Here is a 144,179-nt window from a genome sequence, read left to right as displayed (position 1 = left end):
CCAAGTGGTGAGTTAATACTGTGCTGAATTCTCATTTCAAAAGTTGTTAAACAAGGAAAATTACCAGTGTTATCAGTATAGCTAGATATGATTTTATTACCAGTGAAGAGAGGAACTATGTCATCACTTTGAATACTGTGGGCTACTCAGTGTAATGTCATATATAAAGAAATTTTAATATAGTGAATATCATGAAAGATTTAGGTAGGTGGGTTTTTTTTGTTTTTGCTGTATGAAAATCTAATACTAGAAAAACAGGTATAAATATTTAATCCTTAAAGTTACACATTTTAAAAACACAAAGCTAAATGCAAGTGAAGTATGCTGGAATGAATTTAGGAAAACAAATGAAGCTTTGAGGCAATAAAGAGCGATGTCAATCAAATACACAGACCCCTTAGTAAGCTAAAGCACAACTGCAATCATTTTTGCAAGCACAGCACAGTAATTGATTAACTGTGGCAACAAAGTTCTTCAAAATGGCAAAGAAAGGGGAAGGCTTGTGGTACAGCAGTTAAGCCACTGTTTGGGGTGTCTACATCCCATATTGAAGTGTTTGAGATCTAGTCCAGCTCCTGCTTCCAAAGCTGTTTTCCTGCTGATACCCACCCTGGGAGGCAGTGGGTGGTTGCTCAAGTACTTTGATCCCTGCCACCCACAAGGGAGACTTGGATTGGGGGGGTGGGGTGTGAACCTATGAATGGGAGATTTCTCCCTCTTTCTCTCTCTTGCTTTCTCTTTCAAATAAATTTAACTAGATGGAAAAAATTACTTGAGATCCAAAGAGTTTTACAGAAAGGAATTAGTAAAACTCAGTATTGATATGGAAGGTGTAAAGATTTGGAGGACACCATGTCATTAAAGCCCTGCAAAGCACAACATATGACAAAAAAAAATCCACTATCTCTGGCTTTGACTCACTTGAGTTAAGGTGCTACTATCTAGGACACTGACTTTTCAAACCCTACAAAAATTATGGCTCCAAAATTTCTCTCTCTCTTTTTTTTTTTTTGACAGGCAGAGTGGACAGTGAGAGAGAGAGACAGAGAGAAAGGTCTTCCTTTTCCATTGGTTCACCCTCCAGTGGCCACTACGGCCGGCACACTGCGGCAGGTGCACCACACTGATCCGAAGCCAGGAGCCAGGTGATTCTCCTGGTCTCTCATGCGGGTGCAGGGCCCAAGGACTTGGGCCATAGCAGAGAGCTGGACTGGAAGAGGAGCAACTGGGACAGAATCTGGCGCCCTGACCAGGACTAGAACCCGGTGTGCTGGCACCACAGGTAGAGGATTAGCCTAGTGAGCCGTGGCGCCGGCCTCAAAATTTCTCTTAATAGAAGTCTTATTTGAGGGTTCTCTTAAACTTCATCATCCCCATCTCCCAATATCCAATCTATCCTTATTATAACTGCATTAGACATTATTACATATGGAAGTACTTCAAAATATTCATGGAAAATGGAATTTGAGCTTATTTTAGTGCAAAAAGATGCTTGAAATCCATGCATAGTTTTTTTTATAATACACACCTTATTGAAAATGCTTCATATGCCTGGATTACAATTTTTACACCAAAATTAACATCTTTTTGCACTTTCCATGAACTTTTTGAAGCTATCTTTCAAATTAACAGCTAATATATAACACTTATAATAAACTGGGAGCTCTTTGTGGCCAATGTTCATTGTATCCCTTGACCTTAAACTGTTCCTTTCATGTACTAGTGATGTAAAAACTATCAATAAAGGAAATAAGAGGTTGCTCTTGAACAAATATTGGCAGTTCAAATATACTCATAGTTTACTACACCCTCTTTACACAGCCTGTGTTTTTTATCTTACCCCTTAATACACTTGTTATTAAAAATTATCTTTGTAAGAATTTGTTTAATAAGTACCTTCCACATTTATTAAGATGCATGAAAGCAGTGATGGTCTATTTTGTGGATCTCTAAATTCTAGGACAACTTCACAGAAGCTCAATAAATAATTGTGTGAACTAATAAATGAATAGATTCATAGGTGAATTTATATAACTTTTTATAAATCCCTGTTGGTTTTTCTTCATTGGCTCTGAAATACGCAAATAGTCTTCAAAAATTTCATGGAAATTGTGTGTGGTGAACAACCTGCCTGAATTTCAAAATTTATTTTGCACCCAGATAAATTTATGTTTAATTCACCTTTCTATGAACTTCATGAAGTCTCTGTGCATTGATCACACCTCCTCTGCTTTGTGCATGCTCTATTTTCCCTTCAACTTTAACTTACAAAATATAAGTTCTAAGATAAAGTTATTAGTAATTTCAAGTTGGTAACAATAGAGCGGTAAACCAGATACAGGGCCTTTTTGCACTCAGAACCTGATGTGATCTGAACAAATCATAAACTCATAAAAATCTATGAGATGGGCTGGCGCTGTGGCACAGTGGATTAAAGCCCTGGCCTGAAGCACCAGCATCCCATATGGGTGCTGGGTTCTAGTCCTGGCTGCTCCTCTTCTGATCCAGCTCTCTGCTATGACCTAGGAAAGCAGTAGAAGATGGTCCAAGTCCTTGGGCCCTGCACCCATGTGGGAGACCTGGAAGAAGCTTCTGGCTCCTGGCTTAGGATAGGTGCAGTTCTGGCTGTTGAGGCCATCTGGGGAGTAAACCAGCGGATGGAAGACCTCTCTCTCTGCCTCTACCTCTCTCTGTTACTCTGTCTTTCAAATCAATAAAATAAATCTTTAAAAAAAAAAAAAGATCTATGAGAGGCCCCTTATTGCCTTTCAGTCATCAACCCCATCTATCCAACTAAGCTTAGTGGTAAACAATTGTCTTGTACATGTCACGAGCGTCTGAAGGCAGGTGACTTTAAATTTTTCCTTCATTTGGAACTTGAAGACTTTGGTTGTTGATAAGCTTGCGTCCGACAATATTATCTCGTATACTGTGGAAAGGAATGCTAATAGGCTGATTGCTAAGAATATTGCCAATTTGAATCTTATATAGAGTTTTTTGCAATAATACAATAAGAAAAAGAAGACTGTTACAGACTCCTTCACATCTGAAGTAAAGAAAGTCTCTTGCAGTAGACATTTAGCCTAGCGTTCAGATGCCTGCATCCCACCCAAAAGTGCCTGGGTTTGAGTCCCAAATCCAGCTCTTGATTCCACCTTCCTGCTAATGCTGGCAATGGGAGGCAGCAATGATAGTTCATATAATTGGGCTCCTCATAGCCACATGAGAGATTTTGACTAAGTTCTTGGCTCCTAGCTTTGGCCTCTGCCCAATCCTTTGTGGTCATTTGGGATGTGAACCAGCAGATGGGAGCGCTATCTATCTCTTTGTCTCTTTGACCTCATAAGCAAAAGCAAAGAATTTTAAATAAATAAATATAAAAAAGAAAATTTCTCAAACTCTGGGAGGGCTTCATTACTGGATTCATTCACTCATTAGTGGATCCTGAAATCAAATTATCACATTATAACCTGTGTTTTTTTTCAAATAATGGGACAGACTAAACAAACTAGAAAAGAGTAGTGTTTCCCAAACTAGTATAGCAATAACATGCATAATTTTAAGAAACTTCAAAAAGTTCATGGAAAGCAGAATAAAAGTATGCATTTACTTTGAAGCAATTTTTTAAATTTATGCACATTTTTCATAACACATTTTCTAGATTTTACAAAAAATTTGCACCCTAGTACATTTTTACATATACAAATATAAATATACAATATATAATCATATAATACTATTATTATATTATTATAATCATATAATATTAATATATGCACATATGTTAATGAGTATCGTGGCTTACAATATGAGATGTATTGCTTATCATGGGCCATCACTTGAAAAACTATTGTCATAAAAATCTGTATCTTCAGCCGGCGCCGTGGCTCAATAGGCTAATCCTCCACCTTGCGGCGCCGGCACACCGGGTTCTAGTCCCGGTCGGGGCGCCGGATTCTGTCCCGGTTGCCCCTCTTCCAGGCCAGCTCTCTGCTATGGCCAGGGAGTGCAGTGGAGGATGGCCCAGGTGCTTGGGCCCTGCACCCCATGGGAGACCAGGAAAAAGCACCTGGATCCTGGCTCCTGCCATCGGATCAGCGCGGTGTGCCGGCTGCAGCGGCGGCCATTGGAGGGTGAACCAACGGCAAGGGAAGACCTTTCTCTCTCTGTCTCTCTCTCTCACTGTCCACTCTGCCTATCAAAAATAAAAAAAAATAAATAAAAATAAAATAAAAAAATAAAAAAAATCTGTATCTTCAGATGAAGTCCATTGCTTTTCAACCCAGGAAGCATCTTGCTACAGTACCACACAGGTTAAAGTCAGAAAAAGGAGATCACATTCACTTATGTCACATTGAAAATGTTTTCTGAAAATGTTGCCTTTACAAACTTGGCTTCCCATGCATGATGATGTGTTTCCATACCTCTGTATAATGTACCCAATAATTCCAACATATTCAATGTTCTCCAAAGACTTAAAAAGAAAAAGCCCATTTGTGCACTTCTATTATTACTAAAATGGATAGCACCAGCCCTTTTTTATAGGTAGGGAAGCTGAAACTCCAAGTATCCTACTTATTTACTAAAAGCCACATATCCCACTGGGGACAAAATGAGACTTGGAACTGAGGTTGTCTGTATCAAAATCCAACATTTAAGTCTCCTGAGGTGTTATAATCTTATAAAAAATGCTGAAAAGATTAAAATTAAAAGGGGAAATAGCATAACTGATGCACAAAAATCAAGGTTTGATTGTGTTACAGTCTAGTGAAATATAATTTAATTTTGGACTCCATTTTCCCACTGAACCATACCATAACTAATAGGCAATATTCTTCTGTGAATCAGAGCCTCAGCATTTTGTTTTCTTGTGGTTACATTATAAGAAATAATGTGCAATGTTTTGATTTCTTGTATCCAGAACCTAAGCCATTCAAAAACATCAAAATTCCACAAAAGAGTAGGAAAAAATAAATCCAGAGATTTTGGAAGGAACAGTATCAACTTTTTATAGCAATCATAAGAAAATCATCTACATTCGTATCAAATATCAGGTTTCCAGCACAGGAAAAGAAAACTGCAGTACCTGCCATTTTAAATTACTCCCTGTCATGTTTTTATTCCTCCTCCTCCCATGGGATGTTAACGTCTTGAAGAAATATGTGTGTGCTCTGAAAATATTTCCTGAAGTCAGTGGATTCCATATGTTCCTAGGGAAACAAATTATTCACTCCATGGGTCATGCCTGGCGACATTTAGATCTTCTAATCAGTACATTTAGGCCCTATGCAGTTTGTACTTTCAGAGCTCTCTTATGTAGACCTAGATAGAACTCATGAAATATTTTCATTAAATCAAACTTACTTAAACCTAAAAGAATATATATTAACAGACACATACATACTCTCTCGTATACATCCACACACACATACACAGCTCATATAGACACAAAAATGATACCCTTCATACTTTAACTATACTGAACACTGGCATAAGAATTAAGATAATTATTTCAAAAGCAAGAAATCATAGTTCCAATTTTAAAAAATCAGAAAAGCAAGGGGAAATAGACTCAATATTCTTAGTTCACAAAGTTGATCTCAAGAAGGAGAACAAAAATATTAAAAGATTGTTTTTGTTTCATTATGTTTGTTTAATTTTTCTACAAAAATAAAGACCAAGAATTTGAGTATGACTTTTGCTTTCCTTTGATCAACAACAACAACAACAAAATGTAGCTTCCTTTGATTTGGGGGCACTGCTTTCTTTCTGTTCTCTGAAACCGCCTTAATGATTCTCTGAGTTTCTTACTTTGATATTAGAATATCTGCAGATTATTTCATTGGTCTTCTTTGTCATAAATTTCACTAATATCCCATACTTTGATTGCTGTTAATATGTTAAAAATATCCTATTCATTTACTATTTACTGATTGGTTATCAATAACTGTCCCAGAAATTTATGTCATTTAGTTGGAACAAAAGAGACATGCTCATTAACTTCAAGTAGATTGCTGGAGCCATATACTAAATGTGTAAATGTCAATCAAGTAATTGAACAAAAAATAAATAAATAAGAAGACTCAAATGAAAATACTCGGAAAAGAGAAACAACAGGACACAAAATAAGATAATTAGGTACAAGAAGAGAAAATCACTCAGGAAGTGATACCTAAATTGAGATATAATGAGAAAAGGTCTAGAGTAGCAAGGATCTGGGAGAAAATTGGTCCAGGAATTCTGGCCTGGATTCTCTCACTTTTTAATCTCTCCGCGATCTCTGAACAAATGCCAACAATAGCCTCCTGAACAAACCTTTAGAGTAAACTACCATTTCACTGATTTTAAGAGATATATGTCAAAAAAAATTATTTACTTTGGAAGGATAAAAAAAAAAGATATAAAACAGGGGCCGGTGCCTGGCTCACTTGGTTAATCCTCGGCATGCAGCACAGGCATCCCAAATGGGCATTGGGTTCTAGTCCAGGTTGCTCCTCTTCTAGTCCAGCTCTCTGCTGTGGCCCCAGAAGGCAGTGGAGGATGGCCCAAGTGCTTGGGAACCTGAACCCGTGAGGGAGACCAGGCTCCTGGCTTCGGATCGGTATAGTTCCGACCATAGCAACCATTTTGGGGGTGAACCAGCGGAAGGAAGACCCTTCTCTCTGTCTCTCTCTCTCTCCCTGTCTAACTCTATCTGTCAAATAAAAAAAAAAGAGAGATATAAAACAAACTCTAATTTCCTACACAAACCCAATTGCTCTGCTACTCCTCATTGCTATTTCTGTTTTGGGTAAAAGGCACTATCAGTGGGCATTTGACCTAGAGATTATAACACACTTGGGATGACTACATTCCCTATCAGAGTACCTGGGTTTAAGTATTGTACCTGCTCCCAATCCAAGCTTCCTGCTAATGTACACCCTGGAATGTTGCAAGTGATGGCTCAAATAGTTGAGTCCCTGCCAATCATCAGGGAGACCCAGATTGAGGTCTTTGCTACCTGTCTTTGGCCTGGTGCAAATCTTGCTGCAGGTGAGAAGTGAATCACTAGCCTGGATCTCTGACTGTGTCTCTATGTACCATTCAAATGAATGTATCAGCCAATGGTATCACTGCATTCACTGAAGCTGAATACCCCAGAATTCTTGGCAAGAATCTTCCTTTTCCTTCACAGCTACCATTATCCTTCACCTAATGTCTACATTCAACTCTGCATAGATGATGCTTAACAAGTGTTTTTCATTAATAAATGAATGGCTCAGCCAATAAACCAGTAAGTAAATATGGCTTTGGGCTTCTGATTACCGATGAAAAAAATTTCTACATGTCTCCATCAAATACATCTTAATGATAATAGTACATATTTCTTACTCTGTTAGAATGAATGATCTGTTGTTCAAAGGAAACTTAATCTACTTTTTGTTGGACTTACCACAACATTGAAGAACTGGGGGACAGAAACTATTTCCTATCTTGCCACCCAATCTGACATAGTTTGAAATAAAGTCTTGATAAAGAGGACTTAGTAGAATGTTGTAGGAAGTATTGTGCCTGGAAAAGAGCCACAAAAACAGAGAAGATAATGCTCAGCTTTTCCCATATACACACAGAATACTCACAGATTTATAGTCCCATCCATGCATCTTCCCTGAAATACTTATCTTATATACAAGTCTATGGACATACATCTGTGTTAGCTTTGTGTTGTCACAATGTGACACCTCAGTTTATAAAGAAAAAGCTTTATTTAACTCTGAGTTTTGGAGGCTGGACACCTAAATGGCATAGTGTAGTCTGGGCAGCCATCCCTTGGCTGTGTCATCTCATGGTTAGCAATAGCAGAGCATGTTCAGGAGCAAGCAAGTGATTGTATCTCCAACCGGGAGCAGACAAAGAGGACAGGGAGGATCACACTTGCCTGTTTTATAATAACTCTTGGGAAAACTACCAACAGGGTCAAATGAGAACCACAATCCAAGGGCATGCCTCCAATGAACTAAGGATCTTCTATTAAGCCCCACCTTTCAGAGGTTTACAATTTCCCAACAGTACCACCCTGAGGATTTAAGTCGCCAACTACAATAAACTTTTGGAGGACACAAATCATTTTCTTTTTTTTTTATTTTTTTTGACAGGCAGAGTGGACAGTGAGAGAGAGAGAGAGAGAGAGAGAGAGAGAGGAAGGTCTTCCTTTTTCCGTTGGTTCACCCCTCAATGGCCACTGCGGCCGGCGCACCGCGCTGATCTGAAGCCTGGAGCCAGGTGCTTCTCCTGGTCTCCCATGCGGGTGCAGAGCCCAAGGACTTGGGCCATCCTCCACTGCACTCCCAGGCCAGAGCAGAGAGCTGGACAGGAAGAGGAGCGACCAGGACAGAATCCGGCGCCCTGACTGGGACTAGAACCCGGTGTGCTGGCACCACAGGCGGAGGATTAGCCTATTGAGCCGTGGCGCTGGCACAAATCATTTTCAAACCATAGCAATATCCAACTGCCTACTCTGCATGTCCATTTAGATGACATAAACTTAGGAATTTATTAAACATAAATATCCAGAATAAATTCCCATATTCATCCCCAAGCAGTCCTTATTGCCTATATTAATAACAACCTCAATTTTCTAGTTACTTAGAACAAAAAAACTTTGGATTCATGATTAATTCATTCTTTTCCTTATACCATACATACAAATTATCAAAAAATAACATTGCCATCTCTATCTCCTAAATATTTCTAGAATATTATCAGTTATAACTATACCTGCTTCTATCATTTTTCCTAACTCAACACTATGTCTTTGATTACTGAAAATACTTCTTAAGTTGTCTTTCTGTTCCACACCTATTCCCATAATTCTTTCTCAAAAGAAGCCAGAAGAAGAGTTCTTTCTCAAAACTCTCCAATGGCTCCAACTAGAATAATAACCCAAGATAATCTAGTGGTCCAATAAGGCCCTCAATGACCTACCCTCATTACTGTCCAGTAATTTCCTATGCATAAATTGGATTTTTACTCCAATTTTGGATCTGTATATCTCTCGGTATAACTCAGCTTTCATGACTCATCAACATTCTGAACTCTTTGTCTGTGTTCTCTGTAACTCCTGGTTTGTCATAGCAATAAACCAAATATCCTCACCACCTTCTCCACTGATTCCTTTTCTAACAGATCCAGTATACCTTGCATACCATCAGTTGATGTCATTTTCTTCCTCTCATGTCTGTTTTCAAAAAAGAAAGCAAAATGGCTACTCTTAGGTATATACTATCATCCTGTAATACGTAACAACTCATGTTGTTGTAAATGTCTACCAACTTCTAGGTCATGCCCTTTCATTCACTGAGTATTTTACCATATGGAGAGCATCTTTCTCTTTACCACTAGCCCTATACATGTTTGGTGCTTTCAATACCCATCCCATACAGATCACTTGGTTTGCAGATCTCCCACTCATTCTATGTTGTTCATATGCCATATCCTTAAACCAAGATAACCATATTGGTTGGCACCGTGGCTCACTAGGATAATCCTCCACCTTGTGGCCCCGGCACACCGGGTTCTAGTCCCTGTCAGGGCGCCGGATTCTGTCCCAGTTGCCCCTCTTCCTGGCCAGCTCTTTGCTGTGGCCAGGGAGTGCAGTGGAGGATGGCCCAAGTGCTTGGGCCCTGCACCTCATGGGAGACCAGGATAAGTACCTGGCTCCTGCCATCGGATCAGCGCGGTGCGCCAGCCGCAGCGCGCCGGCCGCGGCGGCCATTGGAGGGTGAACCAACGGCAAAGGAAGACCTTTCTCTCTGTCTCTCTCTCTCACTGTCCACTCTGCCTGTCAAAAAAAAAAAAGATAACCATATTATACTTCCCAAATATATACCATATATAGTTTCAGTCTTAGAATATTTGCTTAAATATTTTTTTTAATTCTAGAACAATATCTTTTATATTTCTAACCAGAAAATTTCTACTCATTGTACATTGCTTGTTCAAATATCATTTTTTATGCAGTGTTTCTTGATCATCCAATTTTGGATCTCCCTCCTTAAGATATTGACTTTTTGTTATATTTAGTCTGAAATTATACTCCTTTACACTCTTATCTTATCCACTTATGTCTAATATAGATGTTGGACATTACTGTGTCAAGCCCTTAAATGGCAAGAGCCACCTCTTACCCAAGATGTGGCATTACTTGATGAATCTAATATAATCTTTGGTTAAATAGATACTCAATAATATTGTCAAAATGAAAAATTAGAACAATTTCATGTTTGTTAGACTTTAAGATATTTAAGACTCTCAATAACTTCTAGGTTTGATAGATAACATAGAAATGGGCAACATTTTTAAATTCTGAGTGCCTACAGTGCTTTGATATGAAATAACTTTTGTTGAATAAACAAAGCCTGTTGTGTCTTTTTAAGTCAGAATTGTTTACACCCACCTAACACATTCAAAGCAAGACACACCTAAGAGGCAAGCAATCTACAGAAATCTTGTAAGATAACAATAATCCAGAGTAAAAGTTGTAGCAATTCTCTAAAACTTGTGACTCAAAACTTTGACCAATCATAAAAATGATCCACGGTTGCAGGTGGGAGGGAAGTTATTGGGGGGGGAGACATTGTAATCCATATGCTGTACTTTGGAAATTTATATTCATTAAATAAAAGTTTTAAAAAATGATCCACAAAGTACTTTTAAATAATACATAGAAAAAGAAATCCCTAAGTACCATATAAGCCCCCTATTAAATAGAATCAGAAATGGATTCAAATATTTGAATAATTTTAAATCTCCAATGAGGAAATATTGGAAACACCTCTTGTAGGAAAAGTGGCTGAAAATTACTTCTACTTCTTACCAATTATGATCTCTAGACTCCATCCACAGTGGAAGATGGATTAAAGAGAGAGAAAGAGAGAGAAAGATACAGAGATATTTCAAATGATTCAGTCATTAGACATAGACACACATTTTTCATTGCTATTTATAGGTAAATATTGTAAATATACAAAAGTTAATGTGGATATATTTCATTATGTGATATTGATAATGCTATTTTGGTATATGAAAAAGGAATTTCCAATCTAGCATTTTTCCTAGGCTTGTTAAATACAAGAAGACTAGGAAATGTTGATATGCATTTGATATTGTTTGTTCTTGGCTTGCCATGTATAATTGTGTCATATGAATAACTCCAAGCCAAGTACAGACAACTTAGCAATGTAAAAGTAGCATGAAAGCTACGAAAGACTATTTAAGGTCACATAAAATGGTCAGTTGTAATTTTTGTTAGTCAATCTGGGGGTTAATCACAGAGGAATAATATTAATTTTACTTAGCTAATCCCCATCTCTTCCATTTTCAGAGAAAACTAAGAAACCACACCTTGTTCTCAGAAAAGATGTAATAACCAAGAACTGAAATGAGATTGAAATGTCAAATAATACTTCTCATTTTAAGATTAAAAACACTTGGCATTGGTTTTCTTTCTTTCTTTCTTTCTTTCTTTCTTTCTTTCTTTCTTTCTTTCTTTCTTTCTTCTTCTCTTTTTGAAAGGCAGAGGGGCAGAGAGAGAGGGGTAGTGTGAAGGAGGGATAATTCATCTGCTGGTTCACATCCCAGATGATTGCTACATTCAGTGATGGGACAGACTGAACTCAGGGATTAAGAACTCCATCAAGTCCCTGACACTGGTGGCAGAAACTCAGGTACTCGAACTATCACCTCCTGGTTCCCAGGCACATAGTGGTAAACTGAATAAGGAGAGCAGCCAGGACTCCAACGTCTACTCCTGGACATTTTTGAATCAACTTATTTAAGTTCTCGTATTAATTCTGCCACTGGATTGCTATGGGGAAAATAAAAGCCATTCTTTTAAATATGTCTGTTTTAGCTGGTAATATCTTTCATCTACATAGTAATAATAATATAACTAAAGAGTGAATCCTTGCTTGAATTTGTTAAACATAGGAAGTTCTGAACTAAAAGGACAGAATGCATTGATTCAGCAAAGCTAATATGAGAACCAAAACACCATAGTTGTGGATGTGCATGTGGGCTGGTAAATAAGACACTGATTAAGATGTTTGTACCCTATATCAGAGTACCTAGGTTCACTACTAAACTTTGGCCCTGAACCCAACTTCCTGCTAATGCAGACTCTGGGAGACAGTGGTGATGGCTCAGTTGATTAGGTTCCTGCCACCCACATGGCAGATTGAGTTTCTAATCCCTGGTCCTGGCCATTGCAAATATTTGTGGATTGAACCAGTAGATGGGCACTTTTACTCTTTCTCCCTCTCAAATATAAACAAGTTTTTTTCTAAAGAATTGTTTGTTTATTTATTTGATGCAATCCCAAATGTTAATTTTGGCTTTGACTGCCTGTGCTTCTGGGGTGTTTTCCAAGAAGTCATTGCCAGTACCTATATCTTGCAGGGTTTTTCCAATGCTCTCTTAATAATTTGATGGTGTCAGGTCTTAGATTTAAGTCTTTAATCCATGTTGAGTGGATTTTTGTGTAAGGTGAAAGGTAGGGGTCTTGCTTCATGATTCTGCACGTGGAAATCCAGTTTTTCCAGCACCATCTATTGAATAGACTGTCCTTACTCCAGGAATTAGTTTTAGATCCTTGATCAAATATGAGTTGGCTGTAGATGTTTGAATTTATTTCTGGTGTTTCAATTCTGTTCCATTGGTCTATCCATCTGTTTCTGTACCAGTACCGTGCTGTTTTGATTACAACTGCCCTGTAGTATGTCCTGAAATCTGGTATTGTGATGCCTCCAGCTTTGTTTTTGTTGTACAAGATTGCTTTAGCTATTCGAGGTCTCCTGTGTCTCCATATAAATTTCAGCACCATTTTTTCCAGATCTGAGAAGAAGGTCTTCGGTATCTTGATTGGTATTGCATTGAATCTATAAATTGCCTTTGGGAGAATGGACATTTTGATGATTTAAAAGTCAGAGTTACACAGAGAGAGAAGAGGCAGAGAGAGGTCTTCCATCCAATGGTTCACTCCCCAATTGTCCGCAACTGCTGGAACTACGCTGATCTGGAGCCAGGAGCCAGGAGCTTCCTCCTCCTTTCTCCCATGCGAGTACAGGGGCCCAAGGACTTGGGCCACCTTCCACTGCTATTCCCAGGCCATAGCAGAGAGCTGGATCAGAAGTGAAGCAGCCAGGTCTCGAACCAGTGCCCATATGGAATGCCAGTGCTTCAGGCCAGGGCATTAACCCACTGTGCTACGACACCAGCCGCTAAACAAGTTTTTAAAATATATTTTTAAGCATCGTGGTAAGCACTAAAAACCATTCCATCTCACCTCCCAGAAATACCTCTCTAGTTCTTCGGTTCATGGTTCAATAGAGAAGGCAGGAATAGTACGAGATAAAACTGAAGATATTTATTAAACATCTATTATAGGGGCCAGTGCTGTGACGTAGTGGGTAAAGCTGCCACCTGCAGTGCCAGTATTCCATACTGGTTCAAGTCCTGGCTGCTCCACTTCTGATCCAGCTCTGCTATGGCCTGGGAAAGCTGAAGATGGCCCAAGTCTTTGGGCCTCTGCACCACGCAGGAGACAGGAAGAAGCTCCTGGCCCCTGACTTTGGATTGGTGTAGCTCTGGCCGTTGCAGCCAACTGGAGAGTGAACCACTGGATGGAAGACCTCTCTCTCTCTCTCTGCATAACTCTAAATAAATAAATCTTTTTTAAAAATCTATTATATATACATCTGAGATGAGTTCTCTGCGGATGTCAATGGTCATAAGAAACTTTAATTAAAAATTTAATTGAGCTTGAATAAGAAGTAGAAAGATAATGTGGCATGGAGAAACATTTTTTAACATTTATTTATTTACTTGAAAGGTAGAATAACAAAGAGAGACAGAGAGAGATCTTCCATTTACTAGATTATTTCACAAATGGCTCAACAGCAAGGAGCCAGGAACTTCACCTTGGTTTTCAATATGGGTGACAAGGCTCCGAGTGTCTGGTCCACCTTTTGCTGCCTTCCCAGGTGCATTAGCAGGGAGTTAGATTGGCAGCAGAGTGACTGGGATCCTAACTGATATTCTAATGTGATCTGCAGGCATGGAAAGTGGTGGCTTAGCCTGCTGCGCCACAGTGCCAGCCCCAGTGGGAACACATTCTAAGAAGTGTTCTGAAGTGGAAAATACAGTCACGTGATCTTTCCAAACCAGTTTAACACTTGGGAACCTCAAGTTTCTCGCGTGACAAATGAGAAGAAAATTAATTCCACCTATTTCTTATGATTATATGGAGGAGCAAATGAAATCACGCCTGCAAAAGTGCTGTGGAAACTGCAAAGAGCCAATGAATATTCTCCAGGTGCTTTTCGTGAGGGAAATGATGTGAGACAAGGCCCAGAGGCCCACGTGAGTCTGTTGCCTGAAGGGACACCACTGGCAGTAAGAGAGTGAACTTGGCAGAAGGGAGAAATTACTAGGAGTAATGCAAAATTGAATTCAATAGATTCGATTAAGGTCAAATGACTTTTTTTTTTTTAGTCCTGAAAAGATATTTGGTTATTTTAGTAAGCAACTAAAAGCATTCTCTTGCAGGTGGGGGAATGAGACAAATTACTGCACAGTATTTTTCTGCCAAAATCATGCAGATGAATCAAAAGAGAAAGAATAGATCAAATCATCAATACCTGTAATATTAAAAAATAATTTGATAAAAATTTGTACTAAAATATCGTCAATGAAAATGGAAAAGAAGGGTAGGCATGAAAGTCTTTGTGATGGCAGGATTAATTTGACTGAGTAGCTGATTTGTTGTTAAAGACAGATATGCTAAGAGGATACCCAAGATTTCATATTGTCTTTATGCATATGAATAGAAATGGAATATATGAAAATAAAATTATTCGAAATGTTTAAAGGAGAGGAGCCCCTGAAAGTCAGCGAAGAAGAAGAATCAGCCAAATGTCAAGGTTTATTTTACCACCTTGAGATACTTAGAAAAACGTAGTAAAGTTTGCTTAAAATAAATATTGAAGTCATGAGTATAATGTTGACAATGGAAATGTTAAGAAAGTTCACTTATTTGTGTGAGAAAAAAAGGTATAGGATTCAGCTATGTGTTAGAAATTGTTCAGAATGAGAATGCTGAAGACACAAGTGATGTTGAATGAAGAAGAGAGGACAATAATTCCAACTACAGCTACTCTTCTTTCTGTTGTTTTAGCAATTTTAAACTGTTAAAATTATTAAAATGTTAATAATTTAAATGTTATAATTAATTTTAATTAGTTTAAATGTTCATAATAAAAAAAAGCTCTTGAATAAATTTCTAAAGGTATTGGGACCACAAGCTATAATATCATTGTTTAGTGTATTTCCAGAAAAAGAGAAAGAATCAAGAAAACAGGGAATTAAAGAAGTTCCCAAGAGGTACTGAATAAAAAAATGAGATCAAGGTTGGGGTGGTGGTAATGTGGAGCTGTCAGGTAGTGATTTAAGCCTCTGCCTGGGTCACCTGTGTCCCATGTAGGCACCAGTTCAGACCTGGCTGCTCCACTTCCTATCCAGCGCCCCGCTAAGTGCCTGGGAAAGCAGCCGAAGATGGCCCAAGTGCCATGCACATGGGAGACCCGGAAGAAGCTCAGAGCTCCTTGCTTCTGCCTGGCACAGTCCTGGTCATTGTGGCCATTTGGTAAGTGAACCAGTGGATAGAACACTGGAAGATTCCCTCTCCCTCTCTCTCTCTCTCTCTCTCTCTTTCTCTCTCTCTCTCTCTCCTCCCCCCACTCAACTCTGCCTTTCAAATAATTTTTTTTTTGCAGGAGATACAAAAGTTTCCTCTTTCATTCTCTCTTTCATACTATACAACCCTCATTTCTTTTCACAGTGGACTTGTGAGGTAAATGAGACATTTGAAGGAAGAAAAATAAAGCAAACATTATAGTGGTTCCTGGCAGAATGCCTCAAATCTCCAGTGACTGCAGCAATCAAATATTTAAGTGAGAGGAGAGCTAGCTTTTATTGAATGTTTATTAGACAATCAGCATCATTCCATCTGTTTAATGTTGTGAGGTTCATAGTACAGTTTGAACATCCCTAATCTGAAATCTGAAATCCAAAATGTTCCAATATCCAAAATTTTTCGAACACTCAGAGGATGCTACAAATAGAAAGTTCCACACCTGACCTCTTGTGACAGGTGATAGTGAAAACACACAAAATTATTAAAAGTATTACGTAAAATTTCCTTCAGGCTATATGTAAGATATACATGAGACATAAATGAACTTCGTGTTCAGTCTTGGGTTCCAACCCCAAGATATCTCATCATGTACATGCAATATTCCAAAATCTGAAACACCACTGGTCCTAAGCATTTTGAAGTGAAATTCATTCTGTACTATTCTCATTCTTTAAAGAACCACAGAAGCCTGGCAAAGCAGCAGAAGATGGGCCATGTAACCAGACCCCTGCTACCTATATGAGGGACCACTTGAAGCTCCTGGCTCCTGGCTCCTCGCTCCTGGCTTTGGCCCAGCCCAGCCCCAGTTGTTCCATCCATATGTGGAGTGAACCAGTGCATGGAAGATCTCTCTCCATCTCTTTTTCTCTCTGTAACTCTACCTTTCAAACAAATCTCAATAAATAAAAATAAATAAATCTTAAAACAAAAGAAGAGCCACAGAATAAATAATTGGCCAAAAGTGCAATCTCTAGTAAATTATAGCACAGGGGTTTAAATGTGAACACATCCAACTCCATTGTCTGTGATCTTTCCCTATTGCATTCTGCCCTTATCTTTAAAATAAAGATGGGGGAGTAGATGTTCTGTAAGTTTTTGTCCGACTCCCATGTTCTCCATCTCTCTGCCCTGGTACTATACTATAGGACTCACCTCACTTTTTCATTGTTGGCAAAGCAGAATTTTAAAATGAGTTCTTTTACCATTATTAGTAAAGCCTTTTCCTCTGCTTTCTGAACTAAATACCTCATCCTTATATTTCTTTAAAAGAGCATCTATAGCATAGTAAATATGCCATATTTAATTTTGAAAAAAAAAATGCCATGTCTGAATCTCTGTGCATTCCCTGAAATGTACTAACAGAGGTTAGACATCAAACAGCAAATAATCTGTAGTGCAATGAATCTAGGTTGGAAAATTTAGATGATATAATTTCCTCTTCTACCCCAGAGTACAAAATTCCCAAAGTACCTGTTCAACCAAAAAATTGTTTCATTTATTTACTTATTTTGTAAAAGAGAGAGGGATAAAGAAAAAGAGAGATCTTCAATACTTCTGTACATTATTTCACTACTCAAATGCCTGCAGGAACCAAGGCTGCACCTGTCTGAAACCAAAAGCCGGGAACTCAGTCCAGGTCTCCCGCACTGCCAGGAGGAACTTAGGTATGTGGGACATCATACTCTACCTCCCAGGTGCATAAGCAGGAAGCTGGATCAGAAGCAATGAGTAGCCAGAGCTCAAACTAAATGCTCTGATATGGAATGCCAGTGTCCTAAATGACAGCTTAACCCACTGTGCCACAATGCCCACTCCAACAAAAATCTTTTTTAGTGAGTCAAATCCAAAGAACAATAAGTTTGAAGAATTCTTTATGAGAATCTATGCTGATTACCTACATTTTAAACATGAACTATCCAAGCCATAGACAAATTTAGGCAAAAACTTTTTGGCAAGTGTGTGGACTTGTGAGTATGAATGGCAGTACTAAATCGTGGCTCTAAATAGCAATGATTTCAAGATCTGATTCTCAATCACCTCATCTGTAAAATGGAGATCTAGAACAGAGCTGATGAAGGATTCAGTAAATTTAAAGTATGAAAAGTGATTAGCCTACTGCCTGAGCCAGAGCAACTGCTCAATGAAAGCCATTGCTACTACTGCTATGACTTTCATCTCAGCGTCATCACTATCCGTACCCTCACCATTTTCATCCTTGTTATTTAGTCAGAGACAGCACTGGAACCCAGCATCATAAGCCCTATCTCAACATTCTTTCATTTTAACTGTAAGGTACTCTAGAGTTCAAGTCAATGACATTGAACAGGACACAGCCTGAAACATGCCTTTTTCCTGGGGACCTCTTTTAACACTGTAAATTCTGTCTCAGTCAACACTCCATGTATATACTTTCCACAACCACACCCCTAGCACAGTCGATTGGGATGAATGTCCTGATAAAAAAGTACTCATAACACTTCATCACAGGTGGCAGTATTACTAAGTACACAACACTTAGAGGCAAATTCAAGTTGATATTTTTCATCAGTCTGGCTATTTCTAGCAAAACTATTCTTTAATCCTCTCACATTCTTCAAATATCAATAGTGATGCCTCCCCTTTTGAATAACACCATACAGTCTATAGAAAAGCCTTTACTTGCATTTTTTTTCCATTTGATTCTTACACATCACTATGCAGGAGACCTATTGGTATTACTATCTTCATTTTATAGGTGAGGACACTGAAGGTAAGAAGTGATTTGCTTAGGGCAACCAGGCTGGTAAGCAGCTACACTTACACTCAAGGCAAAAATTCTGATTCCAAGTACACATCTGTTCTTCCTGTAACAGAAAACACACATCTCTAAGCTTCATCTCTTACATACATATTAAGAAGTTTGTCAAAAAGTGGTATTTATTTTCAGATCAGATTCAAGTATGAAAGAGTGGTAAGTGAATTCTTAGAGTGATTTAAGTGCACTAGCACCCTGTGAAATAAGTTAATAGATCTACAGAAATCACATATCTAGGGGCATTTGCCACATCAGTTATGATACCACTTCAGACTTTCACATCCATATGCAAAGGCCTGAGTGCAAATCCCAGATCTGCTCCCTATTCCACCTTCCTGCTAATGCACACTCTGGGAGTTAGCAGATAATGGCTCAAGTTCTTGGGCGTCTGCCACCCAGAAGAACCAGACCAAGTTCTTGGCTCCTAGCTTCAGCCTGTTCCAACCCCAGCTGTGGTGGGCATTTAAGGGGCAAAGAAGCAGATGGTATCTCTATCTCTCTGCCTTTCAAATAGTGAACAATATAAACAAATAGGTTAAAAAATAAGAAAACACAATAATCCATATAAGCTTCTGGAGAGTCACTGTTTGCCCTCCTGCCACAGAGAATTAGATACTTGTGCAGAGAGAGATGAGAATTTTTCTTTAAGGCCAGGCAGCAACCGTAGTAAACTTTCTAGTGAAAGAAGGAGGAAGAGAGAGAGAGAGAGAGAGAGAGAGAGAGAGAGAGAGAGGAAGGAAGGAAGGAAGGAAGGAAGGAAGGAAGGAAGGAAGGAAGGAAGGAAGGAAACCTGACAGAGTAAGCAAGCAGTGATCATCTTTTTAAGTTATCAAGACTTCTGTCCAACATCTGACTCTGCAATCTGTCATTCCCCAAAGCCAAGAAATGAAGAGACAGTGGGAGTCAAGTCCCTTGTAGAAAGCAGCAGAGTTGTTGGGGGCTTTGTTCCCTTGCTTGTGCCAAATGGGATGGGACTCTGGCAGCAACACTTTGAATAAATCGTGAAAACAGTTCTAAGCGCCAAGAAATTACTTCATAAGGGAGAGGGAGGGAGAAAGAGAAGGAGGCACTGGATCCCCAGGGCAATCAATTTATGTGCTGTGGTATGAGATTTGATTATCTTTATCTGATTTGTATAACTTCAAATGCTATTGGTCACAAAATACCCTGAGTTCTTAAGATCTCTGACTCACATTTTAACCTGGTGACCTGTCTCCATATATTGGTTATGAATTCAATATCCTTAAGCAATGCATTATGAATTAGCTCCACATTCCCAGTTACTATTATCTTGTCATCTGTTATGTGCTGGTTTTCAATTTTGAATTCTGCAATTCTAATTTATGTTTCAGTATCAAGCTAACAGAACAAGTTATTGCAAAATATTAAAAAAATTTATATAGGGAACATTGACTTGAAATCTTGATTTTACCATTACTAATTGTATGACATTTATCATACAATTGGGGTAGCAAAATTATGTTTTATTTATTTTAATGTCATGTATTTTCCAATGCTTATACTATTTTCTTTTTTTAAAGGACCTTCAACCACAATTGTAGCATCTTTTTTTAAAAAAAAAGTTTTATTTATTTGAAAGGCAGAGTGAGAGAGAGCTAGAGAGAGCAAGAGGGGGAGACAGAGAGAGAGAATCTTCCATCTGCTGGTTACTCCACAAATGGCTGCATTGACCAGGGCTTGGGTGAGGCTGAAGCCAGGAGCCAGGAGCTTCTTCCAGATCTTCCATGTGGGTGCAGGGGCCGTCCTCCATTGCTTTCCCAGGAGCATTAGCAGGGAGCGATATCAGATTGGAGCAGCCAGGACTCAAACCAGCACTCACTTGGGTGCTGGTGTGACAGGCCGCGGCTTTTCCCCCATGCCACAACACTGTCCCTATGTTATTTTCTAATAAAATATTGATCTAATTCAGCAAAATCCCTATCTGTCAAATATGTTTATATTTCCTAGGATCCAGATAATATTTGAAACTTTTAGAATTAGGTAATTACACATGTCATATAGAAAAACATATTTTTCATACTATTTAATGCATGTATCTGATTCATAGATTTGAAATTCAAGTGCTCAATCTTAATTGAAATAGTTTTCTACTACACCTCCCAACTGTATATTGCTATTCAATTCTTGTGATTATCCTGTCAACCCAGAAAATACAAATCAAGTAAAAGCTTGATGGCCATCTGTTAGGGATCTTACAGAGGACGTCCTTGCTTTGGGCAGAGTCCGCCTTCTTTTCATAAGAGCAAGTGAAAACCGGGTATGAGTCAACCCCGTGGGCAATTTCTTAGGCGTGAGACAGAATCCAGGAGCCTGATGGGGCAGATTTGTTTTACACCAAATGTAAACCAAAGACCAAGTACTAGAATAATCACAGGGATGACCGGCCACTATAGAGGAATATTATTGAGCAGAAGATGCAAGACACAAACTTCAAGACACAGGCAGGAAATGAGTCAAAATAGCTAAAGAGATTGTGAACAAGTTAGAAATCCAGGAGGGAAGTGGCATGCAGTGACACTTGTCTGATGACCTTATCCTGGCCATGAATGAATGAAGCAAGGTTGCCAGGAGCATTTTTTTTAGTGGTAGGTTGGTTATTCAGGTTAAAAGATATTAGATTGGCTATTGACCAGCATGGCAATCTGGTAAAGAAGACATCTAGGTGGAAGCTACCTCGGTCCCCTTGAGGCCACCTTAGCACCATTGCTCTGTCAAAATATGTAAGAGCTTTTTCAGAGTGCTCCATAAGCTAAGTAATAGCCTAAGTATAGAATAACTAGAAGAGAAGCATATAGTTTAGTAAATGTTACTTTTATTTTTCCTCGTATTAAATTCATGCTGTGCTGGATCAGGGTCACAATGGCTAATGACAATCCATCATGTGCATTTTTCCCTGTATCCTGTGCAATGATGTCTTGATATTTGTGTTGATGATAAGTGTAGCTTGATATTGATGATTTGAACAGTATTTACACCATAAAGATTTTTAGGACTGCTAGAGCCCAAAGCGTTTTTTTTTTTTAAGATTTTATTTTTTTATTTGAGAGGTAGAGTTACAGACAGTGAGAGGGAGGGACAGAGAGAAAGATCTTCCTTTTGCTGGTTCACTCCCCAAATGGCCACAACAGCCAGAGCAGAGCTGATTTGAAGCAAGGAGCTAGAAGCTTCCTCCTGGTCTCACACTTGAGCACAGGGGCCCAAGTACTTTGGCCATCCTCCACTGCCCTCCCAAGCCATAGCAGAGAGCTGGATTGGAAGAGGAGCAGCCAGGACTCAACCAGCGCCCACATGGGATCCTGGTGCCCAGGCGGAGGATCAACCTAATGTGCCACAGTGCCAGCCCTAAGCATTTCCATTTTAATATCAGACTTTTTATGTTTCAGTATTTGGAAAAGCAGTGGTTACATGTTTTTCAGGACACCACTGTTAAAAGGTAAGGTGTTGCTGTGGATTCATTCCTGAGAGGAGGAGCGTGGTTGGGGCAAGAGGCGCACAATCACCACACAGACCCCAGGAGTCGGAAGAAAGGGGGCCAGAGACAAGCAGCCAGCAGACTCGTTTATTTCAGTTGGTACAACAGCTTATATAGCCAAGACAGCCAATCCGGTCAAGGGGCGGTTTATGCCCTAACCAATCACAGCCTGTTGCCAGGCAGGCTCCATTGCCAGGTGGGTTTCAAAGCCATTCCTGAGTAACTGACTCTCACTTGCCAGTGGCCATCTTGGCATGGCCTTCTCATTCCACCACAGTAAGGTAATTTCTTTATGCTCTTTTAGCTCACAAATACAGATCTAACAATGAAAGAAATGTGACTTACAGTTAGGTACAGTGGATAGAATATGTGAGTTTATTTTTCCTTCCTAATGATATCATGCACATAACAACACATATTCACACACATACACACACAATGTAATGGAATAAAAGCACAAAAACAAAGGAAGAGAAATTAAAACCAGAGATAAGTTGTCAAAAATTTCCCCCAACATAAAGATAAATGGTAGTCATTTCAGTAGGACAGCAGAGGTGGCACACACTCAGCCATACTCAGTCTTCCAAGCTGGCCTCATTCTGCTGCCAGTGCTGACTGTACTGTTTGCACTTGAGGCTCACATTGTTTCTCCTCTAACTGTTACATTTTGTGATTCTTCATCATCTCTGTCTGAATCCTGCTGATGGTAAATCTTTAGGAGAAATTTGAATAGATTTGATCCCAGCCTCTATCAGTCAGGTGAATCAAAGTGGCCATTTAAGTTTGCCTATTCATGAAAACATTAGTACAAGCCAAAATGCTACAGAAAAAAGGGTGTATGCTATTGAGAGACAATTCTCCAAGTCTCTTCCAATTTTCTACCTTTGTGAGTAGAGGCACTTTCTGTCATATTCTCAGACTGCCTTTTTAAGATGTTTGTAATGCACAGAGCCTTGTAAAACAGACAATGCCTCCCATGAAAGGGAAAATACAGACTTAATTTCTATCCTGTATAATAAAAAATTCTCTTCAGAGTAAAAGGGACATATGATTACTGCCATGATAAAGGATTCTGGCTCTCTAATATCAGGGACCCTTTCCTTTAACATATATTACTGTGTAGCTAGGTGTTACCTAAATCTTCTTCACAGTGTGCAATGTGAATTAGGGCATGAAGAATCAGCACAAAAAAATACTTACACCCTGACTGTTGTCACGGCTGATAATAAAGTCCTTTGTCTCTGTAATAGGAATCCTGTGTCTTCTGCTAGCATCCATGAAATTATGGTAGAGTAGGTAGTTAGCTTACAAGCAATGCAAAATATCAAATAGTATTTAAAATAGCTTGGGACCAGTGTAATGGCACAGCAGGTTAAGCACCACCAGCAATGCCCGTATCCCATATGGGCACTGGTTCAAGTCTGGATGTTCCACTTCCAGTCTAGCTTCATGGCAGTAATCATATGTCCCTGTTACTCTGAAGAGAATTTTTTATTATACAGGATAGAAATTAAGTCTGTGTTTTCCCTTTCATGGGAGGCATTGTCTGTTTTACAAGGCTCTGTGCATTACAAATTTAATTATTTGTTTTCATCTTATTTGAAAAGCAGAAACAGAGATCTTCTATCAGCTGGTTTTATCAAAAGTATGTGGATATTTACAAAAGTAGAACTACTAGAGATACATTCAGTATAAAACCTAGATGCCAAATCAGATCTCTTCTTAGTTGATTGAACTTGGGTTTAGAAATCCTATGAATTATCCCCTTCAGACTCTGAGTTTAACCTCAGTTATCCTTGAACTCTACTGCACATTTAATTTTGGTTCATGTCCTCAGGATGCGCACTCCTGAGCAAGTTTCAAATAGTAATAAATTATAACTGAATTATATTGACTTATTGTTTCTCAGTTACCATATATACGACATATATTTGCCCAAGTCAGTACTGCAAGCCATTTATTTAAAAATCTAAGGAATATGTAGCATATCTACATAGTATTCTTCATAGAAGTACCCTAAGGTTTCATTTGATTTTTTTTTTTTAAGATTTTATTTATTTATTTATTTATTTATTTTAGAGGTAGAGCCACAGACAGTGAGAGGGAGAGACAGAGAGAAAGGTCTTCCTTCCGTTGGTTCACTCCCCAATGGCCACAACAGCCGGAGCTGTGCCGATCCAAAGCCAGGAGCCAGGAGCTTCCTCCAGGTCTCCCATGTGGGTGCAGGGGCCCAAGGACTTGGGTCATCTTCCACTGCTTTCCCAGGCCACAGCAGAGAGCTGTATTGGAAGAGGAACAGCTGGGACTCAAACTGGCGGCCATATGGGATGCCGGTGCCGCAAGTGGAGGATTAACCTACTGTGCCTTGGCGCCGGCCCCTGATTCTTTTGTTAAATGCTATTAGCATCATATTGATATTGAAGCAGTTATGCTGAAATATCAACCGAGAAAGATACATGGAGATGATGAAGGAATAAATGTAAATGTTAAGAGGAGAAACAAAATGAAGGGATTTAAGTTAAATATCAGGTAAAGCGGAAATGAGGTGACGAACAGCCAGAGAAGTCCATGATGGGAGGAGACAGAAATGTGAGAAGCAGGGGTCACAGTGCAGGTGAGGACTTAGACACACATGCTATCGTACAGCGAAGCTTAAATTATTCTGTTTTATCACTTTAAGGTTCTGAACAGCTCAGTCAACACAAATGCCCTGTCCTATTCACTTCAGCAAATCTTTGCCAACACTCAGTAAGTTTCAGTTTAAACACATCACACAGCTGTTTACATTCAGTAGAGAATTTGAGAATTTTCATCAGGATATATAAAAATTGAGTCTGGAAGTTTGTGGTCTAACAAGTCCTCCTACTCAAAAGCAAAGGCATTAGAACAAAAAAGGCAAGAGGGGACAAAAAGAGTTTCAGAGACAATGGGAAACAATGCACCCGCCCAAACTAATCTGTATTATGAATCAAGCTATCTTTCTAGACACGTCAAATTGGCCAAGTCGTGATCTATGTGTTTACTCTACTTGTTGTCACACAAAACATGAATTGTTTATTTCAGTAACTACATGCTGGAATTCATGGTTTGGGCATTTCTCAGGACTTAAAGATAGAGCCCTGGGTAAAGAGGGTTCCTATTTCTATCAATGGAATTTTTTTCCCCTAAAGTTTATGACATTAAGCTGTAATTTTCCTTTTAGTTTATAGTTTCTTACTCTCTGTTATTTATGCAGTAAAAGTCATTGATCATCTATATTTAAAGCATTGTACTCAGTACATTGTACAAAGGGATGAATAAAACGAAACAAATCCCTGCCCTAAAGGAACTCAAAGTGGGCAGTTATCGTTGGAAACAGACCATCACAGAAGCAAACATACATTGCCACTCCAGTACAAATATTTAGGTTGTAGTTGGTTCAACTTGCCACATTTATTAAGTGATTTGACCTATCAGAATAGAAGACATTTTGAAAATATTGTATATACAAGTGTATGCATAGTGCATATATATATGGATTACTATACATTTGCAAAGTTGAGACTGAAGCAAATTTACAAGTGGTTATGCCCATTCTCATCATTCATCTTTATTAAATTGTAGGGGAAAGGTGGGGAACTTTGAACAGGGGTTAAGATGCTGGTTGGGACATCCATATCCCATATCAGAATGCCCAAGTTCAAGACCCAGCCCCATCCTGAATCCAGTTTTATGTGAACATGCATTCTGGAAGGCAGTAGATGATGGCTTAAAGGGTTGTGTCCCTGCCACTGATGTGGGAGACATGGAATAAGATCCTGGCTTCTGGTTTTGGCCTGGGCCAGCCTAGGCTATTATGGGCATTTGGGGAGTGAACTAGAAGATAGATCTCTTTCTCTCTTTCTCTCTCTCTCACTCTACCTTACAAGTAAATTAAAATAAGTAAATAAATAATCTCAATTGAAAGGCACTATAAACATAAAAAATAAACTGGATTAGAATTTAAATAACTTGTGGTTTTTCTATAACCAGTATAATCCCCATTTTCCAATCCTGCATCTATTGCTCTGACTTGAACACTCTCTGCCTACGTAAAGGAGCTGCTCACTCAGTCTCATTTTAATGTAAATTCACCACTATCATGAAGTTTGCATGTCTCAGAGAGCATGACCAGGATAGAAAGATAATACAGGTGTTGAAGGCCCATCTTGCTTTCATCCAACAGTAAGTCATTTGATTTACTTGTGACTGGGGCTCATCCCTATGACAAGAATAATATCTTAATTCAGACATTGATAGTTCCAACATTGATGGAATAGGAAAGAACGCCTTAAGGCTGAGATGAAAAACAAACAGAATCACAGATCAGTATACATAAATGAAATAAAAAGGGATCACTTTCTTAAGCTAAAATGCAATAGCAGAGTTAAAATCCACATTGCAAGGTATAAATGATTAACATAGTGCAAATCTTCTCACAACATAGTGTTGAAAAAGGAAACAAGCAAACTACAGACGGGGGAGATAATAGGCAATAAGAGTTAACAAAAAACATGTTTCAAAACACTTTACACATTCACATACTTAATTTGCTCATATTTAGAGATAGGGGAACTGGATAGGAGAGGGAAAAATGACTAGTGCAAGTTTCCAGAGCTCCTAGGCAGAGAGGGAATGCTACAGCCCTGGTCGTTTGACATTGAAATCTGTTGTTGTTCACTATGCCACAATACACCTCAACCAGAACTAGGGAAAAAAGAGAATTTAACTCTGAAAAGACTTGCACATTTATATCAAATGACAAAATAAATCCATAAAAAGAAAGTAGAAAAATGTCAGTGGGGAAACTAAGGGCCACTTGGGTATTTATAACATCATTTGCAGGCTGTACAGTTATCAACTTAAACATTAGTCTGCTATAGATTCAGAAAATTTTGAGTCCCACCTGCAATTGACTGGCTGGGGCCAGACCAAATCATTTTGCTGGGCTTTTATGGCCCTTGCATATGTGTGGATATCCCCTACCCCTGTTTTACATGATGAAAATAAAGAAAGAGGATAGCTTACATAAATGGTTTTTTTCTTCAATAATTGGCAAAAGCAGTTGAGAGAAAACTTTTTGACCCGATAATTTAATATTCAGCCAAGTTATTATTCATGTGTGATGATAACTGAAAAATATTCTTAGATATTCAAAGGTTCAGAAATATGCCACCCTTGCAGCATTTATGAAAAAATAAGTAAAAACATACTCAAAACAGGCTTGCATTATATAAGTACAGTTAGTGGCCAAATAGATTATGAAACAGTAGGTGTAGTTGGTGTTGTGGCACAATGGGTTAAGCAATGTGGACTCTGGGTTCCAGCTGCTCCACTTCTGATCCAGCTCCCTGCTAACGTATGTGGGAAGGCAGAGCAAGGTGGCTCAAGTGCTTGGGCCCTTGTACTCACATGGGACACCCAAATGGAATTCCTGGCGCCTGACTTTGGCCTGACACAGACCGGGCTTTTGCAATCATTTGGGAAGTGAACCAGCAGACTATAAAATCTTTCTCTCTTTCTCTCTCCCTGTTACTCTGCCTTCCAAATGAATAAATACATTTTTAAAAACAAAAAAATTAAAATATAACATCATACCTCATATATATATATTTATTATTTTTCCATTAAGAATTTTTTAATTTGAAAATAACAGGTATTATTTAAATCATTTTTTGAAAAAATATAACTTTACAAATATATGGCAAGAATATCTAAAAATTATATGCCAAAGTGTTAATATATAGGAAAATGTTAGGAGATTTTTTTTTCTGTTTTGTTTGTTTTTGTTTTCTTGATTTTGTTTTTGAAATGACTCAAAATTAGGAATTTAAGGTGTGTGTTTAACAAGAGTAGTGTCTGCTAATACTAACTGATAGAATTAAAAAAGGAGAGAGCAATCCAACATTGGAAGCTGGATACACAGCAGACTCATGGAATGGCAGATGTCCTAAATAGCACTCTGGCCTCAGAATCAGCCCTTAAGGCATTCAGATCTGGCTGAAGAGCCCATGAGAGTATTATAGGCATGGAAAGCCAAGACACCCTGGAAAAAATAAATAAATAAATAAAAATAAAAAAACCTAAATGAAAGATCTCTGCGAGTGAGATCCCAGTAGAAAGAATGGGCCATCAAAGGAGGAGGTACCTTTCTCTGAAGGGAGGAGAGAACTTCCACTTTGACTATGACCTTGTCTAAATAAGATCAGAGTCGGTGAACTCAAAAGGCTTCCATAGCCTTGGCAACTCATAACAAGAGCCTAGGGAGATTACTGATGCCATAAACAAGAGTGTCAATTTGTTAAGTCAACAACAGGAGTCACTGTGTACTTACTCCTCATGTAGGATCTCTGTCCTTAATGTGTTGTTCAATGTGAATTAATGCTATAACTAGTATTCAAACAGTATTTTACACTTTATGTTTCTGTGTGGGTGCAAACTGTTGAAATCTTTATTTAATATACACTAAATTGATATTCTGTATATAAAGAGAATTGAAACTGAATCTTGATGTGAATGGAATGGGAGAGGGAGCGGGAGATGGGAGGGTTCCAGGTGGGAGGGAAGTTATGGGGGGGAAATCCATTGTAATCCATAAGCTGTACTTTGGAAATTTATATTTATTAAATAAAAGTTTTAAAAAAGGAATTTAAGATGAACAATAATAATATTAAAAGTGATGATAAATTCTGAACTTTACTAAGTTTAAAATCAGGTTGAAATATTCACTTGATTTTAAAACTGAAAGATAAAAATATAAGAAAAAATTATGTACTAATAGTAATCTAGCATAAAATGTAATTTAAAAAATCAACACCTTGGTGTCAAGAAGGACTAAAAAGGGTAAAGTAGGTGCCAGCGTTGTTGCACAGTGGATTAAGCCACTGCTTGAGGTACCCATATCCCCTATTAGAAGGCCAGTATAAAAATAAAATAGCATAAAACAAAGTACTGAAAAGATGAAACATTTGGATGGTGCTAAATGGATAAGACCTCATCAGGAGGCAAGGAGATACAGATGATATTAAAGAAAATAAACAAACCAATATCCAGTTACAAAACACTCCTCACTAGTTCAGTGTGCAAGGATATTGCCTTCAACGAGTACACATCATCTCTGTCGACAGAAAGAAGGCCCAAAACATGCATATATGAATAGAAGTGAATAATCTTAGATCTATGCATAAAACTTGACAGCTAGAACTGAGCAATTTGGAAGTCTGAATATAAATGTTTCATTAAGTTATTTGTAATGACATCCAAGTTCTCTGTAGTGATAAAAATATGAGTCTATTTCCTTAGTTTATAGTATGGGAGAAAAAAAAATCATTTTAAGTCACAGAAACAACTGTGGCACTGGGATCTTTTGGTGAATTAGAGAGAGGAAAAAGTAGAGGAAGAGTGTAAATCCTTATGCTTATGAAGAACATCCTTTGGGAATTTTATTTCTCTAGCTGTTCAAATCTTAGCAGGAGATTGAAGAGAAATAGAAAGCAGCAAAAGAAATCCAACAATAATAATTCAGATAAGATTTTTAAGGGAATTTATTATTTTTTTTATAATTTAGGTAAATTTCTTGGGAAGACGTTTAGCCTAGTGGTTAAGTCACTTTCATCCCACATCAGAGTACCTGGATTCCAGTGCAGCTCCTATTCTGGCTTCCTGTTAACATGAACCCTGAAAGGCCACAGTAGTGGCTTAATGGCTTAAGAAGTATATCTTTGCCACCCATGTGGGAGACTTGGATTGAGGTCCTGGCTCCCACCTAACCATTGCAGGCATTCAGATGGTGAACCAGTAATTGAATCTCATGTCTCCTCTTTCTCTCTCTCTCTCTCTCTCTCTCTCTCTCTCTCTCTCTCTCCATGTCCTTATGAAAGAGGTCTAAGGAAGGTTTCCCTCCTTTCCATCATGTGAGGACACAGTAGGAAGGTGCCTTCTATGAGGAATAAGCCCTGTGAGACACAGAATTTGCTGGTGCCTTGATCTTGACCTTTCCAAGACCCAGAACTGTAAGCAATAAATATACTTTGCTTATAAATTTTTCAGCCTAAGGATTTTTGTTACAGTAGCCCAGATTAACACATGTGCACATGTGCAAAAGTTAAGTCTATGATAGCCTTGTGAAGTTAATATCACTTTATTAATATTAGTATTGGTTATATGTAAGTTACATGCTACCACAATTTCCATTGATTTCAATAACCAAAGGAACCATCCTGGAACTGAAATAGAGAGGAAGACCAGCATCAATCCTGTTATTAGGGCAGATGATCAAATGCTCCTTAGTAGAGTCACAGTGGCTATAATCTTCAAACTACTTACCTGTAATTCAAAGGCACACCTCAAGTTGTTTTCCTAATTGTCAGAGAGGGGCTGGTACTGTGGTGTAGGGAGTAAAGTCAGCACCTGCAGCGCTGCACCATTCAAGTCCAGCTGCTCTGCTTCTGATCCATCTCTCTGCTATGGCCTGGGAAAGCAACAGGAGAGGGCCCCACGTGGGAGATATGGAAGAAGCTCCTGGCTCCTGACTTCGGATAGGTGCAGCTCCAGCCATTGCGGCCATTTGGGGAGTGAACTAGTGGATGGAAGATTCTCTCTCTTTCTCTCTCTCTTTCTCTCTCTCTCTTTCTCCCGCTCCCTCTGTCTCTCTGTAACTCTGCCTTTCAAATAAATAAATAAATCTTTAAATAAAAAAAAAGAATTGTCAGAGACGATTCAGAAACTAAGACTCTAAATTCATAAATGATGTTGTTAATTATCTTTATTATAATTCTGTCTACAGTTTTACTGTAAAAGGTAAAATTGTGCTTTGTTTTCTGACACTTCATCAATTTGATTTTATGTGAAAATAGTTTCATTCTACAACTAAGACCTGGAAATGAGCATGTCTGGTTGGTTATGGAAGAGCCTCTACAGTTGATGTTTCTGTTACATGCTACACACTGCATGCTGCCCAGGTCAATGGAATGCGAACAAAGCAGCTGAACACAACACCCTTTCAAGGGACGGAACTAAAACCAAGGGTGCCATCAACCCCAGCAGGAACTCATCCTTGCAAGTGACATTTATCACTCTCTAACACCATATTGCTTTCTGACCTCTAACATCAATCTTTTTGACACTCCAGGTTCTTTGAATGGTCAATGATCCTACTCTGTTGTTACCATTATGGTTCAATTTTCACACATATCTTCAGAGATATCTCACCCAGTGACAACGGCAGTCAAGAAGAGGCACAAAGGAGTGGGTAACAACCAAAGTTAAGCAACAGGAATAGAGCTGTGACTTCAATGCTGAGCCCAACTGAGAGGTAAGAATGTCTTACCTAAGTGGAAGATACTTAACAAGACCATCCCCATCCCATACCGATTAGTGAAGCTGTATGTGTTCATGGCATGATAATATGAAGAGCGTAATGATTCCCCAGGCCCTTTCCAAGGAATTTCAACTCCATCAAGCTTGACATTGGTCGCCAGAGATTTAAGCTTTTGCATTTATCAAGCAAGGGGGTCCCGCAACATAAGTTGACACACAAGAGAAATTAAATGAAAGCCACATGAAGAAATAAATTTAAAAAAACCTACATAGATGATGAAGAGTTTGTAACAGAAAAGACCACTAAGAGGGTATGTAACCAGAAGTTAAAAAATATGACAAATTCCACATGTCACCAGTATCCCTGGATAAAGTTTCAGATGTTGATTAAGGGAAAAGATCAGTGAGTATCAAACAAGTAAAATATGTATTGTGTCCCTACTACATAAATTCCTTGTATAACTGGGCTGTACAGAAGAGGCAAAAAGCAGAAGCGAAAGTAAAAAGCTAAGGAGGTATAGTAAAAGAAAAAAATTTGCAGTAAGGACTAAAAACTTGTTGGGCAAAATCTTAATACACATCTTGTACTAACTGTGAGAACTTCTCCTTCCACATTCAGGTCTGTTTGGAGATTTGGTTCCTTTGTGTAGGAGAAACAGATGGATACCTGAGGGGGAAAATGTTGATTAATCCTGATTTTCAAGGGCTAGGGGAGATTACCTCAGTGAAAATTTTATGCAAAACTTAAAAAAAATTTCACTCAAAATCTGCCTTAGGTAGACCCTAACTTATAGCTGCCAGAGAAAAACATCAACATTGTATGAGATTTTAGCAACAAGCACATTGAGTTTGTTGTTATGTCACTGGTTGCACTGCCAGCATCCCATATGGGTGCTGATTCGAGTCCTGGCTGCTCCACCTTCTATCAAGCTCCCTGCTAATGTGCCTGGGAAAGCAGTGGAAGATGTCTTCAATCCTTGGGCCCTTGCCACCCACTTGGGAGACCCAGATGGAGTTCTAGGCTCCTGGCTTCAGCCTGGCCCAGCCCTGGCTTTGCAGCCTTTTGGGGGAGTGAGAGAGCAGGTAGAAGATCTTTCTCTGTCTCTCCCTCATCTCCATGTTACTTTACCTTTCAAATAAATATATTTCTTTTTAAAAATTTAAAAACACTCTCTCTCCACAAACAGGAGCTTCATAATCCAAAGAACCAATGGGTGGGGCTGGCGCCTCAGTTCACTAGGCTAATCCTCCGCCTTGCGGTGCCAGCACACCGGGCTCTAGTCACGGTCGAGGTGCCGGATTCTGTCCCAGGTGCCCCTCTTCCAGGCCAGCTCTCTGCTTTGGCCTGGGAGTGCAGTGGAGGATGGCCCAAGTCCTTGGGCCCTGCACCCACATGGGAGACCAGGATAAACACCTGGCTCCTGGCTACAGATCAGCGCGGTGTGCCGGCTGTGGTGGCCATTGGAGGGTGAACCAATGGAAAAGGAAGACCTTTCTCCCTGTCTCTCTCGCTCACTGTCCACTCTGCCTGTCAAAAAAAAAAAAAAAAATTAAAAGAACCAATGGGTGAAGCCACTAGAACAGTTTCTACAGTCACTTAAATAACTTTTCAAAAACCAGATGTTCTTTTTCCAGCAGATTTTTTTATTCTTTTTTTTCAGCAAATTTTTGCTGAGCATCTACTGTGAACAAATCATGTTGCTTACAAAGGAGAATATAAAGTTTGGATCACTTGATCCCTATACTTAAATAACTTGAAGATATGTTGAAAAGTAAGTGATGTCCAAAAAACAACTGCTACAAGGTAGAAAATGACAGTGCCAAACAAAAAATAAAAGGCCAATTCAAGTGAAATTCAGAGGAGGTAGAAATCATTCCCACAATGTCGCGCAGAAACAACTTCTTCACAGAGCATGAATCACCTGAGTTTTGTGTGTAAGGAAATAGAAGGCTTCTATAGCCATAGACAAAATTTCAAGGAACAGGAAGTGAAAGAAGTGTTGCAATAAAAGGAATGGATATTGAAGAAGGACAGGGGGTATTTGGGGGGAAATAAATGTAGCCCATTTGTGCATGTTTAGTAGTACAAGTATATTAAGAATAAAATGCTAGACTTCCAGGATTTTTCTAGGAGCTATTGGCTCAAATCCAGATTCTCAAGCCGTTATTTTATACAAAGCACAGACTATCTTCTGTAGAAATAATATCATAAACTTTAGACCTAGGACTGTCTAGTTCAATCCTATGTTTTAGCAGAATTGAAAAAATTGAAATACAAAGAGCTTAAGTGGTGTTCCCAAGTTCACACAACTAATTATTGTAAACCATATTGGAGTTTATTATTCCAGTCTGGAAGGAAGAATTTTCCCTAGCTCATAAATACTCTCTTACTGCAACCTTTTACCTCTCATTCTCTCCCCATTCTTGCCAAAGTATGCATTGGTTCACACAGTGATCCAAGCAGGCTATGACCAAGGGAGAGGATATTTTCTCCATAAGACGTTAATTGGTCCACACAAGGAGTCAAATTCTATGTTGGCCTCATTAGCTACAGATTCTAACCAACCCCTGGAATGGTCTTTATAAACTAAGAGGGTCAAAACAGATTGTCACCATGAGGAGGAATTTATGAAAAGAACCAACAGCACTTGAAACACATTAAACATAACTTTCTTAGATTTGACTCCCTCTAGAGTATGTTGAAGGAAAAGACTGTATCTGGTAAATTCTTTTTCAAAGCACGTTTAAAACATATGCAAAGTTCATGCTCCAAAAGTACCCCTCTCCCAAAAATCCACACAATTTTTTAAAAAGAAAAGAATAGAAAAAAAGCCAGTTCAGTCTTTTTTAATAAAGAGAGTGAAAATGTTTTGTTTGCATTTGTTTCTCTGATTTGTTTCTCTGATTTGTTTCTCTGATTAACTCATTTACCTACTGGGCCAGATATTTCCAAAGTAAATGATATTAAATTCTGCCTCTGTGATTCAAAATATCAAAATTCCAAAATTGCAGTAACAGATTTAGTATGAGACAGATACTCTTCCTTAATGAGCTCATAGCTAATAGATGTTATCAAATCAAATAAATCTATCATGAAGTATTGATTGATACAATTTAAATTTCACAAACCAAATTCAATGAGATATAGTTTTTCACATATTTAATGAACACATATTCGTTTGTAAATATGCAAATGTGACATGTCCCTTTCTGGCAAGATGTACATGTATCAGTTCCATATTGCAAAAAGAAAGTAAGTACAGGGATTGCTTAATTCTTCTATAGAATTTAACACTTGAAGAGAGTTCTTTCATTATGCTTTGAATTTTCAATCTCAGGTAGACTTATTCAACATAAGAAAAATGTTTCCCTTATTGTCCCTGAAGCATTATGTACCATATATCAGTTATATATACACATTCATAAAATCCCTCATAGGAATACTCAAAAATAAGATAATCAAGTTTTACATCAGATCCTTTTGTTCTTTCCTACTCTATCAGGAAATTTACATTCTATGTATGTAACTTACATGTTATATATAATATTTATTTAAAGATGTAATTACAGGTATAGATATATATTTCAATGGGTTTTGATGAGCTTCTGCTATCATATATTGACTCTATGATAGCATTATTTAAGTATTCATCATCCCAAAATTTAAAGTTACATAAGTCAGTTTAGAAAAAAATAGGAGAAGGTACCATAAAATCTTAATTTGAATAATACTTTAGCATTGGTTTATGTAAGAATTCTTCTGTGAAGGAAACCATATTTCATTTTAGGCAAAATGTTCCCTTAAGTCATTCTCTGTTAGAAATCTTCCATCCAGTAAAGAAAATTCTTGGTAGGCCTGAGTCTCCAGTTACTAGTTGCATAGTAAAGAACTTTAGCTTGCCTGCTAGTATTAATAAGTAACTTAATTGATTAATAGACATTAAAGAGGTAAAGGAAAGGCATTCTGGTGAGAACCTGTAATGGACTGGTTATTTATTTGAACACAACAATAAATTAAGAGATCGTTTTGTCTTCCAGGAATACCTCAAGGCAGATGATTGTACCCTTACTACAATATTGAAGGGAAAACCCCAGTTTTTCACAAGTTGCAAAATATAGTGACTAATCCTTACAATATTGGATTACATAGTTGTGTGATGGCTCCCGATATCAATAGACCAATTTCCCAGTTCACAGACTAGACTCCCTTGACTTTCTGTTTATTTAAGTGACACTTGTTTGAAATGCTGGGTGCTTCTTATCCCTTTGAGTCACATGCTACATATGGAAGCCTCTGCTCAGGCACTTTTAGCACCTCATTAATTACTAACTGCAGCTAAGGCCTGCTGTTTTGCAACTCCCCAGCCTTTGTTGGGAAATCACAGCCTCTTGTTAGAAGGAGAAGTCAGGACAATAGTTATCAGCCAAATGTCCAGTTTGGGTGCATATTACAAAGGCTAATTATCTTAGGGTCTTGTAATTTCTTTAGATATTCAAACTAGATAAGATAACCTATTGTGTCTTCCAAGTTCCTTTAGGTTTAACACCTGGGAAACCCAGGAAGCAAATTTTTTCTTTTGCTTTTGCATTGGCTAACTAATATTCAAAGAAGTTAAGTAATTGTTAGTTATTCAGTGACAATTGGTGATGAAATAGAAAGTAATCCTAGTTCACACAGGGAGAGCCCAAAGCACAGTATCCTTAGGCATAAGAGCACTCTCAACTTTAGTACTTACTGTCTGAATCTCCCATTGGGCTCTCAATATTTGCTTCATTTCATTGTTGTTCATGAATACAAGATCTGATACCCCTACCTCCACCCAATCAATTTAGAAACAAGGATTGTATCTTCTAATATTCTTTATCACCAGCACCTAGCAGAATGCTCTCCATATTTTTGTTTGTTGCTGTCTACACACATGATATTTTTATAGAACAAAATACAAACAAAAACATAAATAATTCTGTAAGTCAAAGCATGATCTTCAAAAAAACAAATTATCAGATGACAACTAATATCATTTAATGAATAATTAACCTACCAAACAACCTGTTGTTCTGTATCAAGATAGCAGATATACTGAACAGATGCAATAAGCGTAATCCATGACAGTGATCCAAATATGTGGCTGTCCTTTGTGTCACATTGACCAATAAACTGCCCATTCTTGTTGTATAGCAGCTAAAGCTACTGTCTGTAATGCCAGCATCCCTACTGGGCATTAGTTAGAGTCCTGGCTGCTCTACTTCCGCTCTAGCTCCCCACTAATGGTCTGGGGAAGCAACAGAAGATGGCCCAAATCTGGGGCACTGTCACCCTTGTTGGAGACCCAGATGAAGCTTCTGGCTCTTGTCTTCAACCTGATCTTTTTTTGTTTGTTTGTTTGTTTAATATTTATTTTATTTATTTGAAAGACAGAGTTACAGAGAGAGGTAGAGACAGAGAGAGAGCTCTTCCATCTGCTGGTTCACCCCCCGGATAGTCGCAACAGTTGGAGCTGCACTGATCCGAAGCCAGGAGCCAGAAGCTTCCTCCAGGTCTCCCACATGGGTGCAGGGCCCCAACGACTTGGGCCATCTTCTACTGCTCTCCCAGGCCATAGCAGAGAGCTGGATCAGAAGAGGAGCAGCTGGGACTAGAACCGGTGCCGGCGCTTCAGGCCAGGGCTTTTAACCACTGCGCCACAGCACCAGCCCCTCAACCTGATCTTGCCCTGGCATGTCAGTCATCTGGGGAGAGAGATGGAGAGCCACCTCTCTCTGTCTCTCCCTAGCTCTCTAACTCTGACTTTCAAATAAATATTTAAAAGAAAGAGAGAAATCTCAACCTGAGATCACATAAGAATAAAGGGCATCATCCAAAGAGTAACTTACTCATTCCTGAAGAACATATACTTACTTTATATTGACCCCTAAGAATTACAGTCAAGTTAACCATTCTGACTTGTGCTGTTTATTCCCTCATACCTGTGGTTAGTATCTCTGAAATGTACTTTTCATCACCAGCCCTTTCTCAAAGAAAGGGGATCTTAATTTGTTGAGAATCATTTACCCATCTAGGTGTGGCAGGTGCAGGTGCTCTGGATAGTGATAAAGGGATGCTGGCTGATTGGAATCTCACCTTCATCCCTGCCCCCATCCTATCGGATATTTTGGAACCTGTATCTCCTCCCACATTCTCCTCTTTCCCTGTTTGTCTTCCTGCTTTAAGTCCTTTCCCCCTTGTTACCTGGGGAGGGATATAAAGGCACTGGGACAAAAATGAGATCCCACAAGGTTTCCAAACGTAAGACAGCGAACCTGAGTTGCTTGCTAAATACACAGATGAACAGCTGTCTCCCCTGCACGTTCTGCCTTCTGATTTGGCAGGTCTGGAACCTAGACTTTTTTTCTTTTCTGTAGCAAAAGCTTTATCTTTAGGTGATTCTTATCTTCGGCTCCATTGAGAAAGAGAGGGGCAGTGAGTCTACCCTGGGGGCACACTGGAATCTTCTGGGGAGGGTTTAATTCCTGAAGATGCCCTAATCACCAGAGATTCTAATTTAATTGTGTTGAAATACAGCTCATTCATCAGGACTTTTAAAAGCTCAGTCAGATGACTACATCAGAAACCAGCTGCTCAAACTTTAATGTGCATAAAAGTCACCTGGGGAAATGTTTAAAATGATTGAGTAGACTGATTTAGCAGGTCTGGGGTAGGGCCCAAGATTCTGCATTCCTAACCAGTTCCTAGGTGATCTCCATGCTGCAGATCTGTGGACCACATATAAATAACAAGGCCTATTAAATTGGGGAACTTTGGGAATGGAGCCAGAGCTGAAGCTAGTGCTTGCACACTCTCCCTCTCTTCTCTCTCTCTCTCTCACACACACATAAGCACACATACTATGTGATTCCTGTAGTAAGATGTACAACGTGGAAGAAGGAGTTGAGAATAACCTGTCCACCAAACTACAGAAGAGTTATTAGGAGAATCAATGCACTGACCTGTCTAGTGCCTGTTTCAGGGCCTGGAACACAAGCTCAGGAATTGCTGCAGAATGTGAGCCTAGACATTCTGAAAGAGCATGGGCAGAGAGTGGGCCATTCAACTGGTCTGAAAGCAAAGGGCAGTAATTCTAAATAAGCATTCCCTTGAACAGTAAAACCCACAGCACCTGAACGGCACTTTCCCATTATCTCCATCAGATTTGCTTCAAAACCTGGCTTAATAGTAAGCTGTCAAAGACTGGAATCTTAACTGAATTGACCTGGTTTCGCTCATTTCTCTGCAGTGCAAAAGTGACTCTTTTCCAGAGATGAGAGAAGTATCTTGAGAATATGCTTTTATTGTTGATTATTTCTTTAGGTCTTCTTCATGACTAAACTATGAGCTCCTGAAGACCTGTGTCCTTTATTCCCTTGATGTTATTCTCACTTCATTTAATAAATGCATGCTTATTGTCTACATAGTAGGTTTAGCCTGATTACACATTGGCAGTGTGGAAGTAGAATCCAGGTGTTTTTTTTATACTGCAAATTTGAAAAGAAAGAATACTTTTCAACAACACAAGTACAGGGTAATATATAAGTACCTTGCTTATTTATTTGAGCAGGTTATTCTTTCTCATAAGCCTGACTGAAAAAAAAAATGCAGGGTCAGTTTGTGCAGCAAATTCATATGAAGTTCTCTAGATATAAAAACAAATACATGTCTCAGTTACCAAAGCACGTGTAGAAATATTAGCTCATCTTTCTATTTTATTCAGATCTCACCTGACCCTAGACTTTGCAAATAACAAGTATATGAATATTTATGAAGAGTTACTAAGAGAACAAGAATTGAAGCACTTAACCCAAGGAAATGGATAAATTTTTTAAGATTTATTTTATTTTATTTGAAAGAGTTACAGAGAGGGGTAGAGACAGAGAGAGAGGTCTTCCATCCATGGTTCACTCCCCAGATGGCCACAACGGTTGGAGTTGTGCTGATCCGAAGGTAGGAGCCAGGAGCTTCCTCCGGGTCTCCCATGTGGGTGCAGGGGCCCAAGGACTTGGGCCATCTTCTATTGCTTTCCCAGGCCATAGCAGAGAGCTGGATTGGAAGAGGAGCAGCCAGGACTAGAACCGGCGCCTTCATGGGATGCCAGTACTGCAGGCTAGGCTAGGGCATTAACCTGCTGCGCCACAGCGCCAGCCCCAGAAATGGATAAATTTATGAGTGATTTAAACTTTATGAAGCATTCTTAGCTTGAAATGTAATGATCACAGACAATGCCTGAAGCAGCTTCATTCTAAGAAATGTAAAATAAATGTGAATGAATGGATGAATTGTTGAATGAAAAATCTATTATCAGACTCCACTGATAAGAAATAAGGGTGTGAATTTCTAAAACAGTATTAGTGGTGAACTACTGAATGCTCATTGAAGCAGCATTCAGAATCCTGGTGTGTTAAAAAGTATTCTAGCCATACAAAAGAAGACTATTTTAAAAAGATTTATTTAATTTGTTTGAAAGGCAGAGAGAAAGAGAGAGAGAGAGAGAGATCTTCCATTCACTGTTTCTCTCCCACAGTGGCAACAGCAGCCAAGGCTGGGCCAGGCTGAAGCCAGGAGCTAAGCACTCCATCCAGGCTTCCCTCAAGGTGGCAGGCACCCAAGGACATGGGCCATCTTGTGCTGCTTTCCCAAGCACATTAGCAGGGAAATGGATCAGAAGCAGGGAAGCCAACACTCAAACTGGCACTCCAATATGGGATGCTGTTGTTGCAAGTGGCACAAACCGGCCCCATGGAATGAGTTTTAATCTCTGTCTCACCAGTTACACCTTGGGCAAATCAACTAGTCTTTCAGGTCTCAGTTTCTTTATATGAAAAACAAAATAGCATGTACTAGATGATCAGATGGTCTCTGTGAATACTAAAATGCTATGAATTCTGCAAATCAAACCAAACTGGAGGTTCCCTTAGAAATCAGAAGTGTTACCAGTTTCTAGGCTAAGAGTCCAGTTTAGTTTTGAAATTTGAGATGAGTACAGAAAACTTATGCTGGCATAACTTGCCATTTGAGGGAAATGGAATTTTCTTTGCATTTTAGAAAGTTTCCAAAGAACATTCAAAATTCCCTCCTGGCAAAAGTCCTTTAAAACAGCATAGATTTGTCTCTGAAGGGTTCTTTGAATATTCTGTCTCAGACTCTGGTTGCAAATAGGTTTTCCTATTATATTCCAGGTCCCATCTACTGTACAGAACACTTTGTGGAAAGGATTGGGAAGCCAAATAAAACTATAGTAGTCCAGAGAGCCAAGATCACATGCGTAACGTATACTTCTGAGGGAGAGAGTTGTGACACCAGACTCAGTACTTGCTGAGTGTGAAAGGTTAGATTAACTGACCTAATTCAAGGACCTTTCAAGTTCTCTAAAATACAGATATTGGAGGTAGCCATCCTGGAGCTGCCATCTAGCTTCGTGTTTGGATGCCCACGTCCTGTGTCAGAGTACCTAGGCTTGATTCCCAGCTCCAGATCTCAACTCCACCTTATTTGGACCCTGGGAGGCAGAGGTGATAGCTCAAATAATTGGCTTCCTGCCTCCCACACAGGAAGCTTAGGTTGAGTTCCCACCTTTAGGTTTTGGCCCCATTCCAGGGTAATTGGAGGGATTTGTGAGCCAACAAATGGTGTCTCTCCCTCTGCCTCTACAATAAGTAAATAAAATTTAAAATAAGTAATGTATTATTTCCCAACTTGGGTATTTTTATGGAAAATGTCTATTGTCATTCTCTTGTTTATTCCCCATCTGCCCAAACACACTGATTTATATAGGCCAGGACCTACATTGACTGAAGAATTCAGCATTACATTTATGGGAAATCTCAATAGGCCAACGACTACAAAGTTGTATTTCTCACTTATGCTATGTGTCCAGTATATGTCAGCGGGGGGTTGAGGGGAGGTAGGGGGTGAAATGAGGTGCTGTTTACCACCATAACTCAGGTGACCTATTTCTTCATCATCTGGTCTGATAAAGACTTTGTTCCATGTTTCCATGACCATGACAGTACTAGTAGTTTGATAACACAATGTAGTTCATTTAACCCTGGTTCCTCAAGTTTTAAATTGAAGTAAGTAGTGTCACTTCTGCTCTCATTTCTTTCATTTAAAGGGAGTGGCCAGGTTGCACATGTGGTCAGAAAGCATAAGGAGCAGACAGAACTATCTGATGAACAGTCCCATGTCTAGCAGACAACACCTTGGCAGGGCCAGTGTCATAGGGAAATTCCTTTGGTCACTTTTCACCCACACTTTAGTGTTGTTCAGATGTCTCTGGTTGGCCTACATCGAGGTCTGCCCTTGAACAATTATATTAATTTCCACCAGCACAGGGATATATTTTTTTTCCATTCTTTAACCTTTGACTTTTAAGTTCCTTATATCCATTTTACACAACATCCTAAATGTCATAATTCATCATACTCCTCCTCCTCCTATAAGTAAACGTACATGAATGATCAACTGTCAAGAGGATATTGGGGGAAGAAACAGGAGATTAGAGTCTAATTTCTACGTTCTCCACTCCTCTTCTCCAGTTACAGAAGGATTTCCAACTTCCTATTTCCTCTGATAAAAGCATCTTAGCTGCTACACTATGTTTTCCCTGAACATCCCTATTTGGGCCCACAACTTAGCTTGTACATATATAGGAAACTGGGAACTTAGAAATCTCTTGTTTCGCTCAATAGTTGCATGGCTAGATGAATATTTCTAGCAATTATTCATATTACTAGTCTTGAGGAAGGCACATTTGAGACTTAAAGAATAATGAAAATGAGTTCTAGCTGATACCTGCCCTTAGCACTCAAACAATAAATGGCCTGGATTCATTGGGTAGAATGTCTATTGGTCATGGCAGAGAAAATCCTTTCATACAACCCTCACTAGCAAGTATCAAGAACAGCAGAATTTTTATAATTAATTTAAATAAGAAAATAGGCAAAAAGTTAAATGACCTACAGTGTTTTGCCTCACTTCCTTATGTTCAACAGTATGTACTCATTCCAATTTTCATCCACACCATGAATAATTTTTATTTTTCCATGTCTCATAGGACTTGCCAACTCACAGGTAAATCTATATCAGGAATTTTGAATTATTTTAAGAACAATCCATTTTATAATATTTTAGACACTCTCTTCCTGTGTTTAAGAGAATGGAATAGAATTTAAATTTTATTAATGTTTCATAAGACTATCTGCAGAAAACTAAGTTCATTCTGGAAACACTCACACCTCTTATTTTGTTACTGCTTTTTCTTGTGGCTTCCATTTATGCCCGTGTTTTTCTATATCACATACTTACTCTTCTTATTAGATACATATCTTCCATATAGACTCCCATTTCATAGTGTCCTGTACAGATCAGCTCTCACTTGCCAAATGTCAATGATTAAGAAAAAAAAAAAACTATGAAAATCATTCATTCATTCTTAACTTTCTTGTGAGTATTTGTATGTAAAGTAAATTTCTAATTGTGATCATTTTGAGTAGTATATATAGTGAGCTGAGTAATTTCAGCCATGAAAACAAATATATAGAGGGTGATACAAACACACACAGAGAGAGAGAGGAGACGGAGGAAAGCAAAGAAATATTTAGACCACAGGATTGGTTTAAAAAATATGGAAGATGCCATAAGTATATAATTTAAAGTGCTACTTTAAAAAGTATTGTTCTTAGGACAAATAATGAAAATTCACCATAAAGTCATACAAAGCAACCTATCATGCTTACATAAGTTGAATAATCAAATAAAACTAAGGGAGTGAATCCATTAGTTTAAGTTTTCTCCTTTCCTAAACCCTTGAAGTAAATTTATTTATTTCCTTAACTTCTGGAATTAATGGATTTAAAGAGATAGGGGCTTCATGTTTCTGTGCACTAAAATGATAAGTCTTGCTATCGATTTTAGATGACAAATGGAAGGGCTTCCAATGAGGAGGCTTTACACAGGGATTCACTTTAATGAGGAGCCTTACATTTCATTTTCACAAACCCTTACTACTGTATATTATTAGCTAGTAACACTAGCTCTTGAGACCATAGAAAAAGAAAGGAAATTGGCTGTGGTTATCTCAGTTATCTCTGTGTAAATGGAATCCTTGTGACCTCCCTCAAGATGAGAATGCCACCAAGACTTTTCCCTATGAGTTCCAAATATTAATTGCCATTTACTTATGGATCTTAAACTGAAAATTTGTCTCAGAAGTGGCCTAAAATTTTGTACCACTTATATATTATAAAGTTTTAAACCAAGAATTGACACTCAATCCAGAGAATAACTAATATAGAAACAGAACACTCTCTACAGGTAGTTAGGGTGTATGGTAAACTTCATTCTGCTTTCTTGCTTTAATTCAGTGTCTGCTTTCTGAATGGTCAAAGAGTTGGAAGACTGACTTTAAATAGAGTTCGATAAACTGCTCATTTGCTCTGTGGTGAATTAAAGATAGCCAACAATTCCTTGCAGCTCCTTTAATTAAAAGAAGGTGGCCTAGGGCTGGCACTGTGGCATAGTGGGTAAGCTGCCCTGTGATGTGGGCATCCCATATGGGTGCCAGTTCATGTCCTTGGTGCTCTACTTATGATTCAGATCTCTCATAATGGATTGGGAGAGGAAGCAGAATATGGCCCAGGGATATGGCCCCCTGTATTCATGTAGGAGATCCAGATGAAGCTCCTGGCTTTGACCTGGCCCATTCCTGGCCATTGAAGATATTTGGGGTGTGTTCCAGCAGATAGAAAATCCTCTCCCTCTCCCTCTCCCTCTGTAACTGATTTAAATAAATAACAAGTTTCCTGGAAAGAAAGTCCTTTGTTTCCCTTTATTGCAGAATACTTCTCACTGAGCCAATCTTATCTGTAAGTATAGAACACCACCTGCCAAATTGGAAAAACTGGTCAACAAGTTTGTATGCAACTATCAGGACTGCCAGGCAAGCAGAACTTTTTCTATCCCACATAATAATCTGAAATTCTTCATATCTGGGAAATACCCTAAGGCCAATCAAAATATGTTTCTATAAAGAAAGGGCTATTTGCAAGAATGGAAGAGTTAAACTAGCTGTTTATCACTAATAGGTGAGCAAGGGTTAGGTTTCAGAGTAGAGAAGTTCTGGTTAAGTGGAGGGCGGGAAAGCCAAATGGATGAGACTCAGCAGGGGACTTTCGATAAGGCTGGGTGCACAAAACACTGTCTGGGGAGAGCATGTTCCAGAGGGATTCCGGAACAGAGGGAGAGTGGCAGGGCAGAATAGCAATAGACGCCCAGGAAGCTTCTTTGTTGGTTTCTCTGAATTTCCTCAACTATTTCTAGGAAATAGGAGGCACAAAATTCATTTTTCTCACATGAGAGGAATCTGCCCCCAGGGGAGCTACAGTAAAGTGGTTAAATCATTAACTGGCATAGACCCCTACACAGGTATCAGACATTAACAGCCCTCCCACATGGTCAACACTGAGCCACAGTGCTGGCAGAGGAGGAGGCCTGATACCACTCCACAAGTATGGCTGACTCCCTAGCTAGCAGGCGGCCAGCCGTGACTACTGACCTCCACGGAACAACACAGGAGAGCTTGCCACCCCACATCTGAATCACGGCAGTCTGCAGGAAAGGAAAGGACCCTTCCTTATCCACATGAAGCTCACCATTAGTCCTCTTAACACCGTTCATCTTAGACACAGTTTATCTCCTTCCTCACCTCCCCCCAAGCATTGTTCCTCTTTCCTCTGCCTACAACACACCACTAGCCCTTATCACCTGGCAGCTTTAATGGTTTATGTGCTTGCTCCTTCGCCCTAATCTACATGGTTTTGTATTTCTAGGACCTAGCATGGTGCTTGCCTCATGCTCAGTGAATGTGGAAAGTAAAATTATTCGGCTGACCACGAGTAGCTACTCAAATGCATTAGCAGTAAGAAACATAAACCACAAATGGCAGGTAAGGATATGTATGGGTGAAGAAAGGTTTTTGTTGTGTTCCATTTTCATTTTCATTTTTAATAGTTTCTTTGAAGAGCTTTTTCCTAATGTTTGCTGTTGAACATACCCGTATATATTTTAATGCCTTTTATTTATCATCAACTATAACATTGCTTTAAATTAAAGCACTAATGAACCCATTAAGCCATCACTCTAACATTTTTGGGTTAAAGACTGCATAAGGCAGGCTATGGTATCTAACCTGGAGTCACTCATAGTAGGCAACATTAACAAATACCTTAGGGGTGAACAGGCAGTGATTGACCTTAACTGCCACTCTTTACTCCTCTTTTAGAAGGCACCAGTCCTCACCTGTGCATTACTCTAAACATGTTTTGAGCTGGCACAAATAAGGAAAGACTTAGTCAAAATGTGCCTTAAAATCAAGGTCAGCTGTTACCAGTGATTTTTCCTGGCTACCTTTCTCTTTCTTTTCCTATTTAACTCCTAGTTTCTGATTGCCTGACTATAATTTTGAAAATGAACTTTGCTTTGAGTCTTGCCATTCCTATTCTAGTTATTCACTCTGGGTTAGTCATGACCTTGTTCTGATGTCTGTTGGATGCCCGCTTCCTTATTTTATGAGCCTTCCTGGCTTGTAATCCTCCCACTTGCCCTGATCCCTTACCCTTCACCCAAGGGTTTTAATCAGAGTGCAACCTTTGGAAAGGCAGCAGCATGACATAGTAGGAAAAGCACCGGCTTAAAACCTCAGCTCCAACACTTCTGTGTCATTTAGGGACCCAGAAAGAATTTTTAGAAGATGATCTTTATAAAATGATGATTTTTAGAGGGGCACACTGGGTTGATCAAACCAACGGGAACTGTTGAGGAATCCAAGGACTGGATAGGTGGGAAGCCATTTCTACTGCTAGGAGTCTAGGGGAATACAAGGTAGGATTGAAAACTGGTCTGTTGGACAGAGCAAGTGGTACATGGGCTTGCAGAATGATGCCAAAGCAGGGAGGGAGCAGCATCATGATTTCCAGCCATGCTCTGATCACATGCAGGTTACTCTCACTAACCACAACCAGAAACCAGAGAAAGGGAGCTCTGGTGATTTATGAAAGCACGCTGGGGCACAGTGGGGCAGAGTAACTAGATTTGGGGGGGGGATATAAAATATTAAGACTACCTCCTTTAGAAGAATAAGCAAGTGATTTTATTGTTCTGGATCAGTTGTCTCATTTATGAAACAATGTTTTGATGATTTTTGAGATAATACATTCAAAAGCACCTGTAAAAATTGCTCATCAGTAATATCCTTCACTGAGCACCCACATCTCATGATACTTCAGTGTCTTCAATAGGAACTCCTCAACCTAATGCTATAACTGTGCAACCACTCAAGCCTCACTGTTGACCTAAAAAGTTTCCTGAGACAAAAGAAATGTGGATATAAATCTTATAAAAGATATGAATAGGAAAAAATAAGTGATTTTTATTAATGGCTTTTTGTTCTGAAAAAGAAAGGAATAACACAAAATAAGCAAGATAAGCTTTTACTCATGAAATCTATCTTCCTCCCTCACCTGTGATTTCTGAGCACTAACTCAAGTGATGGATAGCTCCATGAGATATAAAAGTCCCATTCTTTCCCCTCTCTGGAAGTCTTCCCAGAATCCAGTGTTTAAAATGTGTTCTTCCTTGTTGTCCCAAAGTCTTTAGATATCTAGACAGATTACACTAGTCTTGGATTTATCTTTGCTGGGCCAGAGTCATCTAGGATTATTGTAATGGGGTAGACATTTCCAGAAAAACCATGAGTTTGGAAGCGGATTTCTAAATCTGGACCTATTCAATTAAACACAACTCCATAAGTGAAAGCTGTGATGTCACACAGTTAGAAATAGCTTTGACATTTGCAATCACAAGTCTTTCTTTTTTGGAGATATTACCATCATTTTCAGACAGTCCTAAAAGGGACTTTGGAAATCAGTTAGTTGAATTGCCTCATTTTTAAAATGAAGAAACCTGGAACACAACAACATAATTATAGAATGAGAAATGACCTTAATTTCCAGATTCTTAATTCAGGATCTTCTTACTTTAATATATGATCTGTTTGCATTAAATCCTTATAGTCAAGCAAGATTTCTGGGGCGTTAAATTCTTCATATTAAGTATTATCTATCAGATATTCACTTTTTAAGTTAGCCCAGCAATGAACAAATTTGGAAAAGAAAGAAGTTTAAAAACATAGGCATACCAGACAGTGCTCATGACTGTTTTATAAATGTCCCAAAACTTCATCTGGGAGAAAGAACATTCTTTCTTGTTGACAGAAAGTAATCCATCATGAGTCTTGATTTTCTCATTTTCTTAATGCTATATGATCATTTAATCACTTTCTAAATGACTATAATAATTCTGTCTTCTTTCTTTCTCTCTCTAAAAATAGTAGTTGTCCTTCATCAACTAATTTCAGTGGCTTTTAAATACTGCTGTCTGCTCTAGATTTCAGGGATGACTTCTAACTTTGTCAGTTACACAGAGTGGGCCAGCAGTACCCTGTTTGACTTAACTCCCTCAGATGCCTTCAGATCCCAGCAACGGGAGACCGAGTGTTTTCAGAATCTGCATATTAGATCTGTGGTATAATGACTGATGTCAGCTCTGACTTTGCCAAACATCTCTCATCACTACTAGCTATATCCCATTCCAAACTATTGGGCTTGCTCTCCCTTTCTGGAGACACCCCCTTCCACATACTTGCAGTATGGATTCAACAATATGACAATCTTTTTCTTTTCTTAAAGTGCCACTGCTGTGATGGGTAAAAATAACTTGTTACCATTGTCACTGCCTGGCTGGGGGAGGTGGGAGAAATGAGAAGTTGCAGTAACTAGTCTGGCTATGTTTAACCCTTGATCCTAGACCAAAACTATTCTATTCTCTGGCCTTGAGTCTTTTAAAACTCCTGGCTATCCAAGCTCCCTGGGACGACAGAGGTTTTTAGAGAAAAAGATGCAGTAAATGTTGACCTCTGTGTTGAGCCTATGGTTATTAACTTCCTTTAGGCTTCAGCCCTGAAATCCACTGGGAGCCACAGGCTTCTGTGGATGTTCTATTGATTGAAGAGGGAAAAAGTAACCATGTTGCAAGAGAGAGAGAGAGAAAGAAAGAGAGAGAGAAACACAACAAAACAAACAATCCAGCCGTGGCACTCTTTTGGTAAGGTTCTAGGACAGTTGAGGGCATGCAAGACTCAGCCAGCCAAGTAAACACACATTTAACAGTACAGTGACATGGATCAGGAAAAAGTTATTGTAATGCACAGCATCAGGAAAGAAAGAATACTTGCCTTGTTTATTTAATGTTTTCCTTATGTTTCTTCCAAACAGTGCTTACTCCTTGACAAGCTTGTCTTACTCCTTGCATCTAGCACTTCTTTTCTGGAATGGCTCAAGTACTGTAGCTTCTCCCTGGGTTTGTTTATTTATTCACACTGCCATCCCTGTTCTCATCCAAACTAACATATGTCTGCACAGCACACGGTGAAAAGTCAATGTCTTTCTTCATGTTTATTTCCCTGAAGTTGTTCACCAAATTGCTTTTTTACATCCCTCTTGCAATCTCACCCCATCCGGCTCAAGTATCCCGGATTAGAAAGGCTGTCCCTGGAGCCATTTTCAAAGGGAGCCTCCCATAGCCTTTAAATCCCCCACATTTTATGGTGCAGATATTCAGGATCTGAGGTATTAAGCAAGAAGGAAAGCAAAGCTTGATGGGGACAGGCACAGAAAAAAAAGAGAGTAGCTTCTTTTTTGAATAATCATTATTGGAATTGTCCTGTTATCTGGAACATTTCTGGTTCAAAGTGATAAACAGTCACTTACCACTAGACATTATGCAACAGATAGTGAGAGGGCTCTGTGTGTGGGTATGCGCATGCCCGGTTTACAGAAAAAGTTTCACCACAGAAACAGGAATTTGCAAGTGGGAATTCCTAAAAGTAAGACAAAAATCATCGTCCTGATGGCATTACTATCTTCTTAGTAATATCTAACCTAGAGATAAGTTAGGTCTGCTTTTGAAATGCCAACACAAGTATGCAAAGTAATAACTGACACTTAATGAAGGACTTAGCATCAAAGGGCCAGCTTCTCAGATCCTAATTTTTGGCACCTTGAAAAGCACGCACATTTCACTTTCCCTTCCTTTTGCATCCAGGCCCTTTCATTTCCTCAGTCCTGCTTCTGGGCTGTACAACAAATACACCACTGGACGACTCCTGAGCCATGCAATTCCTAGCATGGCAAGCTTGCAAAATGGGATGGACAGGGGCCATAACCTCCTTTTCTCCTCTAATTTATCAACACATATATTGAAGGCAAGCCAGTAGCAGGGATCTCAAATGAAGGAAAGAAACACACATCTTAACGTGTTTCCCCCAAAAGGCTCTGGCGATTTCCTAAGCCTAAATTATTGGACCGTAAGAATTAGCAAGGTGTTTATGAATCCAGGACTGTTTCAAAGGGGCCTCCCAGAAGTTTGGCGCTGTGAAAAGCTGTGGCGCTGCAGAGTGCAGCCCTTCAGATAGTCTGTTAAATACGACACATAGGAAAGGTGTCGATCAAAATCACTTTAGGGGCTTGTGACCTCCAGCTAAATACTTCAAGAACTACCGCAAGCTCTTCCGCCTTGTGCTCCTGGAGACAAGAGGTGAGCAGCTCACCAACGACTAGGAACAGCCAGTGTGTACAGCGCCCAGAAGAGCAGGCCCTTGGTTCGCCTAGCCCTGGGTGCGCCAAGGAACCTTACTCCCCCGCTGCCTCGGATCCCTACTTGGCGCTGGGAACGGAAGAAAGTAGTGGGATTTCCCCACCTCCCCCAAGGCGCAGCCCCCAGATGAGAAACCAGAATGTACATGGAGTCCTCTGTAGCAAGTTGGAAGACGAGGGTGACGGAGCGCACCCAGCCAGAGCGAGCAGGCTGCCGAGGGAACTAACTGCCTGAGGGGAGGAGGAATCTTCCAAAGTCTCAGCCTAGGCTCGGTGTGGAAGGCAGCCGCCGCACCATTGCTCTTCTAGCCGGACGCAGAGGAGCGCGCTCGCCTCGCGTCCTCCTGCTCCGAGCAGGTAGACCGCGGCGTAGCTGACCGCCAAGAGCAAGGAGTTTCCTCCCGACCACCCGCCCGGCGTCCAGCTGCAGCTACTTTTGTTGAAAGAAAAGGCGAGACACTGCAGAGGGAAGGCTCTGCAAAGCTGGAAAGCGATCTGCCAGGGGCAAGGGGCCCCGGAGCGGGGGCAGTCGCTGGGGTGGGTGGGGGGCGCAGGCCACCTTAGCGGAGCGCGACGGCCTCTGGCCAAGGAAACCAGACCGACTAGGGTGCCGGGGCCACTCCTGCCCGCCAGACCTTCGCCTTCTGCACTCCCAGCCCCCAGCGCCCACCTCTCCCGCCGGAGCCGCCCTTCCGAGGGGCTCTTGTCTGCACGCAGTGCCTAGCCCCCGCCCCCCACCCCCGGCTCGGGCTCTGCCGTCGTCTTGGCAGTGTCCAGAGATGCTCCGCCGCAGACCCGGGACCCCTTAGGCGCCTCTTCCCGTCCCTCTGCCAAATCGCAACGCCTGTACTTTTCCAGCTCCCTCTTTCCCTCTTGAAATTGAAAGTTATTGAGGTCGCTCAGGGTTGTTGCTCCAGCAGTTTCCTTCCCCGCCCCCGAGCTCCCCCCGCCCCCCGCAGCCATCCCCCCTCCCCCTCCCTCTCTCCCCCCTCCTCCCTATGGGGTACTCCCGGGAGCCCAGCCCAACAGTGGAGCGGCTTCTGCTCGCGCAAACCAGAAGCAGCTCGGGGTCTCTCCGCCGCCCCTTGGCCATGGCCGCGGTGCCGACGGCGCCCGCTCCCCTGCGCTCCCGGGGCCCCCGCCGCTGCCGCCGCAGCCGCCGCAGCAGCCTCTGAGCCCAACTGGCCGCCGCCTTCGCCGCCCGCCCGGATCCCGCCCGCGGCCGCAGCGGCCGCGCACCATGCTACCTGCGGCCGCCGGGGCGGCTCCTTGGAACCCTTGCTCGCGGCGATGACAGCCACCCCAGAGAAGCCGCGGCAGCTCAGTCCTCGGACAATTTGAAAGTACAATAGTTGGTTCCCTGTCCACTCGCCCCGCTCCGCTTGCCACCACAGCACGCCTGTCGGATCTGAGTGGAGAAGCCCGCTGCTTGGCTTCCGTGCTGCCTGTCTCGCTCTATAGACGCCTGACATATAGGGTTTAAGACATTAACTGTAATTAGCAATCAAAAGAAAAAGGAGAAAAGGAAGGGAACCATCACTGGGTTACTATGCACTTGCGACTGATTCCTTGGTTTTTTATCATGTTGAACTTTATGGAATACATCGGCAGCCAAAACGCCTCCCGGGGAAGGCGCCAGCGAAGAAGTAAGTGCAGGGCTTTTTACGCGTTTGCTCCCTCCGGCCGCTTTCACCTGTCCGGTCGCTTTGCCTGTCCTGTCTGTCCCCAGCGCCAGGGGTCCGCTCCTCCTGCACCCCTCGCCTCCCAGAGGCGGTTAACAGTCCGGGCTCTGGGGCTTCCGCTGGCGCCTTTCACGCGGTGCGTCGCCGAGCCCCTGTGATCCTCAGCATCCTGCGGGTGCGCTAGTCGGGCGGACTGGGCGCTAACGCAGCTCTGGCCGCCTCTGGACTTCAGGTTCCCGGGAGTCCTGCGTTAGACTCGCCCGAGGGATGCGTGCTTTCCTCTTGAAGCTTGGACCGGGGCCTGGAACCCGGGCAGCTGGGACGCCTGGCCCGACAGACGCCCCTGACCGCCGCGTAGACGCCGGCGCGGGGGAGGCGCGGCTGCGGCAGCCGCTCACCTAGCGCCGCGGACCCCGCGCTGGGCGCTCCTGCTGCGCCCAGGTCGCCCAGCGCCCGCCGGCCGCAGGGGCACCGAGCGAGCCAGCGAGCGCCTGCGCGGCCGCGTCCCCCTGCGCTCACGGGCGGAGCAGAGGGACACGCAGGGCGCCGGGGCTCGCGTGCACGTGGCTTTGCGGAGCCACCCGACGACCCACGCCCCAGGGGCTTGAAGACAGCCGCATCCCGGCTCCAGCAAGCTGGAGGTGCCGGGGTTCCAGTTACTCTTGTCGGCCACACGTGAGCGCTTTCCGTATTTCAGGCCCTTCCAAGGGGTCCCCTGAGACAGACACAGAGGAGGGTGGCTTCTCCCTGCAGACTCCCGCTTGCCGCCCCTTTTTCTGGCCCTTGGGAAGTTGGCTAAGTGATGGCTGCTCCAGATAGTGCCCTACCTGGGATTAAACGGGCACCGCCAGAGCGTGCTCCACCCGGGTCGGTCTGTGTAGGGAGTGGCGCATGCCTGAGACGCAGGGACAGACGTGCGGTTGACACTTCTCCCTGCTCCTGGGTAGCCAGCCCCATGTGTCCCCCTTCGCAGATTTGCAGAGCCCTTGGTGACCCTGGCTCCATCGTCAGGGACTCTGCGAGAGGAAAGGGAGGCGGGAACCCTTCCTGGAGCTCGGGGGGTGCAGAGAGCGATGCCACCGCCCGTCCCCTCGGACTTGCGCGACGGGACTGGGCTGTCTATGACCGGCGGCCTCGCCTTGTCCCCTGCGCGGAGCCCCCTGTGAGCGTCCGGCCAGCGACGCCCCCTCGGGGCAGGCGCTGGGGCAGCGCAGAGGACACAACACGGGCTTGTGTGGGATGGAAATTCAGTAATCGCTTCTCCCATCTCTGTTTGTCTCTGCCCTGGCCCTGGGCGTGAGGGTCCCCTGAAAGCTCCCTTTATACCGCTCGCCTCGGCCAAACAAGGTTTGATTCACCTGGAAATTGCCCTTTAAAAACGTGGCTGGGGCCGGAGCGGCGGCCTCACTGCCTCTAGAACCGCGTAGCAGGGGCAAGGAGGGAGGACCAAAAGGAAACATGTGAGGCATCCGATTTATTATGCTTGGTCTCTGAATGGCTTGTATTCTTCAGGACTCTCCCACCCACTCTTTTTTGCGTTAGCGGTGCGGCCGCCTCTCGGAAGGAGTGTCCCGGGGCTCCGCGGATCCCCAGCGGGGTCCTGTGAGGGCGGTGGAGTCGCGCGGTCCCTGGGGTCCTGCTTGGCCCCTGGTCTCCTCCAGCTAGTGCCAGTGACGTCCTCCGCCCGCGGAATACACCTCTGGCTAGGAGCCACACATTGGCTAGGGCGAGGCAGGGTCCTGAGTGTCAGAGGGGTCTCCTTTTGTGGCTCTGGGCCCCCTGTTTCTGAAGACAGCCACCGGAAAGGAAGCGTGATGTCCGTTTGTTCGCACCTCCCCCAGCGAGGACCGCGGAGTGGGAAGCTGGGGCGGGCGCTGTCCTAGGGCTTGGGGGCGCCTCAGGCTGGTGCGCCGCCGCGCTCAGAGGAGAAGCGACTGCCAAGGCCCACGGCGGGCGAGCTGCCTTTGGACGTGCATTAATGATCTCAAGGCCAAGGCAAAGGCGCCCTCCGGGGCTGAAGGAGGAGTGGGTGGAATCATATTGAAATTCCAATTATTCTGTGGGAGTGGGTGTGAGAGGGAAGGCTCTAGCAGGGATGCTCCGTGCTTCTTGGCACTTGAGTCAGCCTTTGCTGCTGCGTTTGCAGCCGTAATTCTGGGAGAGGGGCGACCCCTTGCGTCCTGTGAGGAGACGGACGACATTCTCTTTTGGCAGGTGCAGTGTGATTTCGGAGAATGAGAGGGGTATAGGGAGGACTTCTTTAAATGTCCTGTACTTCAAGGTCCCATTGCTTATGTACAAACTCATATGGGTCGTTTCTTCGGAAACCTCTGAATGAAAGAAGATTTTCTCAAACAGGGACTCCAGGAAGCGTTTTGAAGTGAAAAATAGAATGGTCAAATATATTTTTAGGAAGGCCAACTTCTTTATTCTTAACGTGAATATTTAACAGCATCCCTTTTGGCTTGGAGATGAATATCTTAATTGTCCTCGACTTTTAAAACCGCCACTACAGGTACGAGAGCAGAAAATTAAGGTTCAAGAATGGGTTTTCAAAGCTTTGCTTGGTAGGCTTTTGAATAAGTTTTAGCACAAAATTTTCTTGCAAAGATATTCATTTGCAGCGTTAGATACTGTAAGATGTAAAGAACCGTGGCTTATCCTCACAAACAAAGCCATTTCACGTTCTCCCATTCCCTAAAACAACGGTTCTTCCATTTGTCTGTTTTGTTGCAAACTAATGATCCCAGTTGTTACAAACTAGTGTTTCCTCTTATGAAAGAATCAGTGTTTTAAATAGCGGAGTACTTTTAAAATATCTATTTAGCTATGGGTGAATAATTACACGATTTGGATTTATATACAGCTTACAGACATGACAAAATTGAATTTGCCAAGATAACTAAGTGCAACCCCTAATTTTTTAAAAAAAATGGCAGTGTTTTAGAGGTAAACCTTAGCTTTAAGTGCTATCCTAAATCAAGAACCCTTAACTAAAGGTTTGTTTGTTTGTTCAATTCATTGCTGAGAGGGAGAGAAAGAGAGAGAGAGAGCGAGAGAGAGAGAGACTTCCCAGATGCCCACAATGGCCAGGACTGTTCTGGGGCTGAAGCTGGTAGACAATAACACAATCCAGGTCTCCAAAATGGGTGGCAGGAACCCAATTACTTGAGCTGTCACTATTGCTTCACAGGATTTACATTAACAGGAAGTTAGAGTTAGGAACTAGAGCTGGGAATTGAATCCAGGTACTTTGATGTGGGGTGTGGCAGTCTTATCCACTAAATGCCCATCCTGAACTCAGTTTTTAGCTCATTTCCAGGTCAGCCTTTTCAGCTTGCTACTACAGTCAACCTCTGACTTGCAAGTTGTGTGCTAGAAACTTTAAAAATCCCCAGAGTCGTAATGATAACATAATACCTCACCCGTTCATTGCAGTTCCACTTGGATTATTCACTTGAGCCCCAGATAGTCACAAGTTACTCTTAAGTAACTGGAATGTAAGAATAAGTATGAAGTTAAATGCCATAGTATCAAGGCAGATGTTAATTGTTTTACTTTTCAGAAAAAGGACCTGAGAAACAAGAACTAAGCAACTCACACGAATTCATACAACTACTAAGTGGAACCTGATTCCTGCCATGAGTTGCATGGTTATTTTTGCACTTACGCTGTATGCTAACTCATGACATAGACAAGATATTAGCCTTAGTGAGTAATACATTTTTGGGCTCTAGGCCATAATTTATCCAATATGATGGAGAATAGCTGTTTGGATAGTCTGGAAATATTTAAATTGATCTGTATCTATATGTATTATACCTTGATGACTAATGTCAAAGAAGCAAATCTGTAATGGTTATAGTGAGGTTTGCTAAGTAGAATATTTTATTTGATTGGTCAGAAGACATTGTAGGGCCATGTTGTGCCAGAGTCTATTGTTAGAAACATCAGATGCTATTTAATGTCATTTTTATTTGACACCATCTATTAATTGGGTTCTAATTGTTCAGATTCTAGATAAATGCAAGTTTTGACAAGTCATTATATACATAATAATTACAAAGCACACCATTGCACAATCTATAAAACTTTTTAAAGTCTTTCATAAAGAAGCCTGAAAAAAGAATCAAGAATACAATGAAAATAATTCTAATGGTAGTAAAATAAAAACAGACTTACTTGAATATACTAGTCACTGCTCATGGCATTGTTTCAAATGTTGAGCTATTCTTTGAGATTCTGATACATTCATACTGATTACATTGCTAATCTTGGAGAATAATCAATTAACTGACAAAATAGAAAAAATTCTGTAATTCCATTTTCACTTTATAATACTATTTTGGAATTAAAGTTTGATTTGGAAATATATTACAATGCACTTTTCTCACCTGTCTACATTTATCGAAAGTCTACCATATTTTTGAGAGGAACAGTTAGGGACAGGACCAGAATTTTCTGGAGAACATATACTCTGTGAGATATTATGTGATATCCATATAAATCAAAGACAATTAATTTCAGACTCACAGGAGGTAGTAGCAACATCTAAATGCAAGCAAAAAGCATTTACTTTACTATCAGGATTGTTTAAATATCTTATTGTTAAACTATTTTAACTCTGTTATTACGTCAATAGAAAGATGACACTAAGAACACTAGAAATTTATTTTAAAATACTGTTATTTTAGCCTCAAATTACTCTAAGTAATTGAGAATGTAAGAATGAGTATGAAATTAAATGTCATTATTTCACAATTCTTTTCAAATGAAATATGAACTGTATTTTACCTTGTAAGTAGATAAGCTTTCTCAATCATTTATCCATTTAAAGACTTCCATGGCATTTAATATTCTACAAATTAGGTCCCCAGAAAGCAATGAATGGAAATTATGATGTGCAGTTAAATTTGATTTTCAAGGTATTATGAGGAAACCCTTGCTACACTACCACAAAATGAATTTATTAGTCCTCTGATCAATTTAGGTGATTTGAATCTGGACCTAAATCTCCAGATTGCTACTACACACCTAAATGGTTAATATTTTTAAAATGCAGTGATTCTTTTGATTCCTATGTAATGGTGATGGAACACTATGTAGAGTTGTCAGAATTCTATGTAAAAACTAAAAGATCCCTTTGCTATTTTAAGAATGACTATCAAATATAAAACTATTTTAGATATAATGATTTGCTGAAGAATCTTTCCTCCTTATCTCTATACAAGTGTTTCATTTTGGACATTCTACTGAATCCCTCTTCCCACTTCCTTACTATTCATTATGATATATGTCATCCCCTCCCCCCCAAAAAAAATCTTTTTCCAAGTAATGAATTCTTGAAATGCTGTAAAAGTGGATATTATGTTTCATGAAATGTAAGAATCAGCCTTGGTTACCATTAGGAAAACATCATTCAGTTGTGAGAGCATTGTAGAGATCATGCAAGACAGTGTGTTAAAATTGTATGTTTGACTTGGTTAGGAGTATTTCTTTTCCTAACAGTGCACTGAATACTGACATTCTTTTGAGAATGATAATTTAAAAAAATATTGCATCATAAATTATATAGATTTTGCCTTGCTTTTGATTTTGGGGGAAAATGTACATTGCTTTGTTGATTTTGGACTTTTTCAGGGTTTAATGTGACTGGATTATCTTGAAGTTTGCCTTTTGTTGAACAATCTTGTACCACTATACCTTAACAAAATACCATGAAGTATAAAATACGAACTTATAAAAGGTGCTACCCAGTGAATCTGTTTTATTTAATTCAGCTCTAAGATCTTCCCATCCAGGAATATTACTAGCATTCTGAATAAAGTAATCATCCAACAATACCGAAAAGACTGTAATGTTCCACTCTCAAGGATTGTGGGGAGTGCAGAGAATGTTAGTTGTCTCTAAGCTGAGAAATCTCAGTTTTCATTCTAATGGTTTTAAAAGCCTGGAACTTTTGAGCAAAATACCTGAGTTCTTTTCACGCATGAACAATTTGAATAATTTCAAAAATTCATTTTTAAAAAATATGATTGCAGATGTTTCTTATCTGATAAGAGCATTTGTGCATTTTCTTGGGTAGTCTTTGCAAGGGACCTGGTTGCCATTTGTTGTCACTAAAATTGTTCCAGAAGTTTTATGGGAAAAGTTAAGTAGTACTAAAGAATATGATTATTCAACTAAATATATACTTAATAGCTGTAAACTGTTCTTATATTGTATGTGAAAGTCTAATCTAATCTTCAAAATAGCATCTCACTAGTTTTCCATCTGACCTTCAAATGTTTGGTGGATAGCAAGTATCCTAAATTCTTAAGCAGAGACAGACAATGGAGAATCCCCAGGGAGTACTTGGAAAAGTAGACTGAAAAGTTGAAGATCTTGTTTCATATCCATCACTGCTACTAATGTCTGTATAACTCAGACGGATCTCCTTGTCACACAAGGTGATAGCTGAATGCCTACAAAATGAGGCACTTATCAGAAATTTAGATTTCAGTGATATCTATAGTCTCTTTAACTTTTAATCTCCTGGTTAAAAACATGACTAGGATTACTCTTTTATTTTCTTTTAAAAAAAAGATTTATTTTTATTCAAAGGTACAGTTATGGAGAGAGAGGGAGAGACAGAGATAGAGTTCTTCCATCTTTTGGTTCACTCTTCAGATAGCCTTAACTGCCAGGGCTATGCTAGGCTAAAGCCAAGAGCTTCTTCTGGGTCTCCCATGTGCATGCAGGGCCCAAGGACTTGGGTCATCCTCCACTGCTTTCTCAAGCACATTAGCAGGGAACTGGAACAGAAGTGGAGCAGTCAGGACTCAAACTGATTTCCATATGGGATGCCTTCATTGCAAGCGACAGCTTAACCCACTGCACCACAACGCTGACCCCAATGATTACCCTAAATTTACTTGTCTTATTCTAATAAATTTAGCAAATAAAGATTAAAATGCAAATAAATATAAGCATTCATTTGTCAAAAGCAAACTCATTACAAAAGAGTAATATTAAAGTGTAGGATGAATGTATTATGATAGGCCACATTCTTCATAAATTCTAGTTTCTGAAAACCATAGTCATGGTGTCAATCAGCATACTCAGTCTACAGTAGATTTTCTGCCTTATGCTTGGGTATAGAGTAACAGGGAGCTGGTTTGGAATACCAACTAGAATAATACTTCAGAGCTTCCATCCCAGAGCAACTTTTCAGAGGTGGCCTCTGTTGGTGAGGAAGAGCTGATTTTAATAGTCCAGATTTAAGGTAATAAGATCCAAGGATATATGACACTGAATGAGCAAGAGATTGTACCCAGCGGATAGTTAATTTTGATGAAATCAGTAGTTCTTGGTAGTTAATGGAATATGAAGGGGAAAGAGAAGGAGGACCATAGTTGGCACTAAACTTTGGAGCAAGAAGACTCAGGTCTGGGTGAATGGAAACATTTTGTAGACAAAGACAGGAAAGAAGGAGAAGCAGGTTGGGTAGGAAACTTATTTTTCTTTGGAATTATCTCTACCTTGAGGACCCAGTTGGACCTTTAGGAAGTCAAAATCAATTTCAGAGAGCATCAAAGACACAAGTCAAAAACTGTAAAGCCACTTGCACAAAGAGGATGATTGGGGGGGTCAGTGCTGTTGTGTAGCATGTTAAAGCCACACCCTGTAGTGTCAGCATCTCCTATGGGCACCAGTTGGAGTCTTGGCTGTTCCACTTGCAATCCAGCTCCCTGCTAATTCACCTGGGAAACATCAGAGGATGGCACAAGTCCTTAGGGCCCTACACCCATGTGGGAGACCTGGAACAAGCTTCTGGCTTTGTCCTGGCCCAGCCCTGGTCATTACAGCCATTTGGGGAATGAACCAGCAGATGAAGACACTCTCTCTCTCTCTCTCTCTCTCTCTCTCTCTCTCTCTCTCCATGTGTTTCAAATAAATAAAATAAATCTTAAAAAAAATGAAGACAGTTGGGTACAGGTGATAAAAATCTGGTGGTGTCTCATGTATTATTTCCAAAGTGACACCAAGACTCATTCTTCTTGGTAGTGTTGAAATAAGATTAATTACTCTTGAGACACTTTGTCTATTTTAGATAGTTTAATATGTCTTCTCTACAATGGCTTCTCATTTTTGTGGCACATTCTGTATTATATAAGAGAATGGTCACTGGTATCATGAGCTGCAGTTTAAAGTTGCCAAATCTTGCAGGTAAAGATTAAATTTAGAAGGTTCATTAATTGTGTAACTATATTGCTTTGCAAGAGATCAAAAGGTGATTTGAAAAACTTTATGGTAATGAAGAACAAGTTTCAATAAGGTAGAAAAATGATTTTTTTAAACCATTCCATTTGGACATAGCATTTATTGCTAACACAAGCTATCTGCTTTTAAGCAGATTTCTCTACAAAGTGTGCATACTGAGAATAAGAGAATCTCATGATAGGATGAAATGGAAAGGAATCCAGTCCATCTACACGGTGCAGGAATTATCCACATAATCTCCACTGAGTATCTGTCCTGCTTCAGTAATGGCCAGGTCCAAGCTTGCTTTCTTTATCCTTCTATTCATTTTTTGAGTTTCTGTATTGGTAGCAGTGTATTCTTCTCCTAGTCTTTTGAGCACTTGCTATGGGTATTGGATTAGACTGAGTTACTTTAAAACACCTTTTAAAAATGAATATGCAATAATACAATGTACTATATTTGCTCCCAAAAACTGTCCTCAAAAAACTAGCTGGTAAGCATATTTATAATTATACCCCAATATAAAGCACATTCCTGAGAGTAAGTGGTAAGGCAACCCCCATTTTATAACCACATAATACAAACCACCACCACACAATATAAAATAACAGAATTTGTGAGCTGCTTATTTTAGAACACTGTTTTCTTTACATATGCTCAGTAAGAAAAAGAGCAGTAGTTTCTCACTGTTGGGTTCTGCTGTCAGACAGAGGGACCTCACAGGTATGAACAGTCATCTTGACAAAGGCTGACATATAAGTAGAGGAGGTATCAGTCTCATTTTGTCAAAAAAAGAGTAAAATAATATGCCCTGTACTCATAATTTCCTCATGACAAACCATGGCTTCATAGCTCTCAGAGCCACTGATATATTCATACATGTTTTATCTTAACATGTGTACTTACACTTGTTTGGTAGCACAGGTGTTATAACAATAATTATTATATATATATGTGTTATAATAATAATTATTTAGTCTTCATGTTTGAATCACTTGTGAGTGCCAGACTTTGTTCTTGATGTTGTCTTCAGATAGTATCTCATTTTGCCCTCGTGCTCACCTTGTGAGGAAGATGCCAGTAGTTCCACGGTAGTGGATCAGTTAATGAAGGTGTGCATCTGGGTCCAAAGACCAGATTCTCAATTTTTTCACTTCACCTCAACATTGGGCTTGGTGCTTGAGGCAGTCTTGCAGTCATTTTCTCAAACTCCACCTTATTTTTCCTTTCTCTTACTCTCATTTGCTCATTCCCTCTTGCTGCTAATTTAACAAACCACAAGTCTTTTTGAACATTTTGTGTAGAGGTGGCATCTGATATTCAAGTACTCCATATTACTACCTTTTCTCTACCTTTTGTGCTTTCTAAACTTAAACTTGCCCTTTTGATGTTTTTTTTTTAAACATGAAATCTGCTGATGTTTTTAATAGAAGCAATAGAATTATACAGTTTATGAGAAATAATCTGAGATTACTTTTCCCATCTATGGTGCGTATATCTACGTGAAGATTTATTTAGCCATGGTGATGTGTGCAAAGTCTATAATTTTGTAGGTAAGTATCAAAATCGTCCATGTAATTTACAACCACAAGAGATATTTAACTGGCTAGCTTTTGTTATCCAGAAAAGTTATCTTTATGATGCTTCATAAAATCTTTTATTTATATTACTTTTACCATGAGCATTAACAGCAACCTGCACTTCAAATTCTTCCTTTACGGGCCTTGGTATTGTGATTCTCAACCCTGATTGATGTTCACATGAGAATCACTTGAGGATCCCAAAATAAAATAAACAATAAAAACAATGCCAAGGCATACTCTAGATAAAATGAAACAATCTTCAGGGATGTGGAGCATGTATATCCACATTTCTTAAAAGTTGTCCTGGTCATTCTAATGTGTAGCAGAGACTAAGAAATATTGTAAGACCCTCAATTCAAGAAAAACTATCGTGCTGAGGAACTGTTGAAAGCAAAGCTAATTTTATGAGTGCTAGACAGACAAAATAGACTTGCATGTAGCTTGGTAAGAGATGAGATATATGTCATTTGAACAAATAGCAATTTACAGTATAAAGCAATCTGATAGCTCTATGTTGTCTATCAAGATAGTGTTGTTAAACTTGAGACATTGACTGTAGCAGACAAGATTATCTGATGGAGAACTGTCTCAGTCAAAGAGTCCAAGAAAGGAAGCAAAGTACACACAGTAGAACATGATAGTGAATCCAACAGACACCGATTTCATAAAAACATGGCTGCTAGGAATGGTGCAAGCCATGGGTGCGTGTGCTTCCTGCTGAACCATACTGTGGGTGGGGACAGAGTAAACAGGACAATTGTGGAAAATGGGGATCAACCCAACTACAACTTTTTTTTTTCAAAGCTACTAAATAATAAACAACTGCTTTTTTTTTTTTTTAATGTCTTACCAGATAATTGGTAAAGTGTCCTAGAGTCCTCCTTGTTTTTAGGAAAATCTTAATGGTTAGGAAACTACCTAACAAGATATAAACACCCATTTCTTTTATAGTTTCTACAATTGCTAACGAACTTTAGATTGACTACTGGTGATCGGTAAACTACTATAAATAGCATAATACTAACTCTATCTTTATGGGTTAAGTTTTGTGGTAGGTCACTTATTCATGTAGTTACTGTTTTTAATTCACTCCTAATGTGCTCTTCTTTGGGTAGATATTTTCATTAAATCTTGTTTATTATTCTTTTCTAGTCCATGAAGGATTTTCAAAGTTTGTCATAAACTGGAGAAAGGTTCATGTAAAAGTGAGGTGGAAGTCTGGGCTTCCTGTCAGACTTAATTCTGCTTGTTAAGGGGGCTCTTTGGGAAAATTTGGGTTCCAGTGAGTCACTAGGCCAAATCCCAATAACCACAATTGCCAGAAGTAATTAGACTGAAGAAAGCCAGGCTCCTTGGGAGGAGGGGTCATCAGAGAACTCGTGAGCCATTGCTCCATGGTCAGACCTAGTTACTTGTCCCTGAGGATTGGGAGCAATCATGAGTTACAGACAGCAGGAAATCCACCAGAAAACAATGCTTTTCCACCAATTTTTTTTCTTCAATAGGTTATTCACCCTAAACATGCAAGAGATGGAAATAGGCCACCAGCACATGCACGTTTGATGTCACTATCCTTTTATAAACCACCTTGCATTCCTGCATGACTGCAAATGCCCACATACAGAATTCCTGCTATCATCATTGCAGGTTCTCCTCCTTCCTTCCTGAACAGATAAAAAGAAACCAAAGAATTTAATCTGTCTTCATAAAAGAGCTGGCTGACCAGGATGAAAAGGGAAGGGAAGGAATCTTTCTTTGTAAACATCCTTAAGTCAATGTAGATACATTTTTGAAGGAACATTTTGCCCCTAACAAAGTGGTAGTACATTACCCCAGGTCAGGAATTCTAAAATATCCAGAGCTAGAAAAAGTTCAAGTGCAAACTTATGATGTCTTGTATTGAAAGCACTCCCTTCTAGAAAGCAGGTGCTATTGTACTGAAAACAATAGCTTTTAGACATTTCATGCTTATGAGAAGCTAAGTAGAATATATAACAAATAAATAGGCTGTCATGTTAAACTTTCAATATGTGAGAAATTAGATTGCTAAGCCTTTCCAAAGGAGCTTATTCATGCAGCTCAAATGTATCTGTGCTTAACAACTAGTGTGAAACTTTGTCTTTGAAACTACTGCCACTACCTAGAATATCCAGAGTGCACATTCTGTCATCTCATTTGATACATCTTTAATAGAACAAAGACATAAGAGCTCCCACTGTCAGGTGACTGTCCCTAAAGTGGTAAGTTTGATAATTCTTTATGATTCAAAATGACATCAGTATGTTTCAGTACTCAATTGAACTTAAAATACTAGTTCTCTGATGACAAACACAGCTATGGGTGATATTACATATGCAGAGAGGAAGCCTCACTCTTTGCCTGGCCAGCTTTTTCTGGCAATTGGCAATCTCCAGATGTCAGCTGGCCAATAAGCCCTAACCTTATGCATTATACATATTTAATTGTTATGGTGATGTGATGGCCACTATGGCAAATGGAGTGGAACAGTATATTTTTTTTCCTTTAGTTTGAATTTTCAATAAGATAATCTGAGAATAGAAGCATTTTTTTGGAATTTAGTGGGGGATTATAATCTGTGTTTATTTATTCTACTACCTTTTGATGACATGTGGTTTCTGCTATGAAATAACAAGAATAAAAAAAGACAAATGCTGCTTGACCACAAACTAATCAAGGACATACTGAATAGCTGAATATTCATTTCTTGTTTTCCAATTCATGATGATTTTTTAAAATCTAGAGTCCAAAAAGGCCCTCATTATTTGTTTAGTACCAAGAAATAAAGACCAAATACATTATCTTTAGCCTCTCTGGTGTGAATTTACACACTCATTTCATGGCATCCTCAAAATGGTAACTCTTAGCTCCTAAACAAAGATTGAATATAATTTATTTTTAAAGACTTTAATTTATTTATTTGAGAGGTACAGTTACAGGCAGAGAGAGGAAGAGATGAGAGAAAGGTCTTCTATCTGCTGGCTCACTCCTCAAATGGCCGCTGCCAGAGCTGAGCTGATCCAAAGCCAGGAGCCAGGAGCTTCTTTCAGGTATCCCAAGTGGGTTAGGGGGATCAAGCACTTGGGCCATCTTCCACTGCCTTTGTAGGCCACAGGCAGAGAACTGGATTGGAAGATGAGCAGCCGGGACATGAACTGGTGCCCTTATGGGATGCCGGCACCGCAGGCGGAGGCTTGGTCTACTACACCACAGCACCGACCCTACAACTGAATACAATTTAAAAGCCAGTATCTTTTTCATGTAGTACATTTCAAAGAATTCCAGCCAATATACCAACTCTGTTCAGAGCTTGATGTAGATGCAGACTTTTAACACAGAACAGTGAGATTTTAGGTTTGCTGAGTCACACAGCTACATAACCCGGGTGTAATCACTAGCATTTGCCATTCTACCCACACCAAGACTGAAGAACCCAGCCTCTGACTGATGTATTTTCAGACCAATGAGTATTATGTGCATACACCTCAAAGTTTAACTTCTTGTAGAATAAGGAAGAGTCCTAGGAAGAGGAGCTCCAAATGCTTTCAGGCTACCATGTGGACATCCCACTGACATGACATATATTCATTTAAACTGCCTCTGAACTTAATCTATTGCTCATGCTATAAATGGAGAGCTTACAGTCCCAGAAACCTTCATGTAATAGTTGTAATTCACAGGCTGTTGGGAAAAGTGCTATAGTTCATCAGATAAGAACACATTTCCAATGGAAACTGCTTGAGATTTTCCTGTGCAGAATACTTTCTTTACCCTTCTTAGCCCAAACTCACTTCCTCATCCAGCCCCCAAATTCTAAGCCACTACCAAGAAGAGTTGAATAGTCTTAATTTTAGAACCCTTAAAAAAATAAACACACAGACAGCTGAGTTAATTTATAAAACACTGCCTCATTTATCTTGGCAGTTATCTTGGCAAATTTCACTCCCCTGACCCCCAAACTCTTGTATGCTGACTCTACTTAGCAACTCAGGGAAGAGGCAACTCTCTTCTACATATTAAGTACCTTGATGGTCATTACACTTAATAAATTTGGTATTTCTACACACTTCTTATACAAGTTTCTTTCCTCATAGACAATTTATTTACTGGGTTTCTGAAACCTACATAATCCCTTTACTTTAAACCTGAAGCAAAGAGAGAGTCATTTTTACAAGAGCAATAAACTAAAGTGGCTGTTCAAATACTTTACTTGAATTGCTCTGTACACTGAAGTACCTTTTTGTTAATACAAACCCTTCATATTCTAGCAGGCAGCTCCCTGAAATTCGAGGCTGCTTAAAATTATATGACCAGAAATCTCCCCTCCTTTACCCCTGCATCAGCCCCCTGCTTCTGGGAATATGCCAACAATTTTGCAGGATTCATTCTGACAACTGTTCTGGTGTAAATATTTAGAGAAATCCTTTCCATTAGAGATTAAACAAAGTGTAAGTAACTGTTCCTAAATGATAGATCTTATTAATGTTTGCAACAGCAGGCCTTATGCTATTGAGTGCATAGATTCATATACTGTATACTGGAGAAAAGACCAAAGGAAAAGGAACAAAGAGAAGAATTAGAATGAACTCTGTGTAGTTTGAACTGACAATACCATTTTAAATTATCACGATGGAGATGACTTTTTAATATATACAGAATATGTGGCAAATGAGTTCATTTAAATTAAAAGTAGCGAAAATTTTATATTGATATTTTAATAGTTTTAAAAAGGTGGGGACAACTGAAATCTTCTTATCACTAGACTAGTTCAAAGGTGGAACTCAGTTATTTCTCCATAGTCTTGCCAAAATGAAGTACAATATCTGAAATCTGATCTGATACAAGCTTTTGTTTCTATATTATTAGTCAAGAACTATTAAAAAGAGTAATGGCTGAGCTCTAATGCTTATATCAAATATCATTTGCTAAAATAGGGTGGCACTAGGAACCCCAAGGGTTGAAAGCTCACCAGTGTTCCCTTTCTGTGTTTTGCTGTTTGCACAACGTTTTCAAGTGTTTATGATATATGATATACTAGGTGGTTACCCAGTCAAGCAATTGACATCATCAGAGATTTCACTGAGTTTCAAATAACTACAGTACCAATGATCCCTGTGATACATCACCAGAGAAAGAATGTATCCATTAGACTAGTTACTGTCTCCTCTTCCTTAAGAGACCTAAGGATCACATTAAAATATGAAAAGCCATGAATTCTAATTCAGTGTATTTATTGATAATTCACTGTCTAACATTTCTCATTGGTATCTACAGTTTTTTTTTCTTTCAGAAGTAAGACTTTAAAAATACTGTATTAAGATTTTTCCTTCCTGTATAAAACCATTTTAGGAAAAACATGCTATGCAAACAATGTTAGAACATTTACAATGGGATTTTACTCCTTGTTTTTGTTTCAAAGATACAAAGGCAATTATTCACTGCTGTCTTTCCAGTTGATTCCCACTTAAATCCTCTATTTACTACTATTTAGCAAAGAAAATAATAAAAAGGGGTCTATGGGAAATGAAGTGGAAACATCATGAACTTCATTGCAGAAGAAACTTTTTTGAATCTAAATCATCTTTGCTTTGCACTATAGTGAGAGAAATTCCATGTTAGGAACCTAGAAGACTGATTTCTAATTTATACCATGCAGTATAATTTAGATAAATCGTTTAGTCTACAATTCAGTTGTATCTACTATGAAATGGGACACATCTTTCATTTACTTGAAAGCAGGAAACTGCTTGAATCCCTCCAACAGCTCAATGGGCTTTGCTCTTTTCTTCTGGTAGCGTGCTCTCACCTTGAATACTTACCTGTCAAAACATCAAGAATGGAGAGTTAGGTCTGGAATTCAAAGGTATGTTTCCCTTTGTACTTCCATGAAATTTTTAGACCCCATTTTGGAAAAGCTAAGAAGCATAAGAAATACTTTTGTGCAGAAAGACATGAGGGAAAATGAAATTGAACCTAGACTTAAATAAAACATTTTGCATTCATCAATCTTACAACTACTTATGGAACATTTATTGTGTTTCAGGGTTACAAAAGTGATCAGAAACACAACTGAAACCGGCCCTTGTAGAATTTCACAGTGGTTAAGGAAACAAAATATGAAACCAGAATTAAAAAAAAAAAACCTTCAGCTTAAGATAAATTAGAACACTTAGATATCACTTATAAGCTGCATTTTATTTCTTTTTTAGGTTTGTCTAAAGAGAATTGAAAACTAGTTTACTGAACTCATGTATATCCAGATTTTTCTCTGTAAAACAGGGATGCAAGACAGCATTGTGGGGATGAAGCAGGAAGGTAGGAGGAAGATCAACGGAAGACACTGGAATTTATTAGCCCTCCCAGTATTTTCTTGTCTTAAAATTTATGACCAATGAATAGGAGCCTCCACTTAGCATGACGTTTGTGACAATTATAGGAAGCATGCTATGCGCACTATAAACGCAGTTGGCATTGTTAGGTAAAGCTTGTAATAAAGTGGCATAGTTTGGCTGAGCAAATTTCCATTTTCAGCACATTGATTAATTTCTATAGTTGAACTTTCACACTAGTTCATTAACTGGAATTACTTTTACCAAACAAACACTAAAATATTGTAAGTTTAAAAATAGTGCATTTTTGTCCATCCCTCTGAGGCATTTTCAAACCTTTTATGGTAACCCCTTGACCACTACATGGAACATACAGTCCAATCTACTTAAAGCACCAGTTTGGCAAACACTTGTCAACAAGTTATTTGGATTTCTTAATGCAAGTCTGTTGATGACCTTTCCTGACATTGTTTGATAGCTTTAAAAATGTCAGTTGCTGAAATTCAGAGTCTTAAACTAACTTGATTCAACTCTTTCCTGTGTGTTATCACTAACTTGTGAACATTTCTGAGTAAGGAGAAGCAACTAACAGCGATTTTTACCTGTGGAATCTCATATAACCTTCACAACAATCTTATGATCTATTATTAACTATTTTGTAAATGAAGAAACTGGGGCTCAACACCAATAAGAAATAGATCAAAGTGACACAGCCAGAAATGGTACACCTAAAACGTGCACCCAGATTTTCTGACCACAACCAACCCTCTGCCTTTCATTGGGCCTGATAAAGGAGGGTGGCAGAGGAGGTTTAAACGAGGGAGTGTTCTTTTCCTGCAGCTAAGATGTAACTGTACTTCATGAAATAAAAACTTAGGGTGAGAAAGAGTGAACTGAGCTAATGGACGGTGGTATTTGGAAAGTATAATGACAGGCATTAGACTATTTTAAAAGCAGAGACATGGTAAGATCGCAATTACTGTTCTTAAAAGATCACTCTGATTGCTAAGTGGTATCAGTAGTGATGGAGGAGATGGAAAGATGTTAAGTCTGTCAATGAAGGAGGTAGAATCTACAGGAAAGTGTGTTTGGACATGGAGATGAAGACAGTTCCTAGATTCCTGACTTCAGCAGCTTACTGAGCTAGAAAATAGTAGAGAAAGAGCACCTGTCTATTAGACATGCAATATGTTTTAATAGCTAGGGAGATTTTTTTTTAAATCATGTGTGCAGCATGATCCTTTCATGTTACTGACAAAGACAAAGAGAAACCAGTGAAGTAAGTGACCTGACTGAAGTCACTTTGCAATGGAGCCAAGAGTAGAAAATGACTCCTGCGGCCATTCTGCAACACCAAACACCACACAGCAGATGGTTCCAAGCTCTGACATTCCAGAGAAGTGCTCTGTGGGTTTGCTGCCAATCTGACTTCATATTTGTTTAATTAATGGCCTTTTTAAAGAGAATTATCTGTTCATTGGCTGAGGATTTATTTCACAATCTCTTTATTTCCTTACTTCAAGGACACTGAAGCTTTAAAAAGCTACAATAACCTGTTGCAGTAATCTAAGCAACAACTTTCAAAAACAAACCAATCATACACACCCTTATCAGATGCAATGATCAGTTTTCTCAGGCAACACTTGCTTATTCATTTTCTGGGAAAGAGGGAGGTTCAAATCCAACCTTGATCTGGTAAGTATTATTATGTCTATTGTTAATCAAAACATATCAGAATAATCTTGTACAGCATAAGGAGATTTTCTCATCATTGTCTTATTTGATTTATTTCAATTCCCTTTTGGAATGGGTGGAGCAGGTTTTATCATACTCATTTTATGGATACATCTTAATGATGTTAAGTGATTTGCATAGTATCATGAAGTTATGGCATTAAAATTCTATAGAGGAATATTTATTTTGTTTTTCTACAAGTTCATGGTCTTTCCTGTACTGCCACAGTCCTCCTATATCTCCTGTGATGTTCCTACCACTAGTCTAATTTCTTTGGACTTGATAACATAGATCAGGGGAAATCTTTGTTATGGATGAGAATCTCACTGGTTGACATGGTGAACTGCCAGGTCCTTAAAGACCTGTCCCATTTAAATATCCATATGTGAGCTCAGCATCTGAGATACTGAGGCAAGAGCATCAAGCATCATTGAAAAACTATCTTAGAAAAAAAGCAAAACTATACTGAGTATTCCCTGTGGTAGCAGAATTCCCTGAGAAATAAGTTGAACTTTTATAAAAGAAGATTTTTAAAAATAAATATTTTATTTTTAATAAAAATAACTGTATGGGCTTCCCCTAAACATCATATTTGATTTACTAGACATGATCGAGTAGACCATTCTAGAGAAGGGTTTTAAACCAGATCCCTCTATAATTCAAGCTAATTCACTCTCTGGATCTTGGTATTCTCATTAGAAAGTTTAAGAGAAGGAAGAGTATTAACATCTTTTTAAATTTCATGGTTATATTTGGCATCCTAAATATTCCTTATGTATTCCAACATAGAGAATTTTGTTCATAACATTTACGCTCTTTCTCCCTTTCCAATTGTTTAATTTCTTCTTTTTCCTTTAAGGCCTATAATTGCTCTTGGTATTCTTCAGATATCTCAACCATCAGTATTAGCTCCCCTCTTTTAATTTCTGTGGCATTCAACTTCTGATCTATACATTGTGGTCTTTAGACTGTAGAAAGATAATTGTACTGACTGTATTGTAGGCTACTGGAGTCAGAGACTGTGTTTTGTCTCTGAGCATGACCCATCACTAGAAATCTACTTATAGTGATCACAGAGCACACACTGACTTGTCAAGATGATAATGATTGGATACTGCGAGTATGATATTCATATCAGATGCATGAAATTTACCCCCAGAAACAGCTTCTAAATGCAGCTGCCTTAATGCAGTGTCCAAATCAAACTCCTTATTCCTAAATCAAATTGTGTGAGATAGAAACCTATGCATCCACATGTTAAACAAGTGAGTTTTTCACACAGTGAGGTTTTAGAACCACAGGCATAAATCTTTCAGTTGACTGTACCATGTTGGTATTATTTGGGTTGCACGTCTTACTTTCAGTCTGTTTACAGACGTATTTGTCTTCAGGATGTCACTAGATCCTTAGAAGTCTTATTTCCCAGGGTTTGTTTTTGTTTTTGCTTTGTTTTGTTTTTGTGAGATCACCAGTAATTCCCATTTCACCCTATGTCTGTAGCATTTCAAAAGTAGACACCCTGTCTGATGGTTAGGGAGTTCCTGGCTCCCCGTCTCAGAATGAAACACTGCATTTTGCCCTCATTTCAGCTTTCTTATTTAAAGGGTTTTCAGAATTTCTATTGGATAAAGCTGCCAGCAACCTTGAATATGGTGGGGATAACCCAGGATGTAGTTAGTGGCCCTTGAGGAAGAGAAACTGTCTTCTATATATTGATTTTTGATGAGTGTTACAAATATGTTAAGTGCTTTTCACAGTACCTTACTTAATTCTTTCACTATATATCAAATTACTTGAGTGTTTCCATGTTATAGATGAGGAAACTGAGGCTCAAAAAGGATAAGCAGCTGTTGTTTAAATTATCAGCCTGTAAACTGACTGGCACAGTAATTGATTTTATTTATCTTGATATGTTCACTAACTAGCAGTGTCTGCATTAAGTGATCAATGTTGGCAGTTCAGCCAGATAATATCAGGACTGGGATTGAAAACCAGACTCTGCAGGAATCCAGGCCAGTGCCTTTACACCTTATCCACGTGTTCCTCTGGGAAGACTGGAAGGCCCGTTTCAGAATGCGGTGACAATGCAGTGAACTGTGCATATAAGTACAGAAATGCCTCACCCTCAGCAAAGCTGCATGCATACTCCTATTCTGTCAGAAGGTTTATGAAACTAGGAGAAAACTCCATTTATTTTCTCTGCTCAGGACTTTAGATGTGACACACAAAGCTGGATTTTTTGTAAATGGTATACCCACTATTTGCACATCTTCCTGTGCCTGTTAAAATACCACAAGTCCCTCACCCACTGTTTGCTTATGCTAAGGCTGCAGCCATCAGATATGCTACTTTAGCATGCAATGTGGCAGGAAGATCCAAGTTTATTCATAGTATAACAAAGTGGAGTTTGTTTTTAGCACAAACTGAAGTTTGTTTCATTCAAGAATGTGAAGTTAGTAGTTATGGACTCACACCCATGCAGATTCATTACCATGAAACTATCACATTTTCTGTTTATGTTGATTTCTAATTATTTGTCCCCTTAAGAAAAAAAAAAGGATTGGCTCTTCTAGCCAAACCAGAGCACATAATGATTCCCACTGTTGGATGAACAGTGTTGGATCTGTCTCATGAAAAGTGCTGTTATTACCACCCACTAACTCATCAACAGGTCCTGGCCCTCTGCAGAATCTGGGTCTCTCTCCCCCCCTCCACCCACCTCTTGTCCTCTATTCACCTCCACTTGGGAACATGGCCACTTGGAGGAGGGAAGGCTTTCCCTCACTTAGCAACAGCTGGAGATGCTGATCCAGAACCTTACATTTTAGACCAGTAGCAGAGTACATTAGCTTTCAAATAGGTTTCCTAGGTTAGCAGAAAGAACTCTACCTTTTTTGTTTTACATATACTTTTGTTGCCGTTTTCACAGAAGTATCAACTCAGTTGTCTGGTTGGTCACAGGAAAACAAAAACTGTTTCACTATTTTGGAAGGATCTACTTTGAAATTAGCCCATACATTATTAATTCATTTGACAGAAAAATGAATTTAACTGCGACTCTAAAATAAAGGTTATTTCAGGAGCAAACAATCATAATATGATTTGATTGCTATGGGTTTTATTTAGACTGTTTCAATATGCATTGATGATGGCAAGAATTTAGAAGAAAGAAAGAAATGATTCTATGTGAAGGCCGGCGCCGCAGCTCACTTGGCTAATCCTCCGCCTTGCGGCGCCAGCACCCCAGGTTCTAGTCCCGGTTGGGGTGCCAGATTCTGTCCCGGGTTGCTCCTCTTCCAGTCCAGCTCTCTGCTGTGGCCCAGGAAGGCAGTGGAGGATGGCCCAAGTGCTTGGGCTCTGCACCCGCATGGGAGACCAGGAGAAGCACCTGGCTCCTGGCTTCAGATAGCAGCCATTTGGGGGGGGTGAACCAACGGCAAAGGAAGACCTTTCTCTCTGTGTCTCTCTCACTGTCTAACTCTGCCTGTCAAAAAAAAGAAAAAGAAATGATTCTGTGCAAAATAGTATTTTTTAATTCTTTTTTTGTTCCTATGATCTCTTATATGTTTCATAAATTTCTATTTCCCCTAACATAACCTCCCCAACACACACACACACACACACACACACTCCAATAAAAGGGAGTGGATGTTTAAAATCCTGATGCAAACTAAAACTAAAATTACTGCTAGAGGGAGAAGAGGAGGAACAGAGGAGAAATGAAATGTTCCCAAGAGCAAAGAACATTTAGATTGATACACAGTCTTCAAAGACTGGAATCTGAATGTAAATTACCAAGTTTGTTGATGGCTAGAACATTCTACTCTAGTATAAAAATTAATAAAAGAACATATTTTCATGGAATACAAGATGCTGGTCCCACTCCAAGACCCATAAAATTAACAAAAATTAACGTGAATAACTGTATGAGGCAACATGTGTTCTTTCCCATGTGTCCTTTCTTTTACTTCTGAAATTTACTGAGAAATGCAGATTCTGAAAGTACTTCAGCTGCTGACTTCAGTGCACAAGGATCTGTAAGACTGGGCTCCACCCTCCTCCTATCACCTCCTCACCTGTCACTCATGAATCTGCAGCCTCGGGGCTCCTCCTGTGCTGTGCTGTTCCTCCTTATACAACTTATACAACTTCAGATCTTAAGCATTACTCTACCTGGAAGACCCTTCCTCAGCTTTTCAGGCTGACCCCTTCTCACGCTCCACCTCTCAACTCAAAGAAGGAAACGTAGAGTCTTCTCTGAACACCACATTTGAAGACGTTTCTGGAGCTATTCTCTGCCTTACCCACCTGTTTATTTCCTTCCCAATAGTCATCACAGTCTAATCACTCATTTGCTTTATAACTAGGAAACATCGTGGCATCATGACATGACTGGTGTCTTTTTCATACTTGCATTTTCTGCAGTATGTGTAATGTTAGGCACATATGGGCTCTCATAAATTTTTGTTGAAAACCTAAATCATAGTTTCCACAGTGCGCCCATATACACTGTAGCCCACTTTCACCCGTCTCTCATTTCCAGTCCTGATTCTATACCATGTGGTTAGACAAAGCATAGCTCTTTGCCACCAAGTTTGCATCCAGCTGCCAAATATTCATCATATCTTAGATTTCAGGAATTCTACAGCTACCATTATTTGCTAGCCATTTTCTTAATATTTTGGGTTGACTTGATTTTAGTGGAAAGTCTAGTTAACTGCTATTTAATGTTAGGTTTGTCTTATTGCTGTGGATTTATTTTAAAGTATTTATAGACTATAAATATTAGACTCCCTTCAGGAAATTATTATTCAGTAAGAGAAAAAGAAAAGTTTTCCAAGTTTTAGAAGAAATCATTTCCATTAAAAACAGTATTTTCCCCACATAATAATAACAGTAGAGCACCAGCTCTGCTGTATTTAGCAGCTGGTAAATACATTCCTTTCTGACTGTTAAGAATTCTGTAAACCCACTGGTGCAGGCACAGACTTTCAGATTACAGTGACTGAATGTGGTAAAAGAGCAGAACACTCTTATCCTAACTATCATAATTCAAATTATATCTGCTATTGGCTTTGATAAACACCAAATATAACATGTATGTAGGTTTACAGGTGCATAAATGTGCATGCATGCACATGTATTTCTGTATATGCATATAAAGATAGATATATGCCTACTTATGGACACACATGTATACATATGTGTATTTAAATAACAGTAAATTTAATTCATTTTGTGATTAACACATTGTTATTTTGAAACATTAAAACCATCAAAACAGTATTTCAAAAATAGCAACATCTATATATGGTTGAATATTTAAACATGAACAGAGACTTCTCTTTCTTCATATATCATACTATAAGAATGTAAAAATGGACTATGTCCCAGTAAGTAATTATATTTACTCAACAAGGCTTTTGTATCTGTTTTGCTATCTACACCTAACTCTCCCAAATTGCCTAAGTGGTTCTGCAGACCTACACATTGTCAGTTTTATTTTGGAAGTTTTAACTTATGAATACATAAAAACACTGACTTTCAGTATTTTCTAGGGTGGATGCAAAACAGTTTGAAAGAGATTGCCAAGTAATTCAAATTTTCAACATTCAATTTTTCTTAAAGTGAACTTTGGCAAGCATTCCAGAGGAACCATGAAACATTTCTTAATTTTCAGTGACCGTAACATTGTTCTCAATTTAAATAGAATTATGTAACAATGAAGTCCCAAGATATAGTAGAATCTGTTATACTGACTTAGACAAGAAGGAAACTCTGCACTCTCTCTTTCTCGGTGCATGGATCACTTTTTAAAATTATTACTATTTGATTTAAAGTAATTTATTTGATATTAAGCATCTTCAAAGTGTATGTAACTGGGAACTTAATTCTTTTACCAGGTATTCTTAGGAACAGCCCACTTAAAATCAATTACTGTATTATTAATACTTCCAATTAAATATTTCCTGCTTTGAAGTCTTTATTATTTTTTTTTTGACAGGCAGAGTTAGACAGTGAGAGAGAGAGAGACAGAGAGAAAGGTCTTCCTTTGCCGTTGGTTCACCCTCCAAATGTCGCTAAGGCTGGCGTGCTGTGCCTATCTGAAGCCAGGAGCCAGGTGCTTCCTCCTGGTCTCCCATGCGGGTGCAGAGCCCAAGCACTTGGGCCATCCTCCACTGCCTTCCCGGGCCACAGCAGAGAGTTGGACTGGAAGAGGAACAACCCGGGACAGAATCCGGTGCCCCAACCGCGACTAGAACCCGGGGTTCCGGTGCCGCAGGTGGAGGATTAGCCAAGTGAGCCGCAGCACTGGCCTGAAGTCTTTTTTTTTTTTTTTCTTTTTTTTTTTTTTTTTTTTTTTTGACAGGCAGAGTGGACAGTGAGAGAGAGAGACAGAGAGAAAGGTCTTCCTTTGCCGTTGGTTCACTCTCCAATGGCCGCCGCGGCCAGCGCGCTGCGGCCAGCGCACGGCACTTATCCGATGGCAGGAGCCAGGTGCTTCTCCTGGTCTCCCATGGGGTGTAGGCCCAAGCACTTGGGCCATCCTCCATTGCACTCCCGGGCCACAGCGGAGAGCTGGCCTGGAAGAGGGGTAACCGGGACAGAATCCAGCACCCTGACCAGGACTAGAACCTGGGGTGCTGGCACCGCAAGGCAGAGGATTAGCCTAGTGAGCCGCGGCGCCAGCTCTGAAGTCTTTATTATTTTTTAAAACCCAAATAAATAGCTTCTCTTTTATATTTATTGTCTGTATTCACTTGGATGTCTGCATTAAATCCAATTCATTCATTCAATCAAAAACTCTTTGTTGACAACACATTCAATAAATAGCTACCTTGTATAGAATCTCAGAATTATCAAGAAATGACCAGACCAAACAGGCTGCTGTTTTCAAAAAAGTTTCAGTCAAGATGAATGAATGCCCAGAAGAAGACATAGAGGAAAGGACAAATGTAAAAACAACCTTGATTATGGAATTCTGCTGGTCTCTTTACCCTGTCTCTTAAGACCTTCATACGAAAGACCAATGTATTAGATTTTCATTTTATCATAAAAACCTGACACAGGCCAACTATGAGAAAAGAGGTTTATTTGGCTCACAGTTTTGGAGGTTCAGAGTCCAAATGGCATAGTGCAGGCTTAGCAAGGGCTGCTCTTTGGCTTCATCACCTTATGGTATAGAAAGCATTGGTGACAGTGTGTGCAGGAGCAAACAAGTGATTACATCTGAAATCAGAAGCAGAAATAAAGAGAGTGTACACATTTCCTTTTGAGGGCACATCCCAATTGGTCCAAAGACCTCCCAGTCGGCTCCGCCTCTTAAAGGTTCCACTGCTGCCTAACAGCACCACCTTCAGGACCAAGCCCTCAATCATGTGAAAACTTTAAAGGACACACACTACACCAAAACCACAGCAGCCAGACAGCAAATACTGTCAAGACAAGAATGCTTAAAAAGTCTCTGTAGAAGTGGGTTTTTTTGGTTAAAAATAACATCAATTTTATGAATTTAGTTATTTTTAATTATCTACAATATAAAAATCAGTAAGTTGCTTTCATGTATTTGACACTTGCTTTGAACTCAGACCAGTTGTATTAACCAAAGGGCTACTAAATTTTGTTTTTCTACCAATTCTCTAACCACAGATAAATATGAAAGGTCATTGGTAGCATGCAACAAAGGACTTCTTTCACACATCAACTTATAACAGATATTAAGACATTTGCAATTAAGCTTTAGAAGGGGGAAAATTCTAAAAACTTGGACTTCAGTTGTTAAAGAAACAGAACTTAGTTTCCAATGATGGAAGTAACTTTCAATGCTGGTTTGATATATCATAATAGCTAAAATAATCGAAGTCTCTTACTTGAGGTTTGCCAAAATTTGAGACACTCTAAATTGGTTTAAGTTATGAATTGGTATATACTCTTTTCATATAAAACCTTCATAAACAAGTGAAGAAAAATAGTTCCTTGGTTCTTAATTTTAGGGAAAGACACACTAATTTTATCATGTATGTGACATATTTGTAGCTCCAGTTTAGAGTTCCTGCTGAATTCTGCCTATTTTCCAACTCATATCTCTCTCTGTTACACTTTTTTTAAAAAAAGGTTTATTTATTTATTTGAAAAGCAGAGTTACGGAGAGAGAAGGAGAAACACAGAGAGGTCTTCTGTCTGCGGGTTCACTTCCCAGATGGCCATGATGGCCAGGGGTGGGAAAGCCTGAAGCCAGGAGTCTGGAGCCCTGTCCTGGTGGGTGCAGGGGTACAAGTACCTGGGCCATCGTCTGCTGTTTTCTCAGGCACATTAGCAGGGAGCTGGAATGGAAGTGGAGCAGCCTGGACTCAAACCGGTGCCCATATGGGATGCTTTGCTTTGCAAGCAGCAGCTTAATCTACTGTGTCACAACCTCTGTTAAACTTCTAAAGTTTACTTATGCTTAAGATACAGGTACTATATATCAAAGATCAAGGCTTTAACCCTTGACCTAACCTCACTGTGTGTTCATTAGTTTATAGCATTTCCTTGAGTCTTAGTTCGGGGTTTCAAAAATGAATAATTATGGTAGTGTCTACTTATATACATCATAGGACAGTTACTACAGTTCACTTAGCTTTTGTGATATGAATGCTTTGAAAACCAAAAGTGGTATACAAATATAAAGTGTTAGAAAAATCTGCTGATAATATATGTTTTTCTCTCTCAAGATGTCCCTTATTTTGAACTGTTTTCCTGTCATTCTTCAGCACCTCCCCCTTTCAAGATGTCTTCTCTAATTCAGTGGCTATGACTAGAGACTGGCATGTGCGTTTCCAACAGTTACCTAAAAGTAATTACCATCTACCCAGTCTCACTTTTTGGATACATCATAAAATCTGCAAAATTAGTGATTCCAAGCCCTATTTATATTTGTAGACCTCTTTATTATATGCACCTTACCCCAACTCCTCAACTACAGAATTTTACTCCTTTGGTATCCACACATATACCAATCCAGAGGTTGCAACTGAAAATACACCTTCTCAAACCTTCTTTCTCATACAGTCTTGGTCCCTGTATTTGGTGCTACACTTACAAAACGTCCCATTACCTAAGGGCTTACCTGTATTTTAAGTTATCAGCAGTCTCTTACATTGACTGCTACATTAGTTGTCCCTGAGTTTCCATGCCTAGCATGTTGCCAGGGAAAGTGTCTTTTTCATACAAATCTGATCATATTAATCACTCAATTGACACCCCCCTATCCAAGGCCCCCACCCCGAGTGGCTATGGGCTAATTTCTTTGATGTATCTCACAGAGGATTACATAGTTTAGATTGCCTTATACTTCAGTCTTCTTGATACCTCCCTCTGCATTCCCTAACCCTTTGCATCAGTTGCATCAAATCATGCCAGTCTCCTTCTTGATTTGGGTAATTGTGCTACTGTAGCCATATGGCCATTTAGGCATTGATAAATACCAACTCATTTTTTGAGATTAAGTTCAAGTGTGAGGCACTCCGAAAACTACCAGTTCACTACCAATGTCTCTATCACTCATAAAATAATAGTATATAAATATTATTTCAAAACATGATTTAGAGATACAAGTTATTATTAGAATAGGAAAAAAGATAAAAGCCTGACAAAGTAAAATTCTATTTTCTGACTTAGAATCACAAGATTTTATTGCTGAAAGGGTTGTTATAGTCAATCCAGACCAAAGTTTTCTGTGGTTTCCATATAAAAAGTAAAAGCTCTTGCCTGAAGATGAAGCTTGGGAAATTTGTATCTAGTTGTGTAATACTGACTGTACAACTGAGTGATCCTTATACAGCATTTAGGAAAGCAGTCACTACTCAAGTTTTTAAAAAAGCTGAAATGATAGAATCTCAAATTCATGGTCTCCATTTCTCTCACTTCCTATAGCCAGTATTGTAATCTTCTTAAAGAAATGAAGTTAGGGGGCCTGTGCTGTGGCGTGGTAGGCTAAGCCTCTGCTTATGGCGCCGGCATCCCATGTGGGTGCTGGTTGCATCCTGGCTGCTCCTCTTCCCATCCAGCTCTTTGCCTAGGGCCTGGGAAAGCAGTAGAAGATGGCCCAAGTGCTTGGGCCCCTGCAACCATGTGGGAGACCTGGAAAAAGCTCAAAGCTCCTGGCTTCTGATCTGCCCAGCTCCAGCCTTTGGGGTTATTTGGGCAGTGAACCAGCAGATGAAAGACCTTTCTCTCTGTCTATAGTTCTATGTCTCAAATAAACAAATAAAAATCTTTTAAAAAACACAAGTAAAGTTTGCCATCATTTCACATTCAAAATTCACTGCCCCTGTTATAAATTCACTGGCTAAAAACAAAAAGTCATTGAGATTTGGGACAACCAGGTCTTCCTTGCTTTTTCAAAAATCTATTCTTACAGAAATCTTTGTCTAAAAAGGCAAAATGTGAAAAAGCAAGAAAAATTGTTGTAGCGTAGTATTAACTATGCTATATTTCATTAGCAAAAGTTTTAGAGAAAGAGGTAAATGAGCAAGGTACTTTGGCAGTGGAAAATAAGAAAGTTTCAGTGGAAACTGTATGAAACTCATGCAGTGTTCTCTATTGGAGAACTTGCAAGGCATCCAAAACCCAATGAAAACTGAAATTTATCTTAAGACATGTCAGTTTTTTGAGACTCCAAATATATAAACCATGTTTATAGTTATCACTGATATATTCAAACATATCTCACAATTGACAGATGTTTCAGGGTGCATACAATTATGGTTGTGTGATTTCTCTCAACAGTCATATTTCAGGAGCAGGGATATATTTGCATAGATTACTTTGATCCATTTTCATTAAACCCAGGGTGACTCAGTGACCTGAACTTGGAGTGATTGTCTTTCAAGTTGAGGTCCACTTCTTCATTCACAATTCTTGTGGAAAGGTTTTACAGCTTTTTAACCTATGCCTATTGCTTTTTGAGATGGATTCTGATGGGTATTGAACAGTGGAACTCATTTGTCTCTTTCTTTTTTAGGGTCTTGTCCAGCTTAAAATATGTACACATTTTCTGTAAGTCTCCAATGCTGAGTTCCTGGCATGAAAAATGACCCTGTTACTTGGAAAGCAGTTTTCACTTACAAGTCCCCCAGGCCCTATAATGTCTAAACCTCCTGTGCCACTTTATATGCTCACCCCACCCCACAGAGGAGCATGTACAGGAAAAGCAGACTTCCCCTCCCCCACACGTTTCCTCAGTTTATTTACAAAACGTCTTGGAAGGAGAATGAGCTGCTTGTGGTTCCTGTGGCTGATTCAGGGATGATTTCCTACAGGCAGAGGATGCTGGTCAACCGAATGACCTCTCTGTAGCTAACCCATGCACCCTTGTGGTAAGGCTGTTGGGTCATATGGGTGCCCCTTCTAACTAAGCCTGGAGAAATTTGTTTTTGTGGTTAAGAACTTTGTAATAACCAACATCGCTGTGAAGACAGATTTAATAATGACAAGGTCCAGCAGATGCTGTCCCTTCCACTACCAACAAAAAATGTCAGAAATACACTGGGAAACATTTAGAGTCTGTGCATCAACATTTGCTTCTCAAAGGATCATGATTTATTTTTCCTTCCAGCGTACTGCAAAGATGATAGTCATTACCATTATTTTTGAATCAAGAATACCTTAGGCCAGAAAGTCATCCAAACACCTTTGCATGGGAGTTGCTTGTTCATAGTTCCCACCAGCTCATCTATATGTGATGATGACTACTAGTTAATAGTCTTAAGAAAGTCCAATGTGGTGAAAATCTTAAATAAATTGGAATCTCCCAAATGTTTGTTAATATTTATTGAAACTTGATAATGAGTGCTCTGATCCCATACACTGGTGACTCTTGGAAACCTGGGAATATGTGAAGGAGGGATTTGTATGGTTGACTTGTCCATCCTCACCCAATGCACATTTCACTTGAGTAGGTGCAAGATGAAGGCACAGGAACTATAAGATGGCCTTCCTAAAAGATAAAATATTGAATGTAAATTACCATAAATGCATAAAATTCATGCAGAAATACTGGTAAGATATGCATCACGTTTTTACCATTTTATCAGCTTTGCAGGTTGCTGAGTAGATAGCAACATTTCATAAATCAGTTAGAATTGAGAGTAAATTCATCTTCTCTGACATATAGTAGTTGAAGAAAGATTTCCCAGAATACATTGCTTTTAATCAAGTTAGGCCCCAAGTTATAATATAGACTTGCTGATTAAATTAGAGATGTGCTTATCTTCCACTACCTAAGTGAAAATCAAAAGTAATCTATATTCATTTCAACAAGCATAAAATTACCAATCCTCAGTCTTCCAGGACGCTAATTCTCAGAGGATATTTCATTATGTAAATTGTTTGAGAAAATACATTCTTATTTTTCAAATCGAGAACAATACAGATGTAAAAAAGAAAAAAAATCAGACCATAAAAAAGTTAAGGAAAAAATTGACCTTTTCAGCCATTGCAATCAACTTGAAAGTTAATGATGGGGGCCAGCATTGTGGCAGAGTGAGCTAAGACACTGCCTATGACATTGACATCCTGTATGAGTACTGGCTAAAATCCGGGCTGCTCTGCTGTTGATCCAGCTCCCTGCTAATGTGTCTTGAAAAAGCAGTGGGAGCTAGCCCAAGAACTGGGGCCCTTGTCACCTATGTGGAAGACCAGAGTGGAGTTCCTGGCACCTGCATTCTGCCCAGCCCAGCCCCCAGTGTCACAACCAATTCGGGTTGTGAATGAATCAGTGGATGGACGATCTCTATATGTCTCTCCCTCTCTTTCTAACTCTGCCTTTCAAGTAAATAAAATACATCTCTAAACAAATAAAAAGAAAGCTAATTAAATATAATGCATATACTGCCCAGGAAATGTCACTTAACTTCTGTACCTATGATTTAACCTTTCTTTGTGTCTTCTCCATTTGTCTCCCCAGTGCATCCTAATGTCAGTCAAGGCTGCCAAGGAGGCTGTGCAACGTGTTCAGATTACAATGGATGTTTGTCATGTAAGCCCAGACTATTTTTTGTTCTGGAAAGAATTGGCATGAAGCAGATTGGAGTGTGTCTCTCTTCATGTCCAAGTGGATATTATGGAACTCGATATCCAGATATAAATAAGTGTACAAGTAAGTGCCTTCCCAAAATTATATTTTTATCTCATCCTTGGGGACTTTTCCAGACTGACATGGCCTCTAATATAGTTGTGATGTTCAATGTTAAATAAGAAAATAAGAATGTTTATCTGGTAATTAAGCTAAACCACATTTCTACCACTAACTTAGAAAAGATACTTTCACTATAACTGTAAAAATGAAGGTTGAGAACATGATTGCTAATCACTGAACCTGTAGAAAAGAATTATAAATGTCAATTCCACTTGTTCCTATTTCCATCACAAAATCCAAGCATTTAATAACTTGAAAAGTCATTTTAGCTATTTTGGCTTCAAAAAGAATTCCAGTCTACAACTGATGACCAATGAATAAATATCCATCCACTGGAAATATATGCTAGAGGCATCCTTTTTTGGACCCTAAGACTACCCTCCTCACTGAAACCCAAAATGATATTTTAAAACCATAAATTAGAAAATATCACTCTGTTATACAACTATCACATGTAGTTGTGCCTGCCTCTCCAAACTCATACCCTACAACCCTCACACAATCATTGCTCCAGCCTCACTGGCCTTCTTACAAGATCTTCTTATACGATCTGTATTAACCTGGCTGTTCTGGCAGTCTGGAAAGTCTTGACCATGCCTATGCTTGATTGGCTGTGTCAATTAAGATTCTGCTCCTTTGTCACCTTCTCAGTGAGACATTCCATGACCATCTTTTCCAAAATAATCAGCCTTCTCCCCTTACAAGTAATTCTCCATCTCTTTTTACCTTCCATTAGCATATGTTGTTTTTTCCAGAGCCCTTATCACTCTGGAAGCAGACTGACTGCTTTGTGATCCTGGGGTAGTTTAGTCTTTTGGAGCCTCAGATTCTGTAAAATAGGAATCATGACAGTGACTACCTCATTGGATTACTGTAGAGTGTTAAGGATTTAATATTGTGAAATATTTGTCGCAATCCTGGCTTACAGTAATTACCATTTGAGTGTCAACCATTATTGTTTATTGTACGGCATCTCTCATGTTAGAATGTGAGCTTCGGGAAGACTAGGAGTTACTTCTCTTGTGCACTGCTAGCCAGAAATATCTAAAATAGTTTCTGGATCATTGTGGGTTATCAGATATCTGTTGATTGACTAACAGCCCTGAGGTTGATGTTTGGCACAGTGGTTAAGATGTCACTTGGGATACCAGCACCCTATATCATAATACTTGCTGCAAGTCCTATTCTCATCCAGCCTCTTCTAATGTATACCCTGTGGGGCTGCATGTAATGGCTTCAGTACTTGAGTTTTTGCCACCCATATGGAAAACCTGGACTGAAATTCCAGTTCCTGACCTTGGCCTTGGTCTAGGGCTAGCCCTGGTTGCTGCAGCCTGTTAGTAGTGAGCCAGGAGATAGAAGATCTCTCTGAAATAAAATGTAAATAAATAAATAGGCTTGTGGCTTAAAAGAAATTGTGAAATTGATGGTTCTTAGAACAGAACAAAGGCAATACTCAAGTATATTTTTTAAATTAATGAAATATTTCACTATCATTTAATATAAATGGTTGATCTTATAAATATTCTTGACTGTGTATACACAAGTTGAATATACTTTATCAGAAATGTTTAGCAGAAGCATTTCAGGTTTAACAGTTGTTTTTTTTTTTGGTTTTTAGAATAGTTGCATAGACTTTATTGATGGAGCATCTATCCCTAATCCAAACATCTAAAACCTGAAATGTTCTGAAATCTGAAACTTTTTGACCTTCATGTCAGTGCTAAAAATATTTTTCATTTTGGAGTGTTTTTGATTTCAACTTTTTAGATTAGTGATTCTCAACCTTTATAATGATAAAAATGTTCCCTAAGACAGTTAGGACAATGTTTTTGAATTCAACAACTGATGTACATCAACTAAATGACTGTGGAGTGATCTTTAATTCAGTTTGCAAAATAACTTCGAACCCAAGTGTTTGACACAAAGTTGCATGTATATGCGTTGGAAGCATGCAGAACTGGTCCAACAATACTGATGAGAAGATAATGAAATCATATTTATCTCTTTTTTTCTCTTGCAGAATGCAAAGCTGACTGTGATACTTGTTTCAACAAAAATTTCTGCACAAAATGTAAAAGTGGATTTTACTTACACCTTGGAAAGTGCCTTGACAATTGTCCAGAGGGGTTGGAAACTAACAACCACACCATGGAGTGCGTCAGTATAGGTGAGGAAGGCCTCCAGATTTAGCATGGATGAGAAATACCACACATGATAGTGCCAGCGTGTGTGGAGGTGCTTCGCAAGTCCTACTGCATAAGAACCTGAAGGATTTTCCCTAAGAGGTTCTCACCAGATTTCTTTATGAAGATACTCTAAATGCGCTCCCATAGCCTTCCTCACAGCATGTAGCACAGTGCAACTTAAAGCTCGAGGGGCACTCGATTATTCCTTAGAGGCAGTAATTGTTTCAACTATTCTGATCACGATAGATTCATTTCATAGCATTACTAAGTGAAGTTTTAGTTACAGCAAAACAAATATGAGTGTGTGTGTGTGTGTGTGTAAATATCTTGGTCTTGAACTAGATTTTCACCTAAGGGCAAGAATTTCACCAAACACCTAAGTTTAATGTCAACCAGTGACCAAAGTTATTTTCCAAAGGTGGAAAACATTTTCTTCTTTATAGCTCAGTGGCTAGATTAAAGATTCAGAGCACTGGCTGGCACCGTGGCTCACTTGGTTAATCCTCCGCCTGCGGTGCTGGCATCCCATATGGGTGCCGGGTTCTAGTCCCGGGTGCTCCTCTTCCAGTCTAGCTCTCTGCTGTGGCCTGGGAAGGCAGTGGAGGATGGCCCCGCATGGGAGACCAGGAGGAAGCACCTGGCTCCTGGCTCCATAGCGGCCATTTGGAGAGTGAACCAATGGAAGGAAGACCTTTCTCTCTGTCTCTCTCTCACTATCTATAACTCTACCTGTCAAATAAATTTAAAAAAAAATTAAAATAAGATTTAGAGCACTGAGACCGATAGAGTTAAGTGCCTTACTTTTTTCTCTCATGCAGCTTTGCTGAGATGTTCCGCTTACACAGATATTCAGCAACGAGAAAGAGAAGATTTTGAACTTACTCAAACTGACAGAATAAGACAGTCCTGGGCTCTGACTAATTGCAGGCTGAGTTTCCTGGAGGGGAGGTCCCTCAGACAAGTTGTTTGTCTAAATAACGGATCACTGTCAGGCTATATTTTCCCTCTTTTAAATGTCTCGCAGCTACTACAGCTACAGGTTTGATGAACACTTGGGCAGCAGATGCTAAACCTAATGGGGAAACAGCATACCAAATTTCAAACTCCCCCAGGCAGTAACTGCAAGAACCTTTGATGCTGCCCTGTTATTAGCTTATGAGCACAAATGCCCTCCTGAATCAGTACAAGATAGTGTCCAGGTCTTCCCTGAGGTCCTCCAGCACCACCCACTAGAATTTGAAGTGCTAGAGTAGTAAGTGGTGGTTTAACCACTACAGGTCCACCACAGAATTGCTATTGTTAAACAATGCTTTTGGTTAAAATGAAATAAATGAATGATATTTTAAAGAAAATGTCAGAAGCATCTGGAAAAACAACAATAGTTCATGGCTCATTTTAGTTAAGCTTTTCTTTTCTAGTTAATAAAAACACAGGAAAACAATTTAGGGAGAAGGCAGAAGGTACTTGAGAATGCACTTCAAGTTCATGTCTTTGTAAGTCTTGATGGCTGATGATTAGAGGTCATAAAGTTCCAAAGAGTAGAAAAAATAGGAAACCACTTTTGTGGAATATTCAAGAACAGAGATTCAGGAGGAGTTTCAGAAAATTTGTGATTTTTCTCTACCTAGGAAAAAGACACATATTTATATTTTCTTAGTTGTTGAATGTGTAGTAGTAAGTCTATCGGAGATGACATTCAACACTTGGCACTGTTAGATGAGCCTTTAAAAGCTTAGTAGTATGTACACTGCTAGTAAGACTAAAACTGTGTCCTGCCATAGTAAAATGTGAGAAATCTATGTCTTTTAGCATAGGGGCTAGCAATCTATGAGCCATTTGCAGGGAGTGGGTTGTCATACAGCAGTTAAGATATATTAGGGGTCCCTATGTCCCATATCAGAATGCTGAGTTTGAGTTGCTACTCTACTCTGATCCAGTTTCCTGCACCCTGGGAAGCAGCAGCTGATGGCCCAAGTACTTGGGTTCCTTCCACCCAGGTGAGAGACCCAGACTGAGTTCTGGAGTCCTGGCTCCAGCGTGACCCAGTCCCAGCTATTGTAAGCTTCTGTGGGTGAACCAGCAGATCAAAGATCTCTCTCTGTCTCTTTCTCTCCCTGTTGTTTGGCCTTTTAAATAAAATAAAAATAGAAATAAAAGGTTTATTAAATCTGACTTATTTAACAGGTCCAACTGACCTACATCATGGTGGTAGTAAAATCAGCCAATTTTCATCAATGTCAGTTCTCACTGCTTGCTCTACTCAGGATATTCCCGATGTGTGGTGTCTGGCCTCCAGGCACTATGCCATTTTATGGAAAATGACCCGTTTCATTATCACAAAGGAATAGTGAAGCCTGTTCCTTTAAGACATCTAAAAACTAGGACCCAGACAGCTGAAATGATGACTCCAAAGACACACTGAAACTTATTGCAGGGCTATGATTAGTAGTTTAACTTTAGCTTCCCACTCATCCAATAGAATGTGTCTTTTCCTCTGTGAAATCTATACTGTCATATCGCTTCCTACCTAGATGCCAGATTGAGAGGAAAAGTCCCAAATAGAAAATAATGCTCTGATATATAAGAATATTTTTAAAAGTTCATTGAAAAAAATGGAATGATCATCTAAGTTTATTTTGGTGCAAAACTAAAATTGAAATCCAGGCAGAGGCTTTTCATAATATATAGTTCCATGAACTTTTTGAAGATCTTGAGTAGAGCTGGGGTGAAAACCAATATTACAACATATCCACTCTCCGTGACCTGTAGGTCAGATTAAACACAAACACTCAATGAACCCAATTTTATGAGAGAACACATTCTTTATACATTGGGCTCCAGATATTGCTTCCTTTCTGCACTGTTATTCTGCCATTTTCCTTCTTTCTCATGGAGAGTTGGACTTAAGTAGCCTTGGAGGGAAGATGTTCCACTCCAAATACTGGGTAGCAAGGACATGCTCTTGCTGTGTACTTTAAGGGGCTGTGCAGTTAGTCAACAAGAATTAGAGCAAAAGAGTAATGGTGTTGCAAGGCCATTACTGGTAGGACATCCAGTTCAAGTTTCCTTCCAATTCTGGAATCCATTTTACAACATCTCAGGCTGATGATCAACTGCAGCAGGAGCATTTCCAGGGACAGGGAGATCATTACTTTTTTGAGACGCTTGACTCATTAGTGAATATCTAGAGATTTCCAGTGTTACAGTTTTTCTCAATGCAGAAGATAGAAGAAACACAGAAGCTGACTATTTCTGTTTTTAACTAGACAATTTTTTTTCTGAAAAGAGTCTTGTATCATATGAACGAGATAATATTGCAAGTTGTTTGATTAATTGTAAATTGTCAAATTATAGATATAAATGTAAGAATAGCACTTTTCATATGTTTCTATTCACTGGAAGTGCAAATATGTGTTATAAAATCCAAGGAAGTTATTGTAGCTAAGAAACACCAAACACATACAGAAAAAGGAAGAAATTTCTAAAACAAGCGACAGAAAAAGTACATGAGTTCATCTCAGGAATGACTCAATCTAGTTAATTCTAGAAGCAGGTTATCTACTGAAATTGACCCAGAACTTAACTTAAAATAGATGCTGCTGTGCCTGTACAATACCCAGTAAGAAGTGGCAATATTTAAAGAGCCAATCATACATAAAGCAGAAGAGATACTCAGTGCAGGTCAAAGACTCGGCTTGGTTTTCTGCTCAACCATTCACTAGTGATCTCAATCACTCCCAGAATCTGCAAATCAACATCACCTGTATTGTTAGAAAGACAAAATCACATCTCCATCACAGTCAAGTGAACCAGAAACTCTGGGGGTGGGATCCAGCGTTCTGTGTCTTAGCAGATCCTTCTGGTGACTCTGATGCTTGCTGAAGATTGAGAATCAGTTCTCAGCACATCATAACTGTTCTCTCAAGTTCTGGTTAGGATTAGCCAATAATTGAAGCAGGGCTCTAGATATTGTGAAGCATTGATTAATTTTGAGTAATTATGTTGGTGATTAGGTTATTAAATATGGAGGAAAAGTGAACCCTTTGCAACAATGAGTTTTCCTGATAATTTTAATTCTAGCCGGCGCCGCGGCTCAATAGACTAATCCTCCACCTGCGGCGCCGGCATACCGGGCCGGTTGGGGCGCCGGATTCTGTCCCCATTGCTCCTCTTCCAGTCCAGCTCTCTGCTGTGGCCCGGGAGTGCAGTGGAGGATGGCCCTGCACCTGCATGGGAGACCAGGAGAGGCACCTGGCTCCTGGCTTTGGATCAGCGCGATATGCTGGCCGCAATGGCCATTGGTGGGTGAACCAACGGAAAGGAAACCTTTCTCTCTGTCTCTCTCTCTCACTGTCCACTCTGCCTGTCAAAAAAAATAATAATAATTTTAAGAGCTGAAAACATTCCATTCTGGCATTTCCCATTCTACTTCTTTTAATGTTTAAGCATCCTGCCCAACTTCTATCTATCGTCAAGATCTTCCTCGGAGTTTGGGCAGGTATTAAGGGAAGTCAACCTTTTACTTTGTTTAACGACAGTGCAAGTGGTTGTGAACAAGTGAAACTTTTTTGGTCTGTTTCAGTGCACTGTGAGGCCAGTGAATGGAGCACTTGGAGTCCATGCACGAAGAAAGGAAAAACTTGTGGCTTCAAAAGAGGGACTGAAACACGGGTCCGGGAAATAATCCAGCACCCTTCAGCGAAGGGCAACCTGTGTCCCCCGACAAGTGAGACAAGAAAGTGTACAGTGCAAAGAAAGAAGTGTCAAAAGGGAGAACGAGGTACAATCACACTAACAAATATGCTTGCTTGAATCCTTATCATTCAATGCATAATGTCTACCAAAGAACATGTTGGCTATAAATTATGGAGTATAGATGTGGTAATGTTTTAAAGTGGATCTGTACATGAGAACAGTAAACTACTATATGAGTGTTTGAATTGAATTCGATTAATGCAGCTGTATTATAAGCATTGGGGATACTATCTTTTCTATAATCCACCTTTATTATGCCTAACACACCTTTCAGGAAGTTCATAAACACATGGTTGAATGCCATGTGATATAAGACCATGGCAAACAGACCCCACCATCAACCTACTCCTTACTTCATTGCCTACAAACAAGAGCATCTCTAATCTGAAAATAAATCTAAAATAACCCCAAATCTAAATTTTTTGAGTGCTGACTTGATGCCACAGATGGAAAATTCCATATCTTGAAAGTTTGTTATAGTTGCAAAAAGCTATCAAAACTATTACATAAAATTACCTTCAGGTTACTGAGTAAGGTATATATGAGATTACTTCAAAAAGTTAATAGAAAATGGAATATAAAAAACAAGTTTATTTTTGTTCAAAAAATTCTGAAAGCACTTCATAATTTTTTCATAATATGCATTTTCCATGAACTTATTGAAATCCCTCCTATGAAACATAAATGAATTTCATGTTTTAACCTGTGTTCTATACCCAATATATCTTTATATATATATGAAAATATTTCAAAATTGAAAAAATATGAAATTCAAGACACTTTTGGTCCTCACTATTTTGGATAAGGGGTACTCAATCTGTAGTGCAGTAACAGTTCAACTTTTGTATTTAAACAGATATTTTCATTGCTAACTCCACATTGAATTAAATGACTGAAATCATATTTTATGAATATAGCCCAACCATTGATGACATTCCCCTAGATGTTTGCATATTGCATTAATTTTCTATGCCAGATTATAGAATATATTAGCTAAATATTGACTGTGTCAGGACTTATTCTGAAATTTTGTGAGTATCAAGGAGAAATATACATTTAATATGATGCTTGAGGAGGAATAAAATTCTAATTTACACTATAGTTGTTGACCTTTACATATAATTTTTCCATCTTTCTCACTAATGTCTTCAGCACTACTGCCTACAAATATGTTATAGAGCTTTATTTAACTGTTGGTAGTTATCCGGTGAACCTTTCCATTAATTGCAGTTTGAAAAAAGTTTGTCTCGGCTGGCGCCATGGCTCACTTGGCTAATCCTCCACCTGTGGAGCCAGCACTCTGGGTTCTAGTCGCAGTTGGGGCGCCAGATTCTGTCCCAGTTGCTCCTCTTCCAGTCCAGCTCTCTGCTGTGGCCCGGGAAGGCAGTGGAAGATGGCCCAAGTGCTTGGGCCCTGCACCCGCATGGCTCCTGGCTTTGGATAGGCGCGGCGTTGCCGGCCACAGTAGCCATGTGGGGGGTGAAACAACGGAAGGAAGACCTTTCTCTCTGTCTCTCTCTCTCTCTCACTGTCTAACTCTGCCTGTCAAAAAAAAAAAAAAAAAGTTTGTCTCAATGACTGAACTTCCTTAGTTTATTTCATTCATTTATTCCTTCATTAAATATAGTTGTACTAAATTCTTACTTTCTAATCACATAGTGTTGAGCCCTAGGGATTCATAACTTAAAAGGGTACTTAACTGTCAGAGGTAAGAGTTCAGTACAGGGGGCTGAGATGTTTGAACAGAGAATCATAATGTCATGTATTAAGAGAGATTTTAGATATGTGATCAAACTTCAACAGAACACAGAAGAGGATGTTGTGAGAACTTGAGCATTTTATTGCTCACATGTACAAGAATTTGTGTCACCTGTATGTTGCCATTCACTATACCAGAACAATTGGCCATCATTGGGACGTATACAGATCAATGTTGCTATTATATTTCACCAGTTAATGTGATAACATTCTTGAAGACATGAGTTATTTTAAACAGAGCTTCAGACTTTTGTAAATTTGTAAGAGGTTTTGATTAAAATTGAGTTTAAGGAATGAAAGTTGGCTAATGAAAAAGGTCTTTCTGGCATTTGTTACCAATTAATTTAAAACATCTTAGATTTTTAAGGTTGGAAGTGAAAGCCAAATATTCATCACTGTCCAGTTGGTGTGCTCCCTTAACTGTACACTTACTTGTATTTGCTTACTAGATTTTCTTAAAATTAAAGGACTTACAGGAGGTCTTTGCTCAGATGATTCTTTCTGCAAAGATTCTATGTTACTAATCAGCATGTAGTGTCCTTTGCTTTTAAAATTTAAGTGAATAAACTTACTCAACAGAACAATTAAATTAGGATACAAATTGTACCTTATTTCTTTTATTTAAGAATGTGGTCTTCTAATATATTTTGCTAGCACTAGGCTTAAGCATTTACATTGGAAATGTCACTTCTTAAACTAGCCACTTATAAATAATGCCACAAGACATTTGAAATAGTAACTTGTGACACAAGACTAAAGTGTTTCTTTCTGATCTTTTTTACTCTACTCTAAGAATACAGCAACTTTTACATCTACAGAGAACTTTATACAGCAAGAAAAATTTAGATGTTTTATTCTTTTTCAGATTTGGTAATGCATAGTCTAAAAAGAAAGTGTGGGTCACTTTTATAAATAAATTCCATATTTACATATACTCCTCATTCATCTTTTAATGTTTTTGTCAACAAATTTTCCTAAGTACCATAGAAACTCAAGATAGGAAGAAAATCATTTCTCCCTTCATTCCTTATTTCCCTAACAGTTTTCTTAAGCTTCTTTTCATTATCTCATTTGAACATAAAGATATCAAATTGATAAGTAATTATGACCTATAGACATCCCACTATTCATATCAAAATAATATTAGCCAGAGTTCTCACTTAGGCTCTGTTGTATATTGATATAGTTTATGTAACAAAATATCTTGTAATTTTAATATTGGAATGAATTTATAATCTATGCTAAGGACCACAAACATAGAAGTAAGGAATAATATTATCAGATCAAATAAAGTAGAAGATGTTAACTTCTCTATATTCTCCAGTATGAATTGGTGTTCCTGATGTTAAGTAGAGCCAGCTTTAGAAATCTGTAAGCAGCTTTAAAATCAAAATAATAAAATTATAAAGATATGATTTCTATTATTAGAACAGTTACTACTTGAGTTGTCCTAAATGCCTATAGATTAATAAAATAAAAAAGATCTTTTTGGATTCATGGATTGAACATTTCTAAATGAGTTTTTAAAGTGTAAGGTTTTTATTATGAAATGTAGAGCTTTTATTATAAACTTTAACCACAATAGTTTGAATTTAAATTTACCTCTATGCTCCCTGCCTAAGAGGTTAATAATAGACCGAGGTAGATAACCTATATTTGGAAAAGGTATGGAGCATGTGTTCAGGATTTTTTTCCTGTTCTGTTGTAACTGCCAAAGTCAAAGTCTCCTAGGGAAGAATGATAAGATCCAGAAATGACTTTCTAAAGAAATTGAATAGAAAGAAGCATTTTAGTAACAGGATTGATTATTCTAGCTATGAAGTACTTTCCAACACGTGTTTGTTGAAAAAAGAGGTTGCAAAATCCTATACATGTACATCGTTCTTTGTTATCAATGTTTATTGATATTTATCAATGTTTATCAATATTTATTTTTTTAAATATTCATAGTAAATTAGTCTGGGGAGAAGGAATGTAACTCTTGTAACCCCAAGTCTAACTTTTTATATAGTTTATTATTTGTTTTTACCAGTCAGTATTATTTCCCTTTACATGATGACTACCATTTAATTAAATTAAGTGCTACCATTTAATCAGTCCTGAATTCTTCCTCAGTTACAGGTTATTACCATTATAGTTGTGTTTATCTTGAACCTATGTCAACTGAATCATAAAATTGAAATATCAAAAATACCTCAGATATTTTAAGAGATTATATAGCATAGCACATAGACTAATACCACATGCACATTAAAACCATCTATTTTGAAATAGGAAGTAAATTGGAAAACGCACTCTCAAGGGTTGTCAATTTATATTTATTGATGCTTTTGATGTGCTAAGTGTAACCATCCCTCATACTGAGAGCTGAAACATGATAGGATTTGTGAGTGTGCCTACATCTGATGCAAAAAGAGCATTTATTTATGTGTATGATGGTGTAGCAGAACGAGAATCAACCTGTTTTGTATTCATTTTTACCTTCTTCTAACCAAAGAGCATTCAATATAAATTTCTTTTAAGTTAATTCACAAGAATGAAATAAATTCCATTGTTTAGTTAATTTCATGAAGGAGATTCTGATTAATTACAGATAGCAATGATGTTGGAGTAGAGAGGACAGAGGAGAGTCATGAAAAAAAATGTGTTGGGGGTCTATCTTCTGGGCATTAAGATGAGCTAGTATCTGTTCACCAGAGAAATTGAAAAGGAATTCATTAAATAAGAAAGAAGTGAGTAATCCAGAGATATTTCAGAAAAGAAAAACAACTGTGAGAATTTTTATATTATTGCATGATTTGAATATACTATAGGAAAGGAAAAATCTTACATGTTATTTTATGTCATTATTAGTCATACTCTCTAATGTCAGTATTATAAATATGCATGTTTGCTGTAAGCGCAATATAAAGACTACATGTTAAATTTACAGCAAGACCAGTTTTTAAAAATCCAACCCAAAATGAAATTGTCTACTTAGTTCTTAAGTTTTTCCCTGCACCCATTAGTTTACTGCTTAGCTCTTTATATATATACACACACATATGTGTGTGTATGTACATATATATGTATATGTATGCATATATACATATATATGTATATATACCAGTGCATTATAGCTGTTTCATACAAAATTATTTATTTATTTTTTTTCTTTTTTTTAAACTTTTATTTAATGAATATAAATTGCCAAAGTACGGCTTATGGATTACAATGGCTTCCCCCCATGACGTCCCTCCCACCCGCAACCCTCCCCTTTCCCACTCCCTCTCCCCTTCCATTCACATCAAGATTCATTTTCTTTTTTTTTTTTTTTTTTTTTTTTTTTTTTTTTTTTAATCTTTTATTTAATGAATATAAATTTCCAAAGTACGTCTCATGGGTTACAATGGCTTTCCCCCCCATACCGTCCCTCCCACCCACCACCCTCCCCTTTCCCACTCCCTCTCCCCTTCCATTCACATCAAGATTCATTTTCGATTATCTTAGTATACAGAAGATCAGCTTAGTATACCTTAAGTAAGGATTTCAACAGTTTGTTCCCACACAGAAACATAAAGTGAAAAATAATAGATGATTTTTTTTTAAATGATGATGAAATCAGATCAGACCTATTGTCATGTTTAATCCCAGTGAGAGTCAAGTTGGGAATTGATAGTTTCTTTTCTTTTTTTTTTTTTTTTAACAGAAGATCAGTTTAGTGTACATTAAGTAAAGATTTCAACAGTTTGCACCCCCATAGAAACACAAAGTGAAATATACTGTTTGAGTACTCGTTATAGCATTAAGCCTCAGTGTACAGCACATTAAGGACAGAGATCCTACATGAGGAGTAAGTGCACAGTGACTCCTGTTGTTGACTTTACCAATTGACACTCCTGTTTATGGTATCAGTAATCTCCCTATGCACCAGTCATGAGTTTCCAAGGCTATGGAAGCCCCTTGAGTTCTCCGACTCTTATCTTGTTTAGACAAGGTCATAGTCAAAGTGGAGGTTCTCTCCTCCCTTCAGAGAAAGGCACCTCCCTCTTTGAAGACCTGTTCTTTCCACTGGGATCTCACTCACAGAGATCTTTTTGCCAGAGTGTCTTGGCTTTCCATGCCTGAAATACTCTCATGGGCTTTTCAGCCAGTCAAGATTCATTTTCGATTCTCTTTATATACAGAAGATCAGTTTAGCATACATTAAGTAAAGATTATTGTTTATTTATTATTTATTAATTTATTAATTCCTCTTCAAAATACAATATTTACTCAAGATTCCTTAAGTAATTCATCAAAATGCAAATAGATGGATTCATTAGCTCAGAATTGCTGGAAGCCTATTAGCTTTGAGTTTTTAGATTATGTCCTTTCCCCTACTGTCAACCTTATGGAAGGCATGCATCCTATTTAAGCATTGCAGGGTAAGAGCTTTCTACTCTTCCCCTAAATACATTAGTAGATCAGCCACTTGACATAGAGCAGAGAAAAACACCAAGTTCAGAACTGAGAAATTAATGGCACTAGAGATTGTAGGTCTCAACCAGAAGCAATTAGTCCCCAGGGAACATGAATTATTATCTGTTGGTAGTACCAAGGATAAGAAACCACAGTGTAAACACATTAATATTTCTTTGCTATCCTTTCTATCCTTTCGGAGGCCTACTCAGTCTCTTCCCAGATGGATTATTTGTTCAGATTCTGAAGGGATCGATTTTACTAATTTAAAACATTCTAGTACTACACAAAGATATTCTAGTATTGCAGGTTTTAAGAGGGGAGGGCCCTTGATGTGTCAGTTAAGTCACTGCTTGGGACATCCATATTGTGTGTAAGAATGCCTAGGTTGAGTTCTGGCTCTGATTCTGATCCCTGCTTCCTGCTAATGCACACTCTGGAAGGCAGCTTACTGCGGCTCAAGTAGTTAGATACTCTGCATCCTTGGGGGAGACCCGGCTTAAGTTCTTGTACATTTAGAGATTGAACTAGCAGATGGAAGAGCTTTCTTTTTCTTTGTAGCTCTGTCTCTGCCTTCAAGATAAAATGAAAATGAGTAATTTTAATTAAACCTCCAAGAAAGGTAGTCCATTCTAGCTAATAACACCCTTCAGTTTCAAAGAGATACTCCTTAATGCACATGTGTGTATTTCCTCTTAAAGGCTAAGGTCAGCTTTTCATTAAAGGCCTGAACTTTCTCTTCAGGAATACTATATGGCTACATCCATCTCCTTCTTTGTAAGCACTCCTGTTAGGAGAACTGCATGCAACAGCTCTTTCTATAGATCATAAATGATCAGCTATTAGCAGTTTAATCTGGTTCAACCTAGTGCTTTAAAACATCATTTCTCTAATTTTTTACCTATTAGAACTGGACCAAGAGTATGGTTGCTGTAGATCGAAAGATTACAGATTGTATCTGCTGCAACCTATTTTAAGTATTCTTTTAAGAGTTCAGTTGTACTATTATCTTTGCAAGAAACAGGCTCTACTAATTCTAAAGACCCCATAAAAACATGTTTCATCCTCAGATCCTCTTCACATGTATTCATGTATGGCCTAGTCTCTTTCTTATTTGATTGCAGTTTTTTCCCTTAGCTCAGTTATAAAACTCTTATCCATTTTTGTTTTTTTCCCCAACTACTCCAATTTAATTATTGAAACTTTAAATCAACTTGAAAACTCAGCTGATTTGCATCCAGAATTTATTGTTCATACAGATAAAAACATTTTGTAGCCTCAGCAACAGGCCTCAACCTCCCATTATTCCCTTTGACATTGACATTACAATGGCAATATCTTTGTTAGGATTCTCTGTTGTCCAAGTTTGTGGGCTGAAGACAAAATCAAGTTCCTTTTTATGTACAGTTGACTCCCCTGTGTCATAATGAAGTAAAAGGAACTCAGCCAGTGCCTGGATATTTGTAAGACAAAAGTAGCATGAAACTTACGAGGTTTCTTGTCTCTAACATATTTTACAATCCCATTGTATGTTCTTGAATTTCTCAGTAGTAAAGCTTTGTACAAAATAAGAAGCGTTTGATTTCATGCTGCACAATCCTAGGTTTAGTATTATTTGTTAGAACTCAACCAGAAGTTATTTTGCTTTATAATGATGACCAAGTTTGTATCATCTCATATTTGAAGGCTCCCTGAGATTTCTGGAACATTACCAGTGGTGGTCAAAATAACCTGTGGATACTATCTATGTAGTCCTTTCCTTGCTGCGGTGGTATGAAAACTAGTTATAGGCTTCTGTGCTATATTGGTGTAAAACTAAGTATCCCTATTCTAAAATAACTTTTATATTGAGTGATCTTTGAAAATGCCTACATTAGCTGAGATTATTTTTGTGGTGTCTAATGCTTTCTGACCCATTGCTTTGTGTAACATAACATACACTAATCACCTTATTGATGAGTGGTGGCTGTATTACACTAAGCCTTCTTTAGTCCCTGAGCAAACAATGACCTTGTCATTGTTTAGATCCCGTTAGAGAGGTTGTTTCAGTTGGCTTTTGCTGCATAACAAATAACTTGAAAACATAGACGCTTAAAACAACAACCATTTATTTAACAATCTGTGGCTGGGAAATTTAGGCTGAGCGCCACTGTGCAATTTCAATCTTGGCAGGGTTCCCTCACATGGTTTGAGGACTGAGGAAACTATGCCACGTTTCTATGATCATCAACACGGCCAAGGGTTCTACAGGACCCCAAGCAGATGAAAGGTCGTTCCTCGGGAGGCTAGGCTTAGAACCGGCAAAATTTACTTTCACCACATTCTGTTAGCCTGTGCTAGTCACAAGTCCAGTCCTGAGTTCAAGAATGGGAGAAAGCGATTACTCCTTTTGGAAGGAGAAGCTGCAGAGTTACTTTGCAAAATGCCTTGTACACATTGGGAGGGATGGAGAATTGTGACCCTTTATGCAGTCTACCATAAAGATCTTTCTCTTGCTTGCAATTAGAGCATTGCTCATTCCTTCAACAATCTCCTGTTGTCTGCTATACTGTCTCTTCTTTTGTCAAAAACACAGTCATACAGGTTGATACAGGAGAAGTGTGGGATGTTACTGCTATTGTACATTGCAATTTGCAAAGGGTACAACAGGAAAAACAAATAAAAGGCCAGCCCAGGATACACTCCTATCCTCAATGAGTACCTATTAAAGTACCAGCCATGTGCTAGACTCTCTTAGGTGATGAAGATATAGCTAGTGAACAAAACAGACAAAAGTCCCTTTCATTGTGTGTGTGTGTGTGTGTGTGTGTGTTACACATTTAAGATGTTAGCACCTTGCTTTATATTGTTCCATGCAGTCAAGGCCTTTGATGATCAACTCACTTGCAGGGTATACCGGAGTTGACAGTTTTTGCGATCTGTACTTCCAGTAGCTGCTGAATCCATTAGAGTTTGCTAACACTTTTACAAAGATGTTTGTTTATGCAGGCAAAAATAAAATATCTCTTCCTACTTTTTGTTTTGGTCTCACCGCAAATATATGTGTTCTTTTCTGTGACCACCATGTTGATGTGCTAATATGTGTTTGTAAGATGTCTAAGTAGGGTTAAAGGTACAGCTTGTGGCTGTGCAACTGAGCTGAGTTAACTGGCCCTTTGGAGAAATGACCCCACGACCTTGGCTTCATTTGCAGCCTGTTCCAGCCAACCAAGATCCCTGCCAATGAGAAGCGTTCCCCAGAGAGAGACTCCAGAGAGCATCAGCATAAATTTAAATTCTGGACCCCCAAATATAGTTTGCAAAAGGGCCTTCTTGTCCTTTGCTAATTACAAAGTAAACATTTCTCAGCAAAAAGACACTTCCTCCTTTCAAGCTCCTGTCCTCCTTCCCACATTCTCAATACAGTCCCTCCTTGAAACTGCTGGTGTTGCTGAAACCTCTTTGGCACAGGAGACACCCTACATTTGAAGGCACAAAAGAAGGATTCTTTCCATAGATCATTATCTTGTTCTCTTTTAATCTACTCAGAAACTTCTTCGTTGAAGCCTACAGCTAATTGTGTAGATCCTACAGTCTGGCAGAAAGGACTGGATACCTTGCTCTTAGGCCTCCCAAAAGGTGTGACCAAATAAATACAACAGCTTACTATTAAATTCTCCAAGTTGTTTACATTTAAAATTGTATCTTTTTTGGCATTGCCCATGGGAATGCACCACTCCCATGGTTTGGGCCTTGGACACTGCCGTCCAATAGACTCCAAATAAGACATGTTTTACTGATGGAAAAATCCAAGCATAGATTCTAGCACAGTTTTTTACATCATGAATGCTGTGATTATTAACCTAATAAAGTAGATATAAATGGAAAATATTTCAAAACCTTCTAATCCCCTATGTTTTTATTCTCTTCCACCTATAATTCTTTTTTTCAATCCATTCCCTTTCACTTTTTGTTTTAAAAAAACCCATTTCTCATGCCATAACAAAATAAAAATACTGTTCTGTAATGTTCATTTCTGTTTTTCAGTTTCCCTAAAAATATTTACATGTCTGTGTATGTAGTTATTTCTTTAATAGGAGAATAATATATATCAGTTTTTATCCCTCATTAGTAATTCTTTTTCACCAAGATCACTGTTGCTCCTTTGCATTTATTAGAATATTTTAGTAGAAAAGAACGTATCTCAAATTACCTTAAGCAAAAATAAAACTATTGGCTTTATGAGTACATATTGCTACATGTTCAAACAGTGTCACTGGGTATGTGCTGTCTCTCTTTAGATACTGGAACTCACTCTGCTATCATTTCTCTCTCTCTTTTTTTTATCTGTTTTGTTTCCCTGTGCTATAGTCTTTTTTCCATCGTGGGAGGAAAATTGACTCTGGACAAACCATATCTTTGTCTATATTGCTTTTAATCTCTTTCAGTGTCCATTCATCCAATTGCATGAAAGGATTCTCATGAAATTGACCTAGTCTGGGTCACACGTCCATCCACTGAGCCAATCATTATAGTAGGGGAATTGGAGTACACTGACTGGTCTACATAAGTCACATGTCCACAACTGAAGCCAGGGGCAAGTGAGCCATTGTGAGTTTTGTTTCTACTTGGAAATAAGGGTACTAAGCTTAAAAAACAGTGTATATAAATTTAAGAAAGAAAATGCTCAAAGTTGATCAAATCAAGAATACACTATTCTACAAGGTAACCCATGTCTAATAGTATTTGCAGCAAAACAAAAACAAAAAACTTATGTGAGGAAGAGTAACAAAGTTTTGCTATCTAATTTAGACTAGACAAACATCCAGCATAATTCTACTACTATTTTAATGAACTAATTTTTTCTGTTTTCTCTTGATTTATGAAAAACACTTTTATGGGAGTCAAATGGTTTTAAATGAATAGAAAAAGAATCCACTACTCATGTGAATGGTTTCTGGGATTCATTTGTGCAGCCTTAAGTAAAGACATGTCCATTTCTATTGCTAGCTTCTGACTTCTGTGTGAAATGTTCCAGTGTGGGTAATGACCTTTTGCTTGATTATACACCAGGCCACTGAAACTTTAAAATTAACTCAAACCTAATTACTGAACTCTTGTGTTTATATTGTGTATATACCACCAGGTCATAACTCTAGCCTCTGTGAGCACATACTGCCATAATTGAAAAATATGCCTTATAAAGGGTTGTTTTGTTTATTTGTTGTTTCTGCTGGAAGAACCTACTTTTCCTATTATTGCAAAGCATCAGATTAGGGAAGAGTTGGTTAACAGTCCGATTACATTTTACGTCTCAGTGCAAATCAGGTACATTTTTAAATGAGATATTACTTTTGCATTATGTGAAATGCAATATTTAAAAGCATATTGCCACTTACTTTTTAATATTTTATATAATATTACATCTTAAGACATACTTAAACTCATACTTGAGAAATATGAATAATTCTAATTCCAAAGTAAAACAAAGAAGTTGTGTGCAGAGTTGAGAAAAACCATTAATATCTAATATCCAATTATAACTCATGCACTAAAAATAGTGTAACAGAAATAATAATTTAGTTTTTCATAAGGCATTTAGTGAAATACTAATCAGATAACTAATTACTGTATATGGAATGTGTGCAAGTGATGGTGAACCATCTCTCAGAAGAATTAATTACACATTGTAAATGCTTTTATGGTCTCCAGTCAACATGAAAATCATAAAGGATTTGCTTTATTTGTTTTGAATCAATAGTAAGATACAGGACACTTAAGTATTTTATAGAGAAAGCTGTAGTTGATTCTCATTTCTCCAAGGTGTCATCTTGTTCTGACCTGGGTAAGAAGAAGGGGGGGTTTCCATGCTTCATTTCCCTGGCTGAGCCCTTTGAATTCCGACCACGTTATCTGTGCTCAGCGCCCATCCTCCCGCCATATCACCCTTTCCTCCCATCTCTGCACGTTTCCTCAATATTAAACAAGGATGGACTGCTCATGAGATCACTGTTTCTTCTCATGTCCACATTTTAAAAACTAATGTTTAATATGTGCAATGTTAGCCAAGAAAACGAAAAAAATAAATAAATAAATACTGAAATAGTTTGAACTGTTTCATCTCAGTTCAGCTCTGGATGTATTTGTTTTATTGTTTCTTTAGTTTTAAAAATTCCTTTATTTTTAATATCAACAATGTTATACCTGTTCTTATAAAAACTCCCAAACCTACAGTGTATAGGAACAATTAGCTAATAAGATCTCTCACTTAATCAAGTACAGTCCTCTGAGAAAAACAATTTTAAAATGTGCTGCACTTTCCTCCAGATTATTTTTCTGCTTATAGGAATAAATGTTTACAGGAGTGGGCATTATGGGGCAGCGGGTTAAACTGCTGCGTGGAAACCCCATCCCAAAGTGGAGTGTTGGCTCTGCTTCCAATCCAGCTTCCGGCTAATGCATCCCAGGAGGCAGTAGATGAGGGCCCCTCTCATCCACGTGGGAGACCCAAATGGAGTTCTGTGCTCCTGATTTAGGCCCTAGCCTGGCCCAGCCTGTGGGCATTTGAGGAGTCAACTGGCAGAAGGAAGAAACCTCTCTCTGTCTCTGTCTCTCTCCCACCCTCCTTTCCTCTCCCTTTTGCTCTCACTCTGCCTTTGAAGTAGATGAAATAAATAAGCACATTTTAAAAAGAGATATTCATCTGTAAGAACATGTTTCCAAATATGAGGAGACTTCAAAAGTTCATGGAAAATGTGAGTTGTCTTTTTATTCTATTTTCCACAAATGTTTTCAAAGCCGTATTAGAATCAATATATTCTTTTCACTTCTACAAGTATTTGGCCTATTATTTCTCCATTTACAGAGAAATAGAGAAGTATGCATCCTAGAAGCTCAATAGTGTGGATTTATCTGTGACACTTAAAAACAAATTTTTGGAAAGACAGAGAAAAAGAGGCAGACCACACACACACACACACACACGCATGCATGCATGCGTGCACACACACAAAGAGAGATCTCCCAGCCAGTGGTTTACTCCCCAGATGACCACAGCAGCAGGGTCTGCGTAAGGTCCATGTCAGGAGTAAGGGACTCAATCCAGGTTTCCCATGTGAGTGTCAGGGACCCAACCACTTGAGCCATCACCTGCTGCCTCCCAAGGTGTGCATTAGCAGGAATGAGGAGCAGCACTAGGCTCAAACCCAGGTACTCTAATGTGATCTATGCATCCCAATACCAAACACCCACATTTGTGTCACCTTTTGCATACCATAGACATCTTTCCAATTCATTTTTTAAGGTTTCTTTATTTGTTTGTAAGGCAGTTACAGAGAGAGAGGGAGACACAAAAGTACAGAGAGCGTGAGCTTCCATCTGCTGGTACACTCTCCAAGTGGCTACAGCAGCAAGGGCAGAGCCAAGCTCACGCCAAGAACCAGGAGCTATGTCCAGGTCTTCCACGTGAGTTCATGGGCCGAAGCACTTGGGCCATTTTCTGCTGTTTTTCCCAGGCCAGTAGCAGGAAGCTGGACCGGAGGTGGAGAAAGAGGGACTTGAACAGGTACCCATATGGGATGCCAGTGTTGCAGGTGGCCACTTTACCTGCTACACCACAACTCTGGCATCTCCAATTCATTTTTAATAGCACCAAAATATCACATTCCATGAATACCATATAATTTATTCAATCTTTCTGCTTTTGATGGAAAATAAAATATTTTTTTTTTTGCTCCACTTGCTATAATAAAAGTCTGTAATATTAGTGAACTGATGTGCTCACTCTCTATTACAAGTAAATGGAGTAATACATCATAGGACTTAGGGTACAGGCTTTGGAACAATCTGGTTTTAGATCTCAATTGCACTTTGAACTGAAATATTTTCTTTAAGATCCGTGACTTTAAGAAAATTATTTAGCCTTTGAATACCCTATTTTCTTCATCTGAAAAATGAGGGTAATAGTAACTACCTCATAAGTAAGGAGTTAAGTGTGTTTATACAATTCTTACAATTGTGCCTGGCACCTAATAGCCTCTCAATAATTGTGAAATCTGATATGAAATGGGGTCCCAAGCATTTTGCATGGATAAGTCAAAGGATGTAAACATTTTAAACAATAATATATGCTGCTAGATTATTTTTCAAAACTATTTTAACTGTTCACACAATGTTTCATAAATGCCTATTTCCTTACATCCTTTGCGGAACTGATGTTATCAATCTTTGAAATGCTGGCCAATCTGATGGATTGAGAACCAGTATCCTGCTATTTTATTACTGGCATTTTCCTGATTACAAATTATAAGGCTAATAACATATTTATTGGCTATTTTGATCTCCACAGTATGCTTACTTTTATGATTTGCTCATTTTTATGATTTTTTATCGCGAAAAACTTACCAATTTTAGTAACTCTTTGAACATTAACCTCTTGTCATTTAGCAAAATTTTCATAGTCTGTTGTTTATTTGACTTTTTTTTTATAATGGGTGCTTTAATGATGTTTTAAAATATCACATCTTTATCTACTGAGATGTTGGTCTTTTTTCAATTTGTTAGATACTATAATTGTTTATGTGTGGGTATTCTTCCAACAAGCATTTATTGTCAGTTGTGTGTTAGACATAGTGTGAGGCACACTAGTGTAAATGTATTTGTATGCACGTATAAAGATCCATACATCTATATGGATATAGATAGATTATATTATACATAGATAGATGCTGTATCTCTCCTAAACTCACTTGTGCCCCCTGCTAATGCATTTAAGAGGGCATATATTATAACTAATTATATTCTAGATATCCTCTTCTTGTATGGTAATAGCATCATATGAGACATCACAATAAGAGAGAAAAGTATCTTAGAGATTCTACTTTTTCTTTTTCCCAAGAAACGATTTTTTTCCATTTTATTTTCACTGGAAAGGCACAGAGACAGACACAAAGTGATCTTCCATTCATTGATTCACTCCCCACTTGTCTGTAGTAGCCAGGCTCAAGCCAGGAGCCAAACTTCATCCCTGTCTCCCATGTGGGTGTCAGGGAACCAAATACATAAGCCATTGTCTCTATCTGCCAGGGTGTGCATTAGCAAGAAGGTGAATCAGGAGTGGTGACTTTTTTTAATTTGGAAGTAATTAACTTTCTTTTATTTATTTACTTTTTAAAATCTGGATGTCATTTTTAAATTGTTTTTGTTTACATTTTTAATTAATTTAAAGAGAACAGATTCAATGGAGTTCACAGATACAGTTCTTAAAATGTAAAGAAACCTCCCTTCCTCCCTCCTGTCCTCCACCTTCCTTCCTTTCTTTCCCTTTTCATTTTTTCAATAACATTTTTAATTTCCCTTATAGCCAAAGGCTTAATCTTCATTAAATAAAGAGTTTAACAAGTAAAAAGTAGAAAGCTCACTATTCAGCTGGAATACAGACAAGGACTATAAACTATAGTCAAATCCAAAACTATCAATTTTACTCATATACATTAAATTTTTTATACTGTATATATTAACTACCACAATTCAGAGCAAATATGTGATATTTGTCTTTTGGGGGCTAGCTTATTTTAGGAAGCATGGTGATCTCCAGTTGTACCCATTTTATTGCAAAAGTGAGGATTTTTGCACCCAACCTCTGCCCCTCTTTTAACTTTTCTGATTCTCCTTTTGTTCCCCCTTCCTTCCTTCCTTCCTTCCTTCCTTCCTTCCTTCCTTCCTTCCTTCCTTCCTTCCTTCCTTCCTTCCTCCCTTCCTTCCTTCCTTCTTCCCTCCCTCCCTCCCTCCTTTCTTTCTCTCTCTCTCCTCTCCTCCCCTCCCCTTCCCTTCCCCCCCGCCAGCCGCAATAAATGACACCAAAGAGTTTAAGCTAAGTGACCTCATCCCAAGGTCAGTGATGGCAGAAAGGAAAGAGAACCCTAGTGCATTACAGTTTCCACTGTAGTGTGCTGCTTTATGGACACTGCTTGGAATACTGTTGTTTTCTGGCTTTCCATGAACTGTGTTGATATTGTTAATCCAATTTGTGTAGCTATCCAGATATTTAACTATCCAGATATTTAATAATCACCACATTAATTTTACTTGCTTCCTCCTTTTTAAGTCTCTTCTTATCAGCCCTATTTTTGGGGGGTTGCTATTTCTTTTTTTTTAACTTTTATTTAATAAATATAACTTTCCAAAGTACAGCTTTTGGATTACAGTGGCTTTTTCCCCCCGTAACCTCCCTCCCACCCACAATCCCATCTCCTGCTCCCTCTCCCATCCCATTCACATCAAGATTCATTTCAATTATCTTTATATACAGAAGATCAATTTAGTATATACTAAGCAAATTTCATCAGCCCTATTTTTAAACAGCAAATGGAGAAATGGGTCTTCTTGGCAGTTTGTTCTCACCATAACTGGTGGCTTGGGGCCAAATATTCTGGAAAGAATAGTTGAGCATCAGGCTAGCATATTTCTCCTTGGAAAGGTGGTCTGAGAAGGGGCTCAAAAAATGGTAGAGGCCTTCACCCTTCAAAAAAGCAATGGAAAGCCTGGTAGGAGGTAAGAGGAGCCTTTAGTGGGCACTGTGCTGGGACTTGCTTTCCTGCTAGTAGTGGATTACTTGGCTATGTGTAGATGCTTATAGGATGAAAACTTTGGATTAATTACAGTGATTTTTAAATGGGTTCTAGTAACAGAACACCCTATTCTACTGGAACCTTATGCAGAGTTCAATATATAAAATAGATCCTAAAAATAGAAACGCTTTATTGTTGGCAAGAATGTGAGGAAACTAGAACTCTTGAGCACTATTGGTGGAAATATGAACTGGTATGGCTGCTGTAGGAAACAATATAATTCTAGAAAAAATTAAAATCAGCAGTTCCATTTCTGAGTATTTATGCAAAAGAATATAAAGCAGTTTCAAAGTCATATTTGTACACCCATGCTCACAGCAGCAGTATTCAGAATAGGCAAAAGTTAGAAGCAATGCAAGTGTTCAAATGATGGATGAATAGATAAACAAAATGTAGTATATACATACAATGGAATATTATTGTCTTAAAAAGGAAGGAAACTCCGACACATGATGTAACATGGATAAACCTTGAAGACAATATGCTAAGTGAAATAAGCCAGTCACAAAAACACAAATCCTGTGTGATACCAGTTAGACAAAGTTCCTAGAAAATTCACAGAGACAGAAAGTGGTTGCTAGGGACTGAGGGAAGGAAAATGGGGAGGGGGGTGTTATTGTTTAATGGATGTAGAGTTTTCAACTTGCAAGATAAAAGAGTTCTTAAAATGAATGGTGGTGATGATTATACAACAATGTGAATGTCCTTAATGGCACTGAACTGTGTGCTTACAAATGGCAAACATACATGTTTTAGTTTTACTCTAATAAAATAAGAATGAGACAGATAATTGTATTAAAGTAATGTGTAACCAACCAATAGCCCTGTGCTGGATACTGTTTTTTTAATTATTGAACAAGATTTTTGTAAAACTTCTTCTGCATTTTTCAATTATTTTCCTGGTAAAATCTGACTGAGATTCATAGAGGCTCTTTGCTACAGAGGAGCACAGTATTTTTTCATAGGAAAATTTCTTGGATCTCAAAAGGGAAAACTATGTCAGTGTGTTCCCCAAAGTATTGCACAGAGGTTGTCAGATGTCTGAGAGGCCATTGTACTGGGACTGTAGGAAGTTGTAGGGTGGCAAGAATTATGCAGCTGTGAAAAGTTGCTCTCTCAGGATCTACTAACACACTGGGTGTTTTATTCATTTGCTTATTGGTTTTCTCCATAAGTTTTTATTCACTTATACTAATTTACACAAATGGCCTTTACACAGGTGTCATTTGAAGTAGAGTAACTAGAAGACGGGGTGAAATTTTATGACATTTCTAAGTCATATACAATACACATAACCTGAGTGATGGTTAAGGTATAGCGCAATATCATTCTGAACATTCCTTATAGTTTGTCCCAAGTGATCTGCTGGCATAAGTCTTTTTCAGGACTTTTGCCATTTATCCCTCTTTCTCCCTTCTTAATTGCTAAACACATAATCTAAAACATTAGGTTTCAAACTGGCCTTAAATTGGCTTGGACCTTAGCAGAACTACACTGAGCACTTTTTATATAAACTCTAAGGAGGTCAAATTTAGAAAAATCTCAGCTGCTAGACTTGGATCCCATGAGCCTCTGACCATTTATAATTAATATTAATAAATGGCAGATGACAGATGTTTATTGCTTAACTAAAAATGTGTGTGCAATACTAAATTTTAAAAAGAATAAGTTAGTTTCAGACCCAAGGGACTAAAATATATGTGTTGGAGTATTGAAAAGAATACAATTACCACCATGTGATCCAGAATTCGGTAATTGTAAGCACCTAAAGTTCCATAGGAAACAATGAGAAATTTTTAATTCATCCTATTAAACATTGATTGCCATGAAACTCTATTCTTTTAAATAAAAATGCTGCTTTACTAGGCTACATTTGGAAAAGAAGCTTATGAATCCCTTTCTCTCTCACACACACACGCACACACACTAATACACACACTCACGAACATATTTTAGCTATTGATTTCAAAGTCCAATACCAAATTGTTTAACATATTCAGTTTCCACAATTAGAAATTTAAAAAAAAAGTCCAAATGTTCCAAAATACAGCAATTGGCAGGAGTTATGGCATAGTAGTTTACTTACCTGGTTATGTAATTCTGGGAACCTGATAGGATGACTGAAATAGAAATGAAACTTCCAGTTATTGCAGAGGAAATAAAGTGGTTTTCCAGGGGAATTCACATGGACTCAAAATCATCTTACAGATAGCCAAAGATGGGAAAATATTTTGTTTGGGTTGTGTGTCCTTATTCAACCATATCCACCAACCAAAACCATATCCATTAACATAGTTTCTTTCCAATTGGACTGTGACTTAATATTATCATTTCTTTAAGTGATATTTGACATATTTATCTCATTCAGGCCTTAAACACTCCAGTCACATATATATTATTGTTATCAACTCCATTTTAATCATGAGGATGTTGACATTTTCATTGTGAATGCCTGATTTAAAAATCACAAAAAAACAATGGCAGATGCAGGACTCAAACGCTCACCTCAGTCCGAGTCCAGTGAGGCTTCAAGTCACTAAGGCTGAAAAATGAATTACCTCTGGCATGTCAGCTGATAAATACATGAGATGGGACTAGAACATGGATCCTTCTGTTAATCCAATATTCTTTCACTTGTCTCATTCGACTGTTTTTTCTGTGTTCCGGATGACTACTTATATCTGTCTGCCCTTTCCTAATTACACCCAGCCTACATAGAGCACTGTTATTTCATCTTATCATTGTTGTTGCTGACAAAATTGAAAATATTCTATTTCTACTACTAAATCGGCTTACATTTTCTGTTTTGCAACCTTTTTGTTGTTCAAAGAACAAACTGGAATTCAGTAAGAAAAATTGGTCAATGATTCTCTTTTTCTTCAAATCACTCTGATGCTTTAAAGCAAAATTGTTTTCACAAATGCCATCATCTTATTCAGCTACAGTAAATGATTATGCTAGTGCTATCCAGTTTTCTCAGGAGAGACACCATCAGCCAGCAGAGCCAGTGACCTTCGGGCTCTCAGGCATTTGTGCAGTTTTCACAGTTATATTTAAATATGAATCCTAATAAAGATCCTTGGCTTTTTAAAAGGTTATGAAAATTGTTCCCACATTCAACTACTATAAAAATAACATTTAAGACATAATGTAAAATTTACTCAAAAAAAGAAAAAAAGAGTATTTCAAAGATTTGGATTCTCTGCTCAATTTGTAAAGCATATATGGTCTCCTGAATGTTGTGTGAATCACTGGACATGCCAGACACGGAGCAAAGTTCCCACCCCATGGGGCTTCCCAGCCTGAAGCAAGCTGTAAGCGAGTTGAGTTCCAAGAGAGAACACAATGTGCATGTGCGAATAAAGCAGATGCAGCAGGGCTTTTGGTTTGTTCTTTGGGAATGCACAACTGTATGGAAAAATTACATGCTGCTCTCAATTGCTGTAGACATCTGCTGGTGGCACGTGAGACTGAGGCTCGGGAACTGCTGCAAAATTTCTCCTAGAATACCACAGTTTCACTTTGGAAACAAGGGAAACTGGAAGTTTAAAAAATAGCATCATTCTACAGTGATAATTGTACCACATCTTCATTCATGTAGGCAAAAAGAAGACATTAAGATCTTTATTTGCAAAAAATGGGAGCATTTATTTATCCTAACCGTATTTCCTGATATCTATTTACATCCATTCACTTGGATTGTCCAAGGCAAGTCCATCTTAATGGTGGGTATGCTCTTGGCAAAGGCTTAATAATTTAAAGAGGCTTTTAAACACTTTTTTGACCTGAAGTTGAGCTCATGAATAGGGCTTAATGACAAATTAGTAGAAACACATGGCTATCTTTCTCTTAAATTCTACACAGATTTTCAGAATTAAGATGTGGTTAAAGACCTACTAGTGGTTTATTAAACCTTCTAAAGCACTTGAAACATAATTAGAGATTTGCAAAATCAAGGGTAGCCTAATGGGAACAAGAACAAATTTGTGGTTGCCATTTGGCATTGCTGATGTTTTTACAAACACTGCATTGAGCATCATTTTGAAATGGTGGCTGTGCTCACATCAGAAGGCTGAGAGGTGTGAAGACAGCAAAAGAAATATGAGATGCTAAGAAATCATGGTAATATATTAAGAAGCTGTTTCTATGCCAGATTTGACTTTGTTGCTTTTGACCCATGAGAAAATGAAGGCTGTGGCTTTTCAGGTTAACTGTATTGCCACCATTTTCTCTAGAGCCACTATGATAGAAATAGTCTTACCCCATTTTCCTCAAAGTTTATGCATGTGTATGCTACACACATACTTAAAATGCCTGTAGTATGATAAGTGAAAGTAATATGCATGGAGTTGTAGAACTAGAAATGTAGTCACTAACACATTGCATTTTTTAGAAAAACAGACCATTTTATAGTTGATCTGTATTTGTTCCCAGTGATACAATAAATTTTCATTTGAAATAGCCAGTAAAATTTTCTTTGACCAATGTGAAGTGACGTTTGGCAAAAATAGTGGTTACTTTTATGAAGAAACTTTCATCCGTTTTATATTTTAAATTTTTTATTTATGTAAGGTGAACAAATTTCACGTATTTTGTGTGTATGGATTTAAGAGCACAGTGATACTCTCCACCCTGTCCTCCCTCTCACCCTTGCTTCCACCCTCCATCCTCCTTCCTTTCTTATTTTTTATTTTGATTTTCACAATGGCATACTTTCAGTTTATTTTATAATCATAAGCTTAACGTTCCACCAAATAAAGAATTTAACAAGTAGTAAGTAGAAAAACCACTGTTCCTCAAGAGTATATACCAGGGCTATAAACAATAATGAAATCTTAAAATGTCAGTTTCACTTATATACATTACAGACTTTCTGCTCTGTATATTAACTAGCACAAACCAAGGAAAACTATGATATTTGTCTTTTAGGGACTGGCTTATTTCACTAAGCATAGTAGTTTCTGGTTGCATCCATTTTGTTGCAAAAGACAGAATTTCATTCTTTTTTACAGCTGAGTAGAAGTCCACAGAGTATATATACCATATTTTCTTTTTCCATTCAGCAGTTGATAGACATTTGCATTGATTCGCTATTGAGCTGCAATAAACATGGGGGTACAGATAACTCTTTCATATGCTGATTTCATTTCCTTTGATTAAATTACCAGAAGTGGGATGGCTGGATCATATAGCAGATCTATTTTCAGATTTCTGAGGAATCTCCATACTGAAACTTTGATCCTTTAAGCAGATTAATCTTAAATCATTAGCCATGTAATTTATGAGTAATGACTATTAGGCATCTTTCATTCATATCCCTGACTTTAAGTGCAGACGAATGAAAATTTATTTAATTTCAAGACTTTTTAATGAATCAGTTTTTTAGAACATTTTGATGCAAAGACAAGTGATTTTTCCTTGCTTATCAAGCTCTCTGCACTGTTACACTTGATAATGTTCGTCCTCAAATGTGTGCATTTTTCCAGAATAGGTGTTATTTACTGATTTCTGTGTTTTTTCATGTATTAGCTTTTTTTGTCTGTCCTATCTGGAGTTTCTAATTTGTATATCTTGTATATTTGTCTAACTTATAAAATAGGTTTTTTTATTGAAAATTAAGTCCCAAATCCCATTTAGTTTTTATTTTGGGGAAGAGAATATGTACCTTGCTGAATGTTTTTTTAAGGATTCATATTTATTTGAAAGATAGAGTATCAGGGACAGCAGGAGTGGGAGAAGAAAAAGAAAGAGTGAGAGAGAGAATGAGAGATAGAGAGATAGTTCATTTGTTGGTTCACTCCCCAAATGGCTGCAACAGACAGGATTACCCCAGCCCAAAGCCAGGATCCAGGAACTCCATCCAGGTTATACACAAGGGTGGCAAGGGATGAAATGCTAGGGCCCTCCTCAGTTACCTTCTCAGGTGCATTAGCAGGAAGCTGGATAAGAAGCAGAGCATCCTAGACTTGACTTGGAACTCCTATCTGGGATGCCATAGTCACAAGCAGCAATTTACCCACTGTACCACAATGCTGGTCCCTTGTAGTGCTGAATATGAAAAGCCCAGAAAATCCACAGAAGTAAGATATCCTTTTCCTCCCTGATGTATTGCAAAGGGCAATTTTAGCACAATTCCCTCTAAATGGTTTTAAATTCATGGGCTTAGCTGGTTTTGTTATTACCCAGACTGATTTCCACATCTCTAGATTAATGTGTACTAGGTTATAGCAGATAGGAGTAAGAAGTTCTGGGATTCTGCTGTACAGTATGGTGACTACAGATCATATAAATGTACTGTGTATTTCTCTGTTACAAAGAAAATCAACCAGAAGATAGGATTTTGTATATTTTCAGCATAAAAAATATTTAAATGTTTGAAGAGATAAGTATATTTACCCTGACTGGACATTATATAATGTATACATGTACTGAAACACCACATAGTATGCCATAAATAGGCATAGTTTTTAATATGTTAAATTTTTTTAAGAATAAAAATTTGAGGAGCTGGCCTTATGGTTCAGGGGTTAAGCTGCCGCTCACTGGCATCTCATATGAGTGCCAGTTCATGTTCCAATTGCTCAGCTTCTGATACAGCTCACCGCTAGTGCACCTGGGAAAGCAGCAGAATATAGTCTGAGTGCTTGGGCCCCTGCCAGCCACATGGAACACCTGGATGGAGTTCCTGGCTCCTAACTATGACCTGGTCTAGCCTCCGCTGTTGCAGGCATTTGGGGAGTGAACTGTAGATGGCTGATTTCTTTCTCTTTCTTTTTCTCTCTCTCTCTTATTCTGCCTTTCAAATAAACAAAACACTTCTTTCTGAAAAAAAAAAAAAAACCCTCCAGAATTAATTTAAAAACTAATTTTTAAAAGAACCATTAACTAATTAATTATAGCAAAACCAGTAACAATAGATCCATTAATAAACATGGATTTCTAAAAGAATGATTCTTTTTTTCCCCAAGATTTATTTATTTGAAAGGCAAAGTGACAGCAAGAGAGAGGGAGAGAGAGAGAAGACAGAGATATTCTATCCACTAGTTAACTCCCCAAATGACAGCTATGGTTAGACTAGCTTGGCCAGACTGAAGCCAGGAACCAGGAAATTCATCAAAGTTTCCCATTTGGATGGCAGGGGCCCAAATACTTGGGCCATCTTCCACTGCATTACCAGGCACCTTAGCAGGAAGCTGGATTGGAAGCAGAGCATCTGACACTCAAATCAGCACACTAATATGGTATGCTGGCATCACAAGCTGCAGCTTAACCCACTATGTCACATACCAGTATAAGACTGTATTCTTTAACATTGGTCCACCAAACTTTCTAACACTTGAACTGGGGACATATTGTATTGAACAAGGACATGCTAGCTATATACTCTTTAAGATTCATCTTATGTTGTTTTCTTGGAAGCATTGTGAATTTATCATTTAAAATATCACTATTATTTTAAAACATTTATGTAAGTACCCATCTGAAAATGACACATTGTTGGATGCCCAGAAATACTAAACAGATCCGGACATAAAGACAAAATCAAATTCCAGAGTATTTTTGCAGCCATGAAATCACCATAAAGAGGTTTGTGACCCCAGTTTTACCTTAACATTGTCTTCAGCATTTCATATTTAATTACAGTATATTACTCACCAATATAATAAATATAGATTTATGAGATACTTTAATGTTCTGAAAACAAGTGAAAGCCACCCAAGAGGAACCTCACCAAACCTGAGGTTGTCCAGATTGCATTGGCTAAGATTAAGTAGAAAATTGTTCATTTCCAAGGGTCATGCAATTAATCTCAGAGTGGGAGTTAGAGCAATGACTAAGCAGCTCGGGAAGCAGGAGTACAAGCCTGTAACACAGGGGTTGAGCTCCAACATCAAGGAACTGCTAGTTCCCCTTTTTGTGAATAGACCCAAAAATGCTTTTTACTATTCTTAGGTCTTTGGGTCCTAAAATCCTACTTGTTTAGCTCAGTTATTTTTCATGACCATTCTTGATATATTCAAACAGATATAAAGATAAGTTATTACAAGAGCACAATGTGTTTTAATGTCTAGAAGGAAAAAAATGACTTCATTTTAGGTGTCTAAGAAAGTATTTTAGCATAAATTTATAATAATCCAGGGCTTGAACAAAGAAAAAGCTCAAGATACATTTAAAGAAATATTCTACTCCAGGGTTTAGACATTTATCTAAGTCCAAATAAAAGTCAAAGTTCATCTCCATTTAGCTCAAGTAATACCTGTTGCAAAATATTGAGGACAATGCTTACCCATCACTCCTTGTAGATGAATTACTATACTTTTGATAATCCCTATGGTTCTCTCGACAGGAATTTTTGTATCTAATAAATATTATCTATTTTCCCCCACCCATACTGAGGATTTCAAACCTTACACTGTTAAATGAAGAATTTTTCTGAATTTAAGTTCTTCCTGTATGGTAAGGCCTTCTTCTAACTGGAGAGAATTCTGACCCAAGACTGTCCTGCCTTTGGGGTTTTTAATGTGATATGCCACGGCTGATGGCCCATGAAAGTGACTGCTAAGTCTATTGTTCACATCACTGTTCCCTCTGGATATTTTGCTCATTCCTTGGGAATTTTAAAGAATAACAAATAACCAACAAATCATCAAAAACTATAACGTGTTACCCAATTCTTGGGATTAAGCCAGTGAGACTAAAATCTGCTTAAATATCACAAATGTGAACTCTCAGCCTTTTAAACTACCAAACTGTACCAAATGTTCACCAGTGCCAATTCCATGGCTCAGCTGTACAGCAGAGGCACATTTATCTGGTGGTTGTCAAAAAGAGGTTCCACTTCTTTCTTGGATCCAGCTGGCCATACAAGAAGGCAGGAGCTTTATGTTTGACCCTGAGACAGCAGAGAGTAGTATCCAGTCAGAAAGACAATATGGATGCCTCTGTCATCTGGAATCAGTTTTTGATTGACAGTACATCTTCTATGCCAGTAGTAAGTGTTGATCAGAGTAACTGAGCTCTGTATCTCTTAGAATTAGTGATAAGGTGTGAGCAGGACACCATCAACTATAAGAGTGCACACTAAGAGCAGAGTAAAAAGTAAAATGGGTGAAACAAGAATTGAAGTTTTTAAAAAATGTAAGTTGAAAAGATTTGTGTCTACACTTTCTCTTAAGCTTGCGTAAGAGCTGAAAGACAAAGCAGGAAAGGGCTTGCAAGAAGCCAATTTTTTTTTTACAAATGTGTTTGTTTTTCCTCAAAAGTCAGTTGTAAGTGATATCCAGGGAAAGAAGTCTGAAAGAGCCAAATAATAGTCTTAAAGTTTTATTTTTGTTATTGGAATTTTGTTGTTGTTGTTTTCAAAAGGAGAATGGTGAAATAATATTTATCACATTTGTAATAGTCGCATAATCTGTGGGACACAGTCTTTCTTTGACTCATTTCTGAGACAGAAATAAATGTGAAGTGAATCCGGTATTCACTGAATAGCAATAGGTACATTTCGCTACATACATAGGATTGTGTATCTTATAAGAGAACCTTTACTAGCTATATTGAACCCAGATATCAAAATGTTAACTGATTGTAATGTCATACACTACTCCCAGAGATTCTCTAAGTTCCCTCCACAAGCTCCATGACTGCTAAATTTATAACAGAATTTATGCATTAAGGTAACTTTAACATGAATCCTATTTTGTTTATGTAATCATAAAAACAAAAGATAAAATGAAAATTTGGAGCAAAATACCTTCATGTATCTCTTCAAAAATTTTCCTAAAATGATTGAAAGTCTGACAAATAAAAATATTCTCTACACTATACTTATGCCCTGTAATAAGTCAAAATAGACAGAACATAAATTTCCTGTGAGTTTTTAAAGAAAAACATACTGGGCTAAGAGACAACATAATATAACATTTATTTCCTTGTATTACATTATATAGATATATATCCCTTTGTGAACTTTACAAGTGAAATCAATAAAATATGTGGGTACATGAAATACACATTTCTCTAGATCTGAACTCAATTTTTTCATGTTATACTTCAAAAGTATGAAAATATTGCTGAGGAGCATCTGTGTCTTTTCACATATAACTTTTCTTGATTATTTCTAGGAAGGCAGACTAAACATGCAATCCTGACATAATGCAGCATCCCATTTTGATTTCTGGTTAGCTCAGAAAATTTTACCAGCTGAAAAAAAGTCTCCGAAAAGGGCAAAACTTTCTAACCTCAGGCGATTCTTGTGATAGGGAGAAGTGAAACGGTGAACACCAAGAGTAGGAAAAAAAAATGTTCGAATAAATTCCCTGAAGTTCCATGACTACAATGGTATGAGTGCATGGAGGAAGACATAATTTCATTCTTAAAGAATCTCTGTATTCACATTCTTTCTTCTTCTTTAAAACTGATCTTGCAGTTGATACAATCCAGATGAATTTCTGCTTAATAGGAATTTTTGTTCACAAATTGACAAGAAAATATACCCTCAATACATGGGAAAATAAGGAAGGCAAGTATGCTAAAGCACCTTGTTAACAATTCAGTGGATCATTTTAAGGAAAGCAAATCTTTGCTTCTCATAGGAATTGGATTAAGAGTAGAGGCATGAATAGAAAAATTGTGTATAAAGTTTCTTTCTGAGGTTCACCTGCCTCCAATTTATCATTTTGTAGGTAATCACAATAAATGCAATTTGCTGGAATCAAGTTTCCAGGATAGAAATTAAGGGGCTTACATTCTAATAGTTTGTAGACAAGTTAGGTGGTTGATACAAGGATGATCTCATTCATTTTACCCAAGAGCATTTGAATGGTGGGATATTAGTGTTTAAAACTGTTTTTTGGAAGATATGAGCTGAAATATGAGAAAACCATTATAACATTGTGCACATTTTCTATTGCTGTCTTAAGGTACCAAAATTTTAGTGTCTTAATGCAATTTTACTATCTTACAGTTCTGTAGGTCCCATGACCAGCACAGGTTTTACCAGGCTAGGGACAAGACAGCATCAGCAAGGTTCTGTTCTTTTCTGGAAGCTCTAGGGGGGAATTTGTTTCCTTGCCTCATCCAGATTTTAGAGGCTGCTCACATTCTTTGGCTCATAGCCCCTATCTCCATCTTCCCAAGCCAGAAATGGCAGGTTGAGTCCTTTCATGGAGCATTTCTCTTTCTCTTCTGCCTCTTTTAAAGACTAGTGTAATTAAATGGAACAACCTACATAATTCAAGATAATCTCCTTCTTATCAAGGCCAACTGATCATCAACCTTAATTCCATCTGCACGTTTAATTCCCTTTAGCCATATAAAGTAACATATTCACCGGACACAGGGATTAAGATATGGACAAACATTAACTAGAAATGCTCGTTTCTGTGAAGTGGACATTCATGGTGATTTCTTCCATGAGAAGTTGCAGACAGCTTCAGCAATGTCTTCCCAGTCCTTTCATTATTGTGCCTTTTTCCCCCTCTATTTTCAGGTTCAAAAAGGGGAGTTAATCTTTCTCCTAAACACAGTGCAGAACAATATGACTAAATCTTTCATCTCCATCTCATGCATGATTCTGTTGTGCATGATAATCACAAGACAGACTGAAGCCTAGAAATTAAAAGCTGGATGTGATGGTCCTGTGAGTGAATCTTGTGTCCTCACTGATCCCAGCTGGGGTGATGTAATGACACCATGCCTCATAGATTTACTGGATCACATCATCACCAGAAGCAATGGTTCCTTTACTAAACACAGCATTAAAAAACACTGCAATAGAATCATAACAAAGGAAAAGTAAGCCTAATAAAATTATTACCTGTGCTACTATAAAACTTGTCTTTATGGATAGAATTGTCATTAAATTGTATTGTTACTTAAGTCCTGTGGTATCACCACTCCTCTTGTTTTGCATGATTCTGGCATTAAACATTCTGCCTTTCATTTGACTTTTATCTTCTATACATCACTACTCCATGCCAGGCATATGGTATCTACCATATCCCAGGAACTGTGCTACATGCCAAAAGTTAAAATAACAAGGAAGACATACAGATGTGCATGAGATTCATTTGGAAGTTCACAACTTTGTGGGAGAGTTGGTTATAAACAAAAGGCAAATAGATAAATATGTCCTCTGGAAACAGAAGGGGTAAACTGCTCCTGACTCTCGAAGGCCAAGTTGAGGTTTTCCAGCCATAAGGATGGGGAACTTTCCACTGAGAAATGCAGGAACTAAGGCACAAAGAACCTGATGATGTCAAATAACAGAGAGACGTATAGTGTGCTTGAAGCAAAGGTAAATTTAGGAAAGAGGTGATGCTGTAATAGGAAGGAGTCAAGTTCTGAAGGGTCTTCTAAACCATGCTAAAATTGACAGTACAGGCACTGTGGAGGTTTAAAGACAACAGACTAACAAGGATAAGACACCAGCTTTCTGTACTACAAGAAAGTATCCTGCCGGCGCCGCGGCTCAATAGGCTAATCCTCCGCCTTGCGGCGCCAGCACACCTGGTTCTAGTCCCGGTCAGGGCGCCGGATTCTGTCCCGGTTGCCCCTCTTCCAGGCCAGCTCTCTGCTGTGGCCAGGGAGTGCAGTGGAGGATGGCCCAAGTGCTTGGGCCCTGCACCCCATGGGAGACCAGGAGAAGCACCTGGCTCCTGCCTTTGGATAGGCGCGGTGTGCCGGCTGCAGCGCGCTGGCTGCAGCATGCTGGCCGTGGCGGCCACTGGAGGGTGAACCAACGGCAAAGGAAAACCTTTCTCTCTGTCTCTCTCTCTCACTGTCCACTCTGCCTGTCAAAAAAAAAAAAAAAAGTATCCTAAAAGAAAGGTAGAAAAAAAGCAAGAACAAAAAAAAGACCCATCTTTTGCAAAAATATATTCAAAAGCAGAGGCTTGAACTATATGAGGCCAAAGAAGGAATTTCAGATTTAGGAGATATGAGAAGATGTAAAATGTTTGATAATTTGACTAAACAGAGTATTGAATGGGTTAAAGACTTTCCAATAAAGGTTTTAGAGGAATTAAATGATCCTCAATCTTTACCTGAGTAATTAAATGAAGTAAATTAAATTTTATCTAAAAGGCAGAGGGAGTGGAGGGGGGCTTGCCATACCTGATTTCTTTCCCACATGCCATCAATAGCCAGGATTGGAATAGGCCAAATCTAGGAGCCAGGAACTCAATCCAGGTCTCCCATGTGGATGGTGGGGACCCAAGTACTTGTGCTACCATTTGCTGCTTTCCAGGGTGCACATTAGCAGGAAGCAGGAAGCAGGAATTGGAAGCCGAGCCTTGAACCCAGGGACTCCAATATAGGATGTAGGCATCCCAAGCGATGTCTTTTTTTATTTGACAGATAGAGATAGATAGATAGAGAGAGAGAGAGAGAGAGAGAGAGAGAGAGAAAGGTCTTCCTTCCGTTGGTTCACCCCCAAATAGCTGCTACAGCCGGAGCTATGCTGATCCAAAGCCAGGAGTCAGGTGCTTCCTCCTGGTCTCCCACGCGGGTGCAGGTGCCCAAGCACTTGGGCCATCCTCCACTGCACTCCCGGGGCACAGCAGAGAGCTGGACTGGAAGAGGAGCAGCCAGGACTAGAACCTGGTGCCCATATGGGATGCCGGTACCGCAGGCGGAGGATTAGCCAAGTGAGCCGTGGCGCTGGCCCCAAGCAGTGTCTTACCAGTGTGGCAAATGCCCATTTTAATCTATTTTCAAGTGTGCTTTAGATAATTATTTTTATTTTTAATTATTTTAGGGGTTATAATTTCATAATTCTTTCCATTTTCTAGTACTTATACATCATTTATCCCTTACACCTTCCCCAAACAGTGAGAATAACAGGAATTGTCATTCTATTTTATAATGAGGCAGATGCCAGTGCATTTCTTAGTATCTCATTGCTGATAAATAAGATAGCCAGGTTTAAAATGTACGTTTCCTGATATCTATTTCAGGCTTTTAAAATTTAATGTCATTTTTAAGAACACTTTTTTAAGAAAACTTTTATTTGATAAATATGAATTTCAAAAGTACTTTTGGATTATAGCAGTTTTCCCCCCATAACCACCCTCCTACCCGCAAACCATCATATCTCCTACTCCCTCTCCCATCGCATTCTTCATTAAGATTCATTTTCAATTTTCTTTATATACAAAATTTCAACTTAGTATATACTAAGTAAAGATTTCAACAGATTGCACCCACACAGACACACAATGTATAAAGTACAGTTCGATGACTAATTTTACCGTTAATTCGCACAGCACAACACATTAAGGGCAGAGATCCTACATGGGGAGTAAGTGCACAGTGACTCCTGTTGTTGATTTAACAATTGACACTTTTAAGAACACCTTTTAAAAGGTGAGATCTGGAGAGTTTAAGTAACATTTCCCAAGATAGTTGATGTTTAAATGGTTGGGCAGAAAATCAGTCAGATCTTCCTGACTTCAAAGTCAACAGTCATAGCAGGTATTTACTCTACTACATCCTTGCTCACCAGCTAGAGAAGGACCAGGGAAGGCTTCCTAGGGAAGCAACCTTGGAATTTTATCCTGAGGAATGTGTGTATGTAGACAATGGATGCTCTTCAAAAGACCTGGAGGGGGTGGTGATCTGGCTTAGCAGGCAAAGCCACTTCCTACAACAGGAGTTGTATGGGTGCTGGTTTGTGTCACGGAGGCTCCATTTCTAATCCAACTCCCTGCCAATGGGCTGGGAAAAGCAACAGAAGATGGTTCATATGTTTGGGAGACCCAGATGAAGCTCCTGGCTCCTGGCTTCAGCCTGTCCCAGTGTTGGCAATTACAGCTATCCAGGGAATGAACTAGGGAATGGAAGATCTCTCTGTCTCTCTCCCTTTCTCTCTCTCTCTCTCTCTCTCTCTCTTTGTAATGCTTTCACAATAAATAAATAAATCTTTTTTTTAAAAAAAGAGACTTAAAAAGTAGTATTAAGATGCGTAAGTATAGCAAACCATATATAAATAAAAATGTTAAATATTTTAGTGTGCACAGGTTAAGAACATAGTTGTCTGCCTGCTGTGTTTTAAGCAGTAGTTAAATCATCTGTGAGGTCAGTCAGTGATGTGTGAAATAGTTGCTGACTTATAGAAATCACTTGGTATTGTTTCTGCTTGTTAGGGCAGACCTGGGAAGCTGGCCCAGGAACTCAGGATCTCCACAGCTTAAAAAGTTCCAACAGAATTTGCAGCCCCACCCCAAATCTGCTTGATTAAGATTGGTCAGGGTGTAATAAAGCAGAAAGGATTCTTCTTTTCCCCAAATTCTGGCACAGCAGAAAAATAAGCCTGCCATCTCTACTGCTTTTCTTCAGTATTTTTACTCCACAATATTTTTGCTATTGATTTATTTTAATTTTTTAAATTTTAATGATAGGCACAGAGACAAAGAAAGACTGATAAAGAGAGCTCCCATTCACTGATTCACTTCACAGATACCCACACTGACCCAGCAGTAGGCTGTGGCCAGAGCCAAGAGCCAGGAACACAACTCAGGTTTTTCTCATGGGTAGCAGAAACATGGTCACTGAAGCCATCATCTTCTGCCTCCCAGAGCCTGCATTATCAGGAAGTTGGAGCCAGGAGCCAGAGCTGGGCATTGACATGGAACGTAGGCATCTTAACCACAGGCTTAACTGCTGGGCTAAACACCTGCTCCACTACAGTATTTTAAATCACCTCATGACCCTTGCCCTTTCTCCTAAAATTATCTAACAATAAGGGAAGAGCATATATCCAATGATAGATCACATTTCCCTCTTTCTATATCTTTTCTTTTTAAACTTTAAGGTATATAAATTTCACACACACACACATAGATAGATAGATTATATAGATTTAGGAACATAGTGATGCTTCCCATCCTACAGGCACACAGGAAGATGCTCACTTTGCTGAGAAAATAAAAGACAAAATGTGGATTCTCAAAACTGTTTATCCCTTTAACACTATTTCCTACCTATTTTATTTGGCGTTTATATTTCCAGGATCCTTTTATTTGATTCTGAAATACTTCAATTATACAACAAACATTTGTTTTCCTGGAGATTGAGTAAAACAAGGTTCATTCCTTCAGGAACTGTCACATTTTCTTTCATTTTCAACTTATTTGCTTAAGTCTTCCCAGGACTTTCTCTCCCCATTAATGCTATTACATGTCATCTGCTGCCCTTGCAACACCCTCTTAAATTAGAAGTTTCATCATACTACCCAAAGGTCCTTCATTTTGGTGGAATTCCACTGAAAGCAAAATTCAATGGATTACAACAAAAGCCACAGTCATTCAAAACTCAAGGGGAAGTCAGGCTTCTGAGACTGTGAATGCCACTTCAAAAGAGCATAGAAAAGCCCCAAGATTGGGGCAAGATGGGCCAGGGTCATATTTCACAACTTTCAAAGACTACATTCCCAACTCCATCATCTAAAGCATCATTTATGCCTGCTCTATAAAATAATTTAAAGAAGGAAAAATTGCTTTGGCATCTTTCAACTTTTCATCCAAAGTCCTCTCACCCTCCATTTCCCCTCTGTGTCCCTCTCCTTGACCACCTCCTTTTCTCCAAACAACCTCAGAAGCTTTTTCTTAGGCTACTGTTTCCCAGCTTTGAGCTGAGAGATGGAATTTGGCCCATACCCCCAACCTCAGGGAAACTTTAGAGCCTTCAAATCCCCAAGCCTGCTCTAGAATTTAAATGCCTTCTCAAAATAGAAGAGAGTTGGATTTGTAACCTCTCTGTTGCAACCTGGACTTTCTTACCACTTTTCTTGAAACAGCCGTAGGCATTCTCTAGTTATTCATCATTCACTTGTTCCAAAGATGATCTGCTAGAGCATGGCAAGTCAAAATTATTTCCTTGTGACCACAATGTAGCTCCCTGCAATGAGCTAAAGCCACTTGAAGCTGATATGGGAACAGAAGTGACTAACTGGATGAGGGTACCACAATAACAAATGAGGTTTTCAAGGCAAGTTATTGGACACTGAGTTATCTCAGCATGCTTACAAATGATGGAGTAATTCCAAAAGCAGTCTCCTCATGCCTTTCCTTCCCTAACACTCCCTCAAATTGAGTGATGCCCACGAAATCAAAAAAGGGGATAATACATATAAATCTTTTTCATTTAATTTGTTGAGCAAATATTATTGAATTGCTACTGTGTGCAGGGTCTTGCCGATGAGCAAGGCATAGATAGCATGTTTTTTGGAGCAATATATGGAGGATGTGGAACTCATATGCCTCTCCTTACGCATCAAATTTTGCAAACTGATCTAGAAGCCACTGCTAGAAGCTCCTAGTAATATCTGCCTACCCTACTCCAAAATAATTTGGCCTGAGAATTGCATTTTTTTCAAATATTTTAATAGGTGAATCAAAATTAAGGCTGAATTTCTATGAAGAGTAAGTTCAGCATATTTACATTTGTCACTAAATTAACTGTTCTTCCTGATTTTATGAAAAATAGAAACAAGTTCAATATGACCCTGATAAATTGCAAAAAGGTTTAAGAGTATAGTTCAAAATGCAGTAGCTGATATATTGTGATGTATACAGAGATTCAAATAAAACAATAGAACCACATTAGTAGTGAAATAGGGTTGCTGAAAATAATAAGTGATAGCTATAAAAGTGTATGGTATCTTTAGCTAAGATATCACAGAATACCACGTTAAATAAGAGATTTGGTAGTTGTTTTTTGCCCCCAACCCCCGGCTGCAACTCCACGTTAGAATTATGTTTTCTTTCCTTAGAACGAAAAAGCTTCAGAGAAAAGAAAATGTGGCCCATGAAAGAAAAAGCAGAGTCAACTAGTACATCAGACTATGAAAGAGAGTAGAATAATATCAAGAGCTTTAGAATCATCAATTACTGCTGACACATCAGCAAACATATCCTGTCCCCTCCTGTCAATACAACTCAGAAGACAGTAGGGGTAAGAGAGGAAGCTCAGCCTAGTCAAACAAGGCTATCAACACCTTTTTGTGTGTCTCAGAAGAACAAAATTCTGAGACAAGTTCTTGGAGCAAATGGAAATGTATCCAAATGGAATCAAATGATAAATATTCTTTCTTTGGAATTCTTTCAGTTCTTCAATTCAACCAGCTGGAATGAATTTTCAAGTAGCATTCTGTTCAGCCTTTTGAAATGAAGGACTTTACTGCTAATTTGAAAGCTATATTTCATCAAAGATGAAGACAATGCTCTTGACTTAGTAATTCCCTATTTTTTTAAAAAAGACATTGGATGGCTATATACCATAAAAATATTCAGAACATGTATTTCAATCATGAGAAAATGAACTATGAATCTTCATAACTAAAGAGAAATGGGACAATTTAAATATCAATTTTATTCTGAGCTCAACATGAAGACTCACTATAACAGGAATACGAAAAGATAGTTTTTTTTTTTTAAATTGACTTTTAGAATAAACCATTAATGTAACTATGGTGTTTTGATTTTCTGAGGTAATTAATTAGATAAATCAATGAATTTGTCTTCTTCATTGTGTTACTTAAATATGTGTTATTGGAGTAGGGGAAGCATGATTAACTCAGAAGTATTTAGAGCAAGAAAATAAAAATTCACAAGGAAAAAATTCTTTTGAGGATCTATATTTTCAAACCAATTCACATTTACGTCTATAATTCAACTGGTTTAATAGTGATCTATTTATTAACATTGTTACATTTAAATTTTGAATTTAAACAAAATTAGGAAGACTTATCATGAAAAACTTGAAAAGTTTTTAAAAGAGATTAATTACAGCCAAATACTAAATAAATCATTTTCCAGACTTTTAAAATAAAGGTTAGATAGGTATTCTGAATGATAATTTTGAATTTTAGCTAAAATAGTTTTACTTATAGGTAATACAATTTATGTACTTTATATCTGCCACTATGGGAATGATAGGAATTGTCAAAGAAAGTATGTCACTATTTTTAAAATGTGTATTTAAATTGCTGAGAAAAAGGTGATATGAAGTAAATACAGTTGTACTCCATACTCCCAGGTTCCAATCTGCAGGCTCACCCAACTGGAGGATGAAAAACAAATTGCATCTGTATTGAATATGTACAGATTTTTTTGGTTATTCTCTCAACAATAAAGTATAACAACTATTTACCAAGAATTTACCTTAAGTTAAGTATTATAAGTAATCTAGAGTAGATTCAAAGAACCCAGGAAAGGGATGGCCTAGTGGTTGAGATATTGGTTAAGATGCCCACACTGCATATTATAGTGCCTGGGTTCATTTTCTCATTCCTGCTCCTTATTCCAGTTTTCTACCAATGCAGCCCCTGGGAGGCAACAGGCGATGGCTCAAGTAGTTGGGTCCACTCACATGAGAGATCTGGATTGAGTTTGTGGCTCCTAGCATCTGCCCAATCCAGTCCTGGCTGTTGTGTGTATTTGGGTAGTAAACCAGCTGATGGGAGCTCTATCCATCTGTCTCTCTTCTCTCTTCTCTCTCTCTCTCTCTCTCTGTACATGGAAGGATGCTTCTAACTTATATGCATATATCACATAAAGAACTCCATGAATTTGGTATTCTCAAGAGTCCTGTACCCAACATGTACCAGTACCCAACATGTACCAAGGGACAAATATATTTGATGTAAAAAATTTTATAGACTCACACGATAGTCTTAGCTTGAGATATGTAATGGTAGTCTAAAGCAGCATGAGGCTCCAGCAAGTGGGGGAGATGGGGTGGAGTGAAGGGGAATGGTAATGTATGTATGTTGCAATAAAAAAATGAACACCTTGGGCTCGTGTTGTGGCGTAGCAGGTGCAGCCACCACCTGCAATGCCAGCATCCCATGTAGGTGCTTGTTCATGTCCTAGCTGTTCGCCACTTCTGATTCAGCTCCCTGATAATGGCTTGAGAAAAGCAACAAAAGATGGACCAACTGCTTGGGTCCTGCTATCCACAAGGGAGACACAAATGAAGTTCCTGGCCTCTGGCTTTTGGCCTGGCCCAGCCTACTCCTAGCCAGTGTGGACATCAGGGGAATGAATCAGCAGATGGAAGATCTCAGTCTAACTCTTTCTCTTTCTCTCTGTAATTCTGACTTTGAAATAAATAAATAGATTTTCAAAAAATGAACACCTTAATTTATTTATAGTAGTCATTAATACTCTGAAAAATTTAGGTCCAAACTGAAGATTTTAAGAACACTTGACAATGCTATTCATAAGCTTTCTCTCTGTCTCTCTCTCTCTCACTGTCCACTCTGCCTGTCAAAAAAAAAAAAAAAAGTCTTTGAACTACATCACTCTCTAAATTTTGGAAGATAAACAGCAAAATCCTCATTATGTAAGTTCATAACAGTATATAAAACAATCAAGATATCCTATGCAATGTAATTTTCCTTAAAGGAGAAATAATATTCAATCCATAACCTAATCATGAATTTTATGTCAAAGGAGTGAATAAAATTTGACTAGATTTAATAAAAGAAGTTGACAAACACATTCTTTGACATCAAGTGAAAAATTCAAATAATTATACCTATCCAATATATCAACTGCTGAAGCCCCACAAGTTATTTTGAAACACATTATGCAAACATGCTTCAATCAAGAAATTTTGAACATGTCAATTAATGTGCCTGATTTGGTTTACAAGGGCTTTGTGATCTGACCTTAATGTGATGGATAGAATTTCAAAGTTACACTGAAAAAAAGACACACTAAAATTATTTCAAAAGACCTTTTAATCAAAAGGCAGTTTATTCAAGATAAATAAATTCCATATTAAATTTAGAATACTTACTGTAATATCCTGCTGTATATTTAGAATATTTTATAGTAAAATACAAGAAACACTTTACTTTTATAATGGGTAGGTGGTAAGTACTGCCAATAGTTAAAGTCTTTGCATACTTTCTCCTCTTTGCACTTCTGTTTTTTTTAAATGCTGATGATTTATAATAGGAAGACATCCTAGTATGCAATATCCAATATCTTTAACAGTTTCTTTTGGACTCCAGCTAGTATTCTTTTTAAATGCAAGCAAGAATTCCAGGCTGGGGTTCAGTGCAGCAGAAACAATGAGTTTGAATGGGGTTAACCTTGGGTGAAAGGGTCATGGAAACTTCTGTTAGGACACAGAACCAAAATTCAAAATTTCAGATTCTGAATCCTCAGTGAATAATGAACTTATTTAAACAACAGATGAAAAACATCTGTAAAAGCTTAACTAAAATAGTTAATTCATTAAGAGAGTATTTGATTTGGCCCAAGAAAATTTATTAGACTTAAAAGCACACTGTTAAAATAATGATTTCAAAAATTGTGATTATTGATATTTATGATGTTTGCCATAAGTTGAAATGATGTATAATTGAATTGTATTCAACTTCAGTGGGTTTTAAAAAATTTGAATTCATATAGTTTTTCTTTCTCTTTTTCTATAATAAATACTTTATAACAAAATATAAGAATATCTGATAATTTCACTAGGGGTTTTAGCAATGAAATGCTGGTATAAATAGTATAATATACATTAGTCCTGTCTTACCCACAGCCTCACTTTCCACAGTTTCATTAATTCAAGGTCAACTCTCGTTGAAAAATAGTAAATTGAACATTCTAGAAATAACCAATTCATACATTTTAAAATGTTCTGAGGATTGTGATTAAATACCATGCCATCCCACTCCCTTCTGCCTGGGCTGTGAACCATCCCTTTGTCCTGCTTATCCACACTGTATCTCCGACCTGCCCATTTCTTACTAAGTAGCCACCTCAGTTATCCAATCAGATGTCACTGTATCATAGCACTTGAGTTCGAAAAGCCCTCATTGTATTTAAACAGCCACAAAGCACAAGAGTCTGAGGCTGGTGTTTTATTTTGCAGTGTACTGTTATCATTGCTCAATTTTATTAGTCATTATTGTTCATTTCTTACTATGCCTAATTTATAAATTGAACTTTACCATATGTAGATATATATATATGTATGTAGACCTCTGGTTCAGGCATCCATTGGGGGTCTTGATTATATTCATTGTGTATAAAGTGGGGACCACTGTATAAATATTTCTAAATTAAATATATATCACCCCTTTATATACTTCAGGGTGTGGAAATACTGAAAAATAAATAGATTTGTAGCAATTTAAGAGAGATGGAGAGAGACAGAGAGAGAATGAATGAGGTAGCTGCATGGTGCTAACACCAAACATCTATCCCAAAATGTTGTTGTTGGATTCTGTGATGCCCTGGACATTCAGATTTCAAGAGCTAAGTAATTCTATTCGACACTTTGATTTCTGTAAGACTTCTTGTTTTAAAAAGTTAGTCCACACATAGGCAATCTCCATGACTGTTTTTTTGAAAGAAAGCAAGGATGGCATGTCATGTCGTGCTCAGTTGAGCTGTAATGTTGAGGCAAAGGGTACCATGGCTAAGAGCCCTCCTCTTCCTCATCTGTAAGACAAGGGCTAACTAGAACTCACAGACATGATTCTCTTTCTTAGAATTATGCCTGGGACATAAAAGTTTTCATTGAATTTTAGTTATTACTCTTCCTGTTTTTAAAAAGAGACCGCACAAATCATCCTCGCCTTGATTGTTGGAACAGCAAGCTTGAGTTAAGGCAAGGAAGACTGGAAGCTGCATTCCAGGTAGATCAAATACAGGGGCTTGGCAAATGTGCTGGTGGATCCAGGGTGACTAGGCGGAGAAGCAGGAGCTGGGTCTCAGAGGACAAGGCTTTGGAGTGACATGTTGAGACACGTGGGCTTCCCTGCTTTTCTCTCCTCAAATTTATACTTCGTGTTTTACAGGGCCATCTTTTTTCTGAGTTCCCAAGAGAACACAATGCATACAGATTGCATGTCTTAAATTGGCCCTTTTCAATTGGTGGCAAAATGCAATTTCAATCTTAATATATTTTTGAGATCACAGTTTCTGCAACAGAGGGTGCAAGGTAATATTCTGAATTAACACTTAGTAGATTATTTCATAATATACCAAATTATGTTTATTTGAATAATTGATCACAAGCATCTTGAAAGTTAACAGAAAACAGAGGAATTGATTCCTGCATAAACCTGCAGAGGAAATAATGGATGTAACTTTAAATTTCAATTTGAAGAAATTGCCTGCCTATTAAAAAACATCAATTCTTTGACATATTTATTATATTTGTTATAAACACTAGGTTGAAACTATAGCAAGGGGAATAAGTATTTCTGTTTTTTTAAAATAAACAGGTGCTAAAGGGGTAGATGCACTTCTCAAGTCAATTCCATTTGGTTATATAGAGCTGAGAAGGACATTTGGCCTTGACGGCTTTCAGCTCCCTTCTTCACTGCAAGGTCAGGCTGTCCTGTGTTTGTAAGTTCAAAGGCCTTTCAATATTTATCTCCACAACAGCTCATAATTTCGCTCTTTAAAAAGTTGCAATGTAACAATTCACCTTCCTTGTACATTTTCCAAGTGATATCTTAATTTTTAAAAATGTGCTCTCTACATAAAATTCAAGTGCAACTCTGGATCCAGAGATCATCAGATTAACCACCTTTGCACACCGTTTATGCTTTTATAGAAGCTATAACATCATGGGCTTCAAATGGAACTCCATTCCACACCAAATAAGGAGGAAAGACTTAACAATTTTTTATCATTTTAATAGGGATTATTTCTTAATTGGTTTGACTCATAGCATCAGTGACAGTTAACCCTCAGTCTAGAATGTGGGATACATTTTTAGCTTTTCTGAGAAAAATTACAACCTAGTTTGTGTTGGAACGTGGAGCTACTGAAAGCTCAATGGCTCCCCTTAGTGGCACCTTACAAAATATTCACCAAAAAAAGCCCCTTTTATGAAACAATTTTATAAAAATAACCTATGGGCTGATTATTTTTAAACATCAAGAAAATTGCTAACTGACTTTCATAATTTTACTAATTAACAAAAAATTAATTAGACTTATAATTCTAGAGAAAGTTTTCTTTTTATTCATAACTCCATTAAATTTAAAAGAGCCGGTGCCGCGGCTCAATAAGGTAATCCTCCACCTTGAGGCGCTGGCACACCGGGTTCTAGTCCTAGTCGGGGTGCCGGATTCTGTCCCAGTTGCCCCTCTTCCAGGCCAGCTCTCTGCTGTGGCCAGGGAAGGCAGTGGAGGATGGCCCAAGTTCTTGGGCCCTGCACCCCATGGGAGACCAGGAGAAGCACCTGGCTCCTGCCTTCAGATCAGCACGGTGTGCCGGACGCAGCACGCTGGATGCGGCCGCCATTGGAGGGTGAACGAATGGCAAAGGAAGACCTTTCTCTCTCTCTCTCTCTCTCTCTCTCTCACTGTCCACTCTGCCTGTCAAAACAAAAAATAAAATAAAATAAAATAAATTTAAAAGAGTATAGAGGGTCTGGCGCTGTGGCGTGGCAGCTAAAGCCACTGCCTGCAGTGCCGGCATCCCATATGGGCACCTGTTCAAGTCCCAGCTGCTCCACTTCTGATCCATCTCTCTGCTATGGCCTGGGAAGGCAGTGGAGGATGGCCCAAGTCCTTGGGCCCCTGTACCTGTGTGAGAGACCTGGAGGAAGCTCCTGGCTTCCGGCTTCGGATTAGCCCAGCTCTGGTTGTTGTGGCCAATTGGGGAGTAAACCAGTGGATGCAAAACCTCTCTCTCTCTCTCTCTCTCTCTGCTTCTCCTTCTCTCTCTGTACAAGTCTGGCTCTCAAATAAATAAATAAATCTTTTAAAACAAAAAGAGTATTAAACATCTATGGTTCTATTTTCACTTGGTACTGCTTTCCCAGGCCATAGCAGAGAGCTAAATCAGAAGTGGAGCCGCTGGGACTCAAACCAGCACTCATCTGGGATGCTGGTGCCACAGGTGGAGGCTTAGCCTTTTTGGCACAGCGCCAGCCCCTTGAACAGGTTTTAAAAAGGCAACTTGCAATGAATTTTCATTTAATACCTGGGTATCAATTTAAAATATACCTAATTAGAAAACTTATCTTAAAAATTAGTAGTTATATGTTAAAAAATATATGTCCATGGGGCCAGCGCAGTGGCTCACTTGGCTAATCCTCTGCCTGTGGCGCCAGCATCCCATATGGGCTCCAGGGTTTAGTCCCAGTTGCCCCTCTTCCAGTCCAGCTCTCTGCTGAGAGCAGTGGAGGATGGCCCAAGTTCTTGCACCCTTACACCCATATAGGAGACCAGGAAGAAGCACCTTGCTCCTGGCTTTTGATCAGCGCAGCACTGGCTGTAGAAGCCATTTGGGGAGTGAACCAACAGAAGGAAGACCTTTCTCTCTGTCTCTCTCTCCCTCACTGTCTATAACTATACCTCTCTAATGAAAAAAAAAATAAAAATAAAAAAATATGTCCACTAGGAAAAAAATGAAAGAAATTAAATAAGTAATGTGTTTTGAAATAAATTTTGAAAGTATATATTTAAGGAAACTATGTATTCTATTGTACTACAGCTGTAGATGTGGTTCTTAAATGTCAAAATAAACTGGTTATTAACTTCAGGTTCGTGGGCCCTCATAAAAACTGCTAAAACATAATCTCTAGGAATAAGACACAAGCATCTGCATTTTTTTAAAGGCATCTGTGTCTGGAACTTGACCTTCAGTTGCTAGGATGTGCTTAATATGTATATGAAAATATAGTTGGATTCATAGAACATCATTTTAGAATCTCAAAAATGTCAATTACCTATGTAATTATAGTAGTTTGCAACAAAACCTTAGACAATATGTGCTCATTCAAAAATCAAGCCTCAAATAGAAATACCAGCCATTAACTATATTCCCTCTATGGATTCATATTACTTATAGCAATTTTCTGAAATAGAAAATATGGTCACATGTCAGAATATCCTATTGGCCTTTTCTAAACCAGTCCTAGGAACATCAAAACCTTGCCCTGCTTTCAGATTGTGATACTTGCCCTTCTTCAGTCTTTGGTACCACTGATCCTCAGGAAAAACTCCTAACATGGCAACTGAGTCTTGTTACATCTTTCCAACTTCTCTGGGTAATATCCTATATATAGACTCTGATCAAACCAGGGAAGTCTACGTTCAGGGCCCCAGGTGCACCATGTCCTTGCATGCCGTCATGCCATTGGCATATTGTTCACTGCCTGGCATGCCCTTCTTTCTTCATCAGCCTGGCACGCACTGTCATTCTTTTAGTCTCAGATCAAACATCATCACACATAGGAAGTTTGATCCATCTCTGTTCAAAAAGTTCGATGCTTTCGCGGCTGTGCTGCCAGTAGTATCTTGTTTATGCCTCCGTTTTAGTATTAGCATGTGACTATAATTATATCTCATCTCACACTTTTGGCATGAAATAAGGGCTCAATCCATGTTTGTGTAATGAGTTAAGAACATTCGGTTTCATTTGTCCCGTGATTAACACATGTTAGGTACTGTGCTCAGTGCTCTACAAGCATTTCATCCAATCCTTAGAAAGTTTCACAAGTAGCAATGATTATTAATATTTTAAAATATCAGACAGCTAATCCTGAGAAATATTAACAGCTTGCTAAAGGTCATGAAACTAGGTGGTGGCAGACATAGAATCTGAACGCAGAGTTTCCCTGACCCTAAACACAATGTTCTTAAATGTAACAGCGTGGTGCTTCTTTGCAAGGCTTGTGTGTTAGCCATTTTCTGCTGCTATAAAAGAATACCACGAACTGAGTAAATTATACAATGGCTTATTTGGCTTATGGTTCTGGAGGCTGGAAGTCTAAGAGTCTGGAGTCAGCATCTGGTAAGGGCCTCTGTGCTGCATCATGACATGGCAGGTCAAGCAAGCATGAAAAACAGAAAAACGAAATCAGGCTGCACCTATCCGTTTTATGGGGGAACCCATTCTTCTAATAACTAACCCATTCCCTTGGTAATGGCAATAATCTCTTCCCAGGGGCAGAGCTCTCATGACCCAGTTACCTCCTGAAGGTCACACATCTTAATACTGTTACAACATCAATTACATTTCAACACCAGCTTTGGAGGGAACACTCAAAACAAAGCAGGCTCAGATTTTACTTGATTGTTAATGGCATTTTCTCTTTGATGGTTTCCACTCAAACATTACCCTCATTGCTGGACCTTCGAGGGAAGATGACAATTTTTTAATCATTGGAATGCTCTACAACCCAGATAAGGCACACATGTGCCTATGGGTGTACACAGGTACTCACACACACTCAGTGAATGGCAAAACACACATATATGTGAGATAGTTATATAAAAAAGCTTATTTTGCAAAATTGCCCCAAAATGTAAAAATTGCTATTAACCACATCAATGAAAAGTCACCAGAATAGAAAAAGAAGTCTCCTTTAATGAAAACCTTACAAAATTCTCCCAAATTGCATGTGATTTTTAATGGACTACAGCCACTTTCTGCATTTCTATTTCATTTCTTGGACAAGAGGAAAATATATTATTTATGCAGAAGCATAGTTAGGGTTTCCAACCACTAACACATGGCCTGTAAAAAATAATAATCCATTTTTCTATTGTGCAATAGTCCTGTGTTGGGCAGCAACAATGAACAATGTGCTAGTTTCCTGTTACTTTACCAGAGCCTCCTCTTTCACTCACTGCCCAGACTAAATAGTTACTCCTTGGATAATAAAGCTATAATACTGAGTTTCAAGCTACTTCCAAAATTGTTCCTGCCTGTCTTAAAAAATAATCATATCAGTTTGCTAATAAGCAGAAATACACTGCAAGTTGAGGATGTTGTCACAAGTGGCTAAAAATTATATAAATCAATCTGTGACCAAGGAAGAAACAATATATTTCTTATGTTTCTAAAACATTATGGTTGGGATCACAGCTGTAAGATGTTGGACCATGATCAAGAGAACAATGTCAAACACTAAACTTCTGGATGATTTCCATAAAAATAACATTTTGTTTGGGGTCAGTAGTTTTTATGGAACTTTGGAATGATTTGTGCTGACAATTTTTTTGGAGTTGAACTTGAACACCTCCAAAATGCTCCTTAAAATGGAAATATTATGTAATCTAACCTTTACAGCCATCTTTTTCTGAAATTCAAGCACAGGCCATGAGATCCAGTGTTTCTCTCTTTCAGTTTGTACAGCTTTATGAAATTTAGATCATACTAGATATTCAGGAAGGTGAATTTATTCTTCAATTTTCTTTGCTTAGTGACTACATTCAAGTCAGCATTTCAAAGGTATAGTCATTAAATACAGCATCAACAAAGGGCCCTGGATTCCCTCTGCAGAAATCTCACCGGCCCAGCAACATTGTTTTAAGTGGAAAAAAAAAGGAATTGCAAAGTCAGTGTTTAAGTAGCTCATTATAGTCTTAAGAGTTGACTCTGTTTGCCATTCATCTCTAAATATCCTCCAAAACCTGATGGACATTTTGCTTCACCTTGGTCTGAATTCTCATTTTTGTTAACTGTGTTTTTCGAGTACAGAAACTTGGAGGTGTGTTATGTTGAATCCAACAAAGTAAGTTTTCATAAAGTAAATGAAAGAGTTTGTAAATAAAGTCTCATGACAAAGCTGGTTGTGGCATAAAATCATTAAGCCAAGAAGACTGTGTTGGCCTACTATACAAATGCAGTATTAATAATATTGCTCCCTAGGATTCTGTAACTAGAGCTCAAGAAAAGAAAAAGCCAAACCGCCAAATTTAATATTTGCAGCCTGTTTCAAAATGTGAAAATATTTTGGTTCTCTCATGCAAATAATTTCCCCAAAATGCTTTTGTCCCAAGTGACTTATTATAGAGACTAATTTCAAATTTTGTATGGCTCAGTGTGTAGGGATGTGAATTCACAATTTGTTCTACATTGAGGAATAGCTGGTCTTTAGTTTTCATAATTTTCATTTAAGTAATTTCTCATTGTATATATGTGCTAATTGATGTTACAAGCCCTCAGGAATTTCTTAGTACTGTAAAGTACTGTAAAGTGTTTCCATGATAATAAAACATCTCCTTACTTTACTCTTTAAAAATACATAAAAACATTCATCCAATTTGGTGTCAGGCTCAGGTGCTTTGATCATATTACTGTCTCCTGAAATTCTCAGTGGTTCTCCAGTTTCAACAGAATAAAATTCAGTTCATCACCTGGTTCTATATTAACTATAGTATTCCTTCTCCCATCAAAATTTGTAGTCATGTTTATTCACTTCTAAAAGGGAATAGTGTCAGTTTGATTTAAGCCCATGATTCAAGAGCCTCCATGGAATCCAATAAATACTTAGTTATTTGATCACTAAAAACACAAATTCTTTACCCTTATGGCTTATAACACATATTTATTGATAAGTGATAGTCACCATCACCCATCAGATAAATTGCAATGTAAATGAATTTCAAATTATAAATATTTGTTACTTATTCTAGTCTTCAACCAGAATTATTCTTTTCATGTTCATTATGCAAATCAATTATCTTCTCTTAGATGACATGCAACTATCTCAACAGACTGCAAGTATATAGCTCCTTCTGGAAAAATCTGACTTGAAAATGATGCTTTAAATAAGAATCAGATAAAATATACATATCAATAAATGCTTAAATAGCAAGACAACTTTCTATGTTCAAAAGTTTCTATTAAATATGTATAAATATCTGTAAACTAAATTTCAAATCAACAAGGTAGAACTCTCTAAAGTTCAAACTGTCATGAATTGTTTGGTTTGTTATATTTTATAGTTTTCATATTTATGTGGTTTAGAATATAGCCTAGACTGAACAGAGTCGTTGAATGAATGATTTATATAGTATATGTTTAGCATCCACAAATATGCTATGCAAACTAAGAAAAATTTAAGTCTTTTCTTAAAAAAAAAAAACTTAGGTTAGAACATGACTTAATGTAGTTTTTAAAGGAGTATTTTTTTTATTTCAGGAAAAAAAGGAAGAGAGAGGAAAAGAAAAAAGCTTAATAAAGAAGAAAATAAGGAAGCAATACCTGACAATAAAAGTCTGGAATCCAGCAGAGAAACTCCAGAACAGCGAGAACACAAAGACAAACAGCAGCAGAAGAAGCGAAAAGTCCAAGACAAACAACAGAAATCGGTATCAGTCAGCACTGTGCACTAAAGGGTCCCATGAGATTGCTATAGACTCATGATGCTGCTATCTCAAACAGATGCCCAGGACAGGTGTTCTAGCCATTAGGACCACAAACGGACAACATATCAGTTACTGCTCTGTCTAAACAACATTCCAGATAGTTGCTATATTCTTCCTTACAAGCATAGTAAACAACAAAGAGCAAAAGTTCAAAGAAGGGATACTTTCCAATGGTTATCTTCTGTGCTTCTGCGCATTTTTAAAAGACAAGAATTTTGTGTATAATGATCAATAGGCTGTAAGATGTAACAACGTAATGACATCTGGAGAAGAAACATCTTGTTCCTATAAAAATATTTGTTCAATCTATTATCTTAAGAAGCAAAAGATAATTCTGCAAATTCAAAGATGCAGTATCCCTTCAAAACAAATAGGAGATCAGGGGAGAGAAACATCATTGAAGAGACCGTGTTGTTTTGATCCAGGAGGTCTAGATCTCTTAGGGCACTCCTGGCATTTGGAATCACAGGATTCAAACATCACAGAAACAACGGTTTTAAGATTAGTTCTATTGTCCTCATCCTGTACTTCTGCAAGAAACATGAGAGTGTATGCCACAGTTAAATATACTGTATGAGATTGGAGAAGGCAAAATGTGGAAGAAATCATAGAGTTGGAGATTACTTTTGTGCTTTTCAAAACAGTGAAGGGTCGGGACCACCTGGAACAGGTCTCCAATCTATGTCAGCACTATAACATTCAGCCTCTGATACCCCTTGAATTATATAAGTCTGTAAACATGTGCCTGTAACTTACTTCCAAAAGCAAAATCATACTTATTAGAAGAAAATTCTGATTTCATAGAAAACAAAAAATAGAGCAAGGGGAGTATAATACGTTTGCCAAGTTTTGTGTTTTCTTTTTCTCTCAATGGGGGAAAACAATTTTATGACCTGCTCCATGGTCCACCTGGAACTAAAAGGGATACTACTTTCTAACAAGGTGTATCTAGTAGGGGAGAAAGCCACCACAATAAATATATTTGTTAATAGTTTTTCAAGTTCTGTTCACTTTGTTTTATTGCTTGCTCTATTGGGAAATTGTTACTCTTAGACACTCATGAATCAAGAAAAAGAATTCTGCTAAACCAGGAACCTATGTCCTATGTCTATGTAATTAAGAACATATGAACATTTCTCTGTGTTTTGAATTCACCTTTATCTGAACAGATGGAGATATATTTAGAAGGTATTAGGAGACAGTGATTCAAACTTTATTTTATTATACAAGATTCTAGTTATAGATGCATGGGCCTACCTAAATGGTTTCATTGCTCCCCCCTCATAGCTTAGAAATTAGCATCTTTTCTTGTATGTTGGTTCCTCCTAGATCTTCAACACTTAGCCTTTTCTTCTCCATATTTTCTCAGTCTGTGGATCTCTTTTGGGGATTGAAGTCACCCTAGCTGAAGCCCTACCTGTGTTTCACAGAGGACACAGCCAGTCCAGTACAGAAGGAGGCATCCCTGAATGTGCAGTGTGCGATCTCGTGACCCACCATAACCTTCCTGTTGCAATGGAAGGATACACAGCTGCTCTGTCCACCAGGCCTCCTAGTCCTGTCAAGATCACTGCTTGCTGAAGAACTTGCAATGAATCCGACTTCTCACTGCCTGGCTCTGGGCACTCTCTCTGCCAACTGTACTGTTCATGTGGACTGCTTGGCTTAATTGGGTTTCCATCTCTCTTTTCCTCTCCCAAGATATAAAAATTTATCATGATGTATTTGTGTTTCTTACTCTAGTGTTTCTTTACTTGTCCACATGGGATGAACATTTCAACTACAACTATTCCCAAAATATAAAATAATGCTATCTTCAACTAAAACATATGCTACCAAGGAGAAACCAATCTTATCCAACAGAATTATGTGAAGCAGAAGTAAGGTCCCATGGTTTAGAACTTTCAAATGATTCCACACACCATCTTTGTCCTCAGTGTTATCTAATCAAGTATAAATAACAAAATTATGTTTGCATATCTTTCTAACATTTTCTTTATTCCTTCAACAAGCACTTACCAGGAAGTTCTACACCTGCATGTACAATGCTGGAAATGAGATAAACAAACAAGGACAGGGTGGGCATTGTGGCACAGTGAGTTAAGCTGCTGCTTCGGATGCCCTGTCTCCGGATTAGAGCTGGGGCAACTCCACTTGTGAACCACCTTCCTGCTCATGCCTCTTATGAGGCATCAGATGATGGGTCAGTGTTTGACACCCTGCCACTCAGATGGAGTTCTGGACTCTTGCTTTCAGACTAGTCCAGCTCTGGCTGTTGCCAGCATTTGAGGAATGAACCAGTAGATGGAAGATTCTCTCTCTCTCTCTCTCTCTCTCTCTCTCTCTCTTTTCTCTCTTCTCTCTTCTCTCTTTCTCTTTAACTGAATCAACTTGCATACTGTTGTCTATCTATAGTTTTTAGAATCCCTTCCTAATTCTTTCTGAACAGCCATCACCCGCATTTTCTCCACTCCTCCCTGATCTTCTTACAAGAGTGCATCTGACAAGGAAATGTGGCCAATTTGTTTTCTCTCTTTCTCCCTCTCTCTATCTCTTTTTTTCTCTCTATCTGTATGTGTGTGTGTTTCAAGTAGATGAAAATAAACATTTTTTAAAAAACAGGGACACAACAATGGTGACAATTAACTCTGTCTTCCCATATGGTCCTCCACACAATGGCAAAAGATTACAATACTTAATACAAAACTTAAATAACTTAAATAAAGGTAGAATTATTAAAAGGAAAAAGAAATGAAAACTAACATTAGTCTTCATGCATCAGGTAAAATGTAAATGGAAACAAAGATAACATCTTTTTTTAAATAAAAGACTTGAGAATAGAACCACCATGTATAGGGAAAAGCGCAGAAAAATTCAATTTATACTGAACTGAAAGTCACAATAATCATTTGCAATTGCTTTACAGTTTCTTAAAGAACTCCCCTCAGTTTGCTTAATATTCTTGCTAATTTTTCAGCTAAATCAGCATCAATTTTTCAAAAAATTAAGAACACCAAGGAAGGGACTTGCTTTAAAGATAACAAAGGTGACATTAAGAATCTCCTTCTAACAGGACGAACACTACCTAAAAATTGCATAAGAGTACCTATTCAGTCTGGTGTAATAGTCTACATATTTGAGATACAATGTGGGATGACTCAGAACACTGATATAGATGGTCCAGTATGAAGAGAGGGAAACAAATTTTCCATATTTCCTTGTCAGATGCACTCTTGTAAGATCAGGGAGGAGCCGAGAAAATACAGGTGGCTGTTTAGGAAGAATCAGGAAGGAATTCTAAACACTATATTTAGACAACAGTGTGCAAGTTGATGCAATTAAAGAGAAAACAGGCAACTTTTAAAATATATAGCTGGCCACAGGTCTTTGAGAATTCAAGAAGACAATCAACAGTAGACAAGATCCAAAAGTTGCCTCAGGCAAAGTTTAGGACCTAGGCATTCTTCCTAATGGCTCTGAACAGGCAAAAAGCATGAAAGTAGTTCTGTTTTTTTAAAAAAAAAAAAAAAAGACAAAGATTTTCTGCTTCTCCATATCAATTACCTTCAAAGTTTCAGGGAAAAATAAGAAGCAAAACAAAAACAAAAAACCACTGATGGTAAAGAGAAGACTTCTACCCACATTCTGACTTTGGAAAATACTACTTTTATCATTTTCCCTTTTATGAACAATCTTGGGGCATTCCTGAAAAATAGGGGTCCAGTGGCTATGAGAACTCTTAACTTCAAGTAATTTTCAAATGGGAACTAGAGAATTTGAAATTCCCCAATAGGGCGTGTGTGGGGAAAATGAGGGAGGACTTTTATACCTAAAGATTTAAGAAGTTAGAATATGGATGATAGTAAAGGCTCATTTACGAACGAAGAGTTAGGATGCTTCAAAGAAAATTCTGGTAGAGAAAATAGGAACAGTGAATCCTGCGGTTCTCAGCCCACCCGTAACATATCCTTAAGCACATGAAATCATTCAGTTTTCAAACTGGCAAACCTGCCAATGAGCAGAATCTCATTATTAACTTGTGGTAAAGTTCAGACACTAGTCACAGAAAGCACTAGCTTTCTGCTCTGATTCTGCCTCTGAGATCTGGAAAGCTGTTCATGGTAACAGATGGTAGGTGAATTCTTGGTCCTAAGAAAGAATTGAGAGAGTGCAGCAACAGAAATCTGTCTGGTTGGTGCTCCTGCCCTGGTCTTCAGATTCTGCTTGATGACTGAGAGGAAGCCTCTTCTGTTGTCAGGATATCCAGGTTATGGTCCCAAGAGTATAACCATTGTTACATCACTTAACTGCTCTAAATTTCCATTTCTCATGTGCAACAAGAAAGAGGGGAACTGTAGATGACCACTGTAATCCCAAGCAAGGGAAAATATGACATTCTTATCCATATAATGGATACTCATTAGGGACAGTTAACTGTATTTTCCCCAAAATGGAAATGTATAGGCTGTCAGAGAACACAGATTTAACTCAACTGCTTTGATATTGCTGAATTAAAAATTGTTGATGTTAATGGCTATTAAAATATTGAAATGGGGGCAAGCATTTGGCCTGGCTGTTAAGATACCCTTGTCCCATATGGGAGTGCCTGGGTTTGAGTGACAGGTCTAGCTCCTGATTCTAATTTCCTGCTAATGCAGAACCTAGGAGACAGTGGTGATGGCTCAAGTAACTGGGTCTCTGCTATGCACAAAAGAGACCTGGATTAAGTTTCCAGCTCCTAGCTCAGCTCATGCTGGACAGGGGCCACTGTAGGCATTTGGGGAGTGAACACCCATGTGGGACGGCACTCTGTGCCTTTGTCCTTTTTCTCCTGTCTCCTTTCCAAATAAAGAGAATATTTTAAAAATACATTTAATTGAATAACCGTGGAAGGAAAATAATATACAAATACATATTAATGGTGAAAAGAGAGACTGCCCCCGACAAAAGGAAATAACAAAGAAATAGGAAGTGCACCACAGCTGGAGTTAGAACTCATTAACGCCTCAATTCTGCGGCTAGCTGGTTGTAACTTGTGTGACATTGGACAAGGTATATGGTATCTCAGAGCTTCTGTTCATCACTGAAAAATGCAAATAACAACATCTATTTTTGCAAGATTGTTACAACAATTAGAACGTTAATTACTCAACATAGTATGGGGCTGGGATTGTGCAGTGGGTTAATCTGCCACCTGTGACAACCAGCATCCCATAATAGAGTCAGTTGGAGTCCTGGTTGATCCACTTCCAACCCAGTTCCCTGCTAATGTACGTGAGAGAGCAGCATAGGAAAACCCACACACTTGGGCTTCTGCCACCTACCTGGGAGACCTGGATGTAGTTCCAGGCCCCTGGCTGTCACCTGATCCAGCCCTACTCTTTGTGGGCCACTTGGGAATTGAACCAGGGGATGAAAGATTTCTATCTTCTTTCTGTCTATCTCTCTATATATATAATTCTATCAAATAAATAAAATAAATATTCTAAAACTATGGTAATAACTTCTGTATATAAATATCAATAAAAAAGATTAATTCCACCAATCACATATTTATATCAATTTTATTTCTAGATTAATGACATGATAGTTTCCATATAAGTGTGCATACTTGGTAACTTCACAGAATAAGTACACATGTTACAATCAGGGAATGAAAGGAATAATAGTAACTAAAATGTAAATAACGATTTTGCCTTGGATCCTCTTAAAATTAAGAAATTACTTATTCTTAAAAGTATGTATTTTAGTAAGTAAGCATAAGTAAATACACCCATCCACTCCATAGATATATTTTAATAGCAGAAAAGAAATATGAATAGGTTCTTTCTCAATAAAGTTGCTACTATTTTTAGGCGTATCATGGGGAAGACACTTCTTTCTAAGGCTGGTTTGTTATAGGGTATAACATCTTCGAATGTAAAGGGAATTCATCTGGAATCCATCCTCCACTGAAAGGATATGATAAATAAAACCAGTGTTCAGATAAATTAAGACTTTTTCCCACTTCAAGCAATAAAACTTCATCTTACTAACTTGGTGTATTATCATTTGATTCCAAGAATTCTTATAAAAAGAAAAGCAAAACATAACCAATGTTTGCACCTCCTTTATGCTCGCTGCATATGCTTGACTAAATTATATTATGTAATTATAACTGAAGCCTTCCAAGGTTGCTAGTGATGTCCTCGTTTTACAAATGAGGAAAACGAGGTACACAAGTACCTAAACTCACACAATCAGTAACCAGTGGGCCTGGAAGTCACATCCAGCTCTGGGTGGCTCCAAAACCCATGATCCTTCCCCTTTATTATTGAGGTTCAACTGATACAGTAGCTTTTGTAGTTTAAATCAGTCACTATTTAAGCTACCTTTCACTTCTATAACAAACTGATCTCAAGCAAGAGCTAGATTTGGTCAACCAACTTAACTTCTTAAAAAATTTGAAGTGCAGGCCAGTGCCGGGACTCACTTGGCTAATCCTCTGCCTGCGGCACCGGCACCCCGGGTTCTAGTCCTGGTTGGGGTGCCAGATTCTGTCCCGGTTGCTCCTCTTCCAATCCAGCTCTCTGCTGTGGCCCCGGAAGGCAGTGGAGGATGGCCCAAGTGCTTGGGCCCTGCACCCACATGGGAGACCAGGAGGTAGCACCTGGCTCCTGGCTTTGGATCAGTGCAGCATGCCAGCTGCAGCACGCCGGCTGTAGCAGCCATTTGGGGGGTGAACCAACAGAAAAGGAAGATCTTTCTCTCTGTCTCTCTCTCTCTCCCTCTCTCTCTCTCTAACTCTGCCTGTCAAAAAAAAATTTAAAGTGCAAGTACTTTCTAGTAAAATCTAAATATTCCAATGCATTATGAGTATTTTGAAATTGCAAAGCACTGCAAATATGTAAGCAATTATTGTTGCTTGCCAGTTACTAACTATAGCAATACACCGGCTTCCCTTTCCCTGTTTCTTACTATGTTGCCCTCACTGGAGATTTTACCTTAAAAGAAATTATCCACACCCTCCTCCAAAGGAGTGGAAACAAATATTAACAAGTAAGGTGACCAACTACCTGTTTGAGAATGCAACCATGTAGCCTTTCCTTTCCTTCTGGGAAAATTTTCTCTAGCAGCTGGAACTGGAACTACTTCAAAGGTGGCTCTAGAGGTATGGCTTCACTTCATAAATTTTGTGATACCTAATTGAAGGAAAACAAGCTAACACTAAACCTTGAACTGGAGACACTTGTGAGGCAGCTAATGCTCCCACATCTTTGCATATCACACAATCTTCTAATTATTCTCAGTGCCCCAGGAGGAAGAAATTCTGCAACAACTCAATCATGTGGCCATGATGAGCATAGGGTTTGACAAAAGAAAAGAAAATTTGAATCTTCCCCCAAAATGGAGCTTTTACTGTCATCTTTATAGCTACTCAGTAA

The 144,179-nt window shown here is 38.5% G+C and overlaps 1 protein-coding gene across 3 annotated transcripts; it reads left to right on the top strand.

Moving 5' to 3' along the window:
* Positions 1–51,121: 51,121 nt before the first annotated feature.
* On the top strand, positions 51,122–138,479 carry RSPO3 (R-spondin 3). 3 transcript variants are annotated; one of them, XM_051854359.3, is made up of 6 exons: positions 51,122–51,740; positions 82,634–82,825; positions 84,888–85,034; positions 89,636–89,833; positions 136,529–136,698; positions 138,125–138,479. In XM_051854359.3, exons 1-6 carry the CDS (start codon positions 51,644–51,646, stop codon positions 138,158–138,160), a joined length of 840 nt encoding a protein of 279 aa, XP_051710319.1. In that variant the 5' UTR covers positions 51,122–51,643; the 3' UTR covers positions 138,161–138,479. The 3 variants fall into 3 exon arrangements, with proteins under 3 accessions (XP_051710319.1, XP_002714851.1, XP_089188863.1); XM_089332737.1 differs by lacking the exon at positions 51,122–51,740 and adding an exon at positions 52,274–52,451; XM_002714805.6 differs by lacking the exon at positions 138,125–138,479 and having other exon boundaries at positions 136,529–137,755.
* The last annotated feature ends 5,700 nt before the right edge of the window (positions 138,480–144,179 follow it).

The sequence above is a fragment of the Oryctolagus cuniculus genome, chromosome 5, assembly GCF_051225735.1.
Source record: "Oryctolagus cuniculus isolate XC-2025 breed Fujian yellow rabbit chromosome 5, ASM5122573v1, whole genome shotgun sequence".
In the NCBI taxonomy this organism is placed as follows: domain Eukaryota; kingdom Metazoa; phylum Chordata; class Mammalia; order Lagomorpha; family Leporidae; genus Oryctolagus; species Oryctolagus cuniculus.
Note: the sequence above shows the minus strand (reverse complement) of the source record. Positions and strands in the feature narration are given on the sequence as shown.

Coding starts and splice junctions, on each gene's coding strand:
- RSPO3 (XM_051854359.3), top strand. CDS start 51,644: ATGCACTTGCGACTGATTCCTTGGTTTTTTATCATGTTGAACTTTATG. Junction 51,741..82,633: donor GGGAAGGCGCCAGCGAAGAA/GTAAGTGCAGGG, acceptor TTGTCTCCCCAG/TGCATCCTAATGTCAGTCAA. Junction 82,826..84,887: donor AGATATAAATAAGTGTACAA/GTAAGTGCCTTC, acceptor TTTCTCTTGCAG/AATGCAAAGCTGACTGTGAT.